At 43.9% G+C, this 144,179-nt stretch overlaps 2 protein-coding genes across 2 annotated transcripts; one reads left to right on the top strand and one right to left on the bottom strand.

Annotated features, from left to right (window-relative positions):
* Positions 1-34,276: 34,276 nt before the first annotated feature.
* ASCL1 (achaete-scute family bHLH transcription factor 1) lies at positions 34,277-36,346 on the bottom strand. Its single transcript, XM_068561164.1, has 2 exons — positions 35,625-36,346; positions 34,277-35,273 (listed from the first exon to the last, which is right to left on the bottom strand). Exon 1 carries the CDS (start codon positions 36,344-36,346, stop codon positions 35,672-35,674), a length of 675 nt encoding a protein of 224 aa, XP_068417265.1. The 3' UTR covers positions 34,277-35,273; positions 35,625-35,671.
* Positions 36,347-62,314: 25,968 nt separating this feature from the next.
* PAH (phenylalanine hydroxylase) lies at positions 62,315-134,650 on the top strand. The gene is made up of 13 exons (XM_068562152.1): positions 62,315-62,484; positions 69,719-69,826; positions 83,510-83,693; positions 98,851-98,939; positions 110,953-111,020; positions 117,933-118,129; positions 120,225-120,360; positions 121,416-121,485; positions 125,034-125,090; positions 127,451-127,546; positions 128,075-128,208; positions 131,561-131,676; positions 133,734-134,650. Exons 1-13 carry the CDS (start codon positions 62,425-62,427, stop codon positions 133,775-133,777), a joined length of 1,359 nt encoding a protein of 452 aa, XP_068418253.1. The 5' UTR covers positions 62,315-62,424; the 3' UTR covers positions 133,778-134,650.
* Positions 134,651-144,179: the final 9,529 nt, after the last annotated feature.

Here is a 144,179-nt window from a genome sequence, read left to right as displayed (position 1 = left end):
TTTTTCTATTTTCAGCAGGTTTTAGAGCTTGGTTTGTTGTGTTTTGGGTTTTTTTTTTTTTTTTTTTTCTGTTAAAGTTAGAGGGAAAAGAAACATTTCTGCAATATGGGTGTCCACCTTGGTCACTGAGCTTTCTATAATATAGCTTTCCACAGAGTGGAAGACAGAAGTATGCCTGTGGATAAGGTATTATACATTCATATTATCAATGAGGAAAACTGAGTTTCACAGCACTTTACATTGTTCAATAAACAAGTTACAGGATTCAAACTTGACTGTCTAAGTTTATGTCTAGTATTAGCCTTCCTCAAGAGGATGTTTAATCTCCATAGCCAGGTAGTAAGCTCCTAAAGACTTCAATTCATGTTGTATCTTTTTTGATAAAGATAAGCCACTTGACCTACGGTCAGAGCATTGAGCTTTGTAGTCGGACAGGCCTGGTTTCAAAGTTTGGACTGCTAGACTGCTCTGAGCCTCAATTTCCTCATTTGTAAAACAAAGTTGACAATACCTACCTTGTATAAATGTGTGTAAAGAGTTTAGCAAAGTATCAGATACAATACATCATAATGTTCAATAAGTGTTAGCTTTTATATATGCTACATATGTGTGAGATATACAGATAGATGGTTGCAGTGATGGATACCTAGCACACAGCAGCTTGAATTCTGAGTAAGCAAAAAGAAGAGATTTGGTGGGCTTTGTGGAAGGTACATTATGTGATAGCTTAGGTTCTCAAGTAACATCAAATGCCAAGAAAAGAAAGTATAATATAAGAGTCCCCCTAGTTCTCAGTAGGGACTCAATATGTTTTTGTCAAACTTGACTTATACGTTGGTTTGCCTCCACACGCTTCTCTTTGCCTCATTCTGTACCGTCGTCTCTCTTGGCAACTTCTCTTATACCTGTGCTTCCATAATTATTACTAGAAGCATTTATAAATCCAGCCAGGTGATTTCTCTTAGCGCTCTGGGCCTGCATATCTTACTGCCCAATAGACTTTTCTGTGGCCTGGAGGTCAGTATGTCATAAAATGAGCTCACTATTATGCTCCCCGGCCCCTGCACTTCATCCTCATTCCCTATCCCAGCAAATGAGACTCCAGTTGACTAACCAGAAACCCAGATTCTTCCTTACCCTCACATCCAATCAGCCCCCAACTATTAATTCTATCTTCAGAATATCTCTCCCTCCACATCCCTTCTCTTTCTCCACTCAGATCCTCTACTACCGCTGCTTTCCTAGTTAAGATCTCCATCATCTCTTGTCTTTCTATGTGGATTAACAAATGGCAATATCACGTAGACTACACGCATCCTCTCTCCACTGTGTACAAACAACTCTTATGCCATGTATAAAGAACCCAGTTCAAGATTGTCGGGCCTTTCATCTTAGCTATCTTTTCTCTAATACTGAATTACATTACAAATTTAAAATTAAGCATCATATTTTATAATTGTAAATACTTTCATTAGAGTAAAACATGAAACAATATATTCATGTCTTTTGAAATTAAATTTCCCCAAAATATGAAAACATCAGCCTAGAAAATATAATCATCAAATAAACAATTTTTAGTTCAGTTTCAAAAAAAGAAATCTTCGTCATCTCTTTCCTTCTAAGTCTCCTTACCATCTCCAATGCATCCTCTGCCCAACTGCCAAAGTGACGCTTTTAACATAAAAACTTTTCATGCCATTTGTTCCCTCCTCCAATGGCCCCCCTCCTGACCACCTTAGTTTGCCTTGACATTTCAAGGATTTAAATAATAGTACTCACTTGAGAGGAGCCAAAGACAGACAGATCTCAAAATGTCAGCTTTATTAATGAAAATACAGTCAAAGCCAGGCTTAGGTTTAGGGAAACAATAGCTTCTTAATCTTACACCCCAGAATTAGATTGCCTAACAGCTGGACACCCGCAGACAGGTCTCTCCCTATAAGGACAGACTTCTTTTACAGGTGTCCAAGAATACATCAGAAAGGCTGCTCTATACAGGATAGAAGAGAAATGGAGCCGAACTCCCTGCTCGCGGACAGGAGTGAGTGAAAAGGCAGCAAAGCTGGGAGAGCAATGCTAATAGAGGACCCCTTGCAGGGAAACATGGAGCCAGCAGAAATGAGGCTCGTCATCCCAACCTCAAGAGTGGACACATCAGCAAAGCCCTTCATGTTGTCACCAATTAATTCTCCAGCACCTCCCCTGCCAGCCCTCTTGACTCCCTCTCTGACTTCCATAGCCTGAAGCCATTCTTGCGGCAGGACTTGCAGGGTCCTGAACACACCAGCTCTTCTCTTGTTTCTATGCCCACGTATGTGCCCTTCCCTCGGCTGGGAATGCTCCCTGCTAGCTTTCTGCCCTCTAAAATTCTCTCTGTTACTCATCCTTCAAGTCCCCTCCGCCTCACTCTGGCAGGGTCCTTCTCTGGTGCCCCCAAGGTATATGGCACATTCAGCTGCCCAGTTATCTTTCCCTTGCAAGGTCGGAAGCTTTTTGAGAAGAGAGACCTACACTTTGATCTTTGGATTCCCAGGACCTAGAGCAGTGCTTGGCACACAGAATAACCTCTAATAAATATGCGATGGTTGAATGAATGTATCCTGGACCTCCATTATTTTGCCACTTCAGCACTCCATTCTCCCTTCTTATAGAAACAACAGCTTGATTTTCCCTGGAGAGCCAACACCTTCCTCCCCTGCCCGGTACAGGAGCCAACAAGATGCAATTTGAACCTTGAGCAGAGTGTCCCAAAATCCAGAAGGGCAGCATTTAGTAATTTTGATAAGGGTGCCTCAGTGTACCCAGCTGATCATGAATGATGAATGTTTATTGAAGTAAAGAAGAGAGAGAAAGGGAGGGAAGGAGGGAGGGAGAGAGGGAAGAAGCAGCTTAGGGTAGCACTCTGGTCAGAACCCCCGGGGATCTCGAGGAAGAATCAGCCTGGCTGAGCTGCAGACTGGGAGCTGTAAACCCTGGGGTCTGGATGCCTCATACCTTCTCGACTAAACAGCCCTGTATTTAAACGGCTGCTTTCTCGCCTGGACTATTTTGGTACATCTATTATTGGCTCCCATTTAGTGTCTGTTTATTTAAATCTGCTTTCAACTGGAACATAATTCTCTTGATTACCGGTTGAGGCTGCGACACAGTAGGAATACAGATAATTGTCACTGTGCACATTCTGCTGGAAATATAAAATTATTATCTTTAGAGAGGCTGAGTAGGGTGTTTGAGCACGGATGTTATGCAGCGCGGGCACGTGGGATTTGTAGAGCGCTAATTTGTTGGCTGCTTTGCCTTGCTCCGCGGGCTGTCACAGGAGCCTCCCGCAGGAACTCAGGCAGACACCCAGCTCGCCACCGTCCTGCCACTACTCAGCTGCGAAGAGAGCGCAGTCGCCACTCTCTCAGAGGCTTGAGGATTCCTTCATGGTCGTCACAGACCAAGGGGCTGGAGGCCGGTCACCTTCTCAGGCTCCACTGCCTTTTGGGGGCTGCCTGAACCAGGGGACCGAAGCTGGGCCCCACGGCCGCAGTAGAGGGCAGCTTGAAGGCATGGGATTAGAGCGGGGGCTGGCTGGGGCGGAGGGAGGTCCACTTCCCCCCACCCCACTCCTCCCTGGCCTCCCCTTCCCCTCACCCACCCCTCGCCTCACCCCTTCTCCTCACCTGCTCCCATCACCCCCCCCACCTCTCACCCGCCTCGCGCACCTACCTCCGGGCCCTCAGCTCCCCACCCCAAGCGAGCTGCCTCTTCATTTACCAGAAGCGTCACTAATTGCTTTTTAGGGTCTCTTTTCTGCTCTCTGTTCAAAATTCACGGGGCGTTCCCTAGCCCCTTTATGCTACTTTTCTGAACCTTTTCAGCCTCTTTTACAAACTTAGCACTTTCTGTGCCTCTTTTAGTCTTTGCGAGAAGAAAGAGACTTGAGAGGGTTTTTTTTTTTTTTTGGCAGTAAAGCTCCTTCTCCTGGACCCCCTCCCCCCCTCCCTCCCCCCCCCCCCAAGTCTCACCACCACCCCCTCCAAAAGCACACGCATTGACCCTCCTCCCGCTGAATGGGGCTTTGTGCAGGGAATTTCCGGAACATAGCCCAGTGCCCAGGCCTCTGTGTGAGGAGAGGAGGGGCCCAGCCAGGCAAGGAGACCCTTAAGCCCACCCCATTACCACGGTCACTGTTTGCCCTGGATTCTCTAAAAGGCCTATTGTTGCCGGTTGCCAGGTATTCCATAGCAACACTTAAGCCAAGCTGCCTACCCTATTTAGGCCCAAAACTTTTCAATGGCCTCCAAAACCCGTGCTTGTCAGCGCTGCAGACCGCTCCTCAAACAGCCTCAGAGGGGAGGGAGAAGCCAAACCATCCCCCAGCCGTCTCTGCTTTTCAAATATCCGTGTTTGAGGCTGCTTGAGGGCTCCTTGTCATTTCCCTAGGATCAGCAGGCCAAATAATCGCAATTAAAATTTCTCTCTCCCCGACCCTGGCATCTCCCCCTCTCTCCGCCCCCCAGCCCGCTTGCAGACCTCTCTCTAACTTAATATTCAGCTGGGACTGGGTTTCATCATTTTCTGCAAAGGCCTCCCGACTTTCCTTCTCAACCATTTCAAAGGAAATTGCTTTATTATTTTAGGAGAGTTTGGGTGCGCTTGCATGCAGGGTTTATGTTCCTCCCCACCTCTGGTGAAAAGGAAAATAATAGAATCAGAGAGTCTGTTCTAGAAGGAATCTTAATCATGGTCCCCAGATGAGGGTCTGGAGGCCCAGATCCAGGAATGGACTTGCTCATGTCACAGAGTTATTTAAGAACAGATGGGGCTCCAGAGCTCAAGGCCCCTGGCCCACAGTCCTGTGCTTTTCCTCACTATGCAGCTCCAAAGTAACACGAGAAGCAGATTGGCAGAGTGAGAAAAACACAGTCTGTGCACCTCAAAAGTTGAAAACGGAAGGAGGGCAGGTTCTGCTTTCAGAGGAATGCGGCATCCCAGCCCTACGTTCTTCCCACTCCCTCCTTTCTAGGTGAAACGTGAGTTTGCCCCAGCCCAGTGAGGACCACCCCTGGAGGTGTCTAAGTTTTATTTGCTGCCTTACTTTCCTCCCTGTAGAGATTTGGGGCATCTCTCCCAGGTCCTAGGTTAGATGAGGCTCAACTTAGCATTCTAGAACAGACAGCCATTCAGCTGCTCCACCGCTACACCCCACACTCACCATTTGACAGAAATTGAACGACTTGCCCAAAGTCACAGAGCACTTAGAATAAAATCAAGCTCTTTCCCACAGCCTATATGGCCCTGCATGATCTGGCCTGGCCCATCTCCTGCCTCACCTTCTACCTCTGTCCTCCCAACTCAGCTCATTCCAGCTACATCTTTCCATTCCTTGTACGGGACAAACTCACCCCTGCCTTGGGACTTTCATCTTTGCTCTTCTCTCTGCCTGGAAACTCTGCCCCAGATCTTCATGGGGCTGGATCCTCTCACCACTCAAGACTCAGCTCATATGTCACTGTCTCAGGAAGACCATCTCTGTTCACATTCTACCAGCTTAACTTCCTATTGTTCTTTTAAAAATTCTTTATAGCATGTATTATAATTTTTTATAATTAATTATAATTTACCAGAGACATCTATTACATTTATCATCATCATCATTATTTATAGATATTTGGATCTTATTTATTATCTGCTCCTTTCCCAGACATAAACTCTATGAGAACTCTACACCTTGTTTATCATTGTGCCTCCAGAGTTTAGTGCAGTGTCTGGAACCTAGAAGGTACTCAATGAATATTTGATGAATAAATAAATGAAGGCATTTGCTCATTGGTTGTAGATATGAAAGTTAGAACTCAAGTCTCCTAACTCCCGATGCGATATCCTTTTCTTGAGGGCATTGTGGGATGAGAGAAGGAACAGCGTTCATGTGTTTTTAAGTACTTCCTTATAACCCAGTGTTTCCCAACCCTTAAAAAAGTATTATTATTGCTCCACTAAAGGAGCCTTTTAAGATTGTTTTTGCCTCATTGGCCCCAATGAAATTATCAAAGATATGCTGTATATCTATTTATGTACTGTGGTCCTTTGAAGGGCTGCAGATCATTGTAACGTCTAAGATTTCCCCACCCTAAGCAAATTTTTCCCCAGTTTTTGCCTCTTTAAGAGCAATGTCACCTCCCTTGAGAATACATGTTATAACTAACACAGTCAGAGTAAAAGCTTACAGATTCCTGATGGCGCTATAAAACCAGGGAATTAATTCTGCCCCAGAAGAAAATGGAGGAGGATTGTCTGAGAGCTTAGGTGTAGAAGAATTCTAACCATTGAAAGTGACAAGAATGGGCAGAAAGGATGGTGGATGTGTTAACTTTGGGCTTCAAGCCCAGCCCTCATATTACATACTTCACAAAGGTTTTTTAAAAAGATCTTTAGAAAAACCCTTTCAGCTTAGGTAAATGTGGTGTTAAACCACTGATCGTTAACCCCTTGCCTCTTCTTATTCAGCTCTTAATCAGATTATACAAAAGCTTTCAGATGTTCTTGGTTACCAACGCCAGTGTGTGAGGATAAAGTAGAGTTTCTAAAATGCTGGCTCAGAAGTCAAAAATGTTGATATTTACTACTAGACATAGGTCCACAAAACAAATTCTTCGTTTAAAACAAAAATCAGCACTGCCTCCTGAAAGCACCTATAGATTGAGGGCTGACATATCTGTCTGCAGTACGTTCATTTATGCATTCACTCATTCAACAAGTGTTCACTGAGTCCCTCCTATGTGCCAAGCACTGTGCTAGGGGCTACAAAACTATATTATTTTCATAGCACTTATACATCAGTACCAGGTACTAGAGAAGGAAATGTACTCTTTGTAGGTTGCGTGATTAAAGGCATAATCATTATTTGACCTCTCTGATATACATTCTCTATGTGTGGCGTTCTTGATGATGCTATGTGAATTCCATTGTCTCCTTCATAGAAAAGTTAGTAGCCTATCCCCAGTATAGTGGACATCTGCTTTGTTGCCTGCCCAGCATCCTTCCTTTCCTTCTTGTAGTTATAGTAGCGCCCTCTTCTCAGGGGAACTAGCTCCCTATTCCATGTGGTCCTGCAATTATTGCAATTCAGAGTATCCTACTCTTCACCTAGATGGAGGACAGATAACCTAGGCACAGACAAACCCTGGCCAATTCACTGCACCAGAGATGAAGCACATGGCCCCAAAGTAACAGAGAAGAGCCTTCTTCTGGGTGCTTCTCCATTTTAAAGATCCAAGTGACACCTCTGGAACCCATGCTTCCGCTTCTACTCAAGGGGCCTGAGGGAAGGAAGAATTAATTTTAGAAGTTGAACGTCCCTAGGGATCTTGAAGGCTGCTGTTACTCTCTGCTACCACATTGAAAAAGAATGAAACCAGAGGGCAAGTCAACCTGAATTCTGAAAGGAAGGTCAAGGGCCACATTCCTGAATATCATGTCTGGATTTAGATCTGAGGGTCAAGTCAGGAGGTTAGAGCTGATTAGGGAAGGCCTGGGGAGCTAATATATCAGGAACTGGTAAATAGGTCCTGCATGATTGAATCGTAGGCCATTTGGCGTTTTTGTTCCTTTTATAGGTCAGCAACAAGGTAAACCTAGAGATTGGCAGGCTTACAGGGTCTGAGGCAGGGAAGATTGTTAGAGTGTTTTAATTCCTCCTTTTAGAAATTTCTTGATCCATTGACTTCTGAGAAACACTTATTGTCCAGGTATTTCCTTTCTCTTTCTGCCATTCATGTGCCCCAGACTTTTGCATTCTATTTTTGCCCTTCTATTTCCTCATTTTACCACTTTTCTCTCAACTACCCCTGTGGTAGGCTGAACAATCTCCCCCTCAAAGGTGTTCACATCCTAATCCCTGGAACCCTGTGAATATGTTTCCTTCTGTGACAAAAGGGATTTTTCAGATATGCTTAAATTAATATCTTGAGATGAGAGATTTATTGGATTATCTAGATCAGAATGGGGGTCAGAATCAGAGAAGATGGTATGACAACAGAAGCAGAAGTTGGGTGATGCACTTTGAAGATGAAATAAGAGGCCATGAGACTTCCCTGGTGGCGCAGTGATTAAGAATCTGCCTGCCAATGCAGGGGACACCGGTTCAATCCCTGGTCCAGGAAGATCCCACATGCTGCAGAGCAACTAAGCCCGTGTGCCACCACTACTGAGCCTGCGCTCTAGAGCCCGTGAGCCACATATACCGAGCCCACGTGCTGCAACTACTGAAGCCCGTGCGCCTAGAGCCCGTGCTCCACAACAAGAGCAACAAGAGAAGCACCACAATGAGAAGCCCGCGCACCACAGCTAAGAGTAACCCCCGCTGGCCGCAACTAGAGAAAAGCCCACGCGCAGCAACGAAGACCCAACGCAGCCAAAAAAATAAGTAAATAAATCTTAAAAAAAAAAAAAAAAAAGAGGCCATGAGCCAAGGAATGAAGGCAAATTCTAGAAGCTGGAAAGGGTAAGGAAACAAAATCTCTCCCTAAAGTCTCCAGAAAGAATGCAACTCTGCTGACATCTTGATTTTAGCCTTGAAAGACTCATATCAGGCTTCTGAAAGATAATAAATTTGTGTTAAGCCCCTAAGTTTGTAGTAATTTATTACAGTATCAGTTGGAAGTTAATATAACCCCTATTTTCCCCAAATCCATTAACCTTCCATTCTGACCTCTGTCCTGAGCTCCAACAGTCATTTGTAACTGATGACTCGGACATCTCCACCTTGGTGCTTTCCAGGTTCTTTAAATTCAACACATGACTGTCATCCCCCACTCTTGCTCCTCTGCCTGTGCATGCTCTCATGTTAACAGCCTCACCACCTACCTGGAAGAGGCTCATTTAAGAAACTTAAGTAGATTATCCTGACAGCCTCCCAACAGCCTCCCTGCCTCCAGTCTCTCCCAACAAGTCTAGTCAACAATCCCAACAACATTATCTCTGATACCTGAGCATATCAGTCTCTTACTTGAAAACATAAATTAGCTATATCACCTAGGACCAACACACCTACAGAATAAAGTCCAAACCCATAACATATTCAAATATCCTTGGCATTTCACTCTACCATTTTTGGTCTCATGCCTTATCACTCCTTCCCATCATATGCACACACACACACACACACACACACACGCACTATTATCAGAGTAGACTTCACACAATTCCCCCACTCAAAGGTTTCTATCTCTTTGTAAATGCTTTCTGTACCTTGCATGCCCTTTACCATCACTCTTCTTTGCCAGCGAACCTCTTCTAATCTTTCACTGTCAATGCCAGTGTGAAGACTTCCCAAGCCCCTCTACATTTCCAGTTGGAATGATCCACTCTGTGATTCCACACCATTTAGTTTATGCTGTTATGATATTTATCACATCATATCATGGTCTTTCATTTGCATACCTGTGTTTTCCCCACAGGGACTGTGTCTCATTTCATCTCTTTATTCTTGACACCTGAAACCCAATTTGAAGCATTACCTGTGAGAGGCCTAAGGAACAAAGTAGACCAGCAATGTGCTTGTTCCTTATCTTGGAAGGCATGAGCAGGTGTAATTTAGGAATAATGGAGTAAAACAAAGGAACTCAACTCCTCTGCATAACAATAAGATTTTCTGACTCCATGACAAGAGGTTCCTAGCAAGTTGTAAGACCACTGGGTAAACATTTTATTCCTCCTTAGGTGCTTGGGGTTTACTGGCACTGAGAATTAATGTTTGTCCTTCAGAGATATGTTTATGTGCTTAATGAAATAGGTTAATGTTTGCATGCAAAATATTAAAGAGAATAAATAGGTATGACTATAATTTTCACTGATGGGAATATCTCAGAGGAGACTATACCTGGAAGGTTTCTGCAATTCTCTATAAACTCGGAGCCCCAAACCTTCCTTAGTCCAGTGTCTTTGGTGGAATCCCAGATGTGAGGGGTCATCACTATACATTCTGAAAAGCCCCCATCGCCCTGATGCCTCATCTAGTATGAGACTGAGACAGCCTGATACCAAATTAGAGAAAAGAACTGCAGAAGGTGGGGATACCAGGGAATAGAATTCCTCCTGGACAGCAGAGAGGAGAAGTTCACCTTAGGGAGGTTAGAAAAAATAGCTTCTTTGGGAGAGAATAGGATAGCCAAATTAAAATCTTGGCATGAGTCCCCTTATTAAATGGATCTAACGCCATGCCTAGCGCAGAGCAAATGTCAAATAGTTCTTGAATTTAAAAAGTGAAGGATTTAGTGTTTTATATGCTTTCTCTTGGACTCTGGAGAAGTCACAATTATCATACAGCTTTTAGATTTTTTCCCTTCCAACATTATAAGTTTTCCTAATTACTCTTTAAGTCTTTGTTAAGGGAAGCCATAATCACTCCTGCAGCTCTGTGTGGAGTGGTGCTGGGAGGTTAAAGAGGAAGGACAGTTAGAGAAGAGAGTGGTCTGCCCTCACCCATTTCTCTGGTGTTCTGCAGAAAATCGAGCTGTGTCACAGGGTAGAAGTGGGAGTGATAGAAAAATACAGGACACTGAGCGGCAGATTCCAAAGCTCAGTTCCAGAGATATCTCAGAGGAAAACTCCCACTTTTCCAACTATATTTTCAAGGAAGAAAGCCCTAGAAAGGTGGACTGGGGAAGTGGGAGATGAAATACAATAGGGTACGGAAGTTGGCTGGTACTGCCTTACAAGAACCAATTGCTAAATTTTCCTGAATTTGGTGAGCCAGTTTTTAAATATAGCCACTATTAAAAGTTAAATTAACTTACACCAAAATAAATGATATCAAAATAAGTTATATCCAAAACTCATTACTTCCTATTTTACTACATATTATTATCTATGCTATTGAGGTTATTTTCATCTATTGTATCTGTAGCTCTGTGATGGAAATATTACATAATGCTGTGTTACTATTCAACTTTTCCCAACTCTGTGTTCAGTGATGTCATGTTGATTGCTTGAAATCAGCTGCAACAAGAGGATTTCCAGGTAATGGAAAATACTACAAATCAGGCTGCTGTTTCCCCCCTGCTAAAGAACCAATTGTTAAATATCTTCCAGAACATCCTTAGTGAATTCTGACTCCAGGACTATAGAAAATTTTACTGGACTACTTAGAATGCATGAGACAAAAGGGACTCATATTTGTTAAGACCAGAGTATGTGAAGGCACTAGGACATACTTTAGATAAACTATGGCATTTAATAATCATCATAATAACCTGATAATATTACCTCCATTTTTATAAACAAAGAAATTGAAACTCAAAAGAGTATTTTTTTTAGTGTCTCCAAAGTCATTCAGCCATATATTGCTTTTAGTTGCAAGGAGAGACACAAAGAAATTATATTTGGTCCTTGATCTGTAGGAATTTAAACTGTAAGTGAGGAGTCAAGCATAGGAATAGAAAAAGTTTAGTTTAAATTTACTTTTAACCTAAATTGAACTTCGAGACATGAACATTATAATGCCTCAGGTGAAAAAAAAGTGCTGATTGGATTAGTGGCAGATTAGACATTGAGGGTTACTGAATGTGAAGACATAACAATAGAAGCTACTAAAATGAAATGAGAGGGGAAAAAAAGACTAGAAAAATAAATAGAACATCAATAGGTCGTGAGAAAAGGCATGTGGCCATATACACACGTAAATGGAGTCCCAAAATTTTAGGAGTTGGGTGAGGAGAGTATCTAGAAGAAATATTTAAAGAAATGCCAATATTTTTCCAAATTTAAAGAAAACTATAAACTCAAAGTTCCAAGACTCTCAACAAGTCCTAAGTAAAGAAACATGAAAAGAACTATACCAAGGCACATCATTATCAAATTGCTTAAAACCAGTTATGAGAAGAAAATCTTAAAATCAAACAGTGGGGAAAAAGGCACATTACATACAGAGAAACAAACATAAGGATTACATCAGAAAACTCATCAGAAAAGAATATAAATGAGAAGATAATGGACTAACATCCATGTGAAAAGGATCAAAAGACAAGCTGCAGCCTGGGAGAAAATATTTGCAAACTATATACCCAACAAAAGACAGCAATGTAGAATATGTAAGAAACTTTCCAAATTTACCAGTAATCAATCAATCATTAGCCATCAGAAAAATGCATAGTAAAACCATAAGGAGATATCACTACAGGCCTATAAGAATGACCAAAATTAAAAATTGTTACAAGAAAAAATGATGGTAGGGATGTGAAGACACTAGATAACTCATACATTGCTAGTGGGAATATAAGATGGTAAAACCCCTGAGGAAAAGAACTGACCAATAAACAAAAGAGAAAATGCCATTTCAGAATGGGTAAGATTTGCAAAACTGGAGAAGATAAAGGAGTACCACTTCTGTGAAACAGGCTCAGGTAATCTCAGGTGACAGGAGGTTGCAAATGAAAAGATGAAAGCTCAGCAATCAGTGTCAGCAGCCACAGAGCCAGCCCTCAGAGGACAAAATGATTATTTCATTGGCCCTGCCATCATCCAGTCCCCCGTATTTTAGTTAAAGAAGCCTAGTTTCTGTCAAATAAGATTTCCTACAATTCTCCAACCATAGGCAGGTCCAGATGAGGCATTCAGACTATCTCAGTGATGTTAACTCTTAGGCAGAGTGAGGTTGGAGTTGAACTTGACTTATTGCAGAGTTAAAACTCAGGAGGGTCTTGATTCCTGGGTTTCAGGAGACCTCTGTCTTGTGCTCTTCACCAAGCCTATGTCTTTAGCGACTCTTTAGTTCTAAAAGCCTTCCCACATCTTTCCAACACACTTCCTGTTTCCTCAAATTACCAGAGTTCGTTTTTGTTGCATGCCATCTAAGAACAAAATAACGGACTCTAGATTACTCTTCGGGATGCTTTGAAAAGTTTCTGGTGACTCAAAAGCCACGTGACTTACAGTCTCCTTATATGGTCCTACTCACAACTCCTCTGTATTCAAGAGTCACTCCCCTTCTGCCTACTTCTACTCCACTTCTCTCAGGACAGGACTTCCCTCTGTCTCTTAGTTTCTGCTTCCTAGTGGCTTCTGTTTACTGCTTTCCCTCGGCTGGTGCCACTTCATCGTCCATATTTCTTTTCGGGTGTCTCCAGTCTAACCTCCTCAGGAGTTAAGAGTTCTCTGGGTGCTGGGGTCACCATAAGGCATAGAGTTCCCTTGCTGGTCAGAAATCTTAAGCCATGCTACATCTTAGACCGCCTACAGATAGCTTCCCTTGGGGGCAGCACTGATCCCTGATCTAAATAGCTGTGGTCAAATTTACATGGCTAGAAAGCATCAAGATTTCTGTGTAGAGGGACTTCCCTCAGAGAAGGCTGTTGGTACAGCAGGCTCCCTGAACACTGCACATGGACCAGCCCTTGTCTGAGTGAGAAAGAAGTGAGGGTGAGATGGAGAAGGGCTGGGGATGGAAGCTAAAAGGCCAAGTTCACAAATGAGGGATCCCCAGGGGTATCAGCAGAGGGAGCCAGGCAAATGCTTTCAAGGCTGATTAGAGAGCACCCTGGAGAACACGTTGATAGATTGTTTGTCTTGCCTTGAGTTGCTCATGCTGAAACAGGTCTAGAAAAGCCAGCCACGTGGTAACTTGGAACAACCCCAGACTGATGGAGGCCGTGCAGGTCACGAAGTGTGCAGACAAGGAGGAGCTAATGAGGGACTTGTCAGAGACCCTGAGACCTTGCAGAGCCTATGATGAGCTGACGGCCCTCCCCCTCCGCAGCAGCTGAACATTCAGGACTTTGTGGCAGGAGCTTTTGTCCTCCTATGCGGCCAATCTCCAACCGAGAGAGTAGCTCTGCCTTTAAGGTTGACTCAGAATCGATGGTCAAACCTGGGTGATGTTCAGTTAGGAAAAAACCCAGAGAAATTCCTGTGGCCTCAGAGGGCACATGATCCCATCAAGCCCAAAATACAATGCTATTTTAATAATTGGCATTAATTAGAACTTTGCACTTTAGAAAATGCTTTTAAATACCTAACTATAGGTCATCATTGAGGGCTTACTATGGCCAGATACTGAGCTAAGCATAGTATATATATAACATATATATATATATATATGCTGCCTGAAAAATAAAACCAGCACAATGTTTAGTGGGTTAAGACAACAGCTATTTATTTAGCTAATGATTATATGGTCAGCAATCTGGGCTGGGCTCAGCTGAGCAGTTCTTCTACTCCTGGCGGACTCATTCCTGCATATGCAGTCAGCTGCTGAGTCAGCTAGGGAGTAGCTGACTCCCTGCATCACTGGGTCTCTTATCCTCCAGAAGCCTTGCCTGGTTTACTTCGGATGGCAAAAGGACAGAGTTCCAGAGGCACACAGGGCAGAAACACACAAAGCCTTTTAAGATCTAGAGTTGGAATTGGCGAGGCATTTTTGCCATATTCTATTAGCCAAAAAAGTCACAAGACCAGTCCAGATTCAAACCGGGGAAATAAAATCCATCTTTTGATGGGAAGATGCCACAGTCATGTGGTAAAGGGTCTTGGACACAGGGAGGGGAACAATGGTGGCCCCTTTACCGAGAATCCACCTCAAGAGGTACAGAAAGCCACTGTCGCTGCCCAGGAGGGATCTCCAGTAGATCCTGCTCAGCCCCTCTACCCGCCACAAATTTCAGAACAAAATCAGTGCACCTCTTCAAAATGCCATCCATCCCTGTGGTCCTGTCTGTCTGCTGAGGGCCTCAAATGCTGATCCCTGAATATTCCACCTCTCCTCCTTACATAGTTATTTCCTACTAGCTTTCATTTCTGCATCCTAAAAAGAAAGCTCTCCACTACTCGCAGAAGTATTATCTTTTCCTGCATTAGCAAGTATTTGGCTAATAGGTGTGTGTTTCGTTAAGGACCAAATGAGGCTTTTGAGTTAGGTGTAGCAGTTGATAATGGCTGCTCGTAGTGTGATTTTCTGAACCGTCCATTCTGTTGGTTCTTGAGTTCTTCCCTCTTTGATTTTCTAATTCACAGGATTATGTGAGAGTAAAATGAGACCACATATATGAAAATGCGTTGTAAAAATGTACATAACTCTAAATATGCAATGTGCCATTGTTCCCATTGTTGAGATACCACGTAATGGCTCTTTTGACATATGCAGCAAGATTGCTATTGTCCACCAATCTTTGCTCTCACCTTGTCTTTCACAATAGTAGAACCACTGATTTTTTCAGCCTAGTGCATGGTTATCAAAAAACATTTCCCAGATCCCTTTGTAGATAGATGTGGCCATGTGACTAAACTCTGTGTATCAGCAGATTGAATGTGACTTCTGGGTGCACCCTCTTCTTCACCCTGGTCGGAATGTGGATGTGGCCATGCACTATCTTGGGCCAGATGAATCAGGACAACACCTTAAGAGAAGTGAATCTTCAGTATCATCCCCGACCTTATTATACTTCGACAGTTATGTGAGAGGATTCATTTTCTAAGCTTATTTTAGCCACTATTATTTTGGGTCTCTGTTCTAGAACCTAACATCTTATATCTTAATTAGTGCAACATGTATGTGCCAAGGAGGTGTCATGGTTACTGTGATTTTTCAGTCCCTAACTCTTAAGATGCTGGACCACTGCTTAGCTCAGTTGGCCAAATCACAGTGCTCAGATGAGGAGTACCATCCCTGTGTGGGCTAGATAATTCCACACTGTTTCCAACCACCTCTCGCAAACTCCTCTGTGCTGCAAATGAGAACATGGATAGATCTGGGTACATAAATCCCTACTATAGTAGGTGAGAAGCTTTCAATGAGTGTGTCACCTATAAACAGTGGCACTGCATGAAAGACACAACTGAGAAATGGTACCTGACCCTACAGCCTGTTGTGAGTTGGTTAGGTTATTTTGGAGGCCAGTTTGGCAGTATATATTAAAGTTAAAAATGCTAATGCCCTATAACACAGCAATTTTACTTTTCAGTATCTATCCTAGAGACAAACTCATCAATGTATGACAAGGTTATGTGCTAAGGGGAGTATTTGCATGGATACTCAGGCAACATTGACAAACAATAGCTGTCTTTAGGATGAAGATGTATACTTTGAAACTTTGTGCAGCTATTTTTTTTTAGTGAGATGATTCATTTACAGTGACCTATAATATATATATATTTAGCACATCAAACAAGGGATTTCACGGATGTTATCAATTAGGACTATGATAAAGTAAAAATTTAAATTAAAGGCATGAGTCAATTTTACATGGCTATGGCAAATGTAATGAAGTCATAATTGAATGAGTTATGTTTGAAAAAATCTGACCTTCAGCATTATACCACAGGCTCTATTATTCTGTACCAACCTCAGCGTCTGAAGAATCGTTTTTACATCTGTCTTCTCCATACTCCGTGAACTCCCCAAAGGCATGGACCATCCCACTCTCCTTTGGATGGCTTGCTCTCCTGCGCATAGAAGATTTTTAATGAGATACTGCCTGTGCACTGAGTGACAATTGTTCTGACGCTGTGAATTGTAAGATGGCTTTCCTCAATGACAGCCCTGGAAAGGTTATGGTGGAGTTGACCTTCTTGCTCTAGATCCGTGATTTTTGACCTTGACACCTGGGGAGCTTCATAAACTCTTGATGTCCAGGATATACCCCAGACCACTTAACTTGGAATGTCTGGAAGTGGGACCCAGGCCTCTATATTTTTCTAGTTCCCAAGGTACGTTCAACGTGCAGCCAAAGCTGAAAAACACGGAGCTTGGCGATAAAGCTGTCACCAGTTAGCTAAGTAACTGAAAGCCAGTCAGTCTCAAAGAAAACGACAGCATCAGTAGTCTCTTAGACTGTTAAGGACTTTGTTCTAGAATATTCTTTCTGCCATAATGCTTCCCCCCTTGGATATATGCTTGACTGACTCTCTCATCTCCTAAAGATCACGGCCAAATTCCACTTTATTGCCAAGGCCTACCCTGACCACCATATTTCATAATGCAGTCTACCTCCAATGCCCACCCCATGACGCTCCTATTCCCCCTTTTTCTGTCCTAATTTTTCCTTTTCCATAGTATTCATTATCTTCTACATATACAATTTACTTATTATCTTTATTGTTAATGATTGTCTCACCCCGTTAGAATGTAAGCTTCTTGGGTATAGGGATCTTTGTCTTCTTTCTCCCCTAAATAACTCAAGAGCCTGGAATAGTGCCAAGTACATGGTGGGCACTCAGTAAATATCTGCTACATGAATAAAAATTAGAGCCAGAAAAAGCCTACTGGCTTGTTTGCTAAGCCCAACCTTCTCATTGAACTCATGAGAAAATTGCAGCCCAGAGAGGAATGTATCCAGGGTCACAGTGCAAGGCAGTGGCTGAACCCACCACCAGCCTTATACACATTCACTCCCACACACAGGTTTACCGTTTCGACATGTGCAAACACTTCGAAACAGCACACCCGGAAGAGGAGCCTTTGTTTCCACCTAGAGTTTTCAAAAATCCACTTTTTGCTTTTGGAGGACATTATCAGCATTAGGCTTTGATGAATCCGATTCAAGATTTGGGAACACCGCTGTCTGCTGTCCATGTAATCACTCAGAACCTAGAGATCAGTTTTTACCAGGCTTTTTTTTTTTTTGGAGCAATTTTTGGTTTTTTGTTTTCCTTAATCTGGGCTGAAAAAAAAGCCCTGAGATCTGCGCTTTGGATTTTGTAAATGAGTCCGCTGCTCATCGCACTTTTCAGTAAGATAAGGCCCAAATGGCATTTGCAGAAATGCTTCACTATCTCTCAAGCAATCCAGCTCCTACGCGGGCCCCTTGGTAACAGCTTGGCAAATCTGCAAAAGGAGTGCGACTATATAGTTTGTGTGTGGACCGTGGAGTTATTATGGCTTCCAAATTGCCTAGCAGGTCATTAATCATAGGCCAAGATAGGCCATCGCAGCCACAAGCGCGGTGAAAGCGCCCAGCATAATGCCAGCGAAATCACGTTTAACATGCAGCTCTTGCCGGCATAGATATGGAAGGGGGAAAGGGAGGGAAAAAAATCATTCCCCTTTTAGGAAAGAAAACTTCTACTTATCTTTGATTTGCATTCAGTCCTCTCTCAATAGTCCTTAAGCCTGTTATTTAATTCATTTTGGTGCCAGGGTTCATCACAAAGCAAAAACCCTAAGCGAGACCTATGCAGTCTGTGACCTCCAAACCCCCTGTCTTTTCTTGTCAGTTCTATGTCATTTGTGCAGTTGAACTCGACCAATTTGAAATGCTGACCTCTTCCACAGACAACCTTATTCTCCTCCAGTGAAAGAAAGGCCCGGAGCCGACAAACCACTCAAGCGGGAGATGGCAAGAAAAAAGTGGTTGACTCGTAAATCAATTTCCACAGCCCACCCAAAACCCCCACACACACTGAATTTGTATAAATTTTTAAAAAAATTGCTGAATTGATTTAGAAAGAAGAGGGCTCCAAGAACAACATGAAAAATTATGAATTAGGGATGGAAAGAATGGAAGCTGAAACCCTGCCCCAATGGGCCAGAACGAAGCAGAGGACTTCTCCACTTCTTTCACACCTGGACTGTTTGAAAAGTTGAAAATAAAATGCGAGAATATATTTCCATGTCACTGACAAAGGCAGCAAAAGAGAAGGGGGTTGTTGAGACTTCCAGATAAATAGGTCTTAAGTTATGTATATATGTACATATATGTTTGTGGCTCATCTGCCTTGTGCTATCTGTGTGCACATACACTGCTGGGCCCAGGTCCTGCCTGCCCCAAATACAGAACTAGGAAATCCCCTGTGACCTGTGGCTTTACATAGCGAATGTTTTTTCATGCCATTTCTATCATTCTTCTTAGATTTTAGATCTTTTTCCATCAAAACCAGTCACCAGCATTACAATGTTATTTAATTAAAATCTGCATTTACTGAGCACCTACTATGTGTCTGCACTAAGCATTGAGTATATAAAGCACAGTCTCTTTCCCAAATACCTAACAGTCTAGTGTGAAAACAAAATATAAAAGCCCCTTTTTATAGAAAAAAAATTATATATATATATATACACACACACACACACACACACACACACACACACACACACATACATACGAGAATAGAAATATGAGTTTCTCCTTTACATGAATCAGTTTTCCCTAAATTTTCCCTCCACACGCTTATTTTCCTGCTAGGATTTTTTTAAGCTGAGAAGAAAAAGTCCCAAGTCAGTTTGCATTTTGCTATAGACTATTCTTTCTGTTCCCTAGACCTTCTGACACCTAAAGAGAAAAAAAGAATAATTCTCTTTTTGTGTTCTGAGAATTGAGGGTTTCTCCCTATTATGAAGCACACGCTAATGACCCCTTTTATTTCAGTTACTTTTAAGACTCATGAAACATTGTTAGACAATTAATGAGAATTCACAAATTGTTATAGTTGAGTGAGATGAGACATCATGGAATTTCCTGGCTCCTTTTCTTAAGAGCTATTGTTCTCAGAGTTGCAAAATGCTCAGTGAAACTCCTGGTGGTCAATATAAAAATTGTCATCATTTCTCTTCTTGATACAGCAGAGTCTACTTCAAAAAAAAAAAAAAAAGTGATTCTGGCAATTTTTCTGGATTTTAAATGCAATAACAATCCTTTTATTTTTCTCATTTCTCCACTCGAAGAATAAAGGAAGGACTGTAATCAAATAAGTTAGGGAAAATTGTGATAAGGGCAACTAAATAACAACAGAATATGTAAAAGTTCCAGAGAAAAAGTGATTAATCTGTGTAAGGTTAGGTCAAGGAAGGCTTCCTGGGGGAAGTGATGTTTGAGCTGGAACTTAAAGGGCAAATGAGTACACCAGACCAACAAAAGAGGATGTGTGCAAAGGTGGTGAGGAGGAAAAGCAGGGCGTGTGCAGGCCTACAAGCTGTTTGGTATTGCTAGGATATAAAGGTCAACAGGGATGGCGGAGATTTGGGTGGGGCTGCAGCAGAAGCTAGGTCGTCAACCATTCATTAGAATAGAAGTTCCATGGGAGTATCCACCATGTTTGCTTTATTCAGCATTGTATGGACACTGCCTAGCTTAATACTGGCACGTAGTTGGAAGCTCCATGAATATTTGTAGAGTCAGTAAATTAACTACTTTCATGAGCATTGGTGAAACCATAGAAACGTTTTAAGCAAGAGATATATATGATCACATGTCGGAAAGATCACTTTTGTGTCTACATATTGTTTTTAAAGGGATCAGGTGGCCACAATGTGGAGGATGGGTTGGAGTGACAAGAACAAGGAAATTCTTTAAGAGTCAGAGGTCCAGGGAGAAATGGTAAGGTCCTGAACAAAGGCAGAAACAATGGGGCTGAGAAAGCAGGAGCTGAATCTAAGAGATACATAGAGGGTATCTTAAAGTCTGGAAACAGAGAAAAAATGTATTTAATCAATACATTTGTTACGTTTTCAAATAACATGCTTCGTAAGTTTCCTTCACCCTCCAGATACCTTTACAGGCAAAATATCTCTAAATTTAAAGCCTCATGGGTGTAATCATTAATCTGGGGGGAAAGTCCAATAAAAAACTGGAATATTTTCCCTGTTTTTATAGATTTTCAGACATTATAATATAGAATCTTTTGGATTTAGGGTTGCTCAGCAGGTGCCAGTTGGAGAGGATGAGAGAGAGGATTAGAAATGATTCTTGAGTTTCTGGTTGAAGATATTGGGTGTGTGGCAATATTAGAAACCAAGATTTAGAAAGCAAGCTGGCGTGTTCTTTCAACCAGCATATTCAGAGCCTACTAAACGTTAATGAGGGGTGGATTGAGACCCTTAGAAGTGCTAGGAATGGGAAAAAATAGGAAAGACTGAGAATATAGTTCAAACATCAACGCCAGTGCTACGGACTTAAATGCAGATTCTAGTAATGAAAGAAACTAGTTAGAAAAGATTCTCCCAGTATTTTTTTTTTTTTAATTTATTTTTGGCTGCTTTGGGTCTTTGTTGCTGTGCAAGGGCTCTCCTCTAGTTACAGTGAGCAGGGGCTACTCTTTGTTATGGAGCATGCGCTCTAGGCGCGGGGGCTTCAGTAGTTGTGGTGCACGGGCTTAGTTGCTCCGCGGCATGTGGAATCTTCCCAGACCAGAGCTCGAACCCGTTTCCCCTGCATTGGCAGGCGGATTCTTAACCACTGCGCCACCAGGGAAAGTCCAGATTCTCCCAGTCTTGATGGTTTGAAATCCTTGCAATCTTGAAATCTGACTGAGAACGTAATTTCAAAAGGATATACCTGGCATTCTCTCCATGCATTCTAATCTTGGATGTACCCCTTACTAGCTGTGTGATGTTGGGCAAGTCATTTGATAACTCCAGGACTCCATTTCATCATCTGTAGCTCAAGAGATTGAGAGAGGAGACCGCTTAAGTACTTCCACCTTTAAACATTCAATGGCTCCATAAGTGAAACTGATGACACTGTGTTGAGAAATCTGACCTATTTTCCAACTTCAAAGTACAAACAAATAAAGAAGACTGAAAGGATTGGGAGCAGATGCCAGCTTGTTGGGGTCCACGAACTGGTGCAAAGCAGCTCCTGGGGTAAAATCTACTGTAAAGGGACCTTGAATCTCCTTGAGACCCATTATCCATCCTCCTCTTCTTCCTTATTAACAGAATCCCACTTGTGTTTGAAGAAGCAATATTCCTGGCTTTAAAAGCCTATTCCTGGCTTCTTTGGCCCCTTCCATTCGCCATTTGGTATAGTTCTGACCTAAGAGGTATAATTGGGACTTACTGAGGGGACTTACAGGAAAGCATTTTAGAGGAGAGCAGCTTTAGCCAGCACAACCCTTCTCTGCTCTTTATTTTTCCCCTTCTTGCCTAGAAAGCAGACATGATCTGGAGCCAGAACAATCATCCTGGGACCACAAGACACGAAGCCAACGCTAAGTAAGGATGGAAAGCTAGTCAGCAACTGTGGCCTGAGAGCATTGTGGGCCATCATACTAACCTCGATTACTATATCCAGCTTCTTCCTCGGGAGGGAGGAAGGAAGATCCCTCATATTTCGTTTTACCATCACAGGTTGGATTTCCTGCACACACCATCAAACCTATTTCTGGTAAAAGTGATGACTGACCTCCCTCATAGAGTGATGCTTAAGCCCATTTCCCTGCAACATGTGCTGGGGAGAAACAGATACAATAAATGAGTGCTCCCAGAAAAAAAAAAAAAAAAAGACAAAACTAATTGAATGTCTTCTAGGACAGAGACCATATTTTATTCATCTTTATAGCCCCACTGCTCAGTGTAGACATGGCATACTTCAGGGTCACAATTTCTATGACTTAAATTAATGATGAAAAGAGGAAACAATCTTTTTCCACCAAGGAGTTATTTTACCTCTATGGCAGCAAACATTCACACCTGAGGATTTGCCATTAAGTCCATTGGACTGACCCTCCTCCCTCCCCAGGTCACATAAAACCAGTCTATGGGGACATCACATAGAACACATAAGAAGCTACTGATTATTTTGCCAGTGTGGCTGACATGCCCTTAAGGAAAAACTAATAGCCAGGCTCCTGGAGTAAACTAAGTGCCCTTCTGATACCATCCATACCCAGCAATGATGACACTTGCCCTAAAAGGTGTGACAGTGCGGCAGAGCTGAGGAGAGGAGTACCTGGGAGACCCAGGGGCGCCCTGGGGTGACCGTGCAGGAGGGCAGAAGATGAAAGAGGCTCTTCTCCTCCTTCTCCTCTGCCACACTCCTCACCGGGAGGGGGCTCAACTGAACTTCAGATCTGAACTACAATTCTATTTACAAGATATTAACCCCCTACCTAGGAAAGAGTTTTCATAGTGAAGCCAGCAGTTACCAGGCGCAAGATGATCAGATGAGAGGAGATGTCTTGCCACAGTGCAATTTAAAGAATTGCTACTATCACCACCTGCATCCATCTCCAGCCAGAACTCAAAGGCAAGTTTCTCAAGTTGCCCTAAGTTGTCACCACCATCAACACTCTAGAGCAAGGATATGAAATCTATGACCTGAAAGCCAAAGCCTGTTTTTGTATAAAAAAAAAAAAATTATTGGAACACAAGCATACTTTTAAATTTACATATCGTTCCTGCCGCTCTTGTACTACAATAGCAGAAAATATTTACTTGCTACCCTTTATGGAAATAGTTGGCTGACCCCTGCTCTAAAAGCTGCTTGTCTCTTTGTTGTTGTTGTTTGTTATTTGGTTTGGTTTGGTTTGGTTTGGTTTGCGGCTGCCCAGCATCTGAGCACCTTTCCATTGGAGGTTCTTAAGCATTTTGGTAGAAAGCAGAGTCCGTCTCCTACTATAAAAGTGGGCAAGGTCAGACACCACTTTCCTGGCCTCTCTTGCATCTATAATATGTCTCAAGATGCTCCCTCCCCAGATGTAGACTTGATAGCTAGTGTCATAAAGCAGCAAGGACAGCAGAGAATCCATCTTTGTCACAATGGCAGCTGGGGCTACGGCTACAGCCAGCCAGTTTCTAGGCAGCAGTGGCCCCATCAGTCCCAGCAGGACATCCAGTGTCGAGTCCTGGAGATGGTGTCAGTATAGACAGTGGTGTCCAGAGGCTGGAGGCAGAGTGGCGGCAGCCTCATCCAGCGATTGTGGGGAATGATCTTATCCATGATTTTGGCTTTGGCTCAGCCTCACCTTTTCTAACCCACTTTCTGACCCTCGAATTAGCCTTTACAGTAATTCCAGGAATGACTCAAATCCTCTTGATAAATTTCTTTTCAGTTTAAATCAGCCAGAGTTTATTTCTGTTGCTTGCAACTGGGAGCTCTGATGGATAAAAACATCTACTTTTTTTTAATGTTCGTAGAGCGACTAGCAGATTACAAATCAGCATCGCACAACCTGTTTTGTTCTTGTGACAACCCTATGAAGTGTGGTTTTATGCCCACTTAACAGATGAGGAAGCTGAGGCTAAGTGAGGTTAAGCGATCTCTTTGAGTCGGCACTGGAATCCCTCTCTACTGTGCCAAACAGGCAGAACTCCTTTTATAACATCAGGCACATGCGCATCGGTTTCACTTATAAATTAAACAAATCCCATCTCTTCTTCAAAGCCCACAGAGGGCTGAAAGCTCCGTTTCTGCTTACCAGCATCTTGTCATTTTTCACCTCCTTTATTCTAAGTCCAGGTGGCTTTATTTTTTCATTTGAAAATGTCATCACCACGTCATTAGCAATGCACTGTTACCTGACAGTAGGAAGAAGCGTCCCCAGGCCATATGGCTGAGTTTAATCTACATGGTCACGGTGTAATCCCGTTGAAATGGCTTCCCTTTGCAATCAAAACCGAATTTCACACTTTACCAAGATGGGGACAGCTCTCTTCTTCCCCAGAGTAATATAGCTCTCCCCAGGCAGCCAAGGCCAATGGAAATGGCTTTCTTCTCTAGGCCAGCAGCAGGTGGGGGGCAGGGCTGGGAGGTCAGCATGAATGGGAAGAGGCTGGAGAGGAGTCAGAGTCTAGAGTAATCCTCTGTATTCCCCACGTACGGATTACCACTGGGGACATTCGACCCCTGGCACCTGGGAAAACTAAATTTGGAATAGAAGTCACTTTTATCCAATTGGTGGTTTTATCATTGTTGTTGCTTCTAAAGTTAGTTATCTGACATATCTCCAGAAGGGCTACAATTAAAATCGCTGTCCAGAGCATGTAGTTAATCAGGATCTCCAGGAACATGTATTTCAAGCAGACATCCTCCTGCGTTCATTATAAAGCAGTCATCTCAGTCCAGTGTATGAGAACCACTGATGTAAATAGATATAAAAAAGTATTTGAATGTCATGGGATGAGGAACAAGCAGAATGAAAGAATGTGACATCACTTACAATTGGTAAAGTTGTTTGTTTGTTTAAAATGCAATAGTATCTAGTGGGTACGCTTCACTGCTGGTGAAATTGTAACTGATTCCACCTGTCTGAAGGCAATTGTAGGTGATATGAATCCAAAAGCCTTCAGAAAGCACATTTCCTTTAACAAAACAGTTCTCTTTCAGATGTGTCTTGGGGACATAATCTTGTGTAATTGTTTGGTTATAAGGTTTTTCATTTCAGAATTTATTCACAAATAGCAAAAAAATAAAAATAAAATAAAGAGAAAGAAACCTCTCTGTGTAAAAGTACAGATTGTTTAAGATGTTATTCTATCAACATTTAAAATTATGTTGTAGAAGACTATTTGAGGATTCAGAAATGTGTAACTACCAGATTTTGGAGTGTCTTTCTTACCTCATAAACTGTAAGGGCTGGGATTGTGTTGGTCTTTTCCAGTACTGTATCCTGAGGGCCTAGAATAGGGCCTGGGAAAATATTTGCTGAATTAATGACTAAACTGAAAAAATATGTTCATATGTTCATAATATGTTCATATTTTAAAAAGTGAATTGTATGATGCCACTTTGTCAAAAAAATATAGATAATTAGACTGAGTGGTTTCCTTTGGTTGGTAGAGTTATAGGTGATGGCTATTCTCTTCTTTTCACTTTTAACAAGATACTTATTATATCACAGATATATTTTCATGTTATTAAACATAAATCTATATCACCATTTAAAATTCTGTACCATATGGCTTTCTATGAGCCTGCCAATATATTTTTGAACAAATACTTCCACACTGAAGTTTCAGGTTGTGTTATATTCTTCAACACTATAAAAAATACTACTACTACAACAACAAACACTCTTTGCTGTGTGTCTTTTGAGCATGTCTGATGGTTTTCCTTAGAAAAAGTACCTAGAATTAGAATTAGCATGTCTGTTTTCATCTGTAGAGGCTCTCTAGCAACAAATTAGCTGTTCTCTGAAATATATACCCTCTTCAGATGTCACGGAATAAATCCCCTTCATTTGTGTGTCCCAGGGAAGCAGGGTAATATTCTTGAGAATGGGGAGATGGGTGTAGATGGGTGTAGGCCTCTTCTTGGTTGGTCCAACAGGAAAAGACTGGGGAAGGAGCCTGCCTAGTACAGGTGCTGCTTCTCTCCCAAGTTTAGCTTCCGTGCCCTTGGGAAGTGGAGATATTATGAACCATCTGAATGCTGATGCTGGACTGGTCCAGCCTGGCCCCCTCCCAGGGCTGTGGTGTTCGCTCATTCTGTCTTTTCATGGGAAAGATCCCATCGTTAGTTTACACAAACCACCTTTGGCTACATCACCGTGGTTATACAAACTGTACAGTTTTCACTTTAGCAGTCTTATATTAGGTGCTTGGGGAATGGCGTGTTCATACAGTTGGTCTGCATTTCAAACATGACTGCATTCTAAACATCTTTAGCCAATGGAATATTTTCATAAAATACCTCAAAAGTAGACCTTGTGTTTACACTCCTCCATTATTCATGGCCAGCAGTCTGTGAGGTAATGATTTTACATCAAGGACAGAATCTGTCTTCGGGAAGATGAAGAAGGTTACTCAGAGAAGGAGGAAAACAGGAAAACGTGGGAGACACAAAGAAGGCCATGAAGATCATCCCTACTCTCTGGAAACCAAACCATTCACAACAGGAATCAGTGGAAAAGCAATCACTGAGAAGCTGACCGCCTGTTGCAGAATTGGGAAACATTCCCTGGATTATAAACTGTTCTTGCTCGCTTTCTTTTTTTTTCTTAATTGGTGTCTTGGAACTTGGAAGAGCTAATTGCTGGGTGGCAACAGCAAGCCTGGAGGTTTGGGAGTTGATGCAAATCTAAATAATCTAAATAATAGTGACAGATGCAATGGAAGTGGTGGCCATTCCTTGAATTTCTATGAATGGTTTTCTGAAGATTTTCCTTCTAAGACCTGGGAAGAGGCCAGAGTTCTGAAGCACTTCAGAATGCTGAGAGAACAAGGCTCCTGGAGGGGAGCCCAGTGGCCAGTTCTGGCCTCTAGTGCTCACTTTCTTCCAGCAAAGCCATCACTCCTTGGAGCTTCATTTTTGTCTTCCACGAACTGGGCTGAGATTTCCTCCCCGCCTCACCAGGGGTAGTAAGCAACAGCAAAACCAGAGAATGACCGCTCACCTCTCAGAGGCACTGAAACACTTCCACGCCACCAGGCAGTCTCCCTAACATCCATGAACATGGACTCAGCTTTAGCTCACACCATCCTTGTGGCATGGCCACCACAGAACAACAGAAGACAAAATTCCCTGATGTTTTCGCTATATATGTTTCATGAATGTAATTGCTTATGTGACATATAATTTCCTGATACACAAGAATAAAAGACCATATCCTATTTCATTTTCAACAGAATTTTCTTGAGCACCTACTATGTGCTAGATACTATGCTAGGCACTTCTGCATAGTCTATTTCATTCTATCGTTATAACTAGCCTCACACATAGGTGTTATTATCTCCACTTACACAGATGAGGAAACAAAGATTTGTGATGATGCATGGAGAACCCCAGCAAAGTCTCTTGATCCCCAAATCAAGTATCTTCCGGAACAAAATTATGTTCAAAGAAAATCAAAAGGAATCTAAGGAATCCCTCCCTTCCTCCCTCCTTTCATTTCTCCCTTTCTTCCCTCTTACCTTGCTTTCACATGTTTTCGAGTGTCAAGCATGTGCCAGAATATTCTGAAAGCAGGGAATATTTTTGGCAATCCAAGAAAGATGGCAGAGAACATGCTCTCATACTGGTGGGGTTTTCAGAAGCAGACAAGCATAGAGTTGGTCTTTGGATCTCACTGAAGAAACTATGGGCTGGATTATGGTGGAAAGAACATGGAATTTGGAGTCAGACAAACCTGAGTTCAAATTCTGACTCCGCCACTACCTGGCTTTGTGATCATGGACAAGTCACGTAACCTCCCTCAGCCCCTCAGTTTTTTCATCCATAAGGCGAATATATATAATAATACACCATCTTATAGGATTGCCCTGATTATGAGCGAAATAAGATGCCCGGCACTTGGAAAAAGCTCAGTAACAGGAGCTGAGGGTGTAGCTACTTTAACTATATCCTTTGTAGGAAAAGGTCTTGCTCTCCTGCTCTGGGCTGGGAGGTCTGTTCATCTGTCCATCCTCACACCTATCTCCTATGACCTCTCCCAGGCACCTTGTGCTGATTCTTCCAAAGAAGAAGCTGGGAGTATCTCCTCGCATCTGACACTGCTGAAACCGCACTCAGGCGGCCTCCAGCTTCTTTGGCTTTGAAATCCCTGCTCCTTTGGCTGGCGGGCGCTTCAAGGGGTGGAGGGCCAATTCGCCATGGCGGTTTGTATCTGCAGCCGGGCTGACAGGCTGGGAGAGGAAGGCGTTAATGTTTTCTGACAGGCGACCCCTAATTGTGGGAGCTTTTCTTCTTGGGCTTTCTGTGAAATTCTGACTTAGGCGAGCAGCATAACAAAATGGGAGGGCATTGAGCCGGGCTTGCACTACACTGAGCTGGGGGGAGGAGGGGGGTCGGGGTGGGGGGGATGCTGGCCCAGCATTATTCATGAAGATTTTCAGCTGTTTTTGTCTTTTAACTAAACTTTGAGTTTGATCAGAGGGCTGGCCGGCCTCCCTTTCGCCAAAGGCCCCGCTGGCACCTGGACAATGGATGCAGACTGTTTTTCCTGGTAAAAGAGCAGAGCTGGGGGAGGCCGAGGGCTGTGTGTCCTGGAGGTGGGAAGGGAGGGCTGGGCGAGGGGGGGCAGGTTTACTACTGTCCTGGTCTTGGGCAGAGGGGTGGTTGCTGATAGAATTTCCAACTCCCCCCAACACAGGCAGTCACCCACCCTCTGATTGCTGAATTTCTAGGCTCTACAGCTTCATCCATGAAAATGCACACAGCTGCTGGTTCTCCCGTTTGCTGTTCAAATGCCACACTCCCTTCCCCTCCAAATAGCTTTCTTCTGCTCTGTCTACCCCACTGCACTCCCTCCTTCCAAAGGGCCCACTGGCTGGAGTAAGGTTCCAGTCTACAAGTGTTTGGGTGGTGCTGCCTTTTATTGTTATTATTATTATTGTAAATAACGACGGCGAAGAGCAAATAAGTGAAGAAAGGAGAGGGAGAAGGTGACTCGGATGACAGTTAGAGACCCAAAGAAAGGCAGGCAGAAGTGTTGCGCCCCAGAAAGGATTTAGGAGCCCAGAGGTGGTGGTGCTGGGCAGCCCCCAGCGGCGGTGCCGCTTCCCTGCCTGCAGGGGAGCAGGGAGTGGGTTGGGCGCGAGGTGCTCTCCAAGTGCTCTCGCTTTTGGCAGGTGCCAAGCTTTTGTCCCCTGCATCCACTTCCTGCCCGGACAGCCCGGACCCAGGGCCCAGTCCTCTCCAACGTACTTTGCAGAAAGTGACTCCCTTTAAGGAGTGCGGGTTGGCGCCTTTCCCCCATCTCATCCCCAAAATAGCCCTGGTCGCCAGCGCATCAAAGGCGGCTTTGTGAGCGGCCGCCTGCAGACTGCCTGGAGGGGGGCGCACGTGGGACGTTCTGGGAGCGCGTCCCACTGCCCTCTCCAACCTCTCTCTCTTCTTTCATTCATTCTTTTCTCCTCTCCTGCTTTGTCTCTATCTCCCTCTTGTTTTTCTCCTCGTCTTTATCTCTCCATCCTTCCCTCTCTCCTCCCCTCCCCCACCTTTCCTCGTTTTTTCCCTCCTCCTCTCTCTTCTCCCCCCCCTTCTCTCCCTCTCCCTCTCTTCCAATCTCTTTCTCTCGCTCTCCTTTTTCTCTCCATCTCTTCTCCCTCTCTCCCTTCCTCCACCTTTGTCTTTCTCTCTCTCTCTCTCTCACCTCCGTCCTCTTCCTTTTTCCCACCTCTCCCCTCCAAGCGGGCGACCAAGCTTCCTCTCCCCTCCCCCCCCCCCCCACCTCCCCCATCCCTGCCGTCAGGTAGCCGGGCGAGGCCCAGGCGCGCGCAGCTGACAGCGGACGCATGCCTGCAGCCAATCAATGCCCGGATGCGCTGCTGCTTGAATAAATCATTAAGCCTGACACGCGCTCGGGCCCGCGCTCTGCGCTGCAACTTGCTTCCTGCCATTAACCTACACACCCTCTTTTGTAACAACCTAATCTTGCATACAAAGGAAGTAGGAATATAACTTCAACCTGCGCTGGAGCCCAGCCCTTGGCATTCGCAGTGGGAAAAAGAACGTTAGTGTCAGCGAATCCACTTCCCTCCTTACCTTTGAGTCCGGATAACCGGGAGTTTCTGAGGAAATCCGAAAACAAATCATTTCTTGGTCCAGGAGTGGAGAGAGGGAGAAAAAAGTTCAGAGACTTCTCAGCAATAGGAAAAGGGAAACAGCGTTGAGGGCATTTAGTACATCAGAGAAGCATCCATAGTGTTTTAAAAACAGGTTGCCGTAAAACAAGCTCGGAGAGCTCGCTCTAGAAGACATAAAATAAGACAAGTCCTAGAAATGTTGACAAAACTTAATCATGTGTCCCTCCCTTTTTAAATGAGTGCGTAAATGGATGAGTGAATGAATGGGTGAATGCAAGCATGAATGGCTGCCCCACAGCAGCATGGTCTTTAGCTTGGTGGAAAGTCCCCAGCACCACCTCTCTACCTGGTTCAGGAAGCTCGTGAGAAGAGGGTATCCCTCGTGCTGATATAGTCAGGGACAGCTCTAAAGCCCTCTCATTTTCTATTCATCTGGTGATCTATGCAAGGGAAGGCATTTTCCTCATTTTCCAGAAGAGAAAACTGAAACTGACTTCTTTTACAAACTTTCAAGTAAGTCATTCCCAGCTCCAAAAGGTAAAGTGATCTTCCAGAGTTTGGTTTTGAATAGAGCTAGGTTCACCTCTGCCCTACGAAGTTTCTATGAGTCCCTCAAAATCTTACACAAAACGAGTATATCCCTGAGGTCCTGTGGGAGAATAACCTAGGTATCAGCCAGGGTCAGCAGGAGCCGGTAGCACACTTGAAAGGGCAAATGAAAAGAGTTTAATGGAGAGACGGAGGTGGGTGGAACTAAAGGAATCAAAAGGTTGCAGCACCCAGAGACTAGGAACGAGGGGGAGCCTTACCATCTCTGGCTTGCAGGGGACAGAAGAGGAAGCTATTACCACATCTCAGCAAGAGCTGTTGCTATGGGAGAGAAGCCTCCTGACAAGAGCTGTCCTGAGACCAAGAGCCACCGCCAAAGCAACTGAGGAGCTTTGCAGGGAGGAGCAGGGATAAAAGTGTCCTGACCTACCCCCACTCCTACCTCACAAACTCCTAGTGGTGCCTCCTAGTGGCCAAACCCAGCAGGAAGCCAGAGGACAAGAGAGACCTAGTGAAGAGGTCCACAAAATCAGCTTCCTGAGATGCAGAGCAGGGCGGGAGCTGGAGAGATTCCAGTGAACAAGACAAGTAAGGTCCCTGTCCTCATGAAGTGTACCTTCTACTAGGGGGCAATTGATAGCAATTGTATAAACAAACAGGTGTTTTTTGTTTGTTTGTTGGGTTTTTTGTTTTGTTTTGTTTTCGTAGGACTAGATGCCAGGAAGGAGAAACAGCATAATGGATAAAGAGTGACTGTGGCTGGGGGAAAGCTGCTTTAGACAGGATGATCAAGGAAAGCTTCTCAGAGGAGGTGCTGTTTGAGGTAAGGTGACCTGGACTTCCCCGGGAAGCCTACCTTGACTCCACATCTACTCCCAGACTTCTTTTCATGTGCTTTGTGGGTAAGCCTCAAACCTAGGCTGATTTAGATACATCAACTAACCAGTCCCCATGAAAATGAGAGACTAGAATAACGCCACCAAGTGCTCATATTTACATATAGCTTGTAACCTCCCCTACAAGGCCCTGTGCTAAGTCCTTTACATAGCCTCCTGTTGCTGCTGTGGGTACCCTCAACCCCATTTTATAAACAAGAATACTGAAACTCAGAAGGAAGGGGGTGTCGATTCCCTGCTCTAACATCCCAAACCCTGCAAGAACAGCGAAGTGTAAATGCATACTCTACTCCCTCTTTCTTACTAGCCTCAGTCCTAGCCCTTTGACGCTCTAGGCAGAGGTTTGACTGGTGTCTTCCTTCTTCGGTGGGCCCGTCTGATATGAACTTGACATAGATATTTCTCCATGCACATCCCCCTACTCCCAGTTTAACAATGTGAAAGGCAGAGTCAGGGAGGTGAGACGTGTGTCCCAGTAGCTCCAGCACAGCCTCTGATAATACTCGCATTCAACAGTTTTGCAGCCAGCGGCGGGTCTATTTTTTTCTTTCTCTCTCGCACTCCCCGCTCCTCCTGGTCAATTTCAGGCGGCTCCAGTCTGAATTCGGTGGTCTCCAGGCCATTTTTTTTGAATAGGTAAGATTTTTCAGTCAATAAAGTCAAGGCAGTTTTCTTCCCCAGCACCCTCCTCCCCCCAAAAAAAGAAAGCGGGAGTTGGGGCTAAGACGGGGGAGAGGCCGCGACTGCTAGCCGCTGGGGTCTACGTTTTGTATTTCGCTGACAGCCCAGGGCCGCTCCAAAGCCCGCCGCGCAGCCAATGGGCAGCGGTGATTTATGGAGCTGACTAATGCTGGCTGAATGCGGCCTGTCAGAGCGCCCTGAATGGCTTCCCTTCGCCGCACAAGCCCCGGCTTTGTGTTGCTAAGCGATTAGAGCAGATGTAATGAGATTTTGCCCAATTCCCGCTTTGCCCTTTCCTAGCTTCGGCAAAATTGTGTGTGTGTTTGTGAATTTTTAGAGTTTGCCTCCGCATTGTGGCAAACAACGGCTAACTTTGCCCCGAGTTTAACGAGACTGGGTATCTCCCATTCAGAAGTGAGTAAAAGAACACCTGTCTTCACAAGGAGAAGGGGGGAAACATCCCCTTTGTGGGGACTGAAACATTATCCTAATGTTATATTCATAGCCATAAATGACTTGCTACACTTTCTTTGCGTACCTTATCTGGAAACTTGCAAAGGAGCTAAATTAAAAGAATAAGAAATGCATGGCGGGGGGGAGGGGGGGACCCAGCTCTGGTCCTCCAAATGAGAAGATAAAAATAAAGCAGCCATCACAAAAGCATTACTTCCCTCAAGTAAGCTCTAAATTGGCCCACTGCTGGCAGAAAGTCCGATTATTTATGGCGATGAGGAATTTACTGATTTTTTTTCCGCCTTAATTACGCTCATCTCTTTGAAAGGGACTGAAGCCTCAATGTGCATTCTATAGAGGGTCATTTAGCAAAATGACATCAGACGCTGTGGCGTGCTCCGCGCATCGCGGCTTTAAAAAATGATTATTCTGTGCCACTAAATGGTATAGATGTACCAACACAGACTAGATTTTTAACTCTGGAAGACGTGCTGGCTCCCTGCTCTTTGTTGGGTTTTGTAAGATGCATTTTGCGCTCGGCTTTCCGCTTGGCTGGAGACACGCTAACTGAATCTGCAAGTAATGCAAGCGGCGAGCGAGGAGCCGGCAAGAGGCGGAGTAGGATTCTGATCACGTCCGTGCTAACTGACAAGAAGCAAGCCAGCCAAAAACCCACCAATTTCTTTTTGAATCTTGGTAATTGGGTACTTTTACACGCAGCTCACGCCATTCGGATAGAGTCACAAGCTTAGATAGGCCAGTGTCTCAAAGCGACCACACATTTCTAAGGCTTTCATTTAAATCTAACTCCTGTAAGAAATTTACATCCTACGTGCCCTTTACTTAAAACCAATATGGAAAGTGTGTGCTGTGGGGAAAGGGAGTAGAAAATGCATGCCTAGCAGTGAAGGAAGAACACACCTACCACTGAGAGTGTGGACAGGGCTACCTCCCCTAAGCCCAGCCTCAGGCACCGCATCCTTTCTCCCACCCCTAGCGTTCATTATCTCATCCAGCCCTTCCACAGTTTCACAATGAGAAACTCGGAATGGGAGTAAGGGTTAGAAACTGGGGTGAGGACCCTCTCTTTCCAGTTCACTTTTGGAGGAATTTTTTCAATGTAAAGTCATGTTATCAAAAGGTGATGTAGCCATTAATCACCACCTATTCTCTAGGTGTCTGTGTACATTTGCAACATGAACGTCGAGAAAAACCATATACGTGTGTGTGCATATATATATATATGTACATTCATCATAGAATCATCTTGGATAGGACTGGTCACAGCACTCATCTTTGTCATTTCTGCCACTTAGCATGTTTCTTACCACCTTCTTCACCCCCGCTCTTTCCCTTTGACATTTTCGTAATAACTTGGGCAGGGGCAGTAGCGCCAAAGAAGACTCGGAGGCAGCTGATTATTTTCATTTGTAAAAAAAGAAAAAGTTTTATTATGAAACTAGTTTGTATAAAACAGGGTTATACATGGGTTTTTTTTTTGTAAGTTTGTAATAAAACAGTAAGAAAAAAAAAAGGCAGTGATAGAAATTTCCCAAAAGGCAACCCATCAAAACCAACTGGCTGCCACTTTGCGTTTGGACAGTAGCTGCATAAACTTTGTTCTTCTTGAACAGTATTTAATAACATCATTAATACATTAACAAAGTTTCTATAAAGTAAGACACATTGGTGCTGAAGTACATCTGGTGGCCTTTTGATCTCACCTATGAGGACAGTTCTTTACAAAACCACATAGGGAGAATGGCAGTTGTAAGGTGAACTACACATCTAAAATATGCAGAGGTAATAGAATTACATGTTAAAGTATCAAGATATACACATTTTAAACCATTTGTACAAAACTCTATAAATTTTTTCTCTCTCTCTTATGTACAAAAATATCTTAATATATCCCCAAACTGGTTAGGATAGATACAAATAGATTTTTCTTATAATAAAAAAAATTCACAAAAGATTGGAAGCATTCTATGATGAAAAAAGTAGAAAAGATGGTGTGAGGGAGTGGAGCTTGGGGAGGGAGCCCCCACCCCTCCCGCAGAGGATTGGGGTTTCAAAGAGGATACTTTCACTGCAGACAAATGTCCACGGCTTATCGGGATGGAGGATACAGAGACGAAAGACACCAACCCATTTCTAGAGGGCTAAGAACTGCACTTTCAGAGGGGGCGGGGAGGTCAGCTCTGCCTGTTAGTGGTGGGTGGGAGTTTCTACAGGGCGTGTGCTGCTCCCTTCCGCCAGGAGCCCGCTGTTTTTGCACACAAGCTGCATTTTGTGCATTGACTCGGGCCCTAGTCACTCTTTCTATCTCCGTGAATGATTGGAGTGCAAAGATACTGTTCTGAGCGCATTCCTGTTTTGCGAAAGCCTTGCTTCTCAGGCATGCGGCGCTTAGTTGGCTGTAGGGGTTGGTCGCCTGGATTTGTTTGTTTTCTTCTTCTTCTCTTCTTCTTCTTCTTTTTTCTCCCTTTCAACATCGCTGACGAGAAAGCACTAAAGATGCAGGTTGCGCGGTGGCCCTGTAACATAAGAATGACGGGAGAGGTTAGTGTGCACTTGGAGGCCAGTAGTGGGAGGAAAAGGAGGTCTGGAGACAGATCTGTCAGGTAGAGCGCCTCTTTTGACAGGTCTTAGTACTCGGTTCCCCGCCTCAGCTCTACCCTCCAGTTTTGGAGACCTGGACAAAGCCACTCTCAGAAGCCAAGGCGGAAACTAACATACCAGGATTTGAAATCGACGGACTTTAACAAATCCTTTAAATCAACCCCCCTCCCTCATCTCCGTGGAGACTGTCCCCTTCCTACAGAAGAAAAAGGACGAAGGCAAGAAAATCCCCCCCCCCACCCCGTTCCCTCCATAACGCAACCTACCTGCTTCCGAAGTCCATTCGCACCAGGGCCTGACCAGGCCGAGCCCCTCAGAACCAGTTGGTGAAGTCGAGCAGTTCTTGCTCCTCGGGGCTGAGAGGGTCGTAGGAGCCCTCGTCCGACGAGTAGGATGAGACCGGCGACCCGGCCATGGAGTTCATGTCGTTGGAGTAGTTGGGGGAGATGGTGGGCGACAGGACGCCCGCCTGGAAGGCGGCGCTCACCGCGTCGTGCTCGTCCAGCAGCTGCTGCAGCGCGCGGATGTACTCGACGGCGGAGCGCAGCGTCTCCACCTTGCTCATCTTCTTGTTGGCCGCGCCGTTGGGGACGTGCTCCCGAAGGGTGGCGAAGCCCAGGTTGACCAGCTTGACGCGGTTGCGCTCGCGCTCGTTGCGGCGCGCCACGGCGGCCGGCTGCTGCTGCGGCAGGCTGTAGCCGAAGCCGCTGAAGTTGAGCCGGCGTTTGCAGCGCATCAGTTCGGGCGAGGACGAGCGCTGTCGCTTGACTTGCTTGGGCGCTGACTTGTGACCGCCCCCTGAGGGCTGGCCGTCGGCCGCGGGGCTCAGCTGCGGCGCCTGCGGCTGCGGCGGCGGCGGCTGCTGCGCGCTCTGCGCCGCCGCGGCCGCCGCAGCCGCCGCCGCGGCCGTGGCAAAGAAGCAGGCTGCGGGCGGCAGGAAGGGCTGCGGGCCTGCGCCGCCGCTCTCCATCTTGGCAGAGCTCTCCATGCGCAGCGGCCGCCGAGGAGTCGCGGGATCGGAGCGGTCCGGGGACGCGAGGTGCGGGGCGCGCGCTGGGGGGGACACAGACAGGACCGGGGTGGGGGGGGGGGGCGACACGAACAGAGAGGGAGAGAAGGGGAGAGATGAAGAGGGAGCCCGGGGGGAAGTTACAAAAATACAAAATCCCCGGGAGACTTCTTAGGGTGGGGAGCAAGGAAGGTGCAACTGCTTCGCCACCTCCCTCCACTCCTCCTCCCCCCTCCCCTCCTCCCTTCGCAGGTTGGCTTCGGGAGCCTCGCGTGGCGCTCGCGTGTGAGGCTGCCGCTAGCGCCTTCTTGTTTAAAAAAAAAAAAAAACAGCAGAAGAAGCAAAAGTCGGTGGTGAGCGCGCTCTGCTGAGTCTTCTGTTCTTCTCCCCTTAGGGCTGCGCTCTCTTGCGCCGGGTCTCGGTCTCTCCAGCCGCGGCTCGGGCTGTTTGTATTATTTTGTTAACCCCCTTTCTTTCTGATTTCCTTCTTTCACTCGCCCTCCTTGGCCGGCTCCCCGTCGCTGCGCCTTCCACGTTCCCTGGCCAGAAGTGAGAGAGTGCTGGGCGGCTGGAGCGCGGCCGCCTTTTCAATGGGACACCCAGCCCCACGCGCAGCCCTGGCCCCGCCTCGCCCCCCACTCCCCGCTGCCGCAGCGAGCGGCTGCAGCCCCCCCGCCCCCCTCCTCTTACCTCCTCCTCTCACCCCCTCCCTAAACTCCCCCTCCTCCCCTCCCCTCCCCCCGCCCGTCCCCCGAGCCCGTTCCTTGCAAACTCTCCATTCAGCCGGGTTTGTTGTTGCAGTGCGTGCGCCTGGCGCGTGCCGGACTCCCGGCTGAATAAACAGGCGGCGCGCTCAGGGCGGGCGGCAGCCGGGGGTGGTTCTAGAAGGGGGGGGGGGAGGGGGAGGGCAGCGTCGCCGACGGGCCAATAGCTCTGGAAATTGGGGGTGTATGGGTGGAAAGGATTGGGGTGAAGCGTCCCGGGATTCTCCTGAGAACTTGGAGAAAATCACAGGGAAGGGTTTGGGCAGAAAATGTGACACGGGGCGCTGTGGAAGTTGGGGGCAGTGAGGGTCCATTTTTTTCCTGTTTTCTCCTACCCCACGGTCACTCTCTTGGGGGGGTTTTCGATGCTCTTGGGAGCGGAAGGAAATTTGCTAGTGAAGTTCAGAAAGATGGGGAGGACTTCGTGGGACTGTTAAAGTACTGTTAAGACTTAGGTTCTGGTCCCAATGCATCCTCTCACTAGCTCCGTGACATCCACTCTGAGCCTCAGTTTCCTCGTCTGTAACAACAGAAGGTTGGATTAGGTGGTCTCTGACGTCCCGTCCCGTTGTGAAAGCTAGGCTATGCCCCCTACAACTGAGCAAGTGTGGAGGAGGCCAAGAAGAAGGGAGGTGATCGCTTTGAGGGGTGGTGGTAACCAGAGCTGTGGGGAGACAGGTGTGTATGGCCGGGATACTCTTCCAGGATGACCTAGCTGCCTGTAGCGTCGCCGCCGCGCCCCGCCCCCCCTACAAAAAAGGTGATTTCCGGACCGGCTAGGGGGATGCGTGAAGAGGGGAGCTCTTCGGGGTATTCCCAGGGTGGATCTGCGAAAGGAGATGGGGGGAGGTGTTGGAGCTTGGGGGTGGGGGCGGAGCAGCTCCGCTGGCTGTTCGGCGCCGCTGCAGGCATCTCGGCGGCCTTGGCTCAGCCTCCATCCCGCCCCAGGCGTGTGCCCGGCGGGCCGGTGGCAGGCGACTGGGAGCCGAGCCCGGCCGGGCCGCGTGCTGGCGCCGCGAGGGAGGAGGAGGCGCTTGCAGCCGTCGCTCGGCCGCTTGGACGGCGCCCACCCAGGCGCCCTTCCTGGGCCCTCGGCCCTGGCCCTGTCTGGCCAGAGCCTGGTCCAGCTTCGGGGCTCCTTGGGACGCGGCGCTGCGGAGAAAGCGGACGGAGCAAACGGGTCCCATCTCTGTACCGCTCTGGTGGAGGGAGAAGAAGGAGACTGGGGCGCGTCTCAGGTCGCGTCTACACAGCCGGGAAGAAGCAGAGTGTCACCATCCGGTTGGTTTGTCCACTAGAAATAGGCAGTTTGGGTTAGAGACCTGGGTGCAGGGATGCTCGTGTTGACTTATCCCAAGAATTGCTTCTCATTGAACTTCCCTTTGTGGAGATGGGGCTCTCTCTAAAAGATCGGGTGGGTGACCGGGGAACCTCCTCTGGTATGGGCGAGTGGCTGTGAGTGCTGTCGGAACAGTAGTGGCGGTGAGGGCAGTGGGGTCGGGGTCCCGAGGTGAATCACATCTCAGCCTCAGTTTCTTCTTTTAAGACAGATGCGTTTAGGAAGCATAGGACTGAATGGGGCCAACAGAGATCAGTTCTGTAAACTTCCCACCCACACGGCCCCCTCCCCTACAGTAGCCTATGGCCTGCTGACCCCAGAGGGCCGGGGTGAACTCCGTGGGATTTACACCTCTGGCCTCTCCCCCCGCCACTCCCCCACCCCAGGAAAGGAGCTGAGAGGGCTCCAGATTACATCTGTCTCCTCTTCCAGGAAGTACAGGAGGCCATGAAGCCTAAAGCAGAGTCGCATTACCCGCTTTCCAACAGGAGGAAGCCTCAGACCACCTGGCAGGATAGCGGGCATTCAGGCAAGTTCCGCCACCCGTTTGCCCCAGCTGTGCGCCCCGGGTGCGGGCCGCTAGGAGGCATTCACCCTCCTGAGCAGAATAGGGGCTGGGGGGGGGGGGCGGGGCGTACGGGGCGGGTCGTCAATATCAACGCATCTAAAGGGCACTTTGCTTCACGTTAGGCTGTATCCCTTCCAGTTCAGACTCTATCCTTCCACACTTTACAAAGGCCCATAATCCTGGCTCTACCACCATTTCGCGTTGTAACCTTAAACAACCTCTACGGCCCTCGGTTTCCCCATCTGTGCCAGAGCGGGCGTCCGCCAGCTCATTTCGAACCGTATCTGCAAGCGGGGGAAATTTGCCGATGGCCAGAACGTGTTCTCACTTTCCTTCTAGGGTGCGGGCTCCACGGGTGCACAGAGATGCTCATTATCAAGGACTTCAAGGCCAGAGCCTACTCCCAACCACACACTCACACACACACACACACACACACACACACACACACGCCATGTAATGGGCGTTCAAAGAGAAGGGCCAACTAGTGAAGCCGCGCATTGTAGCGGCCCTACGCTTTGGCCTCCGCCCAGGAGAAAAGACAGCGGGCGCTGGGATCCTTCCGGCCAAAGCCACGGAACATTTGTCCCTATTCTTCCCGCCCCAGCCCCGAGCCAAAATCCCGTCCTCACCCTCCCCACTCCCACATCCTCAGCCTATTTCCTTACATGCTTTGCAGAACCTCCAGGAACCCAGGCTTTCTCTTCCTCCTACTCAACACAGAGTGCTCCCAGCCCGACGCTGTCCTCTCCACCTCCTCTAACCCTAAGGTAGAGCAGTCTAGAATCTCTTCTTAGGGGCTTAGCCTCGGCCCTTGGGGACTGTGCACTAACTATCAAGGGTAGTTTAACATGTTCTTCCACTGAAATTGGCGTTCTGGTTGCTTCACCAATTTGGAGCAAAGGACTGAGGCTCAAGGGCCAATTAGAATCCTGCCTCTGATTCTGTGACCTACAGTTGACCTCCCCAACACACACACTCACACACTTAAGAGGGCTGCCACATACTCTCCCAGGCCCAGGGAACTCCAGACCTTATACTGGGGGATGGATAAAGCAGAGGCACTTAATTTGGTATCCAGGCTCTGTTACTTAAGAGCTGGGAGTTTGAGCAAACAGTCGACACTCTGAGTTTCGGTTTCCTCATCCTTACATGCCCATGGTTATAGCACCTACCTCCAGGAGTTGTGAGATTTCAAAGAGATGTACGTGGAGCTCTCAGAACTAGGTCAAATGGAAAGGGATTAACAGGAATGGCCTTTTCCAAAACAAGGAGGAAGGCCCTGCTCACACAACACGGCCAGGAAGGGTTTTGTTTAAAGAGAACGCCTGGCTGTCAGCTGCCTGGAACCACACCGTGCTAATTGCTCCAGCCATTGGAGATCAAATGCCGCCTGTCTCACTGTCCCAGAACCTGGGAATGGGTAATTCCTGTCCTTTTTGAGGAATGGTGGTGATGCTTGCTGGCAAATCGGGGTGATGGAGATAGAAACCAAGTGTTTGTTTGTTCGTTTTAAACACAAACAGTAACAAGTCAGATGGAATACAGACAAGCTTCATGGCTGGCAGAGGGAAAGGGCTTCAGCAGAGCCAGTGGCCCTGCCCTCCAGCTATCTGTGGCTCCTTTGACACCCAGTGGCCCTGACTCTGAGTAAATTTCCAGGCTTTTCTTGACCAGGACACTCAAGGTCCCATTTATCTAGAAGTGGAGGGAGAAGAAAACAACTCACAAAAGGAGGGTTCCATGCTTTCATTCATAAATGGAGTAGTGGCACTCCCTTTGCTTATCTGTCAAGGTCTGCAGGAGAATTAAATCTGTTGTTTTTTGTGAATTCACTTTGCAAATTCTTCCACACACATCAGGGGTTACCATTCTTGTGATGGGGAGGCAGGACACTCACCCCCTTTGGTGTGTATTACCCATAATATAGATATCCCAGAAAAATGGGGAGGTTCCTCTTTCTCCTCCAGTACAATAAAGAAAAATGGGCAGGTTCCTCTTTCTCCTCCAGTATTACCCATAATATAGATATCCCAGAAAAATGGGGAGGTTCCTCTTTCTCCTCCAGTACAATAAAGGCCTCAGTTTCTGCACCTTCAGACCCCTCTTCTATGTTAGGGAATCCTGAAGCTGGACCATGCCTTAGATTAAAACTGCATTCAACACCAGGATCTGCATGGGGAGATGACTTTCCTAGTGATGCATAGCAATCAGCTTCCCGGGAGACCTGAGGTGCTGAGGCCCCAAATCTCCCACCACTTTCTTTCCACCCGCAGCTGAAGGCCAGGCCACCTTTGCTCACAGGCTACCCTCAGGCTCCGTAATTGTGCACCTTCTCTCTGCGGAAAGGAGATAGGCCTCATCTCTTTCTAAAAGTGCCTTTGGTGCTTTTTCTCTGGAGGGAGGGGAGTTCATGTTGAAAGTGAAACTAGGTTTCCCATTGAATGAATCATTTAATACAATTATATTTATAGTGGATCCTGAATAAAAGGCAAAGGGAGTACAAAGATGAACACAGGCCTTAGAGCCTTGATTTGAACGGGAGATTTTTGGTGCAAACTTCAATGTTGGTGAATGTTAAGCCCCATAAACCCGGGGTTCTTTGAGAAAAGTGCGCGTGCAAGGAATTCAGAGCAGACACCCACCTCCAGTAGCTGTAACACAGGGCCTCTGTCCTGGGATGTATGCAGCTCAAAGCCTGTGCTTGACACTGTCTTACCCAGGGGAAATGAGAAGTTCATTACTGTGAAGTCTGCTGTCTCCAATACACCCTTCCCAAGGTAACTTTGGAAGTGGCGCTGCCCAGCCTGGGTTGAGTCTGACCAGCCTGGGATAGGCTGTTGCGGTCCGGGGCAGAAGTACACAAACCAGAGATCTGGCTGAGCTTCTTGGTCACAGCAGCCAGGCCTGCACCTACATTAAGGAATCCAGGCTCCAAACCAATCTATTTGCTTTTTCCATACGCCTTACAAAGGAAAAAAAAAAAAAACAAAACTGGAAAAACAAAACAAAAAAAGCACAAACTATTATTTTCTCATGGCTTTTTGGTGAAGGAGGGGAGGTCCGGGAGGGGGAGGGGGTAATTTGCAGCGAACCTCACAAATCCTTTTGAAGTTCTTCAAATAAGGAGAAATAACGCTGCGAAGTCTTTATTTTTTCTAAAGCCCCATTTACATTATGATTAAATACCTTCCTCGGATAAGCATAAAGAAAGTCGTTAATCTATATAGCTCTCCAAAGAATCAATACATTCGAAACTTTTGTAGGATTTGTTACACCCTATTTTCTTACAGTAGACCAGCTCCTCTCTGTCTAGGCACATGGCTCTCCTTCCCTCCCCCCTGCTTCCCCACCTCCTCCAAGAAAGGAAATAAAGTAAAGGTCTTTCACGGTAAACAAAACCAGCTGATTCTTCACAGAGAACCCATGAATAGCTGGAGAAGAAAAAAAAAAACTTACAATAAATGGTGCATTTTTTCTCTGCTGGGTATAGTATTCAAGGATCAGGGCAGTATTCAAACAGAGGTCCATTTTTTGCTCAGCAAGAGAGTTTAGAAAAGGAGCGTGGGGTCCATTCAGCGCTTTCCCCCCTTCACAATCGCCGGGTTCTATGAAACCTATCTTCCATGCCTTGTCGGAGTGTTTCTGGGGACCAATTAGTGCTTTGTTGCACGGCTTCTTTGCTGAATCTTTGAGCAGCAAGAAAAAGCGCTCTCGACTCTCCCCTTATTTTGACCATTTCAGTCATTACTCAGTGTAATAATTAATATGACAACTGGACGCTCCAGTTTGTATAGAAACACCTCAGCTACAGGAGCGAGCGTGCAGTGGGTGGTAACGAGCCCTCACATCAGCCGGGGAAGCCACACACACAAAAAAGGAATGAATGGCCAGAGAGAAAGAGAAGGAATAAAGATAAAATAGTTGGCAGAACGCAGAGGAACATAAAACAGATGAGAACGGAGAGACGGAGGGGGAAGGGGGGACAATTAGAAAGGGAGGGGGAAAAAAAACACCCGATGGAGGTTAACTTATTTTGAAACTGTTTTCTGAATAGGACCCTGGACGTGAGTGGGCCGGCTGTCAGCCCAGCGCGTTTCCCGCCCCCCGCCCCCCTCGACTTTCTGAACTCTCTTGGAACTCGGTGGGGAGGAGGGTTGGAAGGAGGACTCCTGCAGCCTTTAGGCTCTCCCCGAGGTCGTTCTAAAGAGTGCACCCAACACCCCACCCAGCTCCTAGTTTGCCTTCCAGTTTTGCAAAAATCCTGTTCCCCGTCGCTCCAGCTTCGGGAGGCAATAGAGAAGATCGGGCGCGAGTGTAGACGAGAGTTCAGTGCTGCATCAGCTCCCCGCGGGTGAGTTTTGGGGAGTGGGCACGTCTGATACACCCCAACAACTCTGCAAAGCTGTCTCGTGGAACAGCGCCCCGCGGGGCCCTGGCGGGGAGGGTCTTTCCGGGTAGCGCACAGCCAGACTGCGCGCTGCGCCCCGGGTCCCCGCAAGTGCGCCCCGGGTCCCCGCAAGTGCGCCCCGGGGTGGCGATGCGCCCCGGGCTGGCGACCCGCTCCGTGACGGCATGATAAATAATTAGAGGGTTTAAGCGCGTTAGCCACAGCTCATGCTAATGAGCCAGATAAAGGCTCAGTCTAACCCGAAGTGACAGTTTGCGTATAGCAGGGAAGAAAAAAAAAAATCCGTTTATTTTTTCCCTATCTTGATTGCTTCTTCTCAAATGCAGGCGTCCCCAACCCCCTATTCATTCGCCTGATTCCCTCTTCTCACAGCCCCCCACCTCCTGCCACACACACAACACGCACACTCCACCCCCTTTTGACCCTTCCTCTGTCACCCAGGCCCTGCCCGGCCGCCTGGTGACATCGCAAAATCCCCGTGTGTCTCTATCTGACCAGCCGGGAAAGTTCACTCCCAGCGCGCCCTGGCCAGTCTCAGCCCCCAAGCGGAGATGGTTCGCTTTCTTTATAAAATATGGAGCGCACCAAGGCTCGCATGCTGAGGGAAGGACTTTGGGGCTGAGGGTCAGAGGCCTCTGAGAGCTCCGGGGGCCCAGCAAGCCCTTGGGCGCCCTCTGCGCTCACCAGGGCGGGCGAGGGGCGCTGCCTGCTGGGGAGAGGAACGCAGGCGCCGCCGGGGCCCTGGAGCTGGAGCTCCTGAAACGCTCCTGCCGCCTCCTGAAAACAGGGGCAGTTTGCCGAAGTGACTGAGGTCAGTCGTGTGTCCCCATTGTGTGGCCACGTGTCCTGTGTCCATCATCACCTCCCCAAAGTCCGAGCTCAGCCCGACTCCTTGCGGCGCGGCCGGGGAATGCTCTGGCCTATAAATCAGCCAGCGGCTGCGAGCTGTCTGCACCTCGGTGCAGACCTGGACGCTGGCCCCCGCCGGCCAAGGGGAAAGTTTGCTCGCACCAGGTTAGCAAGAAAGAGGCCGCTGCCAGGGCCCAGGGTCTACTTGAGCAACTGTGAGCCCCCAAGGTGGGACAGTTAAACTCTTTCCTCCCCGCCCCCCCCCTTCCCTAGACCTAGCATTTGCGGAGTCTTTTGGGGTAGGAGGTGGAGGGAGGGGACGAGGGTAATTTCTGATACATGGTTATTCGTTGTCATGGAACCTTAAATAAACAGCAACAAAAACAAAATTAAATGAGTTAATATTTGTAAAATGCTGAGAACAGTGCTGGGCATCGAGTGAACACTGTATATGCATTTCTTGAGTAAATATAAGCATACTGAAATACATCACAGGAGGTATGCGCTATTCATCTCAGATGTTAGAAAATATTGCTTTGATCCAAAAATGGTCAAGGTTGACATGCTCACTGAATCGTCAAATAACTATTGAATATAATCAGAGATAAATAAGACAATCTGCCTTCAGTAAGCTTCTAGTTTAGTAGACAGAAAAGGAGGAGTAGAAGACAAGAAGGTCCATTAAAACACAGTTTAAAAACAATGGAGAGCCCTCTGCCCTCTTCCCTCACGCTCTGTTAGTGCGTACTCCCACCCTCCCTCATCCTCCAGGTTACCCCCAAATAAATACACGATCTAGGTAAAAAGTGGACTTGTTGATGCAGACACATCCAACCCCTCTTCCCCAACCAGATGGTCACCCCCAGCTTCTCGTGTATGACAATAATTCATGAGCAGACACTAATGAAGTAAACACACACACACACACACACACACACACACACACACACACACCTTTAACACCTGTAGTATCCAGTGCAGTGAAAAGGCAAGCCACTTGAAGTCAGACTCCAGGTTCTGGAACTTTCTATCTCTGTGCCCTTGGGCAAATTGCTTACTCTCTCCTAGACTATTCTCCATCTACAAAATGAGGGGGCTGAGTAAAATGCCTCCCCTTCAGCTCTGACTACGCAGACAATACAGGCACGACCACATGACCCCCTATTGGCAACAGCTTCCCTCTTTGAGCAGACAAACATCTTTTGCTGATCTTTACTGCAAGGACCTTCAGAAGGCACATGACCTCATACAGCTTCATGATGGAGACCAGTCCTTGCTAGTGCCAGGATTATGGCTCCTAGGGGCCAGAGGCTGCATTATGGGGTCAGCATAACTTTAGCCCTGGGGGCCAGAGTAAGAGATGGGCCATTGGCTCATCAGGATTCACATGCAAAGAGAAGAAACTCACCACTCTGGCTAAAGGCGGCTTCCCTTTGACTGCCTGAGCAGTTTTTGGTTTGGGATTTGGCGGCCGTGAAAGCTCGAAGTCCTCCTTGGTGGGTTGTGTGAGTCTCTCGCCACCTGCCGGTTATTTCTTGAACTGCAGTGAGGACTGCGTGAAAATCTTGCAATTCCATTCATTACAAGTTGATTTTACTAGTTCTATCCCATACAACTCAGTACAAGCACAGAGCACCGTGCTGTCTGTATCACGTCCACACAATACCTACATTAGAAATACATGACGTGCTGTTAACGTTCAGATTATGAAGCTTCAGCCCAGACCCACCAAGTCATAATCTGGCCAGCTGGCCTTTTTAACAGCTATAGAGTGGGCCTTTTGTATACTGAAGATGGAGAACTAGTACTCTAGAGGTATTTCAGGTGATAAGACACAGTCTCCATTATTCAGAGCTATGAAGAATTAATCTCTTCCGATAAAGAAGTTACACTAGTCCCATGAATATACTTTCTATGGGTTAAGGGGTGTCCTGCTGACTTCTGAAGGGGGTGGAGAGGATTGGTAAGTTATTAAGGGATGGTCTTTGATGCTGGCCCTGAAGAATTGGCAAAAATTTGCAGTGGGAAGAAAAGGGCCATTGGAACAACCTGCCGAGCACAGAGCCTCTCGCTTCCTCAACTTTTGAGACTGCAACAAACTTAACCTCCAATCCTCTTTGGCTACCCTCTTTCTAGGCTGTATCTTGGGTGTTGTCTGCACTCAGAACAGCTCCACCTTGGAAATCTTAACTTTCCATCGATTCCTTCTCATCCTCATGCTTTATTATCAAGTATGTTCCTAACAAGGAAAGAAATTCTGTTTTTTTTAAAATTGGGGGGTTGGAGGGAGTTGCCCAAGCATATGATATTTCCCCCAGCTTTATTGAGGTATAACTAATTGACAAATTAAAATTGCATATATTTAAGGTGTACAACTTGATGCTTTGCTGTTCATATCGCCACAATCAAGTTAATTAACATACTTATCACCTCACGTAATTACCATTTTCTTTTTCTTCTTTTCTCTGTGTGTGTGTGCACGCGCACGCGCATGTGGTGAGCCCACATGAGATCCACCCGCTTAGTAAATTCCACGTATACGATACAGTATTGTTAACTATAGTCACTTTGTCGTGCATTAGACCTCCAGAAAGGAAACTGTTTTGACCAGGGGCTGAAGAAAACTGGACACTTAGACCACACTCTCAAGGCTTCTGACCTCGAACCTTAAGACTCAGTGATCCAGGGCAGTGAACAGTAGGAGTGTTCCTGAAACCCTTCTTACAGCTAGACAACCAGCGAGAGCTATCCATGAAAATGACTGCAGATGACATAAATGCGTCCACTAAATGCAAACTATTCAATAAATGTAACTTCATCTTAACTTCTCCTTAGCTTGATCTCAATGATGTCTGGGCCACTGGGCATGTAAAGTATGATGAAGAGGACATCAGGGCTTCCCTGGTGGCGCAGTGGTTGAGAGTCTGCCTGCCAATGCAGGGGACACGGGTTCGAGCCCTGGTCTGGGAAGATCCCACATGCCGCGGAGCAACGAGGCCCGTGAGCCACAACTACTGAGCCTGCGCGTCTGGAGCCTGTGCTCCGCAACAAGAGAGGCCGCGACACTGAGAGGCCCGCGCACCGCGATGAAGAGTGGCCCCCGCACGCCGCAAGTCGAAAAAGCCCTCGCACAGAAACGAAGACCCAATGCAGCCAAAAATACAATAATTAATTAATTAATTAATTAAAAGAAAAAAAAAATTAAAAAAAAAATAGAGGACATCAGAGTGGAAAGAGATGACAGTCTTACCTGATTGTGGTTTAACTCTCTTTGGAAAATTTTACAGAAATATATGTCTATATATGAACCATCGCTAGAGTCCCTCCAGGAGCCGTGAAGGAGCCTATGTACGTGCAGGGCCCTAATGCTTTAGCTTCATAAGCTCCATAATAAATCTGCCTCCAGTGCCTGTGAGTAAATGGTAGACATATATTGAATGAGTGAATGAATGAATGATTGAATGGCCGAAGTTAAGGAACAAGAGCATGGAATTTGGACTCAAGATAGCCTGTGTGACTTTGGACAAATCACTTAATTCTTTCCTCATTTTCAAAATGGAAAGAATAATTTGCATCTTACAGATAATGTATGTGAAAATACTCTCTAAATCAAAAAGTAAAATACGAAATAGAAAAATTGTTTAAGAAACACCACACATAAAGGAAGGTCTAGGTTCTCCTAGACTTTAACTTTATATCCCAATGAGTTTCAGTTCCGCAGGCATCTTCTCAATGGTTAGCCTGGAGAGCCCAACTCAATGATCTCTTTGGTCTGGCAAGAGTAAGCATGGAGCCGTCTCTGAGAATGGCACTCTCTCCATCGACTCAGCAGCCTAGGAATCATCTTTGACTTGTTTCTCACCCTCACCCACCATATCTAAATGGATACCTTCTAAGTCTTTCTCAAATGCGTCCTACTTTCTTCGTCTCTACCATCAGTACCATTCTAGTCCAAGGAACCATGGCCATTTCTCACCTGGACAAATGTAATCACGTCTTAACTGCTCTCGCCCTGCCCCCAACCCCACCTCCACTCTCCACACTTCAGCCAGAGTGATCTCGTGATAATGCAAATCTCAGAGAAACACCCTCTCATTACATACTTCAATGGCTTTGCAACTCTTTCGGCCTAAAGATTAAAAAAAAAAAAAAAAAAATCTTAAAATGGTCTACGAGGCTCTGCATGGTCTGGCTTTCTCTAGCTCTCCAGCTGCATCTTCAGCCACGTGCCCCACTGTTTCCACCACATCCTTTTGCATATGCTGCTCCTTCTGCCTGGAAGTTTCCAGACAGTTCCAGTTTCCTCCCTTCCTCTTTCATCTAGGTATTTTCTACTTCATATTCTGAGATCAAGAAAACCTCCTAGGGAAAGGCTCTTTCAGTATCATGTACATCTCCTTCATGTCCTCTGTTACAGCCGTAAATTTGAATTTATTCCTGTAATTCTATTAAGGTCCACATCCTAAAAAGAACATAAACTCAGGGAGGCAGTTACATCCTTGAATCTAGAACAGTGCCAGTATTGCAGCAAAAGCTTAACATATATTTTTAGGTTGTATGGATGAATCTCACTCACTTCTAGTCCCCCAAGTGTCTCCTCACCCTTAGAGTTCAGCCAGCTTCCCCCTGGTGAGACAGGTGCGGAAGAATTAGGAAAAGAATCTATGTCTAAGATCATGCATGTGCTTTACCAAGAAACTGAGCATCCCACTGGTCTGGTAGGCTGTGGGCCTCAGTAGATGTGTTTCCCAAATTTATCACTCAATGAGTAATGACTGCAGCCACCAAGACCCTAGCTTTCAAGTGGTCAGACCTACCAAGGCTCTACAGGGAAGAGGGGTCTCTGAGTGGACAGGGGTGTTTGTACCACCTTCACCTTCCACAGAGAGCTCTTCTGTTGCTCAAGAGTAAACAGGAAAGAATGATGAGTATTTTTCTCAAGACTAACATCACCACCCCAGGTCTTTTGCCTCCTATCCTACAAGACCACAATATCTCAGATTCCTCATCCATACAATGGGAATATTCAAAATCTCTCTCACTAGGTTATGTAATAGAATGGATTAAATAAGAAACCTTTGCAATATGCCTGGTACTGAATAGATAGTTAAATGCAGAATAAATATTTGTCCCTTTCTCTTTCCAGAGAGGATGAGATGGAAAGAATAATGCTGAAGGACAGCTCATTTATGTCTAATTAGAAATCCAACATGGCTTTGGGCAAGTTTTCTAGGCAAGCTACTTTTTTTCTTTGCAAATTTCCTTCATCATAGACATTTAAATGGAAGAGATAACAACAAAGACAACAACAACAAAAAAACCTCTCTCCCAATCCCACAATCTAAAGAAAACATCTCTTTCTCATTCTTTTTTGTTGTTTTTGTATGCTTCCTGGCATATTTACACAATGGGGAATACAAAACTTTATATTTTACTTTTATCTGTCATGGGTTGAATTGCGTGCATTTCAAGTATGATAAATGTTTATGATTTAAAAAATAATTTTTATGGCTACTATGCGAATGAAATGTAATTTAATTATTTCCCCTGTTGATGAAGTTTTCATTCCCCCCCAAAGTTTTCTGACCTGAACATTTTTGTACATATTTTTCTACATTTCTGATTAAACTAATATGAATTGAGTACTTAGTATTATGCACCAGGCACCGTGCTTAGTCCTGGAATTTAGAAAGACTAAGATTTGGTCTCTAGTCTGAGAGTTCTTAATCTAGAAGGAGGAGACAATAGTGAAAACAGGACAACGAGAGAATTTATGTGTTTAGTTACAGAAGAAAAGTCAAGATGCTATCTGAGTCACGGGGTGTGATGGCTCCCACCTGGAGGAAGTGCTTTTTGGAAGAGGAGGTACTTGCGTTGACCAACTGAGTACCAGCCCTCGCCAAGCCTCTCTATTGTGGCAGCTTCCCCTGGCTTTGACCTTGGATTTTTCTTAAACCGAACCTTACCCTGATCTGCTTGGATTTGATGCCATAGCTCTACTGACCGGTAGCTGAGCCCACTCTGCCCCAACGTGTCTTCAATCCCTGACTGACATTGTTGTCCTGCCTCTGAGGCATCTGACTTCGATCCAGTCCTACTTGTGGCTTTGCTGCTGTCACTATTGTTGGTGGGATGGTGGTAAATGTTTAACAACGCACTGACTTCACCCCTGATTTGTAGTGTTTGCTGATTTCCATGGAGTAAATATTCCCACTTTGGCAGATTTCAAGCTATCAATGTAAATATGAAGTTGAGAAGAGAGGTGTGGTAGCATATTATTATGTAGTATATCTACCGCCCAGATAAAATGGGCGTAAATAACCTTAAGAGCATGGATAATAAAATTTAGTAAAATAATTATGAAATAATTAAATCTTGAGGATTTATAAACTTTGTCTTAAATGTAATTTATTTAATTTTAAGTTTATATAATTTAGTTTATAATCAGGGATGTGTTTAGCAACAGGCTCACAAAACTGAAGAATCAGCTCTCTCACAACTATGTGAGCTGGCTTTAGTTCACCACTGGTTATAAATACATGAACTGGTCCTGCCCACCTCTCCAGACTCAGCTCTTCCCTCTCTCCCCTTCCCTCTCTACTTCAGCCACAACTGGCCTCTCTCTGTTCCTCAAAAAATTCCCCTGTTCATTGCATTAGAGATTTTGTGCAGATGTTTCCTCCAGTGGGACTCTTCTCCCCTCAGATCTTTGCATTTGGAGTGGAGCCGTCTCATAATTCAGTTCTCACTTCAAATATTACCTTGTTGAATAGGTCTTCCTTGTGCATCCAACTTAAATCAGCCTCTTCAAAACAGTTTATCTCTTTTATAATACCTCTTTTTAAGGCTTGATTTCTTCTTGGCCATATCAGTAGTGAGTGTATCTTGTTTTTTTGTTGTTGTTGTTCTTTTCCTGGTTACTGGTCATGTCCCCTAATAGAATGTGAAATCAATGAGAGCATGGAATGTCCTGCTCATCAGTGTCTAGAACAGTGCCTGACACATAGGCTATACTCAACAAATATTTGTTTAATGAATGAGTGTATGAATGACAACACAGTGACTTCAATCTGCTTGCCAAGAAGCATGCTAAAGTAATGGCTCCAGAGTCTTAAGATTTTATGTATGTAAATTTAATAAATTTGATCAAGTGCATTTGGCTTACCAACTGATTTTATTATACCCCAAGGAAATGTCTAAGTTCTGCTAAGAATTCCTGGAATAGCCTGCCTTAATTTTTATTTTGATGAAAACCTCTTCATGCATTAATTGTTTGCTTGTGTGGGCATTGATTGACAGCAATCTTCAGATTTCTGGGTTGTCTGTGTGGGAAAAGTTAGACTAAAAAGAAGCAGACCATAGAAGTGAGGTTCTGAAGAAGCTCACAGCCATCTGCCTGTGCAGGGTGCGGGGTGGAAGGGTGGGATTCCTAAATTTTTCCAATGAGACATTGCATTGTTCTTTAAACTCTGATAAGGAAAGAGTAGTGCTTGGACAGATTAATCCATCTTAAAGAACATCCCCACATCTCTTCTATTGCTAGAAGTAGATTTGGTTGTGAGTGGCAGAAATTTCAAAATAACATGGGTTTAAACAAAATAGAAGTTAATTTTTCTCTTATGTCAATATCTAAGTCAGCAGTCCAAGGCTGCTGGAGTAATGGTCCATGGTGTCAAGAACCAGGCTCCTTCATCTTGATCCTTCTCTATTTTTGCTCTGAAAAGCATGGCTCCCATTCCTACTTTTACCTCATAATCCAATATGGCTCCTTGAACTCCAGTCAGCATTTCTACATTCTGACCCGCAAGAAGGAGAAAATAGAAGGAGAAGGGCAGCTTCCTTTAGGAACAGTTCTTACATGTTGCACAGACCACTTCTCTTTGCATTTCCTCGGTCAAATATTAGACCTGTAATTACATTCAGCTGCAAGGAAGGCTGGGGAATGCTTTTATTTTGGGAGGCCTTGGGGCTGGCTAGCTAACATTCAGAGCTTCTATTTCCTGAGAGAGAAGGAAAGAAAATGGGGCAGCTAGCCACATATGCCACATCTTTGTTTCTTCTCCATCAAGTGGGTTAAGCAGTTCCCAAATATCAGTGTAACTACTAGGCCATGCCAAACTTCCAGAAATTGGCCAGTAAGGAAACAACAAGCCCAAATGAATTTAGGCAGTAAATTGCTCAGAGCAAAATAGGCAACATGTTTCAGGTTTACATTGGCTCCCCTTGTTCCTCAAGTCCACGGACGTCAAAGCAGAGTGAATCTGGGTGGGTGCTGAGCACACACTGGATCTGTGTCACAGCTGAGGAATACTGAGCTTAGGAAACTCTGGTCTTATTTAAGGGTTGATGGCAACTTTCCCATCCTCCTCTCCAAAGAGAGGCATTATCTTACCCTGGAACAACAAAAATCTTCTCTGGGGAGAGGAGAAAGATTTTATTATGATAGAATGTCTTCAGGGATGGAGAGGTTCTCTATCTATTATGCTGATCAGGAAACAAATCTGCCCTTTGACCCAGAGGGAGATACTATCTCCCACTTCCAAGGCTGTTTGCTGTGCAAATACCCTTGAAAAGGTAGTCCAAGAAATGTAGAAATGCCGGGGAAATTACCTCCCAACATTCCCCTTTTCTAAATTCTACATAAATGCATGGCCCTAGTTACACACTTGAAGGAATATCTGAGTTTGTTTGAGACCCATAGGCTCTGCTACTACTCTAATGGTATGTTAAATGTCATTGTTTTGTTGTTGTTGTTTTGGAGTCTGAGACTCTTAGAGGACATTCTAACAGATGGTGAGGCCCATTTTGCAACCTTCAACTCATCACTCACTTTAAGGATTTATAAGAGGAGTCTAGGAGACTAACACAAACGATCGTAATAGAGAATTTTATTAGAGAGAGATTTGTTAGTGTGCTGTGAAATTTTTTCTTTCCATTGATTAGTGTGCTGTCAAATTTCTCCTTTCTTTCCAGACATCTTTCCTCTTCACCTTATACCAAGTTAGGGAGGTTAAAAAGAACCTAACAGAGAGTTTGGCCTTTGTTCTCTGGAATTTGGGAGATGTAGGGACTGTGCCTAACTCACGTATAAAGGCAAGAAACTCTCTAGCTTATCTGAATATTGAACATGGATGGATGGCCACAGTGAGAGCAAGCTAGACTCCACCATTGGCAGGACAAAGGTATGTTTTTCTTGAACTAGGCTGCATGGTGAGATGACCCCAAAGAGACAATTTATTGTGGGCTGAACCACTCTAAGTCAGAAGCTATCACCCAGACCACAGAACCATCTTTAAAATCCCCCAATGGGAAATCTTCATGCTAAATACAAAACTCCCCATTAAAGAAATAATCAGAATTTGGACATCTTTTTTGTGTGTGCGCCAGAGAACAACAATACCAGATTATAACTATAGACGCTTCCATGAAGAACAGGTATCATCCACAGTGCAGTGTAACTGGGGCTGGGGGCAGGGTTTTGGGATAAAGCCCAAGCCTCTGTGCTGCCTGATGATTTAAAACGTAAAGGGCAGGGGTATACCTCAAGGTATAAATAGTTCACAGAAAAGTAAATAGAAACCTTGTTCAAAATAAAAGATATTCTAATTAAAACCATAATGCGTTTCTTTTCCCTCCAGATTGTCAAGGATTTTAAAATTTGTTAAGTGCGGAAGAGGCCTCATGGCTGGCCTAAAGGCCACATGTCTGGGTATCTAACATTTGTTCTGCTCCCACAGCAATAAATTCATAAATGTTCTTGGCTTAAGCAATTTATATTGGCGTGAAGAGATTGATAAGTGGGAAGTTGGTTCTAGGTTTTGTGCTGTAGCATCTTCATAGGCTTATGCAATGTATGGGTGAGGTTAATGAGTTCTGTTTTTTTTCTATTTTTAAAAGTTTTTATTATGGAAATTGACAAAAAATACAGTAAAAATGAGATAATAAAATAATTACCTATCACCTAGCTTCAGTAATTATCAATATTTTGTCATTCAATGAGTTCTGTTTGATCCAGGCAAGGCTCTGTCCAGACGTGTTTTAGTCTCATGGTCATCAGGTTGGTGTGAAGGCGAGTGCCAAGCTTCCATGAGGTCTGATATGTCTCTCATTCACTCAGATATTACCATCCACGTGTGTGTACTCACTTGTGAGGGCTATAGCCCTGCTTCTCCCTTGATAATGTTGATGACCTTTTTGCTGTGAATCCTGACTCAGCTGATTTGTTTGATTTACTCAAGTGATGTCTGGTCTTTCTGTGTATCTGAACCTACTTGTCAAGATTTGTCAATACTGAGGTAAGCAACCTCATATTAGGTTGGAAAAGTTATAGGAAATAGACACTCTCATATTTTTCTGGTAGTGTATAAATTGGTAGAACCCATATGGATTGGGAAACTACACATAATGATTTGCCTGGGATAGTTCCAATTTATACCTGTTGTGTCAGTGTTAATTATCACTAGCAGTCCTTTCACTATCAAAAAATTCCAGTTTGGATGATAAATTATATGGTTACCCTCTGGAGGATAATTAATAATTTTTAATATCTATTGAAATGATAAATGTCCAACTCCTTTGACCCAGAAATTCTACTTAGAGTCTTTTTTTCATACAGACATATTCTAACATATATGTAAAATGATGCCTATATAAAGTTATTCATCACAGCATTATTTGTAATGGCAAAAGATTGGAAACAACAATAATGTTAATTAACAGAGTACCAATTAAATTATGATAATTCATACAAAGAAGTACAATGGAGCTATTAAAAAAGAATGAGGAAGGTATACGTAGTAAACAGGGTGATTTCAAGACATATTATTGAGTTAAAAGTTCAAAATGGCAAGGTATCATGTATATTGTGCTACTATTTGAAAGGAGGAGAACGAATACATGTACACACACAAACACAAACCCATATTTGCTTAAAAGTCTCTGGAAGAAAATAATAACATTGGCTGTCTTTGGGGAAGAGAGCCAGGTGCCTGAAGGATATGGGAGTGTGACAGAATTTTCACTATTTATGCTTTTACTTTTGGATTTTTGATCCACATGAGTGTTTAACTCTTCAAACACAAATAATGAAATTTAAAATCATATCTAAATGGAAAAAATAAATAACAGAGATAACCAGTATCTTAGTCAGTTTGGTCTGCTATAATAAATATGCCATACATAGACTGGGTGGATAAAACAGCAAACTTTCTTTTTTCCTTACAGTTTTGGAGGCTGGGAAGTCCAAGATCAAGCTGCCGGCAGATCTACTGTTTGGTGAGAGCCCCTTTCCTGGTTTTCAGATAGCCATCTTCTCATTGTATTACACATAGTGAAGAACAGAGAGAGAAGAAGCAAACTCTCTCATGTCTTTTCTTATAAGGGCACTAATCTCACTCATGAGGGCTCTACCTTTATGACCTAATCATCTCCCAAAGTCTTCAGTTCCAAATACCATCACATTGAGGGTTAAGCTTCAACATATAAATTTTGGGGGGACATAAATGTTTCAGGTCATAACAATCAGCAAAGAAAAACAAATAGAAAGGATAACTTCTTAATCATAAGAAGAAAACTTGATCTATTCTTCTATAGAAAGGTTAAAAAGGAGAAAATGAAATAAAAAGTGCAGGAAATGGAAAATATGAAATAAAATAGCAGAAGTAGGTCCTAACATAAAAGTTGTTATAATAAATGTAAATCGATGGGGAGGGGGAAGGGTAAGCTGTGACAAAGTGAGAGAGTGCCATGGACATATATACACACACATAACGTAAAATAGATAGCTAGTGGGAAGCAGCCGCATAGCACAGGGAGATCAGCTTGGTGGTTTGTGACCAACTAGAGAGGTGGGATAGGGAGGGTGGGAGGGAGGGAGACGCAAGAGGGAAGAGATATGGGAACATATGTGTATGTATAACTGATTCACTTTGTTATAAAGCAGAAACTAACACACCATTGTAAAGCAATTATACTCCAATAAAGATGTTAAAAAAAAAGAAAAGAAAGAAAATGTGGTATATATATATATATATATATATACAATGAAATATTATTCAGCCTTGAAAAAAGGAAATCCTGCCATATGCAACAGCATGGATGAACCTGGAGGACATTATACTAAATGAAATAAGCCAGTCACAGAAAGAAAATACTTCATGATTCCACTTATATGAGATATCTGAAATAGTCAAACTCATAGAAGAGAGTAGAGCAGTGGTTGCCAGGATCTGGGAAGAGGGAGAAATGGAAAGTAGTTGTTCAAGCAGGTATAAAGTTTCAGTTATGCGCCATGAATAAGTTCTGGAGATTTACTGAACAACATAGTGCCTATAGTTAACAATTCTGTATACACTTAAAATGTTTTAAGAGGGTAGATCTTATGGTAAGTGTTCTTACCACAATAAAACATATACTGGTGGTTAAATGTTAAAAAAATTAAAAATAAATAAATAAATAAATGTAAATGGGTTAAACTTACTAATAAAAAAGACTGAATTATCAGATTATATTAAAACACAAGATATGTATGTATACATGCATATTTATAATCTATGTGTAAACGTTTGAATGTATTGTTTGTGTTCTACATCATTTTTGTCTGATTTATTAACTTCTGAAATGAGTATGTTAAAATATCTGTATCCATCTATCTACCTATATCCGAGAAATAAAGAATACCTATTCTTTGCTAGCATGCCTGAACATTTACAAAAATTGACCACATGTGCTTGGCCACCAAGAAAGCTTCAATAAACTCCAAAGAATCATAATCATAAAGACTGGGTTCTTTAACCATGATGTAATTCAGTTAAAAATTTAAAAATGAAAGTTAAAAATATCTCAAGTACCTTGAATTAAATAGTAGATTACTAATAACCCTTGGATTATTGAGAAAATCATATTCAAAATTTAGAACCAAACAATAACAAAAACACTGACTGTATCAAATTAATGAGACACAGCCAAAGCAGTACTTAGAAACATTTCATTTTAAATGCATTTATCAGGAAAAAAAGAGGATTGAAAGCAATAAGTGTTCAACTCAAGAAGTTGGGAAAAGAACAACAAAACAAGCTCAAACGAAGGCATAATAAAGAAAAGTGGGGAGACACAATGAAATAGATGACAACACAAAAAATAAAGAGGAGCAGTCTTATGAAACGCTGACTCACATTGGACAAACATCTGGCAGGATAAGAGAAGATTCAAATAAACAAAATACAAAATGAAACAGGAAAAATAAATGTAGACACAATAGAACTTCACAAAATAAGAAAAGAATGTTTTGAACAATAATATGTTAGTTTTGTTGAGACCTTGACAGACTGAATTAATTTCTGAAAAAAATATAAAATGAGAAGAAACAGAAAACATAAATATTCCAATAATAGTTAAATAAGTTGAACTATAATCTATTACTTTCCCTGCCTCTCAAACTTTCAGGTCCAGTATATTTACAAGAGGTCCTACCCTACCAAGTCTTCATGAAACAAATAATTTCTATCTTATAGGTTGTTCCAGAAATTATAAAAACAGGGAAAGTTGTACAACTCCTCGTGTAGGGCTACTGTAATCTTGATTTCAAAATAGGATGATGATGGTACAAGTAATAAAATTGCAGTTCCATTTCACTAGTAAACAGAGATGGGAAAATCTTACATAAAACATAAGATAACCATATCTAATAGTGTAATAAAAATTAATATATCATAATTAAGGAAGGTTTATCCTAGTTTGTAAGAAGAGTTCAACATCTAAAAAAATCTACCAATGTGATTCATCACATTAATAGACTAAGAGGAATACGTCCAATAATTTTCCCAGTAGATGTAGAAAAAGCATTTGCTAAATTCATCACTTTATGATAAAAATAAGCCTCAGCACACAGGGGGCAGAGAGGGTTTCATAAATCTGATGATAGTTATAACATCAAAAACATACATTTAGCATAATATTGATGGAGAAACTTTGGCTGCATTCATAACAAATTGGGACTTGGCATGTATGTCTACTCTTGACTACTCCTGTTTAACACAAGTGTCCCCAGATTAGCCAATACATTCAGAGTTAAAGCAATTAATGTTTCAGCTGAAATATGGAAGAATAAGTGTGCATTAATAGACAAATAAACTTTGGGAAAAAATACAGTCAAGAAGGGAGACTTGACAACCAGATATTAAGATATACTACCAAACCATATTGTAATAATAAATGCAGTATGATATGGACGCAAGAGGAGACATAATGCAATAAACCAATGGAATAACATTAAGCTTTAGAGAAAGACTCAGGTATAAATGGCAATTTCATCTCAACTCAGAAAATTCTGACATAAAAATTGGGGAAAAGTCTTTGCCCATGTTATTGAAAAACTGACTCATGATATGGAGGGAGAAGAAAAAACAACTGGGTGATTACCATATCCCATATACAAGAGATACAGAAAGATTAAAGATCTGAATGTGAAAGAGAAAACTCTAAGGATGACAGAAGAAAGAAGAGAATATCTTAGCAACTTAGGGATGAGGAAGGACTTCTTAAAAAAAGACCCCAATAGCACAAACCACAACATTATTTTAAGATGGATTTTTATTACATCTGAATTACATTTTTTCTCAAGGAAAGACATCAGCTGGCAGTTAACTGAGAGTGATAGATTGGGAGATGGTATCTTTGTGACTTGAGAAAGGCACAAGGGTAATATCTAGACCATACAAATTATTCCTGCAAATCAACACAAAAACCAGTAATCCCAATAGAAAAATAGGCAAAGTATTTGATAGTGAACTAGTCACAGTATGGGAACTCTTATGTGGCATGGTGTAGAAAGAGGTACTCAAACTCATTCGTTAGAGGAGGGATGCAAATTAAAAACAGCAAGAACATACCTTTTCACACTGAGTAGACTGGCAAAGAATCAGACACTTGGAAAAAGCCAAATACTGAGGATACCCAGCAACAGGAACTCTTTTGCCCTACTTGTGGGAGTGTGGACCAGTACAAGCTGTTCAAGGGGGCAATCTGGCAATACTTTGTGAAATTAAGAACGCATGTTCCCCATGATTCAGGACCCTACCCTTCTATCCCAGAAAAATTCTCACACGGGTATATAAGCAGACAAGGATGTTTACTGCAGTGTTGTTTGGGGTGGTGGAAAATTAGAGATAGCCTAGGTGTCCATCACTGGGGAATGGAGAAATCAAATGCGGTGGATACACACTGTGGAAAACTCTACTCCAGTTAAAAGTACAAAGAACTAGTACATTCAGCAGCATGGTTACATCCTAAGAACATAGCTGAAAGAAAAAAGTTAGAAACCATGAAATCTATAGTACATGTATATACTATAGTAAATCTATACTACAACATCACTCATATCCATGAAAAATACATACACACTCCAGTATTTCCCTGCATTTAATAAATCCATGGCTAAATATTAAAACATGTTAAGGATGTTGCCTCTGGGGGAAGGGAATGGGAGTGGGGAATGAAGATAAAAGAGAATGAATAAATAAAACAAGAGAGGGGCCTTGGAGGTTTTGATTATTTGCCATGAACTCAGAGATTATGATTAACTTACCTCTCTACCTGTGAGGTTAAGTGAAAAGCGATTGATAACCTGCAGTGATTGGGAAATCTTCAACTTCCAAATCAGTGAAGGTCAGCCCTAAGTTTACCAGGTACACAACTGCACGTCTTGCGACATCGTGCCCACCTCTTTCTGGCCATTCACAATATCTCAGTGGTCTATAGGCTGAATTCTTGGATGTTCCTTCTACATCAATTTTCTTAGGACTCAGCACTGCCCTTGTTCATAACAGCAACACATTATATTCCATCCCAATTAAGGTGATAGTTTGAAAATCATCTACAAAATTCATGTCACCATCAATCTCATCTTAAGTGAGTTTTTATCTTATTTCATGGATAAACTTTCCCTTTTTGCCAGAATAATTTTTAAAAGAAGCTATTAAGTGATTTTCTCTGAAGTAGCAGACAACTAGTTGCGCTCTCCTCCCAACACAGATCCGGGGCATTTTTATGTGAGAGGAAATTAAGAATTCCACTTTTAGTAGGTGTGAAAAGAAAAGAGAAGTGCTATTATTTTGTTGTCCTAAAAGTCACTGTTGTTCTTATTTTAAAAAGGGAAGGAAGAGTATTTATGAGCCAGTGTCTTGGAATTGGGTGAAATGTAGTTTGACTTTGAACTACTTATCTAAACTTTCTGTGTCTCAGTTTCCTTATTTATAAAGTGGGGATGCATGGTTTAAGTTTATGAGGGAAGAAATGAAATCATGCATGGGGAGAGCTTGGCAGTGTCTAACATACAATGTACATGTAAGTAAGCAGCTGTTACTGCTGTTTTCATTCATTGCATGCCTGTTATATGGCAATACAACAGGTGCTGTCACATTCATTGTTCTCCTTAGTATGCCAGCAACATCAAGGGATGACGTGATGTTTGCAAGGCAATCCTAGGGTGGAGTGAAACTCTTCATTTCATGTTTACCACACTAGAAAACCACTGGAGTCAGATAAAGGGTACCGATTCTCCTGAGGGTGGAAGTCAAGGTCTTGCCCTTCCATGTTCAACAACACCGATCTTCCAACTTACCACAGAGAATATTAATCACACACCCAAGGACTCCTTTTGGACAGAAATTACACTTAACGTATATCTGTCTTCTTAGCAGCCAGTAGAAAGCCTGGCACATCATACAGGCTCAAAGAATCCTAAACAACAACCCTTAAAGCCCCATTTTAAAGACAAAGAAACTGAGGCATGGACTTGACCAAAGTTAATCAGTGGTGGAATCAGGAGTTCATCTGTTTGTTTTAAATCCTGAATCTGAGATTTTTTTTCTCTTTTGGCAGGTGCTTGGTCATTCCGTCAAAGAATTATGGGAGGGGAGGGGGCGGATTTCTAGCAACCTCGATTATTGGCTTGTTTTCTCTTAGCCCATTGCCCTCTCCTGGCTAAATATTAGGCAGGCACTCAAGGTCTTGATGCCCCTGATTTTTTCACATCCTTTCTGAACTTCTGACTTTGCGGTGCTCTTTTATATTTTGTTTTGCCTGCTGGCAATGAATGCCTAGTCTCAGTTTCTGGGTCTGAAAAAATGGAGGTGAATGACATTTTCCTGCCTACTAGCCCATCTTCCTATTTTATTTTCTTCAGAAGGCTTAGCTCTGCCTAAACTTATTTGTTTGTTTGTTTTCTGTCTCCCTCCCAGAATGGCAGCATGGGTGGGGGCAGGAGGCAGGGTCCTCCACTTCATTCACTGCTGTATCCCCAGTACCACCTGGCATGCAACAGAGGTCCGCAGTAAGCATCTGTTGTTGCATACTTTTAAGCAATAACTTCTAGTTATGGAGTGTTTAACTACATGGCATGAACTGTACTAAGTGTTAAATGCATCACCTCATTCTTTCTCTTAGCCACATTCTTAAAACATCCTGGCAAGACTGAGCTTCCATCCTCTCCTGGGTGCCTCCAGCAGTGATGTAAACAGCTCCGGGACACATGGCTGCATTTCAACCCAGGTCGTGCTCTCACCTTTGCTCCTTAGCAACTGTGCCCTGCGTTCACAACGTCACCTATATGTAGTTTTCTGAAGTCAGAGCACAAAAAGGCGGTTTCCTTAGTGGTTAATAGAAAGGAATCCCCCCCTCCCCCATCTCAGTTAAGATCTTGTCTCTCTTTCTTATAATGGTTGTCATCAGGCTGTCACAGGTTTACACCAGTCGCAGAGAACCCGTGCCCAGGCTTCTGAGAGTCCCAGAAGTGCCAAACCTGTCTAATCGCCAGGGCACATGTGGCCCTGCGTTCTCTTGTTGGCCTTCCTCCATCCAAGGCGGGCAAGCCAAGTCCGTACTCCCCGGCCCGCTCCCCCTGCCCCTCCCGTCCGAGCGGTCCAGCCCGGGGCGACCCGGAGCTCGCTGCGTCAGGACAACGCCCACCGGGGGCGTGACTGTGGCGGGTAAGCGGCAGGAGACACCTTGGAATCTCTCCTCCCTAGCGCCAGGTTAAAAACCTCAGCACCACGTGCTGTTGCACTGTTTGCAAACCCGCCTGCGACTGACGCCCCAGAGCTCGGGAGACCACACGCGCTGGGAGCTAGCATGTCAGCCGTGGTCCTGGAGAACGGAGGCTCGGTCAGGAAACTCAGCGACTTTGGACAGGTGAGCCAGGGCGGGCCTTGGCTGCGCAGGGAGGGGAGTTTGGCCCCCGGTGGAAAGAGGTCTGAGGAGTGTTGGGTTTTCCTACTCCCATAAGCTCACCGGGAAGGCTGAATTCATTTGAAGATGATGAAAATGTCTAGGAAGTTGAGAGATAACACATGTGCTCAACAAATGTTTCCCAGTGAGAGGACACCTGTCCTGTGTGGCTTTCAGGGAGTCAGGGATCCCGCTTCCAGAGCTGCCACCAACTAGCTGCCTGTCTTTGGACAAATCACTGCCTCTGTGGCCTCCTTTTTCTTCTGTAAACTGGTCCTTGACAATCTGGAGTGGGAGTTGGGGTCCATCCCCATCTGCTGTTCTTTGATGTTTATAAATGTTCTCAGCCAGGTATCAAAATGGCAAAATTATGAGAAATTGTAGCCTTTTTTCACCTTTGGGAGAAAATGGGGCATGAAGACGTCTCAGACTTACTCAGACCTGAGGAAGAAGAAAATTAAAAAGAGAGGAAAATGCACAAGAGTTAGCCTTGGACTTGGAAAGTAAGAGAGCCCTAAATGTGGCAGGGATAACGTCCAGGGTGTATTCCGTTCGCTAGAATGTTTGCCTTTCCCTTGAGGTGAACAACTGCAGAATACACTCTTTAATCAACGGACCACACTCCCAGATTCTGGGGTTCAGACTTAAAGCCCAGCCCTGGGAGATAACGTGGGTCTAAGGCATCTGTCAACTGTAGGATTAGTGAGAACAATCTAGAGAACAGGGAGCCTGGACAGCAGAGGATGATTGATATTTTAGTGTAACTAGAGACTGCAGAACTTTGGACTAACTTTTTTTCAGTCCTGAAAGAAAGGCTTCCTTTGAAAATGGTACGTAGGGCTTGGGAGACAGAACTTCATGTTGAAGAGGGACAGCGTGGGCGTCAGACAGATCCCAGAACAGATGCCAGCTGTGCCATCATTTAGTTTCTGTGCTGCTGACCATGGGGCCCCCATGACTATGGCGGGAGGTTAGGGGCAGCGATCTGGTTAGGGAGCTCTGGAGACTAAAGTTTTATTTGTAGAGCACTTAGAAGATGGAGAACCACAGATTGTCACTGTCGACGACTGGGGGTAAAGAGGACGGTTTAGAGAGTGCTCTGTAACACCCGTGTGTTGAAAGCAAGGGATTTAACTTTGCAGATCCTCAGGTCTATTCATATGAAAAATTGGAATAAAAATACCCACATCCTAGAGTTAATATGAGAATCAAGTGAAATAATGTCTATAAAGGTCTTAGCACACTTCCTGGAGCATAGGAAAAGTGCCAGGGGTGTCTAGCCAGAAATGATTTGTTTGTTCAACCAAATGCAGCAGAACATTGGCAGGAGGAACACACACTGAGTCAAGCACAGTGGCTGGTGGAGCTTTGCAGTGGAAAGATGCCCGACCTGGAATTAGGAGTTGTGGGCTCTCGTGTTTGGTTTACTGAAGCTATGTACTGGGAAGTCACCTAATCAGGATGGAGAGGCTCAGTTTGGTATCTGTAAAATTGGGGGGGGGGGCAGATTTTGAACTAGAATAGTCTTCAGGACTCCTTCCAGCTCTGACAATCTGCAAAAAAGACACATTTATGCCTTCTTGAAGCTCCAACCCACATGAACAGAACACACTAGATGTAATCCTGACATAAGGCTGTCTCCACCTGCAAGCACAACAATCCTGGGAAAGATGTTCAGCTCATTCATCCACTCAACAAAGACTTACTGAGCACCTACTCTGAGCCAGGCACAGTAGAACCTCTGCCCTGATGAAAATTACATTCTTGTGGAGGAGACAGACAGTAAAAAAAATTAACCAAATGAACATATACTTTCATGTAGAGATAAGTGCTGTAAAGAACATAGAACAGGGCGATGTTTTAAAAGATTAAGGGAACTCAGAAATCACAGCCCTGAATGGTACAAAGCCAGGGTTCAGACCCAGATGCGATTCCAACACCCTGTGCACTCCCCCACCACACTGCTTCCTCCTGTAGATAAATTCTGGAATACAGAGGCAGCGTATGTCCAAGGCAGGATGTCTGCATCTTGTTTTTGGGTATCTTACACTGTAGATGTGTGTATGTATAATCACACATGTGAATCCACACCTCCTCCCATGACCCCAAAAAGCACTAAGATTGAAAGTCAGTGCCACTGGAATATCCTTGCTGCAGATTAATTGCAGGTAATTGTGAAAACTGCTCTTTTCCAAAGATAACAGAATGTATTTGTTAGACACAACCAAAGAGAATGTATTTCTATTGTTAAGGGTATTGCTCAGTGATCAAAATCCTTTCCTTCTTGGTTGCTAGTAAAGCTTTTTCTCCCTGCCCTCTTTCTTCTTTTCTAGTTTCGGAGCTACTTTTCTCTACCTTTATGCATCCTGATTGTACATGTGTTTCTAAGTCAACTCACATGTCTATTGGAAACAAATAAGTATAGATCATGAGCCAATATAAACATGTTCTGGAAGAGGTTTGTCCAAGATCGCATGCTGATCCGCATAACAATGTTGGAATCAGAATCCACTCAAGGCCACACCATCTCACAAAATTCCATGAGCTTGCTCTCATTTCAAGTCCCTCAAGCTTTGAAAAGGGGAGCTATTGTCCCAGGTGGGTCCCTGGGAGGTGGATTAAGGATTTTGGAGTTGTTGGACCTGGGTTCACATACAGACTCTGCCACTCATAAGCTGAGTGTCCTTGGACAAGCCACTTAATCTTGCTGAGTCTATTCCTTCATTTTCAAAATAATAGCACCCATCTCATGGGGCGATTGTGAGGACTGAATAAGCTATTATATGTAAACTCTTTTTTTCTGCCAGTGCTAGTTTCTGCCAATGGTGATGTTTATTAACTGTAAAAAGTACCAGATATGGCTCCGGGCACATGGTGGGTACTCAGTCATGGCCGGCTCTACTTTCAATATTAATAACGATAAAGAGTAGTGCCTTATGGTAAATGTGAATTTGCAGACGCATATGAGAAAAGTCAGAATTTAAAAAAATAGGCTATATATTTATCAGTGGTTTCAAAATCTTCCATGGTTAAGAGTCCTCTGCGATGCTTTTGAAAATGCAGATTCTAAGATCCTACACCAAATATTCTGATTTGGTAGGTTTGGGTGGGGCCCAGGAATCTGCATTCAAACAAGGAATCACGAGGTAATTTTGGAGTGGAGACACAAGGAACACCCACTTAGCAACCCTGATCTAGAAAGTATATGGGGAGAATGACGAAAGTGAAAGGGGACAGACATGGGTAAGGTATAGACTGTTAGGAGTGGTATTGAGTAACCTTCTGGTGATTGGACCAGAGTACAGCCCTTACTATGCAAGAAACAGAGCCTTTAATGTGGACATTGTGTCCATAGCAGAGGGAATTGTATAGAATGAATGACATTTAGGAGCCTGAGTTCTTTTTTTTTTAATTAATTAATTTTATTGAAGTATAGTTGATTGACAATGCTGTGCTAGTTCCTGCTGCACAGCAAAGTGATTCAGCCATACATATACATATATATTCTTTTCCATTATGGTTTATTACAGGATACTGAATATAGTTCCCTGTGCTACTCAGTAAGACATTGCTTATCCATTCTATATATAATAGTTTGCATCTGCCAATCCCAAACTCTCAATCCATCCCTCCCCCACCCCCCTCTCCCCCTTGGCAACCACAGGTCTGTTCTCTATGTCTGTGAGTCTATTTCTATTTCTTGGAAGTTCATTTATGTCATATTTTAGATTCCACATATAAGTGATATCATATGGTATTTGTCTTTTTCTGTCTGACTTACTTCACTTAGTATGATAATCTCTAGATCCATCCATGTTGCTGCAAATGGCATTATTTCATTCTTTTCATGGCTGAGTAGTATTCCATTGTATATATATACCACATCTTCTTTTTTTTTCTCCGTCATAACACTTCTCTTTTATTTCACTTTTTATTTTATATGGGAGTATAGTTGATTAACAATGTTGTGTTAGTTTCAGGTGTACAACAAAGTGATTCAGTTATACATATACAAGTATCTATTCTTTTTCAAATTCTTTTCCTAATTAGGTTGTTACAGAGTATTGAGCAGAGTTCCCTTGCTATACTTTAGGTCCTTGTTGGTTACCCATTTTAAATACAGCAGTGTGTACACGTCAATCCCAAACTCCTTAACTATCCCTTCCCCTCACCCTTCCCCCAGTGGCAACCATAAGTTCATTCTCTAAGTCTGTGAGTCTGAAATAAGTTCATTTGTGTCATTTTTTTTTTTTTTTAGATTTCACATATAAGCGATATCATATGATATTTGTGTTTCTCTGTCTGAATTTCTTCACTCAATATGACACTCTCTAGCTCCCATCCATGTTGCTGCAAATGGCATTATTTCATTCTTTTTAATGGCTGAGTAATATTCCATTGTATATATGTACCACATCTTCTTTGTCCATTCATCTGTTGATGCACATTTAGGTTGTTTCCATGTCTTGGCTATTGTGAATAGTGCTGCTATGAACATAGGGGTGCATGTATCTTTTCGAATTAGAGTTTTGTCTGGATACATGCCCAGGAGTGGGATTGCTGGATCATATGGCAATTCTACTTTTAGTTTTTTGAGGAAACTCTATACTGTTTTCCATAGCAGGAGCCTGAGTTCTTAACCTGCCACCCACTGCCTGTGTGATCTCAGGTGGCCCATAGTTTCCCCATCTGAAAAAAGGAGAGTGTGGAACTAGACAAACTCTTAAGACAAGTCCACCTCTTTGAGTCAATTACCAAGTCCCATGTGGGTATCAGAGGACAAATGGAATTTGTTCACCTTGGGATTGTTCACCTTGGCTGAGGAGTACATAGGTTTTCTGAGAGAAGTGAGACCCAAGAGGGCTTTTGAGGAAAGGTGATGTATTTGAAAGGGGGAGAGGGAGGGATGCAGTGCATTTACTCTAATGAGGAGTTGAAAGGGCAAGGAGGAACCAGTTTTCTGGAGGGGAGGTTCCTGTGGGTGAACCTCAGGAAGTGGGGTACTAAGGGGACTTTTGAATATCAGAAAGAGGTCTTGTATCCTGTTGGCCATGGGGAGCCCCTAAAGAATTCTGAGTAGAATAAGGACACGAGCAAAATTCTGCTAGGAGGGCTCAATCACTGCAGATCATTAAGAGCTGGATTATTGTGGTGGCAGTGGGAACCAAAGAAGGACCTGACCCCAAGAATCATTTCTGGAGAAGGTCAGACTGGACTTGGTGATTGGCTGGACACACACAGGAGTGGGAAAGTGGTGGATGACGGAGTTTCGAGCACGGTGCATTCACGTCTGAATTGCCCCAGTCATAGGTGACATCCGTTGAGGTGTGTCAGAAATATGCTCCCTTTCTTGGAGGCCAACAGGAGAGGAGAATGCTGCCAAGTGAACTGGAAATGGAAATCTTTTGTCATTTCAAGGAAACTGGAAAGAACTGAGGGCTCAGTGTCCTCTCCTAGGAAGAAGACTGACATCAGAGACTGCTCTGCGTGTCTCTGGCAGGGTTTACTAGAGACGGAAGGTAGAGCAGAGCCTGCAGGAAGCTGTGATTCATGGACAGCATGCTGGGATCCAGTGGCATGGGTTCCACTGCTAACCATGCAACTCTGGACAAGTTACTTAACTTCTCTAAACCTTCATTTTGTCATCGATAAAAGGGGCACTTGGAAAATAATAAAACCTACTTTCTAGATTGTTATCAAAATCAAATGAGCTAATCCAAATCAAGTGCCTATTATAATATCTGGGACATTATAGGGGCTTTTAATGTATGGTAGATTAAAAAAAATTTTAGAAAGATAATATCATGGTCCATATAAGGATATATAACAGTTCAGTTTTGCAATTCATTTAGGGCTTCCTCTAATCACACTTGCTGATAATTCTGGTTCTTCCCCCGCACCTCTGTTTCAGGTGAGGTTCTGGGAAAATCGGAATTCTCTGAATTAAAAGAATTTCATCCTGAGGGTCATCCGTGTTCATACAGGGCTTATGATGCCAAGTCACTGAGAGCCTGCCCAGCACAGCCTTCTCATGGAGATGATGTAACAGCCATTCCTCTAATTTCATTAACTTGCTTACAAGAGAGTAATTGTTCTGCATGGGTTTTTTTCCCCCCAGTTTTAGGTATATGCTGTTTATTTGAAAGCACACATGGAACTCTATGTATTATTGTAAAACTTAATTTAACACTTAACTTTAAAATTTTAAAAGATGTTGGCAAACCCTTTCTGGAATGGCAACCCTAGTCCCACCTTAATTTGCTGTCACATGCATGTAGAAAGTTGCTAGATCCTTGACATTCTTTGCTGTTTTAAGGCATCCGTCTTCCGATAAGTTATATATGTGCTCTTATGTACTTAGTGACTCTTTTTCAACAATTGGTGTCTCAGATCCCAGCATCTGGGAACAAGTTTAATGTTCCTGTGACATCTTTGCCAAAGGCCAAGAAGTCATTCGTGGGTATTCTTAATATTTCCATCATTTTTACATATTTCTCTTAATATTATACTTAAACTATTTTATCTTTATCTTTTTCGTCATCTGAATAGTGTTTTGACAGGGCTTGTTATGATTACAGATTAGCCTGCTTTCACACATGAGGAGGTTAAGAAGCCTAAGCTATCCCAAAGTGTTCTGGTTGGTAAATGGAAGAGAGAGGATTCCAACCCATGTCTTTGGACTCAAAAGCCTGCGTGTGATCTATTTTTAGTATCTTCCACCCTGTATTTCTCAGTGTTTTCCTGGGACAATTATTGCACCATATTATACCACCTCTAAGATCTTTTTAAATTTATCTCGTTTGTTGTGTATGTGTCTACTAAGTTAGAATTTGAACTTCTGATGAATGGGGCATCCTGCTATTCATCTTTGTTTCTCTCAGAGCCCTAACTGTACCTAGCACTTGGTAGGTGCTCATTAAAAAGGCAGTGAATCTATAGTGTAACTGGTGACATTTGTGAATAATTAGAGCTTTCTAAAATTGAAATCTGATCTAAGAGCACCACTGAACATTTTACTTCCCTTGATTTACTTATTTTCCACCACACATATACTTCTGTATAGAATATATGTAGCTCATTGTATTCCAAGACTTAAACTAGAAGGGAAAGTTCATGCTCGCCTCTTCCTTAGAGGTTCCACAGGAATGAATCGCTGAGCTGCGAAAAACATTTTACCCGAATGCATTTAATCCTGTAGGAAACAAGCTATATTGAAGACAACTCCAATCAAAATGGTGCCATATCACTGATCTTCTCACTCAAAGAAGAAGTTGGTGCACTGGCCAAAGTCTTACGTTTATTTGAGGTAAGTGCTTTATTCATTTCTGCCTTGAATAATGGCATAGCAGACTTCTGTGTTATCTTTTAGTTTGATGCAGTGAAAAGAACATAGGATCTGGAATTGGAAGACTTGATTTTCAGCTTAGGCTCATACATGACCCAACTGTGTGAACTTAGTTAAGTCTTTCATTCTCTTTGAGCTAATGCTTCTCCATTTCATAATGAGGATCATTCAGAATCACTGGTTGCACACCAGGAAGCCAGTGTTGGACTCACTCTTCTTTCATCAAACTTTCCTCGAATTAATTACAGTCAAGCCTTCATGTTTGCGAGTCCTACATCCCTCGGATTCAACCAAAATTTCAATCTGGGTTTGGTTGAATCTGCAGGTATGCAACCCATTGGTAGGGAGGGCAGACTGTATTCATTGTACCACTATTACCATTTTCTATAAGGGTCTTGAGCATCCGAGGATTTTGGTACCCATGGGGTCCTGGAACTGTTTCTGCATGGGTACAGAAGGACACCTGTACTATCCTCTCAGTGTTCCCGAAGCACTCTTTAACTTTTAACTGCAACACTTATTTGCCTTGTGAAATGTATACATTTCTGTTTGACCCCGAGGATAGTTTCTTCAGGCAAGGAACCTTGTGTGAGTGAGTCATCTTGTGTCAGACTCAGTTTTTTGTTGTTGTTTTTTTAAAAACATCTTTATTAGAGTATGATTGCTTTAAAGTGTTGTGTTAGTTTCTGCTGTATAACAAAGTGAATCAGATATATGCATACGTATATCCCCACATCCCCTCCCTCTTGCGTCTCCCTCCCACCCTCCTTATCCCCCCCACCAGGTGGTCGCAAAGCACTGAGCTGGTCTCCCTCTGCCATGCATCTGCTTCCCACTAGCTATCTATTTTACACTTGGTAGTGTATATATGTCAATGCTACTCTCTTACTTCGTCCCAGCTTCCCCTTCCCCTTCCCCGTGTCCTCAAGTCCATTCTCTATGTCTGTGTCTTTATTCCTGCCCTGCCCCTAGGTTCATCAGAACCTTTTCTTTTCCCCTTAGATTCCATGTATATGTGTTAGCATATGGTATTTGTTTTTCTCTTTCTGACTTACTTCACTCTGTATGACAGACTCTAGGTCCATCCACCTCACTACAAATAACTCAGTTTCATTTCTTTTTACGGCTGAGTAATAACTCCATTGTATATATGTGCCACATCTTCTTTATCCATTCATCTGTCGATGGACACTTAGGTTGCTTCCACGTCCTGACTATTGTAAATAGTGCTGAAATGAACATTGTGGTACATGACCCTTTTTGAATTACGGTTTTCTCAGGGTATATGCCCAGTAGTGGGATTGCTGGCAAACTCAGTTTCAATATATATATTAAATGTCCAATTAAGAATGAAACTTAATTTAAATATGAGCAAAGGAAATTAGACTTTTCAAAATCATTTTTGGAGGCTTCCATGGTGGCGCAGTGGTTAAGAGTCCGCCCCCCAATGCAGGGGACATGGGTTCGAGCCCTGGTCCGGGAAGATCCTGCATGCCGCGGAGCAACTAAACCCACGTGCCACGACTGCTGAGCCTGCGCTCTAGAGCCCGCGAGCCACAACTACTGAAGCCTGCACACCTAGAGCCCGTGCTCCGCAGCAAGAGAAGCCACTGCAATGAGAAGCCCGCGCATCGCAACGAAGAGTAGCCCCCGCTCGCCGCAACTAGAGAAAGCCTGTGTGCAGCAATAAAGACCCAATGCAACCAAAAATAAATAAATTAATTTTAAAAAGAAGGTCTTTAAAAACAAACAAACAAAAAACAACACTTTTGCCCTGGATTTTAAGAAGGAATATTTTTGAAGCAAGTAATTTTTTACCCCTAGTACTTTAATTAAATTCTACCTGGTGAATGCATACATAAATAGATGGAGAAGAGACAAATCTCCCAGACAGAGGAATGCCAAATAATTTAAGTAGATCCTCTGGAGTCAAAGAAGGAGAACATAACTCCCCACTCCTTAGGTCTGGGCCATGAAGAGTGACTTGATGAAATGGCCCTTTACCTCTGTGGCCTTCCTCCCCCAAACCCGTAACCCCAGTGTAACCATGAAGAAAACATCAGGCAAACTCCAATTAAGGGACAGAATACAAAATACTTGACCAGTACCCTTCAAAACTGTCAAGGTCATCAAAAACAAGAAGTGTCTGAGAAGTTGTCACAGTGAAAAGGAACCTAAAATGATATGACAACTAAATATAATGTAGTGTCCTTAGTGGGATTGTAGAGCAGAAAAAGGACGTGAGATATAAACTAAAGAAATTCAAATCAAGTATGGTCTTTAGTTTGTGATAAGGTATCAACATTGGTTCATTAATTGTAACACTTGTTCCATACAAATACAAGACATTAATATTAGGGGAAACTGGATGTAGAGTATATGGGAATTCTCTGTACTATCCTCTCAATTTTTTCTCTAAATCTAAAATTGATCTAAAAAAATAGTCTATTTTAAAGAAATTAAACTTGGCTATCCAAAAGGAGGAAGAAAATGTCTGCCTGAATGAGAGCAAGAAATGAGTGTAGAAAAGAGAGACAGAGTGCTGTCTGAATGACAAGCTGGTTGTAAGAAAGACTATATCTGTAAAATATAGGAATGTCACATTTTAGTCTTTGAGTTATACGGTTCATCAGCATTTTCCTCTTAAGAGGTCAGGCCTTAGTCAGGGTTAATAAATTAAATAATAGTAAATTAACAGGATGTTTTCAACCTAATCAATAAGCCACAAGTAACTAAATTACTAGGATGAAACGCACCCAAGGAGCATGGACTGTATGCGGGATGGTTGAATCCCAGAGTTCATTGACCTTGACGGGTTGTTTAACATGTGTGCCTTTGTTTACTCATCTATGAAGTAGGGCTAATGATGCATACGTCCCTGGGGCCATGAGATTTTATGTGCTACGTGAAATGCATGGTATGACTGAGCCCAAAGATGATGCTCATACGATATCTATTCCTTTACTCTTTCCACATGTGTTCTATGAAACCTATCAGAAATCTTTGAGAACATGTGAAGAGGAGAAAATGACTAGAGACAGTCAAAAGCCTTGATTTAAAAATTTTTTCCCCAAAAACACCCCAAAACTTAGAATGAAATACTTAGTATATTTTGTGAACATTTATAGCAAATGGCAATGACCAAGAGTCAGGGCAGCGCCATTAAAGAAAAGCAGAGTAGCTTAGTAGAACCAAGGGATTATGGTGGCCACAGTGTATTTGTGTACTTCATGTCCTTCATGGTATCCTGAACGAGATGGAGAAGTAAGTGTTAGATAAAATTACAGACAAACCCTTTAAATTGTGTAGTTGACACTAAACTTCGAGACCATATAAAATGAAATCAAAGGTAATAAATGGCAAAAAAAGAAAGAAAAAGAAACAGGAAAAATCTAAACTACACTTTTGGGCAGTGTTTCCTAAGCAATATTCTATTGAATGCCACAAGTTAGTAGATGTTTTACTAAAGAGTTACAAGGGTAAATATGGCTGGAAAATTCTGCGTCTAGATTTTGGAGAGCCATCATGCCTGTGAAAATATTAAAGACTATGGAAAGCCTTGCAGAGTGGAAACCTATTCAATACTATCTTACTCAGAATTTCCCAAACATTTTTGGTCATGGAACCTTGTTCAAGAAAGACCTATTACCATTTTGCAGGCACTAGTGTTCCACTGAACTTATGCTATTTTAGAGTAAGGAGCTCCAGACTATCAGTTATAACCTAGGTTTGGGACCCTGAGGAGTAGAACAGCATTGGGATTAAGACTATATTGTCTGGAACCAAACTGTTTGGGTTGAAAAACCAGTTGTGCCACCTATGAGCTGGGTCACCTTAGGAAAGTTATTTATCCTCTTGGTGGCTTAGTTTCCTCATTTTTAAAATGAAGGTAATAATAAGCTTGCTTTATGGGGCTGTTGTGAAAATTAAATGAATTAATACATGCAAAGTACTTATTATAGTATCTGGCACATAGTAAGAGCTCAATAAATGTTTGCTCTCATTATTTCTGTGCACCATAATTTTGGAGAGTCGTGGAGCATCAGAGACTCTTAAATTCTTAGCTCCATGAGAAATAGTTAAAGGATTAACGGGACTTCCCTGGTTGTCCAGTGGGTAAGACGCCGCACTCCCAATGCAGGGGGCCCAGGTTTGATCCCTGGGCGGGGAATGAGATCCTGCATGCATGCCGCAACTAAGAAGCCCGCATGCCTCAAGTAAGACCTGGCGCAGCCAAAATAAATAAATAAATAAATAATTTTTTTTTCCAAAAAGGATTAAGGTTAATTGGCTTGAAGAGGGAAGACGGGGTGAGGAAACAATAGGTTCATTCAAATATTTGAAGGGCCATTGTGGAAGAAGAATATTAGTTATTTTTTATTACTTCAGAGGCAAAAGGGCAAAGCACAGAAATTATAGGAAGCATATTTCAAATCACTTAAAGGAGACACCTCTACGGTAGAAGGGTGCTGGAAGCCATTGATTTCAAGCATTATTACTATCAAAACAGCTAACAAAAGGCAGGGCAGAATCAAAGCAAAAATTATGGTATAAATAAACTTACCTTTCCTTAATAAAGACAGAAGATAAAAATCCATTCCAAGGATTCCCTGGTTGTCTAGTGATCAGGATTTGGGCTTTCACTGCCGTGGCCCAGGTTCAATCCCTGGTGGGGGAACTGAGATCCTGCAAGCTACGCAGCATGGCCAAGATAAAAAAAAAAAAACTTTCCAGCTCCTCCAAGATTGGCAATGGAGGAGAAACATTCCATATGGGAGAATCACCTGCTCCCCATGAGTCCCTTGCTAAGTACTCCTGCAGTCACCTCCATGCTTAATGAGCACTGCCGTCCTTTCCTTAGATGATTAACACCAAAGTCATCATCCCATTAAGGGATGATGTTGCCTGCCAATGGGCTTGCGGTCTATTAGACTTCAGCTAGTAACAACATCAGAATGCAACACAATAGGCTTGATTATCATAATGAGGATACAGATGTATAGTGTCTACATGTATTGGGTGGGTGGTAGGGGCAGTGAAGCAGATGGTTTAGTGAATTGGGGCCAAACGATGAGAAACATACCCAACCCTCTATCTGCCAACCCACAAACATCCCACTGTCCTCAGCAGATTGATCTCTCAGTTCTCTGCATTTTCCATACCTCTCTATATTTTTAGCCTCTACGCGCTCACATCCCGCGCCTTCTTAGAAAAGTAGTCTCCTGAGAGTCTTTACTGCTAGTGGCTTAGTGATGGGCTATAAAATTAGAAGCAGGCTCCTGGGGGAAGTTGCGAAGAAGAGGTCTCCCTTCCTCTGCCGGCACTCCGCTAATCGTTTTACCGTGAATTCGCCAGGGGAGGGAACAAGCAAACAGATATACAGATATACAGAGCTCTAAAGTATCAATACATGGGTGTGTTCAGTTGTCATCATTTAATTGATGGAGACACAGGTTCAGACTAAGCAAGCTGCCCAAGACTAGACACTTAGAGTTAAAAAGTGCTTCTAAGTTCACCTTCCATTTCCATGGTAGATTGGTCTTTTGAAAACAAATCTATATATTTGTTTATAGTCTAAATGTGACATATACAGTCTATATTTGTCACATTCACTTTCCATGTGTGACCTCTGCCCAGATGACCCACGCCTTCCCCTCATCAGATAGTCAATGAGCTCTTATTTTCTCATTTATGCATTCAATTAATGTTCTTTGAGTATTGGCTGGGTTTTGTTTGTTTGTTCATTTGTTTGTTTTTATTGGAGTATAGCTGCTTTACGATGTTGTGTTTCCACTGTACAGCAAAGTGAATCAGCTATGCGTACACATATAATCCCCTCTTTTTTGGATTTCCTTCCCATTTAGGTCACCACAGAGCATCGAGTAGAGTTCCCTGTGCTATACAGTAGGTTCTCATTATACATAGTAGGTTATCTCTTTTATACATAGTATCAATAGTGTATATATGTCAATCCCAATCTCCCAATTCATCCCACCTCCCCTTTCCCCCCTTGGTGACCATACATTTGTTCTCTACGTCTGTGTCTCTATCTCTGCTTTGCAAATAAGGTCATCCACACCATTTTTCTAGATTCCACATATATGTGTTAATATACGGTATTTGTCTTCCTCTTTCTGACTTGCTTCCCTCTGTATGACAGTCTCTAGATATCGGCTGTGGTCAGACCGTTTATAGGTGCTGAGGAGACTGCGAAGACCCAGGCAGTCAGTCTCTGCCCCTTTAGAACGTGGAGGAGCTCAAGCTTCCGTGAGCTTTCTTAACCCAGGCTTAGGGCAAAATTGGCCAGGGGAGGTTTCTTGCAGATATCATGTTTAAGCTGAAACCTAGAGGGTTGGCCACAGGAGAGGAAGGGGGGACGTACATTCCAGAATGAAGAAACAGATGACTTGAGTTGAGAGAATAAACAAGTGTCCAGGTCACAGAATCCTCAAATCCCCTTTCCATCTACCAACCTCAGTGTTCCTGGAGACAGAGGTGGGATCACAGAGGGGACATTCGGTCAGATACAAGATGTTTATTACTCTAAAGTTTGGACTTTAAGGTCCTGCCTGTGACCCCTGGGTCTGGTGAGCAGGACAGGATCAAGAGTGAATCACAAGGGTTGCTTTTGCCCCTTTGGCCTTAGGTCCAGAGCAGTTATGGCAGTAAAATGTTTACAGGGAGCATTCCATCTTTAATCAAAATAAGAAGAGCCTTGAGTTCCACTGGGGGGAGGAAAGTTCTTACAACCCAGATGACTTTTTCATCCTATTTAAACCCCCAAATATAGATAATGATATAAAGAATGCCCATGTAACTCACTCCCTGCTTAAGAAATACATCATTACAGAAATGGCTACAGTCCCTGGGTACCTCTTCCCCATGCACGTCCCTCCTCAGAGGTAGCTATTAATCTGAATTTGATACATACTATTCCCATGCATCTTTTCAGACTTTGTTATACAGAGATGTCCATTAAGATATATGGCATGGTTTGGCAAGTTTTGTTTTATTTTTTTGAGGTATAGTTGATTTACAATGTGTTAATTTCTGGTGTACAGCAAAGTGATTCATTTATATATATAAAAGAATATACAAATAAATAAATATATATATATTTCTTATTCTTTTCCATTATGGTTTATCACAGGATATTGTATATAGTTCCCTGTGCTACACAGTAGGACCTTGTTGTTTATCCTGCAAGCTTTTAATCTTCATAAAATTGGAATCATATTGTAACCATCCGTCTGCAGTTTTCTTTTTGGGGAGAAGGTGGGGAACATTATTTTGATATTTGCACATATATTCTTGCTCATTTTCCCATATCTTCCATCGTGTGACCATATTTCCTGTTGGTGGATATTTAGCTTGCTTCCATTATTTGTCCATGCAAATGGTGCTACCCTAAACATTTTGTGTAGGTTTGATGATCTAGCTATTGAATAGAAGAATCTCAAATGGAAAACTGGCACTGTTTTCAGCTGCTAACCTGTTCAAAGCTGGGCATATTTGAGAAACAGCAACACGGAGCTGACTTTCTAAACTTTCATCATGAAGTTGGATCCCACATTGTGAAAATGTAGACAGAGTGCTGTGGTCCATTGACGGCACATGACTTGTGATTGCACATCAGTAGCCTGGACTGAAACAGGCCACTGGGCCATTTTGATTTTCTCTCTCCAGTGGCAAGAAAAGGGAGAAAGGGGAACTTGGGACAAGAAAGCTCTTTTCTCTAAAGCCTTGAAAAGAGCCTGGATTAAGCTGCTAGCCTGGCTCTTCCCCAGGAAGGGGTTCCCTCCGAGTTGGACACAATCCCGGCCACATGGAAGGGAGGGTGGGGAAGAAATAACCTAACAAAGAGGGACAAGACTGAGGGAGGAAAAGACCAAGAGATTACAACAGAGACCCTTCCAGGAGAAGCAAGAGTGGGATCCCAAATGATGGTCTCCAGGGCGTGAATCCTTCTGAAAGTTCAGCTTGAACCTGCCCAAGAACTCTCCTCCACAGTAGAGTGGGAGATGATCTTGAGCTCCCTCTAGAATTTAATTGTGCTTCTTCTGCTTTCCTGTTCAGCCCAGTGGGTTTAATTTTCAGACTCCTGGTCAGCTAGGGCTGTTGCTGGCCCTCTCATGAGAGGAGATCAGTAAAATATACAGGAAGCCCTGCCTGTACTTCTGTGAGACTTATCTTTGTAGTTACCATTTCTCACCCCAAATGTTGACGTAGTCCCCACACTGTTTCTGCCTTTGTCCCACAACAGTCCGTTCTTCTTCTTCTTCTTCTTCTTTTTTTTTTTTTGACTGTGCCGTGCGGCTTCTGGGATCTTAGTTCTCCTACCAGGGATCGAACCCATGACCCCTGCAGTGGAAGCACAGAGTCCTAACCACTGGACCGCCAGGGAAGTCCCCAGTCTATTCTTAAAATAGCTGCCAGACTGCTCCTTTGAAAACATGAGTTAAAGGATGTCTCTCTCTCTGCCCTATTACCTCTCATAGCTTCTTAATATCACTCCAAGTGAAAATTAAAGTTAAGATAACGGCCGATAGGTCATTCTTGGTTACTTCTCTGCCTCATGTCCTATTGCCTTCTGCCCCGTGCTCACTCTGCCCCTGTCATGCTGGCCTCGTTGATGGTCCTCAGTCATATTACACAATATCTGACCCCAGGACCGTTGCACTTGCTGTTCCCTCATGACCTACTCCCTCATTGACTTCAGGTCTATGCTTACATGTCACCTGTTTATTTTTTGAGGACTTCCTGACCCCATTGTTTAAATGGCACTTCCATTGAACCCCTGGAATATTCTGTCCCTCTTTCCTGCTTATTTTTGTCTGTTCCATCTGAAGGCAGTATATTTTACTTATTTATCATAGTCATTGTTTGTCTCTTCCTTCAAGAATGTAAGCTCCAGGGGCTTCCCTTCCCTGGTGGCGCAGTGGTTGAGAATCTGCCTGCTAATGCAGGGGACACGGGTTCGAGCCCTGGTCTGGGAAGATCCCACATGCCGTGGAGCAACTAGGCCTGTGAGCCACAACTACTGAGCCTGCGCGTCTGGAGCCTGTGCTCCGCAACAAGAGAGGCCGCGATAGTGAGAGGCCCGTGCACCGCGATGAAGAGTGGCCCCCGCTTGCCACAACTAGAGAAAGCCCTCGCACAGAAACGAAGACCCAACACAGCCAAAAAAAAAAAAGAATGTAAGCTTCAGGAGGGCAGGGATTTTTCCTGCTTTTTTGTTTTTGTTTTGTTTGTTTTTATTTTTGTTTTTCTTTTTTTTGCCACGCATGCATCATGTGGGATCTTAGTTCCCCGACCAGGGATCGAACTCTCACCCCCTGCATTGGGAGCATGGAGTCTTAACCACTGGACCACCAGGGAAGTCCCCAGATTTTTCTGGCTTTGTTTGCTGTTGTAGCCCAGCACCTAGTACAGTGTTTGGCACGAGGAAGGTGTTGGATCGGCTGAGTTATGAAAGCCTCCTGTCCGTTTACTTGAGACCAATGACATGGGACATCGTTTGTGACTGTCTTTGATGTTGCCCCCAAAAAGCTCTGAAACAGGCTAGGACATAACTTCATTTGCACTTATGCCAAGGCAACAGCATGCAGGCGGTCCAAGAAGCTCCCCCTTTCCAGTCTAGTCTCGTCTGACTATATGCTCAGCATTTCCTTCTCCTTTCTAAAACATGCTCTCAGGGAAAAAGCTGAGAAAAGTTTAAGGTAAAGCAAATATGAAAGGGTAAAATGACTCATCAGCTTAATGTGTTTCAATTCCCAGGGAAATGTGTCTCTATACCAGGTTGAGAAAGGTAGTGTATAATGAGTTCTTACTGAGTATCTGTGAACGAAGCCACAATTGTGCTAGGTACTTTCCCTCTTTTTAATTCTCATTAAGCTGCCAGGTAATATTATGATTTTTATTTTAAACGCAGACAAACAAAAGTTGAGAATGACCAACTAAAGTATCCAAAGGTAGTGAGTAGCAGAACAGAATTTGAACTCAGATTAGTTCCAAAGCTCACATGCTTTTCGCTGTACCATTCTTTCCTCGAGGAATGAAATGGAGGAGGAGAGGAAGGGGCCCTAAGCTGGAGGTCAAGAAAAGGTCCAGAAGCATGAATCTGTTTTTCACAACTCATCATATTCATTCTGTGTATCTATAGCTTTATCCACTTGTGACGAATCCCCTTTTAGAAAGATTTCTTCATGGATGGGAGCGGAAGGGGGTTTCTGGTCAATCCTTGTTCAAATAGACTGTTCATTCCACTTTGCTTTTCTCTGGTCCCCACACTGTCTGTTCAAGAGTCCTGAGTAATCAAGTTGTTGCTCAGCCATCTTGTACGCAGAAATTAACTACTGGACACATTGTGAAATTGTCTTTGGAATGTTTAGCTCTAAACCTTTCTTGCCTCTGCTAAGATGTCCACGTGGATTAACACAAAGAATTCTTTCTTTATCCCTCCCCCAAGATGTGGTGAGTGTGTAGGGGTCAATTATTAACCTGCATAGAGCCCTTGTTTAAAAATAAAAATTCATTTACTAAAAGGTAAGTGAGATCATAATCAGGTTTGGAGGTTCATTTCTAAAGCCTCTCTTAGCAACCAAAACTATTGGTATCTACCTAAGGATCCACACTATTAAACTGGAAAAACTCCACTAAGGAAACTGCATGCCAAGCTAGAGAGTTAATTGTTAACAAATTGATTCAAATGGGAAAGAAATTTTGGCTGGATATTCTTAGCCAGAAATTTCACTCACATTTAAAAGATATAATTTAATTTTCATTATATGCGTAATATTATAAGACATTTGGCAAATAAATAGAAGATACACATAATCTCGTCAAAACTCATCATGATGCATTTCATTCTAGCCTTTTTTTCCTTGGCCTGGGCAAAATTTTTTGAAACATATTTTAATGATCACATATCTATATCCATCGTATTTTCCCAAGTGGCTGTCATTATAACCATTTAAGAGAGAAAGTTAAATTTTCATTATAAAAGTAATAAATGTCATTTTTAGAAAAGTTGAACTGTGATAAAAAAGAAAATAGAAAGGAGACAAAAATCACCCCTAGGCCCATCATCTAGAGACTATCACTCACATCTTGGAGTGCTTACTGGCGCTGTATTTTATGCATGTTGTTGTTGGTTTCTTTCTAATAGTTGCATAATCTCCACTGAATGATTACACTGTAGTCCAGCTAACCATTCCCCTATTATGGGAATTTAGTCAGCTTACAAATTTAGGTAAAAATTTTTTCCCATAAGTTAGGTCTCCAGAATTATAAAAACTGAGTCATGGGGCAGACATTGTCTTACGGCTATTCCCAAAGTGAGAGGTTTCTCTCTGGAAGTGCTGTCACATTGCGAGTGGTGGGGTATGGGTGGGGAACATTATCAGCCTGTAGTCTGCCTGCCAGCCTTTTTTTCACTCTACACCCTTTCTCACCTCCTACGCCACCCGCCCTCCCATACTGTCTATAGCCATGCCGAAGGTGTGTGCACTCCTGGTTCTTGGCTTTGCTGTTTTCTCTGCTCTACACAAGGCAGAAATTGGTTATCTCTTCATTTGAAGTTTCAACTTAGGTATATAGCAGGCGGAGCTTAAGCATTCTCTATCATCCTGAGCCAAGAAGGATGACATTGCTCTTGGCTGCGTTTAGGAGGTCACCTCTGTTTGCATAAAAAGCTTTAGAGCAACCGCTATCTCTCTGGCCTTCTCTCCTCCACATACTCTCTCTCTAGTCGGGACTTCCACATTGGGTTACCTGGTCAGGGGGTGTGTTCTCTGCAGCTGGTGCCCATAAATAATAGCTCCATCATGTACCCCTGAAAATTATGAGGAAGAAAGAGCAGGAAGGGTGCCTGCGTAGGAATGCTTATTACTGTGTTTACTCTACCCAGAGGTTTCATTTGGGGGGGTTTGGCATAATAGCAGTAACAATGATAAAAGCTGATATTTGAGGGATGCTCACCGATACCTCTGGCAGGAAAGGCTGTGTGGTTAGAAGACCAATGTCTGAGATTAGAGGAAAAGGGCCTCCCTCTCCAGCCACTTTTAACAAAGCATCTTTATCTCTGATTTCATTTTTTACATCTTCCTTAACCTCTTCAGAGGTTTGTTGGGAAGGTCACAGAAAATAATTCTAAACTGTAAAGTGATATTCAAATGCAAAAAGGTATCGTTATTGTAATTACCCCTGTGCTCTTCAACCATATGCCACTAACCATCAAGGAAAAAGATACACTTCTTGAACTACAAGGTTGATGAATTTCATTTCTCTGAAATTATAGAGTTATTCAAGTTAAACATTTTTTCTGGGTACATTTTGTCCATTTCAATGTTTGGGGCAATGCCCTTTTTGTTTTTTCTTTTATTTTAATAAATAAAGAGGCTTGGTTTTCTTCACAAAAAACAGTACTGTCAATGAAATCAGACTTTTGAATAAGTAGCAGGTGAGTACCACACATTCAAATTTGAGGACCAATTTAAGTAAATAGTTCTTCTTAAATGGCAAACCCCATAATAACTAAAGTACCACCGGCTAAAGACATTGAAGTTGAGAAATTTTATTAAGTGAGTATTATTTTTGTAGCATTTAATGAATGCCTGTACATGAGCCTTCCCTTCTCAAAGAGGCCTCATGTGTCCACTCTATTAAATACTGCAATCTCCCTCATTCCATCCCAGGACTGCCCGTTCCCTTCATCCTGCTCTGCTTTGTATTTTTCCCTTAGCCTTTATCATTATAATCATTATAAAATAATACACAAATCGGTTATCTTTTATGTTTGTTGTTTGTCTCTTCACAACTTGAATGGAAGCTTTATAACGGAAAATATCTTCGTCTGTTTTGTTCACTGATATATCCCAACCACCTTGCAGAGTGATCAGTACCTAGTAGGTGCTACATATACATTTGTGGCATAACTTGAATGAAAAGTAATTATATAAAAATATGAATGGTATTATACTGGATAATTTTAACTGAGCATTTACTACGTACCTGGCAATGTGTTTGTATCATCTCATCCAATGTTTCCAACAAATTTATGAAGCAGGTACCATAGTACCACCAAATTACAGCTGGAGAAACTGATGGTTAGAAATGTGAAAGTACATTTTATAAGGTCTCATAGCCAATATAATTAAGAACTTTGATTTAAACCCAAGAAGCCTGACTCCTGTGGACTCTATGCAAGCAGAACAATGTTGCTTGTATTTATTGATTTATTTATTGAGGTACTATTACTGAGATTCTGTGAGATGTCATTCAGGAAAGGAGGTTTTCCTGTGTAAATAATTTTGGCAACCACTGACCCAATGAAATCTTATGTTTGCAACTCTAAGCCTTGAGCAGATTTCCACGTGATTAAATTCTGTGGCATTTGAACTATCTCCCCCACCTCTTGTGATTAGTTATTTGGTTTTGCAGAAGGAAAGGTAAACAACTTTTGCAGTGTTAAAGACTTTCTTCTATTCTTATATTTAAAAAACAAAAGACAAAAAAAAAAAAAAAAAGAACTCCTCTTCCTCATCTCTTCTCCTTTCGTTGTGTTTTGCTCTGGTTTTGCGTGTTTGGTCTGTGCCAATTCCAGTGACTGCCCCCTTCATATACTTCCTTACACCTATTTTCTAGGAGAATGATATAAACCTGACCCACATTGAATCAAGACCTTCACGTTTAAAGAAAGATGAGTATGAATTTTTCACATATCTGGATAAACGCAGCATGCCCGCTCTGGCAAACATCATCAGAATCTTGAGGCATGACATTGGTGCCACTGTGCATGAGCTTTCCCGGGATAAGAAGAAAGACACAGGTAAGAGACAGGAATTTTGCAACACAGATGACCCTACATTCTCATCATAAAATAATGGCAAAAATAACCTCTACCCTGGAAGACCAGGATTAAGTGAGAGGATATAGGCTAGGGACACAGACGAGTACCTGGCATATTTAGACATTTAATAAATGTTCTTTTCCCCCTTCCTCAAGATAGTTGTTTCTTATATTAGTTGTCTTCTGCTGCAATTTTCATATATTTTTCATTCGTGGATTATTTTGCTCTCAATTTCCTAATTTCTAGAGGTAGCATGATTAGGGTATCCAGGGTGCTTTCTATATAAATATAATTTCAAGACAAATTCTTTAGTTATCTCCATTTCATCTCATAGCCTCTCCCCAAGTCCTTCTCATGACATGTCAATTCTGGAGCTGGAGATCCTTGGCTCCTTGTGCTTAGGTCTTTCACTGTCTCTCCATCTCTTCCACCAGATTACAAGCTCCTCGTGGGCAGGGAGAGTCTCTTACCTATGTTAATATCCTCAGCGTTTAGTACAGTGCTTAATACACAGCTCTCAGCAAATGCTTGTGAGTGAATGGCTAAACAGAGCAGTTGTCAAGACCTGCTCTGCCCCCTTATTTACTTACTGAAATTGCTACTGAGTCCAAACTTGTTCTGCTCGGGTCATATCAGGTCAATAAATCAGGAGATGTGTTGTTAGGGCAAGGAATAACGACTTTATTCAGAAAGCCGGCAGACGGAGAAGAGAGCAGACTAGTGTCTCAAAGAAGCATCTTACCTTATCAAAGAATTCAGGCCTTCTTTGATACTAAAAAGGTGAAAGGGTTTGTTTGTTGCAAACTTCTTGGTGCAGGAATCCTTTGTTCTTGCAGGTGTCCACACAGGTCAGGTCATGATATTCCTATAAACCTCCAACAAAACAAATACTATTCTCTGTTCTGCAACTAGTTATCCCTGTGTGTATGAACTCTTAAAGGTCAGAGCCCTGAGAATAGGCTATCCTGTATATTTCAGGCTATAGGCAACATTCTTTTACAAAATGTGCAAAGTCATCATGACTAAGCAGGAGCAACAGAGTACAAAGGTTAAAGTAAAAGAAACAGCTCTAATATGGAGTCAGATTTGTTCTTCCCTGTTACAAAATGTAATTGATGTGCCCTGGAGGGGAGTAGGGCAGTAGAGTGTAGGAATTAAGAGTATGGGCTTGGGGTTGGACAGGCTTCAGTTCAAGTCCTACTTTTTCCACTTATTGGCTTTGCGACCCTTGACAAGTCTGTTTAACTGCTCTGACCTCAATTTTTCATAGGGCTTTTGTAAGGATTAAATGAGATCTTCCATAGTCGGTGCTTAGAACAGTGCCCGGCTGGATAAATGGGAGTATGTGATGGTTGTTAAATTGATGAGCTGTGCTAATACATTATTATTAACTAAAGGCTATACATTAGGGGTCATGCTTTGTATTGTATAGTTCTGTTGGTTTTGATAAATGCATAATGTCATGTATCCACCATTACATCTCATGCAGAATGGTTGCAATGCCCTAAAAAGCTCCACCTGTTCATCCCTCCCTCCTTATCCCCTCCCCCGGGCAACCACTCATCTTTTTATTGTCTCCATGATTTTGACTTTTCCAGAATGTCATGCATTATGAATATGGAATCACAGAGAATATATCCTTTTTGGGCTGTTTTATTTTTACATTTAGCAAGGTTCCTCCATGCCTTTTTGTGACTCGATAGCTCATTTTTTGTAATTACTGAATAACGTTCTATTGTATAGATGTACCACATCTTGTTTATCCATGGGTAAGGCTGTTAAACATTCATGTGCAGGTTTTTCTGTGGACATAAGTTTTCGACTCATTTAAGTAAATACTTAGAAGTGTGATTGCTGAGATGAACTACTTTTTTCCTATATAATCAAAAATTGTTTTCTACTGTAAAATCAAAAGCTTTTTTTCTCGCCCAAACATTGAAGACTAGCTCAAGAGGATTTCAGGCTCTGTACCTGAAAATAGTATGTTAATAGGCAGAGATGCTTTAACATGAGACAAGACCCACCTCTTTGCATAGGCCATTGAAACATTTTCTAAAAGACACCTCCGAGGCCATCCTAGGAGACCTCTTCTCTTCCTGCTCGTGTCCTCCTGTGGTTGTAACCAAGACAAGGGAGTCCATCCTGGGCTTCTGCCTTTGCCAAGGGTAGACAGCAATGCACATGGTCTCCGGCCGCTGGGGGCGGGTACTTGGAACTCCTCCTCAGATTAACCCTCTCTGCCTTCCTTCCTCTTCCACCTCCCAAGTGAGCTGCTGCCCTGATGACGGCCTTCTCTTGCTTTTCCGGCCACCTGCTCCCCACAGGAGCCACAGGCCCTCAGGGCAAAGGGCCTGCCGAATCATGGGTGAAGCTCTGCCTCTGCTCAGAGCAGGTAGAGGCTGGGCCAGCTGGGGCCCTGGGGTAGGAAATCAAAGCAACTGATAGGCAGGCAGGCAGCGCCCTGGGGAGGCAGGGAAGATGCATAGGGATCAGCTGAAGGTCTGGCAGGCTGAACGGGAGGCTCCGAAATAGGATGTGGAAGACCAGTGAGGAGCCCAGACTCCGGAACCAGGATACACACTTGGTGTGACTTCGGGCAAATTACTGATCACCGCAGTCTGTCACTGTATCAGATGGGAGTACGAGTCTCTGCCTCACGGGATTAATGAAATAACACCAGTGGAGCGTTGAGAACAGCACCGAGCATGTTTAAGGGCTTAACAGAAGTTCTCTATTCTTAGCATTAGTATCCTTGTTATTATAAACTATGACCTGAGCACGGGAGCCACGAAAAGCCAGCCTGTGCACAACTACTTTTTCAGAGATTCTGGGAACTAGAAAATGACCTCGTAGGCCAGGCAGCCCAACAGACTCCTTAATTCTTCATCATAAAAAATGAAGGCCGTGACTTGCCTTAAGGCGCAGAGTGAATTCTGTGCGGTTGTGGGCAAGCGGGTGTCTAACGCTGCTCTGTGCCTGGCACCGCGCTTGGAGCTGGAAGGAGAGAGAGTCGGAACGGCCTGTCCTTCGTGAGCTCATGGGCTGGCGAGGATGACGGGACAGCCAGGTGAATACAGAAGAGGGGCGGGTGCTGTGATGGAGACGCGGCTGGTGGAATTGGGCCTCTTCTCCACTGTTAACTCTGAGGACCCAGCAAGCGTGAAAGTGAAAAAGCCAACGTTCTGACACAGAGGCACCCCGTCATCAGTGTGGGGCTCATCGGAGGTGGAACGTGGCACAGGGTTGATTCCCTGGCGGGGCTCAAAATGGCAGGGCGTTGACGTTTAACGTTGGATCGATATTTTACCTAGTGAGGAAACAACTGCTCGGACTAACCCTTTAAAGCAACACGTGTTTCTCGACCCTTATTTCTTTGGATGGTTGGTCACCCTGTCGCATATTGGCTGCCACTCCCTGACACGGTTTCCTGACCTTCACGTCCACGTAACGGACCGGCTGCTCTGGAACAGCCCAGCTTTGCACCTGCCGAGAGACACGGGCCCTTTGGGTTTCTGGGGGTAGTTTTTTGTGAACTGGAATCTGGGCCCAGAAACAGATCTTTTTAGGGGAAACAACCATCCCTTTGCAGAGTTGTTCTTTCCGTCGAACTCCACGGCAGGATGATTAGAAGAAGAAAAGCATCATCATAGGTCTGAACCTTTGATTCTTTCACTTGACAAAATGCCCTTTCTATTGAGGGGCTCAGATCTCAGGGGCGAGTCTGACAGCAGGTTGAAGGGGAGAGATCTGAACCCCTCAAATCAATTAGGCTAAACCACTTTCCATTCTAGTTTTCAAACGTTCAAAAGGCCGTGTGGGCGCTAGAAAATGAAAGTTTTCAGTTTCTTAATTGCTAAAGTTCCCCACCCAAAACAGCTTAAGGGAAGGCTAATTATGGTGACATGTTAAAGAAACCCCAACCTTCTAAAATGCCTCCTAGAGAAGCTGATGGGAGTTTAATAGGATTTTAATCCAGAGAGTCTTTTGAATACTTGAGGTCTATTCTCCTGCTCCCCTCTCTCCTGATGACCTCAAATCCTTCTTCAACCCAACATGAAAGAGCATTAATATCTTCCATCGATCAATCTACTAATCCTTTTACCTTTCCCTTTGAGTCTTCTGCATGACATTACATTGAGCGGGGGTGGGGGTGGGGGCGGGGGGGGGATGGAAAATTCCTACATGGAGCCAGATTGCAGCCAGGAGAAGCAGATGGACAAAATGACTTGACTAGACAGAGGTGTAGGATCATTACCTTTTGAGAAATGTATCTGTTTGGCGTTATTTTCCAAGAGCTGTTGGCCATCGAGTAGATTTCGTTCATGCTGTGGTGATTGTAAGGGTCTTGCTGTGGGAACAAAGGGAGTCCAGACTGCCAGGACAACTGTAATTTTCTGTGGGGAGTAGAAAGGCTATTTATTTATTTATTCATCTCTCTATCTACTACCTATATCTAGCCTAGGGGCTCTTATGATTTTATTTGTCGTCTTATTTGGATTAATTCCTGAAGCAATGATTTAAGTGGAGAAGACAAAGATTTAATTGTGAGAAGACAAAGTAACATCATTATATTTATTCCTTCCCTCATATACGCCCCTCTCCCCTCCCAGCCCTCTTGAGTTTTTCCCTTTTCTGCTTCAACATTGCTGTCGTGAAAGGCAGTGCCATGATAAGCCTGAAGTTTCAGATCCATCGTGGGAGGAGGAAGGATAGGGTTCCTCGGAGGAGACTGAAAAGCCCCTGGGGTTTTGGGCAAAATGGTACATGTGCACCTGCATGCATATGTTTTAGGAGAGAAGATTTTCAAAAGGGTCATTGTTCCCAAAGAATTGAGACCCTGTAGAGAGAAGCTGCTTAGGGCAGGAGGGGGTCCAGATGGTTTTCCCCATTTCCGTCACCTGTGCCTGCTTTTCCTCTCTCCCTCTGCTCCTCTGTTCTGTTTCCATCATCTTTCCTTTGTCCCCCTCCTCACTTCCAAACCTCCTCCCATGCGTTTCACTCAGCCCCAAGTGTGCCTCAGGGCTGTAGATGTTCGTGGCCCTGGGCCTGCAGGAGACTCAGGGTCTGCATGTTTGTAAAGACACACAGGATTGATTGACAGCCTTTTCCAGTCTTCTGGGATGCTTGCTGCCTGTGTTGATGTTGCCGGAAGTCCTCTGGCAGCTGAGGATGGGACTTTTGTTTCCACTCTGCCTCATTGAGACAAGCAGACCCGCAGCTGAGAGGATAAGCCCACTGAGGGGAAGGTGGCATCAACCCTGCAGCTGGAATCTGGTCCAGGGCTTGCTCCTTCACGATCTGTCAGAGGCAGCTCTATTCACGGGCAAGGGAAGATCCCGAGTAAATGCTGTTTCTGTAGCCAGTCTGTTTACCAGGTCGCAGGGCTTCAAGCTGAGGAAGATCATAAGATTATAAGCAGGCTTTCATTCGAACAGGAATTCTTTATTTGCATGCCAAATCCAAATGATTTTCCCCTTAGGTTGTCTCATTTAAGCTTTATAACAGTCAACTCAGATAGCTAGGGCAACAGATAACATGATTCTCATTCTCAACATTAGGAAGTGAGACAGTGGTACACTTGAACCGTGGTGTGGATTTTGTAGTCTTCACTTTTCCAGTTCAGTTCCAGGACTGTAGTTGTTTTGGCCAAGTTGCTCGCCCTCTGTAGGCCTAGCTTTTCTCATCTGTAAAATGAAAATATCTGTGTGCCAGTGCGGTTGTGTGGATTCTGTGATATACTTTGCACAATGTGCCTGGCATAAAGGATCCATGCAAAATGGTCAGTAATCTTGTCCCTGAGTCTTTTCTAAGGATACCCGGTGAATCTTACGGTTGAGGCAAAGACAGAATCCCCAAACTCCTGATCTTTGGTAAAGAAAGGCCACCATGATGTGCTTTTTGGATGGTGAAAATTACAAATAGTTAGACTGAGAACACCTTTTCTGTCTGTGACAGGTGTGTTCCCTCAATTGAAGGGGTAATAAAGGAATATGAGATGATTTTAACTGAATGTCAAGTTGCCATTCGTGCTGGATTGAGGGAGTATCCTAGCAAGTCAAAAAGAGCAATTAATTTAGAGTCGAGAGCCAGGATTTGGATTCCTATTCTGTACACTGCCAGCTAGGTTTGAATCCCATCTGACTCCCTGCCAGCTGGGAGACCTCTTTACCTCTCCTTCCTCATCTGTAAAATAGACCTAAGACCCACTTGGCCACTTTCTAGGGCTCGTGGGGTCTTCGTGCAAGACACTCTGTGTGTTAAGGTGTTTGATGGATTGAGTTGAATAGGCCCTTGATCTTATTCCTCCCTAAGCCTCGGTAAGGGGGGAGCTTTATGATCTATAACCTCAGCTTAATGTCAGACTATTCACCACCACCAGCTCCATGGGGTGGACGCTGGCCAGGCTAATAAAAATATAGGGAGTTGGTGGCAGTCACCCCCTCACTGGGGCCAGCCTCACCTAGCCGCCAGGGAGATAACTTGCTCTGTGGGATGATGTGAGGGGCCCTGGGAATGGTATCTCATTCCCAAAGATGACTTCCTGTGAACATGGTTTGGATGCTTGACATTATCCCCTTGGCCATGTGTTATATTGGAAATAGCACTGGTCTAGGAAACAGCTTCACATTCAGATTTCCTGCTTTTTCCCTCCCTCCTTCCCTTTTCCCCCCTCCCTTTTTTTCCTTCTCTTCTTCCTTCTTCCTTACCACTCTGACAACATCCATTGCCCAAAGCAGTAACCTCTTTCTTGTATTCATCCTCTTTGAAATATTTGTAGCATTTGACGCCATTTTCCCCCTAGAATTCTCTTTTTCCATAGTATTTTATGAATTACGTGGCTCTTACTTATTAAAATCCTGACGATTGGGGTTTTCTTCCTTTTTCTCTTACTACTCCTTCTCAAAAACCAGAGTCTGCTTTACCACCTTCTTCTCTTTCATTCACATTTATGCCCTGATTCGGTTGATCATTCATTCATGCAACTCGTATTTATTGAGCAACCATTCAGTGGCAGCCACATGGAGGGATGCAGCAGGGAAAACAACACACGTGGTGCCTTGACTCACATGTCTCATGGTCTAGGAGGTAGTTGCTGTTTGGCCATGTCTATGCAGGGATAGGGAAGTGGGCGTGTGTCAGGAGCACCTAGGAGATACACTGAAGTCATTCTTGGGCATGGTGGGGAGAGGGGGAGCAGGGCCAAGGAGGGGCTCCTGGAGGAGGACAGACATATGGAAAAGGCTTTAGATGCATTCTGTTTGATCCAATGGAGGTTGACTGTAACTCTGGCTGTAAGCAGCCAGTAATCAGATCTCAGGGCAATGTGAGCGCTCAGAAAACAGAATTCAGTATTTGGGAATATGGTGGACAACCTGCCAGCAGGTAAGTTTATAAGATAAGTGACATCTTAAAAAGGCTATTAGGAGGATCTCTAGGTTAGATTGGTGATCGGAATAAATGCCCTTTTCTTTACTCATTATTTCCCTTGTATCTTTCACTCATTCCATCCATTTATTCATTTCCACACCATTTCACTCTTTACTTCCTGCTAGGTTCCTTTTATTCATCTGGTTCTCATTCTCATTTTGACATGTGGACGGAGAGATCAAATGCTTTGCCGGGGCTGTCAGTGATAAAAGTGGGCCCTGGCCTACCACGCCTCCGCTCCATCCAGGAGGCAGGGACCAGCTTGGCTCCATCAGCCAGCGTTTGGCTCACCCGTTCTTGCCAAGACCTTCCTGAAGGGCATTCCTTCTTCAAAAAGAAAATGGAAGCTCCTTAAAAGAGAAAACTAACCCCCTCAGAAGTCTTCATCTGTTGTGATCAGCACAACAAAGTCTTCTCTGCCCAGCTGGAGGCCATCGGAGGCTTCGGAGGGGACATCCAGGAGCCTGGGAAGAAGGGGTGCAAAACACCCTTCTATTTTGGGCCTAGGAAGCCGAGGATTTATGGCTCTCCCTGAGACAGCCTGGAGACAGAAGTCTGGGGCAAGCCTGGGTGCCTTGTTGGCGACACCCTGGGGCTGGTGAACGGAGGGAGGGGGTTAGATAGGACCCAGGCTGCACCTTGAACTGCTATAAATTTAATGGGCCAGTTCTGACCCGCTGGCCGGGAAGCAGGCTCCAGCCAGGCCTGGGGGCTGCGGAAGGCTTTTGCTCAGAAGCACCCCTGAGCCAGCCGCCTCTCGGCGCCCAGGCTGAGCAGTTGACCCCGACTTAATGAGACCACGACGTGGGTGTCCAGGGCCAGCTCTCCCTCGGGCTGCTTCCCTTGGAGCCAAATCAATATTTATTAATGATCCGCACCCCGCCCCCACCCCGGATGTTTCTCTCTTCACAGAGGGCCTCTGTCGCACCAGCCTGCCCAAGCCATTCGTTAATTGCGGAGCCCCGCAGCCCGAGAGACCGTGGTGGGGGGCTCACAGGGGCCAGCCCACCGCGGCTGTATTTGCAAAGGTCATTAATGAGCTAATCTGATTTAACTTTTCAAAACAGAGGCCTGGGTCGCTGGGGTCAGTCTCGATTCCCGGCTTTGTGAGTGAGACTGGGTGGGAGGGGAAGGGCCTGTGAGTGTCACTGAAGAAGAGAAAGGAAATGTGAAGGTATCTTTGAGGAACCATGTGTGTTAAATAGTTACCTCCCCTAAAGCCAGGGGGGCTCGGGATGGAAGGTGGTGAGGACCCAGGGCTGTCCTAGGGAGTTTCTTCAAGCCCCTCTCAATTCCTGTGTTAGTTTGTCATCTCCTTCCCCTCTCCAGGCAGGAGAACAGAAATCTGAAGTCAAGGGCCCCTCACCTGCACCTTATTCTAAACCAGCCTAGCACATTCAGCGCACAAGTTCAGTGCACAAGCTACAGAGTTCGGATTCCCACCCAGCCGGTGCTGTGATCTTGAACAAGTCGCTTCATCTGTCTGAGCCTCAGTTTGCTTATCAGTAAGGCGGAAATAATCGCGTCTACCCCCCTAGGGTTACTCTGAGAATTAAAACAGACAATGGAAGTAAAGTGCTTAGTGCAGCATCTGATGTATGGGAAGCTCACAAAAAATGTAACTTTAAAGGAAAAAAAAGTAACTGTAACTTTGGGGCTGGGGAAATTGGAAGAGCCCAGGTGTCGAGGATGGAGACACAAGTATGAGCCCTGCCCCTGCCACCAGTGGCCTGCGGAAACTTACTTAACCAGACAAGTGTCCCTGGGACTTTTTTTGGAGAGGTTCAAGTGTAATGATGACACAGGTCTACCTACTGGGGGTCAGTGGCTTCTCATCCTAACCGAAGAGTAGGTGAGCGCTTGGCTGCCGCACCTGTTTCACAGATGAGAAGCCAGAGACTCAGGAATCGAGGAACTTTCTCTGTGGGAGGGATGGGTAGGAAAGAAACTTGAACGCAGACCTACCGGCTTCCAGTCGGTTCTCTGCAGTCTCCTGCCTTTAGCACTTGTGGTCCCCACCCTGTTTTGCTACACAGCCCTGCTCAGCTGGGCCTCTTCCCCAGGCAGTGAGCCATGGCAGGACCTTGGTCCCTCCCTGACCCCCCAACACCCAGAACTTGCCTCTCCTGGGTCTCATTTCCTTAAGCCTGCTCATCCCTGCTCCCCAGGCTGACAGCTGGTGAACTACGTCTCTTAATGGTCAAGCCCAGCCTGGGTCCTCTTTTCTACCGCAGAGGCTGTACCCAAGGGCCTCCGGGAGACGACACCTTAACCTCACGTGAGGTCTGGGGAGGGGATGGGGGAACCGATTCGAAGTTAGGACTGGACTGCTGCCCGGAGAAAGTGTGTACCAGGCCCATCCGCCCTTATTACCTGGCTTTCTCTAATGATAATCATGATCACGATAGTGATAATAATACCAAATACTCATAATGGTCCCGCTCTGTGCCAAGCACTGTGCTAGTCGTGCCTTAGCTCATTTAATCCTCACACACTCTGAAGTACATCCTCTTATTATAGCCATTTTACAGATAGGAACCTGGGAAACAAAGGGGTTAAGTAATTTGCACAAAGTCTCAATGTCTCAAAGTAGCAGAGGTGAGATTTGGCCCCAGACAGTCTGGCTCCAGAGTCTGTGTGACTAGCCGCGAAGCTTTGCCACTTCTCTAGCCTGCTCTGTTCTGGGCCTTTTCTGGATGATGATGGGGCCCAGAAGCCACTGAAGGCCCCTTGACTTGGGTGAGCGCCCCGTGGCCTCGCAGTGCCCCCTGGGGTCCCCTGACAGTCTCCCTGACTAGGTCCTGGGGCTTGCTAAGCTGCTTCGACCTTTGCCTTCTCTTTGCCAAGACTTGAATCCTTGGAGTTTTTGCAGCCCTCTCAAGTTCTCTGATATTTTTTTCCACCAAGAGGTCTGAACCAAGACATGTGGCCCAACTACAAAGTGTTTTCCCTTTGGAGGAGAGAAGAAAAAAAAAAAAAAAGTCAGCCAGAGCTGAAAATATGCTGGTTCTGCTGCCCTCTGGCGTTCAGTTGGGAGCCGGCCAGCACACCCAGCTCTGAACCAAGGCAGGGACAACAAAGCTTCTCTCTGGAGTAGAGCCTTGTTTCTTGGGTGAGAGAAAGGGAAATGGTGGGGGCCATGCATTTTGGATGCTGAAGAAATGCAGTGGCTCTACTTCCAGAAACAAGCGAGGCTGACACATTAATTGACTGGAAGTATCAATATATTTTCATGTGTCCTCTGGCCAGCCTCAGTCCTCCACAGTTGGAATATGAAACCCAAAAGGGACTGCAGCAGCTAGTGAATCCCCCAGCTCGAATTTTATACAAGGGGAAACTGAGGCCCAAGATCAGGAATCCTGTTAACGTCAGAGCCGGATTGAGAAGGAGCTTCTAACTCCAGTCTCCCTTCTTTCCTCCTCTTCCCCCTCCGCCCCCTCTCCCTTCTCCCCCTCTTTCCTCTTCTCCTCTTCCTCCTCCTCCTTTTTCTTCTTCATCATCATCATCATTAAACTTTTTCCCATCCTAATTGTTAACACCGATTGAGCACTTACTGTGTGGGCCGGTCACTCTGCTAAGATGTGTCCCATTTCCTATAGCATTTAATGTATGCAATGATGGCAATAATAGGGAATGACAGTTTTAATCCATTTTGTGGCTAAAGAAACTAAGGCTCTGAGAGATAAAGTACTCACTCAGTTACACAACAGAATAAGTGGTTGACTTCCTAGCCTTGCTGAAAGACTTTCTACTCTGCTCCCTGCACTATATTAACGGCAGAGTAAAAGGAAAAAAAAAAATCCCTGGAGCTTGCAGGTGAATAATACTAGTACAGACGTACCTCTTCTATTGTGCTTTGCTTTACTGTGCTTCACAGATTCTGTGTTTCTTACAAATGGAAGGTTTGTGGCGCCCTGTGTCAAGCAAGTCTATCGGTGCCATTTTCCCAACAGCATTGGCTCACTTCCTGTCTCTGCGTCCCAATTTGGTAATTCTCACAATATTTCAAACTTTTTCATGATTGTATTTGTTATGGTGCTCTGAGATCAGTGATATTTGCTATCACTGCTATGACTCACTGAAGGCTCAGATGATGGTTTTTTTAGCAATAAAGCATTTTTTATTTAAGGTATGTACATTGTTTTTTCATGCATAATGCTATTGCACACTTAATAGACTACAGTATGATGTAAACATAACTCTTCTATGTACTGGGAAACCACAAATTCACGTGACTCACTTTATTGTGCTATTCTCTTTACTGTGGTGGTCTGGAGCCGAACCCACAATATTTCCAACATGAGTCTGTATTTACTAGGTACCAGACACTGTTCTCAACAAATCACACATATTAACTCTTTTAAAGTTATGTTGTTTCTATAAAGTATACTTTATTATCCCCACTTTACTTATGGGAAGACTGAGGCACAAAGAGGAATAATTTGTCCTGGGTGCCACAGAGGGTAAATATAGAGACAGCATTCAAGCCTAGGCTGTGTGGCTCTGTTATCCAGGCCCTTAACCATGACCAGTCTGTGCCTCCCTGAGGCAAATAGGGAACCAGATCTGGGACAGATCTAGGAACAGGCTCTGGCTATTACAGTCCCCTTGAGCCATGGCAAGGTCGTGTCATGTCTCTAGGACCCTCACCCTGGGGTCTGGAGCCACAGGATGTTATATAAAATAGTATCCCCATCTCCTTGCACTGCTTTGTTCTTCTTCAGGAACTTCCCGCCATTGTTATATATTTAAATTTATTTATTGTTTATTCCTTGTCACCCTCACTAGAATATAAGCGCAACAGGCATGAAGACTCCACCGTATTCACCTCTCAACGTCCAGTGCCTGGTAGTAGTGGATGCTCAGTACGTAATCATGGAAATGCCTTTGGCAGTGCCAACGGCCGCCCCGCCCCCCCAAGTCAGAAAGGGGTGCAGCAGGAAAGGGCTGGCTTGCCCTATTTCTGGGGGCAGCTGTTATTGCCAGAATTATGGATAATTTTTAGGCAAAAGAGAGACTATGAACGAGTGGGGACGGGCAGCCTTGGAAGTGAGGTGACAGGGCGGCAACATGCTAGAGAACCAGGAAGGGTCTTGGAGGAGATCCCGAGTCCTGGCTGACTGCAATAGGATGTCCTTCCTCAAGCCCTTCCAAACTCGGGTAGGGAATGGACCCCATTTTCAGTGCTGACAACAGAGGTCCATTGTGCAAGGGAAGGCACTGGATTCAGGGAGAAAGAAAAGCTTGAGGAGAATTCAGGTGACGAAGTGGGAAGTCAGGTCCCATGCTAGGTGAGCAGAACATGGTGCTGAGTCATCCCAGACTCCAAAGTCTAGCCTTTGGGACCGCAGAGGTCCATGAAGAGACTTACCCTCCCCGTTCCTCAGTTTCCTCTTCTGTGAAATGGGGATAATAATAACACCTACCTCATGGGCCTGTTAGGAGGATTGGGTGAGGTACGGTATGTAAAGTGTTTAGGACAGTGCCTGGCACGCAGCAAGAGCTATGTAAGCATTAGCTGGAATTACTACGTCTGTTCCCATTATTACCATCATAGGGAGCCCACCTTGAGAAGTGGGCTGGTTTTAGGGGCATGGAAGCCTTCAGGTGGGAAACTGTAAAGACAATCAGGCCGTCAGGCTCCAGCCCTCACAACCACTGTTCTCCCCACCCCCATACCTGGCAGGACAGATTTTGCGGTCCAGACCTGAGACCACAGAGTCATCCAAGCCCGAGTTTCAATCCTGAATCCACTGTTTCCTGGCAGTGTGTGTATTTGGGTTTGTCACTTAACCTCTCTGTGTCTCAGTTTTCTCATTTATAATATGGGGGGACCAACAGTACCCACCAATAGTACAAATACTAAGTAAAGTATTTAGAATGATACTCAGTGTTAGTTTTTATTATTAACAGAAAGCTTAGCATCTCAGATCTATGGAAACGAGGCTCTAAATGGACCGTGATTACTGCTATTCAGATAAGCATCTTCTTTTGGTGGAATGCAGCTGATTCCTGTCTGATGCCGTTTTTTGTAGACCGTGGAAGACAGTTCCCCACTCTGGCCACTAGATGGCACGCATGTTCTTTCCTGCCCCACCGGAGCAGGGCCAGAATCAGAAAAAACGTGCAAGAGATGGAAAGCTACCTTTTGTGGGCCAGACACTCGGCTGCACCCTTTGCCTGCATTCTCATTTACACCCCGCAACAATCCCCAGATTAAAGGAGATATTTCACCAAAAATGCTAAGCACAGTGCCTGGCACATGGTAAGGTCTCAAAAAATGTTTGGGATGCTTTCCATTGTTGTTGCTGCTATTCTCATTTTTACGGAGTTGGGACTGAGACACAGAGAAGATGAATAGGCAGCTGGGACCTAGATTCTAAGCCAGACCTAACTGGCTGTAAGTTCAGCATCTTTTCCCCTAAACTTTCCTCCCTCCTTCCCCTCCATGCACCTAGAACTACAGTGCACTCCTGGTTCCTGACTTCTTGGAATTTACAGTGCAAAATGTCCTCGTCTCTGTTCATTCTTAGGATGGTTCCACTCCCAGTGAGTCTTCTTTCTTGAAGGCCACATACACTTAGGAGCTACCACCTGCTCTTTGCCCTGGGGTCCCTCTGCAGGACCCAGTCACTGTGGGTCACACAACGCAGACCCCATCTTCTCTCCCACTATGCTGCTGCTTCAGAACAAGCTCACAGATTGTTAGGTGCTGCAAGCCATCGTCAAACTGCCGGACTGCATTCATTCTATGTCACCAGTGGCTTTCAAATTGGCTTTGGCATCAAACGGTTTTACCGGGGTCCCTGGGGGCCCTTGGGAGGGAGACTCATGATAGGAAGATGGGGTCATGAGAAGAGAGCTCATGGGCTCACCTGTGCTTACAGTAGAACAGCTCTGTTTTACCTAATTTATATTCCGGAATATACCTGAAACACATATTACATGAAATATTCTGCTGCTACAGTAAACCATCAAAAACCACTCCACTAGGCCACGACAGGTGGAAAGGAGAGGAATTTTGAGATAATTCAGAGAAAATTTCCAGGAAAGAGAGTATGTTTAGGAATGTGTTTTCAAATTAGTTTCCAAGGTGCTAAGTGAAATAAGGCAGACAGAAAAAAAAAAAAAAATGTTAAATACCGCATGGTATCACATCTAGGTGGAATCGTCAAAAAGAAAAAAGGTAAACTCATAGAAACAGAGAGTAGATAACTGGTTGCCAGGGGCTTAAGGGTCGGGAAATAGGGAGAGGTTGGTAAAAGCGTACAAACTTTCAGCTATAAGATGACTAAGGTCTGAGGATCTAATGTAAAACATAATGACTATAGTCGATAACACTGTATTGCATCAATGAAATTTGCAAAGAGAGTAGAATCCTCCCCCCACAAAAGATAAATATGTGAGGTGATGCATGTGAATGGGGAGAATCCTTTCACCATGTATATGTCTATCAAATCCCCATGATATATGCTTAAAATACCTTAAATTTTTGTTGATTATACTTCAGTAAAGTTGAATAAGCAAATAAGTAAATAAAATTAGTTTCCAAGGAAAATAAGATTTGACTTTCGGGGGTTATCTGGGACCCCACTTGCCACCACCATGGACTTTAATTGGAGCTGGTCCCAAGCTTCTGATCTCGGTGAGGCCTTTGGCCGTGTCCTGCCAATCTGCTGCTCAGGACTTTGCCCTTTCTGTGTTGCAGTGCCCTGGTTCCCAAGAACCATTCAAGAGCTCGACAAATTTGCCAATCAGATTCTCAGCTATGGAGCGGAACTGGATGCAGACCACCCCGTGAGTGCATGGCCCCTCTGATGAGATTCTATTAGTACCTGCCCTCCCGCACCAGACTCCCCTCTCTTCCTTTGGAGCAATGTGTCTTTGTTTGCTTCTACAACAAACATTTATTGAGTGCCCACTTAGACATCTTCAGCATCATCGTTATCATGGTTACTATTGTTGAAGCAAATACAGATCATTATCCACATCCAGAAACTGTTGTTTATGTATCATATATGTATGTAAGTGATGTGTATACACACACACACACACACACACACACATATATGTAAATCATCTTTATGTCTGACTTGGTCCAACTCCAGAGGTTTAAATCAAGCGTTTGGGAAACACTAAACTACTAACAACTCTGCCAGGTACAGTGGAGCTGTAGGGAGTGGTGACACCAGAACTGGATTTCAAAGCCTGAGAACAAGATGCTAGTCCAATAAGGAACTGAGAGGCTTTCTGAGCTGAGGGTACAGCATACGCAAAGGCTCAGCGTTCTGAAAGGATCCGGAATATTTGGGGAACGGCTGGCTGGTGTGTTAGGTGTGAGCGTGAGAGTGTCAGAAGATGAGCCTGGGCGGTGGGTTGTGGTCAGAATTTAAAAGATCTGATGTATCTGACAGAGAGCTCGGACTGTGTCCCGTGTCCTTTAATATTTCTAAGTGAAGCACCGGGGTCAGGGATCTTAATCATTCCCCTTTTCTAGGGTGGAGGCTTCCAGGGAGGAGCAGCCCGTAGGTGAGAAATGCCACCATCATGTTGACGGTCTTTTATTCTCTGCCCAGGCAAATGGTTCCTCAGTCTTTAAATGACGTGGAAGCTGTTTTCCTTCACAAAAGCGATGGTTACTGTAACTTACCGGGAGCCTCTGCATTTCATCAGGACTCTCTGTTTTCTTCTTCCATTTATGTGGTCTTTACAGTTGAGGAGGTTGTGAACTTGCTCTTCACAAGGGCTCTTTTCAGTAAGCAGAGCAGATGTTCCCATTTTACAGACAGATTCATTAAGGCCCAACATGAGTAAATAACTTTTCTAAGGTCCCATGCTGAACTCTGGATCCTTTGACTCTTACCTCAGTGCTCACAGTGCCTGAGGACAAAAGTCTAGCCAGTGGCAGAAATTCAGGCCCCTTCACAGAGACAAAGAGCAAGCTATTTCGGGGGTAGGCTGGCCTTTTCAAATATGAACAATTGTTGTTCCAATTCAAATCGTAAACCCCTTAGAGTGGACTCGAAAATACGGAAAAGCATGAGGAAGAAAATGAAGATCATCCATAATCTCTTTTTTTATCTTATTTATTTTTTATTTCTCTTTTTTCTCTTGGTACTATTCTGCATTTCTTTACTCTGAGAAAGTGTTTTATAAACAGAAGCAAAGGTGAATTCCCCCGCTGCTCCTAGGCTTCAGAACAGAAAAAAACAAAAATCACCTATTACACTGTCCAAAAATAATCAATATTTTATTTATTTATTTACTTAGACAGACAGACATGAATATACATTTTTTTTAATAATTTTTTTTTCTTTAAAGTATTTGTTTATTTATTTATTTATGGCTGTGTTGGGTCTTCGTTTCTGTGCAAGGGCCTTCTCTAGTTGTGGCAAGCGGGTGCCACTCTTCATCGCGGTGCGCGGGCCTCTCACTATCGCGGCCTCTCTTGTTGCGGAGCACAGGCTCCAGACGCACAGGCTCAGTAGTTGTGGCTCAGGGGCCTAGTTGCTCCGCGGCATGTGGGATCTTCCCAGTCCAGGGCTCGAACCCGTGTCCCCTGCATTGGCAGGCAGACTCTCAACCACTGCGCCACAAGGGAAGCCCTATATTTTTAAAATGCAGTGCCATAACTTACTAACAAGCCCCCAACAGCAAGCTTGTAGGAGGTTTTCAGTCTTTCACTGTTACGATAGTTTGACAGTGACTCTTCCTGACTGTGTGTGTGAACTTCCAGAGCTTCTTTGATTCTTACTTGTGAAGTTACTTAATCTAAGGGTAGAAGTTGGATTTCAGGCTCCTCATCTTTATTATTTAAATACCCTCTCCCTGCAAAAACTAGAGGTGAAGTCGGAGCGTTTGGACGCCGGTCCCATCTTCCTGGGTAGGATGCAACCCGGTCCCATGGAGCCCTGGGGATGGCAAATGTCGTACAAGGAGAAGCTTTACATCCCCTTTGGCAAGTCGGTGTCGGGGCCACTCTGCCCTGGGAGCAAAGCATCTCCAAAAATACTGTTTCTAAGAAAAGCTGGCCACCCTTGACCCCGTACCTGGTATGGGCCCCGTCGGGGTGTTTTCTCCTCTTCCCCAGCTCCCTCCTCCTTCCCTGTCCTATGTCCCTTCTGTTGGCCACGTGCCTGGCTCACGTGGAGCAGTGGGGGAAGAGGCCAGTCCTCAGATATGGCCTGTTCCCTCTCTTTAGCCTCGTGTCTCCTCAGAGGCAGTCGGGGCTGGGCTTAACACTCCCCTGGAATTCATTGTCTTTACCGATCCAGCCCATGTCTTTGGCTCCCTGGCCTCTCCGTGTCATGCATTTCATCATAAAACTATAATTTATCAGGTACACAGTCCCCCTGACGAGGAGGCCAGGCTCTCTCTGTTCCTTCCTGTGGCTTCTCATCAGATCCCAGGAACTCACGGGCCAATGTCAAGAGTAAACCCTCCAGGGTGCTTCCCTGCAGCCTCCGGGCCTCACAGGGCCTGGCCTCGCCGTGAGGAGTGGCTTGGGTGTTCTCCCCGAAAGAACCCTCTGTTCCCCCTGGTCCCCTGGCGTTCAGGATGATCTTCCCCTGACCCCCTGCCCTGGCAGCGTGCGCTGACATCTGACCCAGCATCTCACTTCAGGGCCTCCAAAACAGCCACTTTGAGAAATGAGGCCAAGGCAGATTGTTCCTGAAATGCAGGGTAACGGGCATTTGCCTTTCAGCTCGCTAGTGAAGCGGGACCGTGAAATGGGGTAGCTGACCTTCTTTCTTCTGCTGGCGGTCTCCCGCCTTCGCTCCTTCCCTTCTTCCTTCCACAAACATTTATTAAGCAAATGACATTCACAGCTAGCATTTCTTAAGCGTGGAGTGTATGTCAGGCACTGTGGTAAATGTTTTATCCACATATTCAAAATGTAAACGTTATAACCATCCTGGGAGGATTGTATTTTCTCATTTTCAGAGGAGAAAGCTCAGACGAAGAGGGCCACGTGTATGTGAACCGTGTCCCAGGCCGCGTAGAGGAAAGGGGGTTGAAATGATGAATAAGACATGGTTCCCGCCCTCCAGGGGCCTTCAGTCTCGGGGTAGAGCAGGGAGGGGTGCCCACTCTTCCCAAGGGATGCCGGAGGGGATTGGGATACAGCTTGGCAGGCGGAATTCAAGTGGGTCTGCGGGATTCCCATTTCTAAAACGGACTCTCCTTTCTCTGACCATCTCCCAGCCTCTGTGCTCCTGTTCATGTCGTTTGCTTTCCCCGGGACACTTTTCCTTATCCTCTCACTTCTCTCCCTGCTGGCAAACCTCTCTTCATCTTTTAAGGCCCAACTCATATATCTAGGTTTCCGTAAAGCCTTCCCCCTACTTCCTTCCCCAGGCCAGGCTTTTCACGCAGATGCTGCACGACTGTGGGCACTCTGTTTTATACTTTGAACACAGAGTATCGATCAAAATAAATTCACTACCTCGTAGGACTTCCACAAGGGTCATGAGCACGATTCTCACATTGTAGTCTTTCAAAAGAAATTCATGATCAAAGGGAGGAAGGCTGTATTCTAGAACCTCACTTGAAGCATATACAAGTCCCATTATCTCATTAGAGGCTTTGGAAAATCCTGTAGAAGTGAAACCCATTCAACCTAATGCCCCTTAAATTTATTTACCCATGGAACCCCTTTTTCATGGAATACCATGCAATATTATCTTAAATGGTAAGTGTTCCCATGAAACACAGCTTGGGTAATATTTGGTTAAATCATAACACACAAAGTACATGATTAAACACCAGGTTTAATGAGTCAGATAGCATACTCTATCAGTTCTAAGGTTCAGTCCAGTTTTGGGACTGGGATGGTTTGGGAGGACTTTGGGAAAGAGGGAGATCTGAGGTGAGCCCTCTAGTAACAAGGTCAGTAGGGCCAACTGCTTATCAAACAACCCCCAAATCTCTATGGATTAACCCAATAAAAGTTCATTTCCAGTGTTGGTCAGTAGGGAAATTGCTTCATGCAGTCTTGCAGAGACCAAGTCTCCTTCCATCTAATGGCAGCACCCTCATCCGGGTCCTGGAAGCTGTCTCCATTCTCCCAGGCATGGGAGAAGAAAGAGTAAAAATTACGCCTGGGAGGTTTTTATGATCCAGGATTCCAGTTGACTCACATACCTTCACTCGAATTCCACCGACTGCAGCTCAGTCACAGGGCTGCTACTTCCTGCAAAGGAGGCTGGGAACAGTGGTTTAGCAACGTTCTCTGAAAGTAAGAGGGCTCAGATCTTGGGGGGCACGAGGAGCCTCTGCCACACAGACCCTGACCCCAGAGCTCCCTCCTCCAGTTTCCCTGGCACCTGCACCTGTGTCTGAGCTGAAGATCTGCACAAGGGGAGGCTTTCTGGTGGAGAAAATATTAGCTAATACAACTGCTTTTCTTTGTCTCTTTCTACTTCTTGATCTAAATCTCTCAAACTGCTTTTCAATCTTTCAAGGTGTGGATACTGATTTTCCCTGCTCTCCAAAAAGAGCCTCGCTCATCCCCAAGAGCAGGGAAGTCTTTCCAGTACTTCTCTCCTTCCCTCTTCCTTTGCCCATCCATCCTTCTCCACCCGAGGGCCCTGTCAAAGTCTGTTCTAAGGATTAGTCAGCTAGTTGAGTCATCAATGACTTCCTTTTAAAAAAAAAAAAAATTATTTATTTATTTGGCTGCGCTGAGTCTTAGCTGTGGCACAAGGGCTCTTAGTTGAGGCATGCATGCAGGATCTAGTTCCCTGACCAGGGATCGAACCCAGGCCCCCTGCATTGGGAGCATGGAGTCTTAACCGCTGGACCAGCGGGAAAGTCCCTCATCAAAGACTTCTTGCACTTCTACTAAGCTGCTCTGTCAAAGCATAATTTTTAAAGAGATACAGGTTGATAGTGAACATCTGTCAAAAATCCATTGACTCGGTGAGTAAGGGAAACAACAAGATGACAAAGATGGTGCAAAGGAGGATACAAGAGACCAAAGCATATATACGGTCATTGAAAAGTAAGACGCCGGAATGAGACTGAAAAGGTGAATACACATGATTAAGGCCCTGTAAAACAATAAGCCATCACCATGGGTGTTTTCTGTTGGACAAAAGTCATTTGCAACTTGATCATAAAATAAATGTTTTGCAACTTACCAATCTTCTATAAGTCAACATCTAACTTTGAAGAGTTTGGGCCTTACTAAGTAATCAATTGCACATCAAACAAATATACCTGCCCCTAGAGCATGCAGTGAGCTTGTTAGACAGTGATCTAACAGGACTTTGGAAAGGCACACAGTAATTTTTTTTGCCTAAGTTTTGCATAATTTTTCTTAACAGCTCCTACTCAGGAGTATGCTAAGTACACTTTGCCCTGAAAATCCAGTGATAAGTAAGATAAACAGATTCCTGAGTTTAGTAATTATTAACAAATATAATGATTGAAAGGAGAAACACTCAGTTTGCCAAGGGAACCTATTGTAGTGGGAAACCAATAAACTTCAGGAAAATCAAGGTAGGTTCCTAAAAGCTGAAACCAAGTTGGAAAGACCAAGTAGTAGCTTGTTGGTCTGAGAGAGGGTGGAAGAGTGTTCCAATCAGAGGGAACAGCATGTGTGAAGGCCTTAACATGGGAAAAAGCATAGTGTGTTCAAAGAATTCAAGTAAGACTGATTTGGATAAATTTGGAGACATAGTGTACAGGCAATTGTAGTTGGAAACATAGGCAGGGCCAGATCACGTACAACCTTGTGGACAATGTTAAGGATTTTGGACTTTATCCTAAAAGTGGTAAGAAGCCATTGAAAGTTTGTAGAGAGGGGAGAGACCCTGCCAGGTTTGTATGTTGTAAGCCTCCTTGGGCTGAAGTGAGGGAGGGGGTTATGAGGAACAGACAAAGAAAGGCCACTTGGAGAGTAGCTGTAGTGGTCCGGGAGAGAAATGATGGGGGCCTGAATCAAAGTGTAGCAGTGAGATTAAAGTAAAAAGGATAAACTCAAGATATTTGGAAGGAAAAATGGAAAAAAATTATCAAATGTAAAGAGGAGAGAGGTAAAACAATTCCCAGATCACTGACTTGGGAAATCAGGTATCCGAATCTTTTCCAGAACAGTCTTCTTGGTCTTATGGGTGGTGACCATGGCCAGCAATGCAGAGTGGGCAAGAGGAGGGGCTGTGGTCAGCACTGTCCTTGTCTATTGACTTGCAAGTCTTTGGTGAGTGTCTACAGCATGGCAATGGCAGGTACTTAAAAAATACGACTTTGAGCTTCTTATCTCCTGTGTACCATCCTTCCTCCAGTTGGTGTGGGACTGATAGAATGCAGAAAACCTCTCACTATTGCCCTAGATGAAATATAAATAGCAAGGTAAGAATTCGGCAGATGCTCTTTTAAAAGCCCAGGGATGGGTGATGGGACTGAGTGAAACATTCCAGAGTACATCCTTTTCATATTCTGAGCCAGACTTCTCAGCTTTTGGATTTCCCACCATTTTGCACAAATGCATCATTTTTTCACTGCCTCCTTTGTACTAGGAATTTTACTTGATACCCTGTTTACATTACCTAATCTAATCCACCCGACACTGTGAGGTAACTACCATTACTAGTTTCATTTTACTGATGAAGAAACTAGGGCTCTGAGAGGTGAACTAACCAACGTCAGGCCGTGCTCCTAGGGATTGAATGAATGAGTAATCCAACCCAGCGTGTTCAACTTCAGTAGTCTAAAGATGGCATTTCTGAGGTTTAATCTCCGCCATGATATCAAGAAATGATAAGGATCTCAGTCTAGAAGAGTACTCACTCAGAAGACTTTTCCATATGGTTACCGTCTCCCCAAAATCCCCGCTGAAGCAAAATCACAGACTTCAACACCACAAGTAACAAAAATGCTGAGATTAAGGAAAGTGATTGCATGTGGACCACAGGTGATGTTACAACTTCGCGCCCTGTAGAATTCTCTCCCCTGTCTCCCATCCACTCCTCCTCTCTTCCCCCTCCCCCTCACCACTCCTTCACCAACAATATATTTTCCTGTCAAAACACACTTGGTTACATGCAGTGCAACCAAAATTGCTGCTATGAGCTTAATTGAGACAGGGTGATTATAAATAAATTACATGCAGTGCTACTGAAATTGCTGCTATTAGTCTAATTTGAGACAGGATGATTAGTCATCACCAACTGTAGCTTAATTCAGAGTGTATTCCACATGTCTGCGGAGCCCTGTGGTCACCTGGCAGCCCAGAGGATGCAAGACCAAGTCCCTGAGAGATGGACTCCAGACTTTTGCTGGTAACTGAGAGAGCAAAAGTCTGTGCCGCCTAATTGGCAGGGTCCTTTCTCAGGCTGATAATGAACTTCTTAGAAACTTGAGCTGGCAAAGGACCATGGTTAGAAACCTTCCCGTATAGAAAATCCTTGTATTATATTTGGATGAGTTGATGTAGCTCAACGTATGAATCTGCTGTCACCTCCCATAATAATTTGAGATGGATTTTTAATATTATTTTACTTTTTTTCTAATTATAAAAGGAGTAGGGATAAATTAGGAGGTTGGGATTAACATCTACACACTACTATATATAGAATAGATAACCAACAAGGACCTACTGTATAGCACAGGGAACTATAATCAACATTTTGTAGTAACCTATAAGGGAAAAGACTGAAAAATATATATATGTATATGTATGTATAACAATCAGTGTGCTGTATACCTGAAACTAACATGATATTACAAATCAATTATACTTCAAATAAATAAATAAAAGTGAAACAATAAAATAAAGTCAAACTGTAAAAAAGAAAAAGAAATCCACACTCACAGTAGAAAAATTCAAAAGCCTAAAGAAGAACAAAACAGTTCCCATTTTCATACCTTTTGTTGGATTTGGTTGTATTTATTCCATCATTTCATTTTTATACTATTTATATAATCCCTCTGACATAGTTGATACCTACTGGATATATAATTTTATATTAAGCTTTTTTTTTTTCACTGATGGAAAAGTCTTTAAACTGCCTAGACAGAGTACATTGAAGATTAAAGATAAATGGGAAGAGAAATTGTCATGGACATCCCATTCTGGAGACAGTACAATGAAGTGGAAATCCACTGGTTAAGGGAATTCTTCGCTTGTCTCCCTGGTTACCTGTCTCAACCCTCAAACCTCAACTTACCGCCTGGCTAGGACCAGAAAACCCAAGTGGAGGGAGGTACAGGTTCTGCAGTTTAGGGCCCCTGGGCAATTGGCTCTACGGGCTTCACTTTCTTCATATCTAGATCAGAATGCAAATATAGATATTCTCCAAGGCACCTCACAAGCGCAAAAGTCTATGCTTTGTACTTAGGGGCTAGAGAAGGCCATGACTGTTAAATAAGACTTGTAGGCGAGGATGACTGTAAAGGTCAAGCATTAATGATTGGCAAACATTAACGTTATATTTTGAGTCCTAAGTATGGAGATGTGTTCTTCATTTAGCCCAGTAGACAGGTTCCTAAAAGGGTGTGTTAGAGCTGCTTGGAAATCAAATGATAGTGTCCAATCTTCTTACTATATCATCCCACAGCAACTTACCTTCACCCAGTAGAACTGGGCCCAGCATAGTTTTAAGTTTTCAGATTCCTAAGCTTTCCTGTTTATTCAAAACCATTCAGTGCTTAAGAGAAAACACTATAGTTATACTTTGTAATGACCATGTTCTGGAATCTTTTCTAAATTGAATAATCACTTAATTTATCTGGGATTTAGTTTTAGAACAAAAAACTAAACAGTGTGGTAATTTTACTTTACTTTTCCAGTGTAAAACATTTAGATTTCTCTGTTTCTCCAAATATATCCTGGGAAACAAAATAGGGAACTCCTTTCTTCCCTCCCTCCTTCCCTTTGTTTATCCCTCCCTCCCCCTTATGATTTTTTTCCTTTCCTCTTTCAGCAAGTGTTTGTAGTTCTTTCTGTATGCCAGACTCTATGCCATGGATTCTCAGGTGAAACTACATTATATACATGACCCCCTGGTTTTTTGGAATTACTGGTAGAGCTGGATTTAAAAAAAAATAAATAAATAACCAACCAACCAATCAAACAAAACAAAAAACAATATCTGAAAGTCAGGGAGTACTTATCCTTTATCAAAAGTCTTTACATATTACTCTCCGCGACATTAGCCTTTGTTTTTGATTCACTAATGTCTTGGTTTGGAGGGATGGCGGGACAGAGAAATTTCAAGCTAAAGTGATGGACGGCATGGTTTATTGGTAAATGCTTGGAGGGAACAAAGCAAAGTTCTACAGTGGTGACACCAGTGTCTTGTCTTACAAAAACTCAGATCACAATCAACTTTGGGGGGAAAGTGACCTTTTTTCTAGCTTTATTGAAATATAATTGACACAACATAGTGTAAGCTTGATGCTGATTTAATACATGTATATATTGTGAAATGATTACCATAATAAGGTCAGTTAACAACTCTATCACTTCTCATAATTACCATTTTTTTCCTGTGGTGAAAACATTTAAGATTTACTCTCTTAGCAATTTTCAAGTATATAAAACACTATTGTTAACTATAATTGTCATGCTGTACATTAGATCCAGCACTTATTTGTCATAACTGGAGGTTTGACCCCTTAACCAACATCTCCCTGTTTATCCCACTCTCCATCCTCTGGCAACCACCAATCTACTCTCTGTCTATGAATTTGGCTTTTTTGGATTCCACATATAAGTGAGATCATACAGTATTTGTCTTTCTCTGTCTGACTTATTTCACTTAGTAAAATGTCCTCAAGTTCCGTTTGTGTTGTCAGAAGGTTTCCCTTCTTTTTTATGGATGAATAATATCCCATTGTTTGTATATACCACATTTTCTTTATCCATTTATCTGTCAGTGAACACTTAGGTTGTTTATTATGTCTTGACTATTTGAATGAAGCTGCAATGAACATGGAGGTGCAGATATCTCTCCAAGGAAGTGATTTTATTTCCTTTGGATATATACCTAGAAGTGATATTGCCGGATCATATGGTAGTTCTATTTTTAATTTTTTGAGGAACCTTCATATTGTTTTCCAAAGTAGCTGTACCAGTTTACATACCCACCAATAGTGCACAAAGGTTTCCTTTTCTCCACATTCTTGCCAACACTTATCTCTCGTCTTTTCAATAATAGGTATTCTAACAAGTATGAGATGATAGCTCATTGTGATTTTGATTTGCATTTTACTGATAATTAGTGATGTTGAGCATCTTTTCATGTACCTGTTGGCCATTTGTATGTCTCCTCTGCCTATTTCTAAATCAGATTATTTGATTTTTTTTCTATTGAGTTGTATGAGTTCCTTATATACTTTGGATGTTAACTCCTTATCTGATGTATGGTTTGCAAATATTTTCTCCCATTTTATAGGTTGCCTTTTCATTTTGTTAGTTGTTTCTTTTGTTGTGCAGAAGCTTTTTTGTTTGATGTAGTCCCACTTATTTCCTTTTGCTTTTGTTGCTTGTGCTTTTGGTGTCATATCCAAAAATTCATTCCCTAGACCAATGTCAAGGAGCAATCTAGAGAAAGAAGAACAAAGCTGGAGGAATCACATGTCCTGATTTCAAACTATATTACAAAGCTATAGTAATCAAAACAGCATGGTACTGGCATAAAAGCAGACAGACTAATGGAACAGGATCAAGAGCCTAGATATGAACTCATGCACATACAGTCAACTAATATTTGACAAGGGAGCCAAGAATACTCAATGGGGAAAAGAATAGTCTCTTCAGTAAATGATGTTGGGAAAACTGGATATTAACATGCAAAAGAATGAAATTAGACCCCTATCTTACACCACTCACAAAAATGAATTTGAAATGCATTAAAGACTTAAATGTAAGACCTGAAACAATAAAACTCCAAGAAGAAAATATAAGGAAAATGTCCTTTTAACCAATTGGGATCATGTCCATCTCAGGGATGTGACCGCCCCCCACACCCCCAACACTGAAAGACACACTTGGCCTCTTTTCACTCAGAAGTGTGCTGCTTGCAAATTGCTGAGGAAAGGCTGCCTGCAGGTCAGCCTCAGAGGAGAAATTATTATCATCCTTTCTATGTACTGAGGCAGAATCTCAGTGAGTTGAGCCCCTGCCAAGTTGTAAAGGTTGACATTTACTGAAGTGAAGTGAAAAGAGCAAGAACTGGGTGATTCAAATCCTGGCTTCAACTTCGCCGGACTGCACTTCTCTGAGCCAGTGTTTATTCTGGAAAGAAAGGAATAATCATACTGGTCTACCTTACACATTTGTTGTGAGAATTATAAATAAAATAAGTTTGTAGCAGGCATAGACTAGCACATAATAGACACTCAATAAATGGCATTTTTTTCTAAATTGCAATAGCAGTAAGCATGTACCTGTTTGTCTCTCAAGAAGTTAGGAGGCAGTGCGAGACACATACCATTGGTCAGGAATTTAACGGCTATTGTATATCTTCTTCATAGACATTCATCCTAATAACTGCCGAGTTTAGCAAGTTTACAAGTTAGAATGCTGTAGATGAGATATCTTTAAAACCTGGACACTGTTTGCACTTTGGAATCCCAAGGCAGAGGCTCACACTGAGTTGAAAGCATTGCTAGTAATGCGTCACTCACGATATTTAGCGGGAGAGCTTACCCTCAGTTTAACTGAGACTTTATTTTCAGAGTATAATCAGGGGAAGGAGAGATGCACTGTCAGAGCTCAAGGACCCCCATTCAAAACTTGCATAGATATGCCAGGTCTCTCCCACGAAAGCCTGGAGAAATCAAGTATCTCCTTTCTTCCTAGGGCTTTAAAGATCCTGTGTACCGAGCAAGACGGAAGCAATTTGCTGACATTGCCTACAACTATCGACAGTAAGTCTGCTCTTCATGGTGGGAGGTGGAGCAGTGGGTGGGGGGCGTGAGAAGAACAACTCCTAGCCTGCCTCTCCCTCACCCAAAGGGAAACTATCGGTGTAGAGAATCCTCCCCTCTGTGTGTGTGTGTGTGTGTGTGTGTGTGTGTATGGTTAAACCCTCCCTTGAATAACACACATTTTAAAAAATTGACCGCAAGACAAAACAAAATTACCCTCTGTGCCAGGGCCCAGCTCTCTCCCAGGCTTTGTTGTGTAATTACTCAGGGATGTCTGAAGTAATTATAAAAGACCTCAGTCCTGAATAAAACAGCCTCTGGTATTCTCCACATTGAACCAGAAACTGGCAAAAGAGAATCATTTACATTCAAGAAGGAGTTGGCTGCTTTACTGAAATAGTGAATCATTGGAGGTTTCAGGAGAGCCAAGCCTCAGGGTTCTACTTTTATCTGATCTGACCCAGATGTGAAGGGCAATTTTAGGATGAGTTTATTTTTTTCTATCTGGGGTTCTGTGCTCCTCCTCTACCAGATTTCAGTCAAAGGAAAATGCAAATATCAAGTATGTTATTTGGGAAGAGAACCACTTTGCTATTTTGAGTCCTCAGAAACTACAGAAATGCTCCCATGAGAAACTCAGTGTTTTGGGACCTGAGCTCCATTCCTGAGTTAAGAGTGTGAGAAAAGACATGCCCAAGAAGAAAGGAACAGGTTGTTCAGAACACTGAGGTGATGGTATTTTAACAGCTTTGCTAGAACATGAGGGAGATAAAGGAGATGCTAGGGCTCTGTATACTGAATAAAAGCCTACCTTCCAAAGGGAAAGACTTCCAGAGAAAATGAGAAATTTCCTTTCTCTGAATGAGTCCTGGTAGTAGAAAGATCCAGAATAGTGCAGACCTTGGTCACATCTAGACCCAGCTGGGCCTTGGCTTGTGGCAAGCAGGAATCACAGAACATGGTGACCTCTCTCCCCTGTCCCCACCGTGGCCTCAGCACGGACAGGTAGACACCATCAAATCAGGTACAGACAAGAGTCCTTCTTGAGATAGTCAGTAATAATAGGTCATATTTATCATCTCCTTGCTATGTCTGGGGCTTTGCTAAATGCTTAGTTTACATTATTTCATTTAGTTTTAATAATAACTCCCCATTTTTCAGGCGGAAAAACTAAAGCTTAAAAAAGATTAAGTAACTTGCCAAAGTTATAGAACTAGTAGGCGGCATAGTCTGGTTTTGAACGCAGGCTTGTTTAACTGCAAAGTTGTTCTCAACCACTTCCCTGAGTGTCTGGGGATCTCTGAGTCAGGAGACCACACTTCTCCACATAATCCAGGAGCTGCTTATGAGATACATTCACTCCTTGGCTGTTGGGATTTGAAGGGAAAAAACTCAAATCCACCTCCTTTCCATAAAAATGTTACACCTGATGAAGAAGTATGGAATTGGTTGAATGCCTCATGATTCTGGGTGGTCATCAGATAAGTTAAACTGGTTTTTGAAAACTATTCATAGATGGCTGGTACTCAGAAGAATACCAGAGATCTTCCAGTCAATTTTCCACCTTGTATAGATGAATCCCAAGTGGTTAAGTGATGTACTCAAGGTCATATATCTCATTAGGGACTGAACTTGTCCTCCAAGTCAAAGCCTATTACCAGCCTCATCTCAGCTCATCTCTTTTGAACTTTTGATGCTATTTACTACCCCTTCCTTCTTTGCAATTGTCTTTTATCTCTGTATCTGGTACAACTGATTCTCATTCTTTCAAGATTACTCGCTTAAATTTATTTGAGACCCCCAAACTCGGGGCACTTTCACACTCATTCCCAGACATGTGCAGAGCAGGGAAAAATGTGAGTCCCCTGATGCACAAGTTCCCAGCTGAGGTCAAATAAGGCAACATTGCCTCTTGTTTCAGCTCTTCTATTGTAAACAAGTGTTCTTTTTTGAGGTCTCTTTAGAGCCACATTTGTTGAATTTTTGTTCTTTTTGTCAGTAATTTTGCTGTTTAAAATGGGCCTCCAGCGTATTGCTGAAGTGCTGGCTAGTGTTCCTAAGTACAGGACGACTCTGACGTGCTTAATGAGGATAATGTGTTAGATACGCTTCCTTCAGGCCTGAGTTGTTGTAGTGCTGTTGGCTGTGAGTTCAGTGTGAATCTATCAACATATACATTAACCAAGGTGTCTTTAAGCAGAAACACACACAAGACAAGGAAGGGATTATCAGTTGTGTCCTGCATTTCCCGCAGGAGCTATGGTTCGGTACTCACTCAGAGTTCACGGTGACTTTATGGAACAGAACTGCTGCCAATAAGGAGAATCAGCTCTACTCTGCTCTCTGCTGGTCTCCCTCCTTCCTCTTTGAGGCTTCTTCTCAGTCTCCTCTGGCCTCCTCCTCCCACCCCAGAAATTGTCATGCCTTTCAGGACTCAGCTTTGACCCTCTTCCTTGGGCTCTGCCACCCTCCATGCCAACAGCCCCGCATTCTGGTCTCTAGCGCCTTCCCCGTCATCCTCCCACATGGGGCTCAAACTCCTGCCCCCTGAGTCCTAGAATCACAGGATCAGTTGATACAATGTGTTTACTGTGTTCCAGGACCCATGCCAAGAGCAAGACCAACAGACTCTGTGTCTTCTGGGGGATCACTGAGAAAGACAGACAATAACAAAAAGAACAATAAATGCAATAGGTATGACTAAAGCCAAAACACAAGTGTCATGAGGCCACGTAATTAGGAACTTTAATGTAGACCAGGGGAATTGGTTAGAGGAAGTGATATTTAGACTGAGAATTGAAGACTGAGTAGGAGTTTATCAGCTGAAGAAAATGAGGGTAGTGAATGAGAGGGCCGGTCTGGTTAGAAACAGGGCTTTTGTTTTATTAGTAGATGTATCAGTATATATTTGGGGCCAGAGCTGAATTACTGGAGACAGTAAGGAAGCAGCTAAACCCTGCTCCTGTTTGCCACCCTCTTCTAGGCCCATCCATGTGATGCTTTGACTCTCCTCCAGAAGAATATTTAACAAAAGTCTTAAAACATCACTTTGAAGAGGCACTGATTACTGTTGTGTTTTGGGGGCACCAAATTATTTGTCCTGGTAATAATTCCATTTGTGGGGACTTGGTGTAAAATAAGACTGAGTGAGGAAGGCTATGCCAGGTGCTGGAGTACCATGAATGCCATCTTTGGTTGGTGGAATAATTCAAAAGCAATGTCTTCTCCTCAAAACATTGTTTTTTTTTTTTTTTTTTTTTTTTGGAAGAGGGATCCTAATTGGCTGAACTAGAAATCCTTTTATTTCAAGCCAAATTGATACTCTTCCCAGAATATCTTAGTTTATTTTACTTAATGAGATCATGGTTTTATAAAAATAATTGACGATATATTCAAAGACTGAGGATCTTGTAGAACCTCAGGTCTCTTGGTAGAAGGAGAAGATGGAAAAAAGGTGCTGAGTTCAATTCCTAAGTAGACCATGGAAGCTGGGGTGTGTGTGTGTGTGTGTGTGTGTGTGTGTGTGTGTATAAAACTAAATTCTGAAGTATTTACTATATCCAGGCAGCATTTCACACATTGCTTACTTGATTATCACTACAATGTTACTAGGTAGGTTTGATTATCCTTATTTTGAAAAAAAAATATAGATACAGATACAGATATAGATATAGATATAGATATAGATATAGATATAGATATGAGAGTGGCAATAACTTGCCCAAGGTCTGACACAGCTGGGAAGCTGCAGAGTTACAGCTCAGATTCTCCTGCCTCTTCCCAGGAAAGCAGGGGCCCCTGGGCCACTCACGTCTAGGTTGGGATGAGCTGCCCCAGGAGGCATGTAAAGAGCACAGAGCTGTCACTGCCCCAGACTGTAAGGATGGGTGCTGTCAGGCTGAATCTGCAGGAAGGCTGAGTCAGAACCTCAAACAGGCAAGTGCAGGTGAAAGGAGGGCTCCAGAGTGAACCCTCACCTCCTTGGGTCTTTATTCAAATGACACCTTCTCAGCCAGGTCTTCTCCAATGTCCCAGGTAAGACTGAAACCCCTCCCTAACACTCCCCATAGGGACCTTTGCTCTTCTTTTTCTCCCTTACACTTTTCACCATCTAACAGAATTGTGTGGATTTTCTGTCTCCCCTCCCACTAGAAATGTGGGCTCCACAGGGCAGGGATGTTTCTTTTTTGGTGTGGTAAAAATATTTAACATGAGATCTAGTTTCTTAACAAAAATTTAAGCTTACAATACAATAATATTAACTATAGACAATATTGTACAGCAAATCTCTAGAAATTAATCATCTTACATAACTGAAATTTAATACCCATTGAACCACAACCTTCTGTTTTTCCCTCCCCACAGCCTCTGGCAACCTCCATTCAACTCTCTGCTTCTGTGTGTTTGACTCTTTTATGTACCTCATGTAAGTGGAATCACGCAGTATCTGTCCTTTAGTGACTGGCTTATTTCACTTAGCATAATATCCTCAAAGTTCATCCATGTGCTTGCATGCGGCAAGATTTCCTTATTTTTAATGCTGAGTAACATTCCATTGTAAGTGGTAGGGATTTTTAATTGTTTTGTTCACTGCTGTATTCCCAGAGCATCATGAGTGTTCAATAAATATTTGTTGAATGAATAAATGAATGCATGAACCTAAGAGACCATATGATAGTAAAGATTCAAAGCGGTAAGTCAGAGATGGAGCTGGGAATTGTGTCTAGAACCACCTAGAAGGCAGCTGCAGCAGGTTTGGATTATGTTACTGGGGTGGGGGTTAGGCTTTCAAATTTTACATAAGAATACAGTAAATGGACTTAGGGATTTATATCTTTCAGCTGCAAGTCAACTCAAACAAAAAGGAGGCTTTTCTTGGCTCCAATAAGTGAAAAGTTTAAGGGAAGTAGTGGAGGCACAGATGGGTCTGGGACTCAGCGTCTCATTCTCTCTCCCTCCCCCTGACTCTGGTGTCCTCTGTAGTGGCCTTGCTCAGAGGCACTGGCCTCATGTCTCTTGGAGGTGGACCCCAGCACCGCCAGGCTGACAACACAGCCCAACCAGAGATTCTGTCTCTTTTCAACAGAATCAACAAAAGTTCTCTCATTGAGTCTCACTGGCTCTCATCAGGACATGGGCCCATCTCTCAGCCAGTCACTGTGGCCAGGGAAATGAGACACTCTAATTGACCGGGCCTGGTCACATGCCCACCTCTGAAGGTAGGAGCGGTGGAGTCTCCTCTTACCTGAACCTGCAGACTGAGATGGGAGAAGGGTGCTTTACTGGAAGAATGGGAATGGATATTGAACCCCTGGCACGGTAAATGTCAACCAGAGGGACAGCTCGGTGCCTAGGACGTTACTCACTCTTGAAAATTTGTTGCAGAAATAGCAGATACCTTTTTTTCTAAATGAGAATCCATTATTATGATAATTACCAACGATCCAATGGTATTATTGTCAGCACCAGTGTTACGTACTTTATACATGGCATTTCTTTTTTTTTAATTTAAAAAAAATTTTTTAATTTTTTAACATCTTTATTGTATACATAGCATTTCAGTTAACTCTCCTCCATACCCTCCAAAGAGTTAGCTGGTATTAGCCCGCCTAACGGCTGTGCAGACTACACTCAGAGAGGTTTACTAAATTGCCTGAGGTCATTCAGCTAGGCAATGGCGGAGCAGAGTGAAGCAATGAACCCATCTCTGTCAGTTTCCAAAGCCTGTTCTTTCCCTGCATCAGCACTGAGCCCTGAAATAATGGTGCATCCATAGGCAGGGGCTTTCCTGATGTTCTTTTCACAGTCCCTACACCATTATAGAACCCTGTGGGCTTGTCTTGCTTTCAATTCTTAAGCAACAGTCGGTCTTTTTTCCCTAATCCCTGCCCATCTTTCCATGGAACATAACAATGACTTTGCTTTAATGTCCTTGGAAGAGCGACAACTCTGAAAGGGCGAGAGGGACCTAGTCTGGAGCCTGAAAATGATCCATAAATCTAAGGTAAACAGTCTCGCCTTGTCCCAGACACCGTGTACCCTGTTAGGAAACAGGCCTGTAGCCCAGAGAACAGTCACGGGTCTTTGAAGTCAGGCTTTGTTTGGTTTTTATTTGTTTTCACTGTTCAGAACACAGCTCACTCTTAGATGGTTTTCAAAAGGACCTATCGAACTAATGACTCTCAAATTATAGTGTGTCACCTGGGAGCTTATTGGAATCCAGATGCCCCACAGGTTCCGGATCTGAGGGGCAGGTCCAACATACATACTTTAATAAGCTCCCTGTACTTTTGTTATGTCATAGCGGAAGATGCTAGGTAAGCAGATCTTGTACCTAGCATGCATTTAAGTACCTTTATAACTTCCTAGGGGCAGAAATATCAAATCCAGCAAGTACATGCCCATTAAACAAGGGATCTCAAACTCATGGTACACATATTAAATCCACTTTAGCCAACAGGTAGAATTGCTTTAGTTTGCTTGAACTTGGATGCCTTTGTTTAGAAAGAGGATGTATTCTTCACTTGACTCAGCCTTCACCCTCCTATTATCTGTACCTGCTACTTCACACATTTCTATTACAGGCTCCTGAAGGTAAGTGAATTTCCACACTGGGTAAAGAATAGGAGATAGGAGGGCAGAAAAGCCAAGTGGTTTCCCAAAGTGAGAGGAAATCCTTGGTGCAGTGGACGAGGTGAGAGCTTGTATCCTTGCTTAACCAAGTCACATGAATGTTTGCTATATCAAGAAGTGGAATTTTCCTCTTTCAAATAACTTATGAAATATGAAATCTGCTGTCGTCGGGGGCGACAGCTCACCCACTCTGAACCCGTCTCCCTCTGCTAAGGCTCCTTCATCCTCTACTCTTGCACCTGCCCTGCTGCAGACAAATATTTCATGTCTGTATCCTAGTGGGCAGCCCATCCCTCGAGTGGAATACACGGAGGAAGAAAAGAAAACATGGGGGATAGTGTTCAGGACCCTGAAGTCCTTGTACAAAACCCATGCTTGCTACGAGCACAACCACATTTTCCCACTTCTGGAAAAGTACTGTGGCTTCCGCGAAGATAACATTCCCCAGCTCGAAGAGGTTTCTCAATTTCTGCAGAGTAAGTCCACATCAGGGTCAAAAGGTTGGTGTGGGGAGGATGGGGAGGGGAAGAAAAGTAAATTGAGGTGAGTGTGCTGATGCAGGCAGGTTGATTCTCCCCGGAAAACTGGGATTTCACTGCTGGCCTCTGCCTCCCCTCCAGCCCCCACTGTCAGTCCACTGTCATCCAAGAAAAGGTGTGGATTTTGCCATATCCATATTCCTGAAAGGATTTTTTTAATACTCAAAGCCCAAGGTGCCTCGTCAGGGTTCTTCCTGCAGCTCCTGCTACGTTACGAGCTGGCTGCAGTGTGCGTTTGTGTAAGAAAATGAGATTTGTGCACAGATACCTGAGCTCTAAGTCTATGCGTCTGGTATCTGGAATCTTGCTTTGATCCTCTCTAGTTGGGAGAAGCTACCTCAGTTTAGTCATCTGTCAAATCTGTCAGCCTTTTAGCCTTTCTCCTAGGGAAGTTGTGAGAATGAAATAAGATATTGAGTGTGAAAGCATAGCGTTACCTAGTGTTACAGTAGGTGCTCATTGAATTTGGGCTTCATTGGAATCTGAGTAACTCAGTGGGTAAATTGACCTGCCCATCTTTTCCAGGAGAGATAAGTGTTTTCCTTTCTGCCAGGTGGTGTTGACTCAGCAAAATCAAAATAAACAGACAAAACATATTAAACGCCTATTATGTGCCAGGTAAAATGAGGGAAAGTGGGGATACAGACCACAGGGTTATAGAAAGAGTTTTCCTTGCCTCTGAACTATGCAGAGATGCTATAGCCAGCTCTGGGGCAAAAAGCCAGGGAAGCTACGTGGCAGGGAGGGAAGGGGTAGCTAGGATAGATTGGGAGAGTGGGCGGCTAGATGACCTTTTGAATCCCCTCCGTTTAGAGTCTTTACTTCTCAGATAAAGAGAGGAGCGGGGGCCCAAGCAGAATGAACTTCAGCCTGAGGGTCTAAGGCACATAAGCGGAGGGACAAAGGGGTCTTAAAGACATTCTTTGACTAATTACCCACGTTGCTATGGCCAATAACAAGAAGAATACAACAGTAATACTAGCAGTTGGGGAGGTATAGAGTAGCAATTAAGGAAACAGACTCTGAAGCCAGACTGCTGGTAGCTATGATCTTGGGCAGGAGCCTTAACCTCTGTATGCCTCAGCTTCCCCATCTATAAAGTGGAGATAATAAGAGCATCTACCTCCTAGAGTTAGGATGAGGATTAATTAGTATATATAAAGTGCTTAGAACTGTGTCTGACATGTGGTAGGTATTATATAGTGTTAGCTATTATTACCATGATCACTGCCATTACTATTCTCCTTCCAGGTTTGGAACAAACTGAGAGACAGATATAGGCACCAGAGAGACGGGTGATCAAAATGTCAGCTGTAGTACTGATAGAAGCTACTTAGAGAATGTGGTATAGATGTGCAGCCAAAATGGATTTCCTAATATTTCACCCCTGGATTAGGTAAACTTACTTGCCAATTCATTGGTGCAGTTGTGTAGTCCATTGCCTGGCCAAGAGCAGACCAGAATGAGCTCCTGTGTGGGCAGTGAAGAGAGAAAGGGCAGAGAGGGTTAAATGGAGAATATTCATTTCCTCTTCTCAAATCCTTCAACCAGAGAAGTCACTGTTCCTCATGGGGTGTCCTGTGTGAAGCACATACAGAAAAGCTAGAAGTGCTCCTTTCATACTCTTCCGTCTTGGGAAGTAGAGTGAAAATTCCCTCCCCACTCTGGAAACATGAGAAGTAGGGAATAAGCATTCCACCCTAACAAACAATAATGAAAGCTAAATTTATTGGATGTTTCCAATGTGCTAGGCTCTAAGTATTTTATACTTATTAGCTCTTCTGATTCTCAGAATAACCCTAAGAAGTATCTACCCCCATTTTGCAGATGAGAAAACTGAGGCTCAGAGAAGTGAAACTACTTAGATCACCCAGCTAGAAAGTCCTGGGGCATAGATTTGAAGCCAAGTCTGCTTGGCATCAACACCCATGCTCCTGGACAGTTGAGTGGACTGGTTCCCTGCCTAAAGGTCTTCAGGCCCTTTTGGCTCCCTGTGATCGGCTTTCAGTTTTCTTTCTCCTTTGCTTCCCAGCTTGTACTGGTTTCCGCCTCCGACCTGTGGCTGGCCTGCTTTCCTCTCGGGATTTCCTGGGTGGCCTGGCCTTTCGAGTCTTCCACTGCACTCAGTACATCAGACATGGGTCCAAGCCCATGTACACACCTGAACCGTGAGTATTGTGTTTCCGCTACCAGCTGCCACGGTGAGTGCCATCTCTCCCTGCTCCAGGTGCACTGTGGGCTGGTCCACGGGACCAGTTGCCTGGATGACGACAGGACGACAAGGGAAACTCATCTCTTCTGGGGAGTTTCTCAGTCTGAATAGATTGTACTGATTGGAGATTTAGGTATCTTGTGACTCAAAGGTTCAGACCTCCTCTGAATGAGAGAATGAGAGCTCACATTCAAATTCCAAAGGGACGGTAGAAGTCAGGGCTGTGACGTGCCCAAGGGGAACGGGAACAAGTGATGGCCAGGCTGTCTCAACACCTCCTCATTCCTGAATCGCACCTAGATGATTCTAGTCTCTCTTTGCCTAGATTGTGTCTTGGCTGGAGGTAGTGAATGACTGGCCACCGTGCTTTTAGCCATCTTCTTAGTCAGATAGAACTTAAGCAATTGATAGGAAAAGTCAGCAGCATGCCCCAAATGATCTTTCCCAGCCCGCCAAGTTCATTACTATAAATCAGAAAAGACCTGTTCCTAATAAACCTGGTGCCGAAAGTGTTAAATAAATGTTTTCTTCTCTGACCAACGGCTGCCCTCTCCAGAATAAGAGAGGACTGTTATTATTATTATTATTACTATTATTATTTAGTTCCCATGAGGAATAACTAACTGAGCATATTGTATCTGCCCAGGGATGTCAATACCGACAAGAAGACTTGGGATGGGAAGTGTTTGTGATCCACAGCTCACTCAGGTGTATGGGAGGTGCTCATAGGAATATTGCCTCTTTTGTTCTGCATCCCACTGGGCGTACGCCTAAGACCCCCTGGCTGCCGTGCCCTGCCCTGTCCCTTACTTTTCTTTCCCCTTCTCCCTTTTCTCTTGTACCTTGTCTCAACTGATCCCAAGCTTTACACACCACTTATTCTTAGGAATGAGTTTGTAAGACTGAATGAGTTGCTTCCTTTCTTCCCACCCATTCCTCACGTAGAAAGACTGAGTCTGTCATGGCTTATATCCCTCCTCCCCTCCAAGCTCTGTGCTTTCTGTTTTTCAGTGACATCTGCCATGAGCTGTTGGGACATGTACCCTTGTTTTCCGATCGCAGCTTTGCCCAGTTTTCGCAGGTGAGGAACTGATCTCTCTAGCTTTCTACTTACAGGGGTGAGAGCTGGACTGCTCAAGATAAATTGAATCCATGGAGGGGCCTTCATGTCCTCTGCAAGGGTAGAAACCAGGTACAGTTCTGTGATCCCATCACAGATGGGTATGTGGTCCCATGGAGCTGGCCAATTGCCAATCCCAGGGACCACAGCATGGAATTGGTGACTCAGTCATCCTCTGAATTGTGTGTTATTGACTTAGCTAATCTCACTTGTCCTACCAGGTGTAGTTTAAGAGACTTTTCATCCGTGAAATCCTCCCTGATCCCCATGCAGAAGTAACCTTACCATCTTCCAAGTTCTCCGGGCATTTTTTTCCCGTCCTCTTTAGGACCTTTGCCACTTTCTACCCTGTCAGGCAGTCGGTTTTGTATATGCTTTAATTAAGTAAGATGGCATTTGACAAGAATCCAATGCCAATAGCCTGACTCATAGCTGACAAAGAATAAAGAGCCAGTTGCCTCGTCACCATCGTCAAAGCAGCAGGCTAGGCTTTGATTCCTCTAGTACAGTGGTGAGCAGTCTCGAAAATGCTTTTTGGACGAGTGAAACGATACTAGTAATTCTCCCCTGGCACTGAGAGGCGGCCCTAAACCATGACTGGGTAGCTGCGATCATGGGAGAGTTGAATGGTGCTGCTGGGGGGCACGTTGCCAGGCAACCCTGTGCCTGGGTCACAGAGATGCGGGTCAATAAAAGCCCTTCCTGACAGTCTTCTTCCTCACAAGGAAGAATAAGGATCAAATGGAACGACCCATGAGCAAAGGCTGGGCCACGTGTGTGTGAATTTCACAAGCATTTCCCCTCAGCAGAAAGAAAGAACTATTTGCACTCTTGAATGAAGAGGCTACCACTGAGTGGCTGAAACAAACTAACAAACAGAAAGCAGAATTAACTGCTTGCTAACCAAGGGAAAACTGCACTTGTTAGACACTGCCTCTCTAAACAAAGACAATGATTGCTTTTATGTGGGTTTTGGGGGATTGTGAAGTTCAGAGATTGTTGGACTTTTAGAAGTGGGAGTGTTTAGAAATTAGGTGAACTTTAACTGTGGAAGTGTCACCATGGGACTGAGGCTATTTGCCGACCAGTTGACTTTCAGAAGTGCGGTTCCTGCTGCTGAGATGTCATTGATTGCTTGGGATAGCTTTCAAACCAGGATTTGTTAATATGGCCAAAGGAAGATCAGTTTTTTCCTCGGGGAATAGGAACTTTTAATTCTCATCACCAGAGGTTATTCTGCCCAATCAGAGGCCAAGTGGCCGTTCTCCCCAAGCCGTTTCCATTTTGGGGACTTCCCACAGAAGACAGGACAATTACCTGAGTCAGCAGACAGAAGCTACTGGGTCATCAGTGTTCACGGTTCCAACTTTGACCCGGAGAGTTCCAAGGCAGGGAGTCATTTTGAGTTCCCTGAGCATATTCCTTTTTGATCTAAAGGCAGGACACTGGAGTGCAGGATGGGGTGGGGATGAGGCACTTTGGGCCCCTTGTTTTAGGCAAGATCTGGGCTCACCAAGAATGGTGACTGTTGAGAACAGGGCACTCTTTCAACATTGCATTTGTCTATGACTTCTGTTCGATTCAGGACTGCGGCATGTCTGGGCTGGGTGGATGGAACACAGATGGGGAAGGGGCAGGAGAGTGGAGCCAGGCTAAGTCAGTGTCTGAATTTGATTCACTCTAAATCAGACAGCATTTTCTTTGCATGTAATGGGCTTGGCCAGGGAGGGATACAGAGACGAAGACCATGTAGCCTCTTGCTTCCAAGTGGGCCCGGTCCTTGGTCCTTCTCTCTGTCTGCTTTAAGTACCATCCAATCTCATGGCTTTAAGTACCATCTCCACTCTGATGATGAACACATTTATATATCTAGCCCAGACTTCAATCCCAAAACTGAGACTTACATATCCAACCATCTACTCAATATCTCTGCTTGCATGTCCGATGGACACCTCTATTCATCCTGTCCAAAATGGAATTCCTGATTTTCCCACTCAAACCTTCTCCACCCACAGCTCTCCCTATATTAGTTCATGGCAACTCCATCCTTCCAGTTGCTCAAACCTAAAGCATTATTGACTCTTCTCAGATATACCCCACAATCAATCTTGCATAAAATTCTGTGTTTTACCTCCAAAATATGTAGAATCTGACCATTGCCCATCACATCCACTGCTGCCAATTTCATCTCAGCCCTATCGCTTCTCATGCTGGTGACTGCAGTAGCCTCCTAACTGGTCTTTATGCCTCTACACTTGACCCCCTACAGTCAATTCTCACACAGCAGTCAGAGTGAATCTTTGATGGCACAAATCAGATCTTGCCACCCTTCTGTTCAAAACCCTGCCTTGGCTCCCCATTTTGTTGAGAGGAGAATCCTAAGCCCTAAAATAGCCAAGAAATTCCTACGTGATTGAGCTGCAGATCCCTCTTTGCTATCACCTGCCACCCCTGCCCCTTACTCTGCTCTAGCCACAGTGGTCCTTCCCCGTTATTTGAACCAACCGACACTGCCCCTCCTTAACGAGCTTTTTCACGGGCTGTACACTTGGCCTGCACAATGCTCTTCCCTCAAATATCAGCAATGCCAACAACCTCTCTTCCATCAAGTCTTTGCTCAGATATCACCTTCCCAATGATGCTTACCCTGGAAGCTTATGTAAAATCCCAGCCTCCCCACCCCACCCCCGCTTTCCTGGTACTCCGGATCCCCCTTGTTCCTTCCTCCTTTTGTTTTTTCTTTCCAAAGAACTTACCACCTTGTAACATACCTATGTATATGCTCATTATTACTGTCTTTTGCTATCCACTTAGACACTATTTACAAATTCAAGGATCTTTATCATTTGGTACACTGCCTGCCACATAGAAGGCATTCGATAAATATTTTTGGAATGAATAAATGCATATAGTAGGAAACAAACATATATATTTGTATATATACGCTATGTCTGATACAAGGTAGGCTGGAGCAAATGCTGTAAAAGAGACAGAGACCACTAGGGGATCCTGGATTTGGAGCTGTGATGACAGGTGGTCCATGACATCTCAGACTCTCCAGCTATGTATATACCTGGACAGATGTCAAGCACTTCTCTGCAAGTCTCCTGTGGCGTCTTCAGGGTACATGATTAAGTCTCATCTAGTGCTCCAGGAATGTTCCACTTGTACTATGGAAGAATAATCAGGACATGAAACTTTAGATGCCACCTACCGTGTGACCTTGAGCAGGTCATCTCCCTTCTCTGTGCCTCCGTTTTCTCTTTTGCAAAGTGAATACAAAGGACCAAGTGATGGATAATGGCTTCCCCCATTCTAGAGATCTGTGATTTTATGAAATGTGGTCAAGGAAGATTTGACAGAACAATGAGAGTCTATCTGGGCCCTTCTGAAGGCATCTAGCCACCCATCCCTTTCCTGTGGTCAAGTACGAGGTTGGACCCGAGGGTAAAGGTTGAAGATTGGCAGATCCCAGCCATGCGAGTGACTTTGTTTCTCCACAATTACAGGAAATCGGCCTCGCCTCTCTGGGTGCCCCTGACGAGTACATTGAGAAACTCGCAACAGTAAGTTCCCTCTCTTCCTGGTGGATGGTGGCAGTGCCTCAGGTCTTTGAAGCTTTGCTCCTTCCCTGAAAGCCAGGTCATTTGCGGAAAAAAAATCAGAATGCCCTGGGTTACATTTTCACAAGTGACATTTCACATTTTGACTTCTTAATGGTTCGATTGTGAAATCAACTGCATGCAGACATTTAATTTTAAACAGTGTCTTGAAAACACCAACAGGCTATAATGATAGTCCTTGAGAACCCCCTTAAGTGGGTGGGAAGTAGTCTGGATTCACAGCTTTGAAGAGGGAATATTTACTCTCTACCTTTACACTGGAGCCAGCATTAGGATCTTTCCTTTCTCAGACACAAGGTAGAAAAGGGGGTGGGCTTTCCCCTTCTAACTGAACACTTCCTTCCCCAGTGGATATGATGACTCATCCATTGAAGCCATGGAGGCAGTGACTCCGCACAGCAGGGCTTTCCTTCCTACAGACCCCTTTCCAACTTGCGTGCATCCCTCCCCAGCCTCTAAGCCACATTTCTTATAATGTGCTCAGCTGGGAAGATGAGAAATAAAACTTTATAATGGAATTAGGGACCGCAGATGAATGCAAATATATCATGAAGATGTATCGGTTTAGAAGTTTATGAATTCAGTTTATCAGAAGGCCAAAAACTCCCAGATTCTTTCTCACTGACCAGCTGCTCTGAGACCCTGGGCAAGTGGCTTTTGCTTCCTCATCTCTAAACATAGATACAATCGTGTATATTCTGCCCATCTCAAAAGTATATCATGAGGATCTTGAGGGTCTGAAGAGTTAAATTTGTGTGAATGTGAGTTTTTAAATGCCAGATGCTGTAGTGATACAAAAAGCAACTTTCAAAGAAAACTGCAGAGCTTGATAGAATCTCTCACTTGTAAGAAAAAAAGAAACTCAGATGCAGAGCATCATGTTACTTGCTGTAACAATGATGAAAGTACTCATTACCAACATAGCTTCTCAAAAAAAAAATCTTATTATTGATATACTGAGCTGGAAACAGTCTTGGGGTCCTTGCTCTGCCCTTGAGGTGCTGTGCCACCGTATGCATGTAACTTGACCTCTCCGGGCTAAAGACTTCTCATCTGTATGTGCGGAGGTCAGACTAAGTTCTGACAGCCTTTGCAGGTTTAGCATTCTCTAGTGCAATAAACGGACTTAACTAGAAACCCACGCCTAATTCTCCAAGACTGTGGCGATCTCTAGCACTAACTGGGCCTTGGCTTTCTCTTGGCCCTATTCAGTAGGGTGGTGCCAGAATTCCAGGACCTTATTGCCCAGGCCATTTATCTAGGGCACGTTGCACTGGGAGCTATTGAAAGAAAAGGATTTGGTTATTTGGGAGGGTAAGTGCAGTGACTGACAGGGTTTTAACACAGATTGTTGGATGGTGGGGATATTAAATAATAACCTCCGAACTGAGAAGGAACTTTGAGGCCAAAAAAAGGAAGCAGGAAACTCCATAAAATGCAACAATGAAGTTTATTGTGGGTAACTTACACACAGGCAGGGCCAGGCGGACAACATCCAAAGGCATTTGCAGCCGCACTCTGCGCCACGGGAAGGGTGCAGGGGGATTTAAAGGGGCCAAAGCTAAAGATAGAATCTGACTACTAAGGGAGAAGCATGTCTGCTCCGTCAGGAGCCAGGGTTTTTTCATCCCCCCAGGGGGTCTCATGACCATTATTCCTCATGAGCCATTAACCATCTGCATCAGCAAAAATTTTTATATCAGGTGAAGTTTTTATATCAGATGAAGGCAAGTGTAAAAGTAGATGAGGAACTTGTCTGGCGCATTCCTTGTGAATAGGCTAAAGCTCAGTCTTGCAGAAAGGGGAGGGGTTAGGACTGCAGGCTTAGATGGAGCTGACAAAATGGAGTCAGTGTGGTTCAGCCACACAGATGATAAGATGCCCCCTCACTGATTCTATCATGACCCAATCCCCTACCTCCCCCTGTGGAGCCTGATGGGATTGTCTGGTAACTCCAACCAACTTAGGGGAGCATCTCACTCTAGCTGATGCCATGGAGAAGAAGGCAAAAGGGGTGGAGGAGTTCCTGTCATAGAGAAAGTTGCTTGTTGGGAGTATCCTCTGGGGGCTTCCTCAGTACTCCTCCACTGCTTCCCATCACATCTTGCATTCAGCCAACTCTTGATTCAACAGGTGACTGGATAGGGTAAGACATCAGGACACAAAACCATGACCCCAGGTCATGCTGATTCAGAGAACAGACCTGCACAAACTCCCACTTGGGCAGTCCTGTCCTTGGCCCTGGGTCATCTGCTGCCTTCCCCTTCCTTGGGGTGTGCTCTCAACTTGACGTTCCATTTCAGATTTACTGGTTTACTGTGGAGTTTGGGCTCTGCAAGCAAGGAGATTCCATAAAGGCATATGGTGCTGGGCTCCTGTCATCCTTTGGTGAATTACAGGTATGACCCTAACAGAAACCAAGGATGGATCTGAAAGTGGTGGGTACAGCAGACCATTCTTTTTCTCTTTGCGCTGTTGAAACCCATTTGTATTCACTTTGAAATTCAACCTGGGGGCTTCTCCTCAAGTGATTGACCTCTTAGCGGCTATGATTTGGTCATGACTGTGGGTGTTAGAGGTAGTACACAGGTCTCCAGTGCAGAGGGGCCTCCTGAGCCCAAGGTTGAACTGTACATTGGGATATATGCAAACACATGCCAGAAAATGTGGTTGGCTCCCACACTGTCTATTGATCACCTTACTTGAAAATGGGTGGGGTAAAGTACTCCTTTCTATCTTGACTGCTGGCTTTCGATGAGTTATAAACGTTATCTAGTATATGCAAAATAATTTAGTTTACTGCATTTGGGCTGGGGTGTGGAAGGAATCAGGATGAGATGGGAGGGGATGCACAAATGGCCTCTGGGATGCGGCAGGGACCACCAGCCCTGATTTAACCATGAAAACTTTCCATCTGGGACCTGCAGTATTGCTTGTCAGGCAAGCCGAAGCTCCTTCCTCTGGAACTGGAGAAGACCGCTCTCCAGCAGTACACAATCACCGAGTTCCAGCCCCTGTATTACGTGGCTGAGAGTTTTAACGATGCCAAGGAGAAAGTGAGGTGAGGTGGCGACCAAGGTGGGTCAACAGCTCTTGGGAACTCCTGATTTGCCCTAGTGCCACTGATCTGTGGGTGGCCTGGAGAGGGGACTCCAATGCCTACAGCAAGGGCGTGCATCAGACCGCGTTATCTCCCCAGCCTCCCCACCTGTGTCTCTTTCCACTGTCTGTTGAGAGAAGTTCTTTCCTTCGCGGGACCCTGTTTCATAGCTTACTGGCTGAACTGTGCCGACCCCTGCAGACAAGCCTGCCACCCGGTCCTTGCTCACTGCGGCCACCCGTCCACACCTGAAGTCTCCTGTGTACAGGGCGGCCACAGAGGTCCCCCCACCGAGCAGCACTAGAAGTCTTCTAACCTGGGGAAGTCCCTGTCACTTTATTCTCCCAGATACTTGCATAACGCGCTCCCTCCCCTCCTTCCAATCTTCACCGGCATTTAACCTTCTCTGTGTGTCTTTCTCTAACCAGCTTATTTACAGTCACGACCCAGCCCTTTCCCGCCAGCACTCCTTATCCCCTTCTGTGATTTATTTTTCTCCTTAGCACTTACTAATGTCTAAACTCTTGTATGATTTAAGGTCCACGAGGATAGGGATGTTTGTCCTCTCTGTTTCCTGCTCTTCCCTGACCCTAGCACAGTGCCTGACACATAGTAGGCCCTCAATAAGGAATTAGCGAATGTGCCAGTCTCAGAGGCAGTTTAGCAAGAGGCTGATGGAGTGGTACCAGGACTCTAAGACTCTCAGGCCTCCGCGATGATGGCCCTGCCATCAACCTGCTTGAGTCACTCTGCTCCCAGCAGGAGGTAGGCCAGGCAGAGGGTCTACCAGCACAGGGCAACCATGATACCATTTTTTACCACTTTTTTTATACCTTATCAGTGATGGATAATAAACTTAAGGCATATAGGCCTCTGGGATCCTATGAAGCTGGGCACGTCAGCTTTCAATGCACTGGGCTTAGGTAAGCAAAGGCAAAATGCTAGCCTACAAATGTGCTTTGTTTGGCCCCAAATGACTCCCTCTACCCACTTTCTCCAGGGCCCTCAAGTCCTTCCTGCCATTCTTTTCCAGTTTTGTCCTAAACTTCTACCCTTACTGGGAGGCTAGTCTTCCTCTATCCCTAAAGGCTCCACTCTGCCATTCCTGGGGCCCCTTTAGGGTTATGGATTTTAGTGGATTCATGAATGATTCCACCTAGGTAATTATAGTAACAGGTAAGATGCCTGGCACCTATTTTGTACCAAACGCTGTTCTAAGTGCTTTTCAGGTATTAATTCCTTTAATCATCAAATAAGACTACAAAGTTTGCAGATGGGGGTGCAGAAACATAGAAAAGGTAAGCAACTCACCCAAGGTCGTACAGCTGGTAAGTGGCTGGCCCAGGGTTTGGACCCAGGCAGTGGGGCTTAGAGCCAGTACTCTTAACCGCTGTGTCACACCAGGATCCCACGTGTACAGGCCCTTCTGGAGACGACTCCCTAACCCAGGAAGTGATCAGCCCCAGGCCAGCAGGGAAGGCCTTGCCAGCCCATGGGCCTCTCAGGTCTTTGAAATCCCACCTGCTAGTGTCCAGGACCCAGAGGAGACACCCACAAAAGCTCCCATCTGCTGAGAGGTGGCTCGAAGAGCCAACGAGAGTTCTAAAGAACAAGGTTCAAAAAAGGAAGGGATCTGAGCATCTCCGGGATACCCTCAGATCATCCCAGCTAAAAGAAACCAATGCCAACCATTTTCAGTTTCAAGATTTAGTTCTAGCAGAGATGAGGCTGAGTTTGGTCACACACACACTCCTTGGCCAGACGAGGACTGGGCCTGAGACTGGCAGCCCAGTTGATGTAGCTCCAGTGGAGGAGAGGTAGATTCTCCAAAGCAAAAACGAGGTGCGCTATGGGAATAAGAGGGGAGAGGTGAAGAGCAGGAAAGTCACAGGTATGTACTACCTGGTTCGCGTCACCGTCTGGGCTGAGAAAGCTCTTTTCAAAGAAGAGAGGGAGAGGGGTACTTACCCATTTATTCTTCATGCATCCCCAGTCACTAATAAAAGATAATAGCTAACACATAGCGCTCTGGTTCCAATTTTATGGAAGAATAAAGAAAGCGAGGTGCAGAGGAGCCCCTTGCCTGTGCCACAAGGGCTGCGATTGGCAAAGGCAGGATTGGAGCCCAGCAGTCTGGCTCTGGAACTTGGGTTTCCGGCCACTATGCCGCACCGCTCTTGCCAAACTTGGAGGACCCTACTAGTCTCCCTTGTAACTGTCTTCTCAGTACGGCAGCTTCTATTCTCACCAGAAGCCAATTAGAAATATCATTTGTGATGTCTTTGCATTTTATAAGCCATCTGGGAATATCTTCTTAATGATGTTGCTTCCTACGTTTCATAAAGCCCTCATGGTGCATTCCTCCCAGACCCAGGAATGATGCATTGGGGAGGCATGGACGTGAAGGGCCCAGGCCAGAGTCAGACTACCTGTGTCCTTTCCCAGCTTCTAATGTATTGCCTGCATGACCTTGGTAGTCACTTAGCTTCCCCAAGCCTCAGTTTCCTCATCTGTAAAATGGGAATAGTAATGGTACCTTCCTCCTAAGGTTTTTTTTTTTTGTTTTAATTTATTTATTTATTATTATTGATGGCTGTGTTGGGTCTTCGTTTCCGTGCGAGGGCTTTCTCTAGTTGTGGCAAGCGGGGGCCACTCTTCATCGTGGTGCGCGGGCCTCTCACTATCGCGGCCTCCCTTGTTGCGGAGCACAGGCTCCAGACGCGCAAGCTCAGTAATTGTGGCTCACGGGCCCAGCTGCTCCGCGGCCTGTGGGATCTTCCCAGACCAGGGCTCGAACCCATGTCCCCTGCATTGGCAGGCAGATTCTCAACCACTGTGCCACCAGGGAAGCCCACCTCCTAAGGTTTCTATGAAGACTAAGTTAGTGATATTAGTTGTGAAGAGTATAGCACAGTTAGGACTTGCTATAGTTCTTGGGACATAGGAGGCTCTTGATCCATTTTTTTTCTATAACATTTTTTGGCTGGATTTTACTTACTCTTCTTATTTTATTTCATGATAAGAATTTTGACCTTATTATATTGTGTGCTTTTATGGTAGGCTACTTCTGACTTTTTGGAGGTAGGTGCGAAAGTGTGTTCGTATATACACATAAGACACACCTACTGCACACAAAGGCTTCCCAAGAGGACCTCACTAAAGTTCCATTTCACTTCTCAGCCTGGTTCTAAAGCCCCTGTTCTAGTGAGGTTTCAGTGCTACCAAGAGCCAAATGAAATGCAATGGAAAAATCTTTTAAAATTATTTTTCCCCAAACGGTACCCTTCACTTAGATCTATGGGTTTGGTTTCAGGAACTTTGCTGCTATAATCCCACGGCCCTTCTCAGTTCGTTATGACCCATACGCCCAGAGGATTGAGGTCTTGGACAATACCCAGCAACTTAAGATTTTGGCTGACTCCATCAATAGTAAGTAATTTACACCCTTTGAGGCCATTCTCCCGTAAATAGAGGATTGTGTTTTCTTACCTTCACCACAGGAACAATAAGAGATGTATTAAATATTTAATTAAGAAGAAAAGCATCTCCAGGGAAGCCACTGATTTACTGAAAGAGAAAAACTTGGCCGAAAGGCCAGAATTGCCTTGCGTGTCCTTTCTCCTTTGACCTTCCTAGATTCCACCCCACCTCCTAGCATCACACCACCTTTCCACTCTGGCTTGTCGCTGCCACGTTCCTCTTTCTCCTTTGCATCTTGACCCCTTTCCCTCTAAGTGCCCACTGGATCTTGCTCTGCCTGGAATACCAACCCCTAAGGAATAGGTTCTATCTACTTTATCAACCATGAAGTAGCGCATCTACTGACCTTTTATTCTTCCTGGACAATGAGGATGTTATCATAGTTGCTCTTAAAAAATCACAGTGTTATTTGTTCATTGCCCGATTTTTTTCTCGCCTTCAAACTCCCCTCCAGCAACATCCACCATGCTTTCCCCTGGGCCCTGGCCTTCGCCCGTACAGTTCTTGTTTAAAATAGTCTCCTTACCACTCTCATTTAGCTGTCCCAACCCCAGTTCATCTTTTAATCGTTCATAGATATCTCTTCTGATAGGAAGACTGGTTTGGGTGTCCCTCCTACATCTTGGCATTCCCACAGATCCCTCTCTCAGAGCATTTATCATTATATTTTTTATAATTTGGTAATTGTTTACTTGTCTCCCCAACTAGACCTGAGCAGAGGGCCATGTCAGGTTTGCTGTCAAACCCCTAGCAGTTAGCCCTATTCCTAAAAATCATATTAGGTACTCAAGAGCTATTGAATAAATGGCTAAAACCACCAAAGGATCAAGCCTAAAGGGAGGAGCTCTAGGCCAAGGGGAGGTTTCTATCTCAAACAATGCTAACAAAGACCAAAAGGGCAGGTGGGCTTGAAGTATCCCTCTCATACCCCTCTTATGTTGCCTGAGGCCACTTCTAATACGTAGAGCTAGCCCATTATAGTCATTCCTCCTTAGGTATGGCCCCCTGCAATCAGCCATCTTGAAAAAGCCCAAGGCTGATTCTCCCCCATAGACACCGTTTGGACACTCAGCTGGAATAGGTCTGCTCACCAAAGAGGCCAGCCAAGGGCTCTGGAGGCTGGGGTGTGAGATAGGAGGGTCAGGCCATAGCTGTTTTCTCTCTCTTTCTCATTTCCCCTGAGGAAGCAAAAATAACTCCATAGGCTATTGTTTATAAGGAAATTTTTTAAATCACAGAATAACAAATTTAGGAACTGAAGGATTCTTAGAGCTATGTGACCTAATATAAGGCCTCATCACTGCTCTATACTTTCCTCAGGATCTAGGAAGGAGTGAGACTGGTCTGTCTCCAAGGTCCCTTCCACTTCTATGAAGAGTCTATGCCCCTGTGGCCCCTTGGCATGTGAGAACATGTCATGAATGGAAGCAACTCCATTGTACCTTCCTTAGTCCAGTGGTCTGGCAATCTAGGCTGACTTACCTGCTTAGACCATGCCTTCTCAAACCTAGTGTCTCTTAGAATCACTTGGAGAGCTAGTTAGAAATTAATAGTCCTGAGTCATATCCCCAGACTAAATTCACTGAATGTGTGACATGACTCAGGAGTTTGTATTTGTAATAAGGCCCCAGGTGATTCTGACACAGAGGGTTTGTGTGGCTTAGGTTCTGTGGCTTAGCTCCTTGCAAGCATCTACGGTTGGTCATGTAAAAGAGAAACAGAACAGCTAGTGATTTCCCGGGGAGAAAACGATTAACTCCTTCCCTGAGAAACAGCCTATGGAAAAGGGAAACTAATTACATTAATAGCTCTAGTGCTTCCTACAACTTGGAATCGCCTATAACAGCTCAAATCCTATCACCCTAACTAAGCTGCCAGCTCCTTGAAGGTTGCGGTGGTACCTAGTATATCCACACACCCCACTGATCCCCTAGTGTTTTACACACAGTGGACACTTGAAGTGTGTTTGTTCATGGTATGAGTGGCTCCTTTGTTTTTCTTTGTAGGTGAAGTTGGAATCCTTTGCAGTGCCCTCCAGAAATTAAAGTGAAGCCATGCACTGAACCTGATCCGTCAACTTGAGAATCTGTTGATGGAAATCCAACTACTTCTTTCATCTGAAAAAGTCTGAAAAGCAAACCTTAATTCAAAATAACAGCCTTGAATCCTTTCTAGAACAAGATAGAGGATCAACAAATAAATCAAAATAATCTGAAATGACAGCATGTTAATACATACCCAAAAGCATAATAGTAGATCTTTTGGAGTCATCTTTGATTTAGAGATGATAATCCCATACTCTCAGTTGAGTTAAAAATCAATAACCTGTCACATTTCATCAGAGTTAATGAAAATTCAGGACCTGCTTCATTCAACCTTCCTAAATACTTTTGTTATTTGCTCTAGAGAATTCCTAAAGGAGTATATATCACTCGTTGTGAAACACAAGTCTGTCAGAATTGAATTAACACCTTTATTGGAGTATAATTGCTTTACAATGTTGTGTTAGTTGCTGCTGTGTAACAAAGTGAATCAGCTATACGTATACATATATACCCATATCCCCTCCCTCTTGAGCCTCCCTCCCACCCTCCCTATCCCACCCCTCTAGGTGGTCACAAAGCACCGAGCTGACCTCCCTGTGCTATGCGGCTGCTTCCCACTAGCTATCTATTTTACATTTGGTAGTGTATATATGTCCATGCCACTCTCTCACTTCATCCCAGCTTCCCCTTCCCCTTCCCCATGTCCTCAAGTCCATTCTCTATGTCTGCGTCTTTATTCCTGTTGCAAAAGTCATTTTCTATTTCAGGGAACTATGATTCTAATTACTGCTTTGTTATTTTGCCTGTGGAGATTTTCTTTAATTCAGGAGCCTATTAAAATCGTTATAAATATTAAAGTTTAAAGTGTAAAATCAAAATATTTCTGTATGCTTTATTGTAATCATAAATGCTGCTGTGGAGAGTAATAGAACTCCCCATCTAACTCCTGCAACGTGCAGTGTCATTCTCCAGTTGATTGTCAAGTCTGTTTTTGGAGACATTTTGAAGACCCTTAAGATGCAATAGATGTTAATTAAAAGCCTGGCTGGTAGATATTCAGTAACTATTCATTGAATGAATAGAGGAATGCATTATTAAACATCAAATCTTCAACAAACGTGAGAATTTTATTATGTTTAAAAAAACTTTAGGGGTTACACAATTTTGTAGTTTCAAATATTTCTTGGAATGAAATAGTCCTCTCATTGCCCTTAGAAATATATTATCTGGATAAACTTGTGTTGAAAGAATGATCAGATTCTCAGATTTCCGACCCATCTCAGGGGCTCATTGTGATAATCCAAGTCAAGTCAACAGATTTTTACTTTTATTGGTTGTGCATTTTACATGAACACACAAATATGAGAAACAGTGGGGAGAGTAGCAATGCCTTAAAAGCTTTGCTTTAAATTTTCACACCACTCTACCGTATTATTTTGAAAATAGTTAAAGGATTTTTGTAGTACTTCTTCAAGTGTGATTCTCAGACCAGTTGTATCATCATCAACAGTAAACCCTAGGTGCCATCCCAGCTTACCCAAATAGAATATCTGGGGATAGGACACAGAGACCTGTGTTTTTAAGTACCCCAAGCAATTCTTTTATGCTCAGTCAAATCTACTGGGTACATCAAGTTTGAGAAAACCTGACTTCTGGTGGTCAGTTCTGACACTTGCCAATTATGTCACCTTACATAAGTCACTTCGCCTCTTTGGACCTCAGTTTAACTCTAACAATGAGGCATTAAACTGGATGACTCAAGATCCCTTCCAGCCTTGAAATACATTTCACATGCTAACATGTGTCTTTAAACAGCTGTCCCTAATGTATTAATAGGGTGTAATAATACCTGCCTAAGTATGCCAGCAGGGTGGAAAGAGCAATTTGGTCTGAATGTGTCTGAGGTTTCATTGCTTTGAAGCTGGGATTTTCTTGTCTGTATGTATTTCCTCATGCCTTTGAAGAACCCATTGACAAGCACTGATTCTAAAAGTGGAAGCGGACTTTTTCTCTGGTGTTCCTTTAGTGCCCAAATACTCTGCAAAGGGACTGTTTTGATAAATGTTTCTTTACATTAAGTGCAAATTAGAAAATTTCTTGACTCTGGAACTGAAATATTATATAGTATTTTAGACTGGATATTTTATTTTATAGTGATTTTTAGTCCTACTGAAGATAATTTAGTGTGTTCTAAGTCAAAGCTTAGGTTTAGGTTGTAATTTTGGCAGGAAGAAATTACACACTGAATGGAAGATATAGTCTCCGAAATTTTCATGTATTACTCAGTACTTTTTATCTAGGTATAAAAGCTATAGCGATGAAATTCAATATATTTCCATGTGTTAGTATTACTATCTATTTAATATATAGTAAACGAGCAGTTTTAAAAGAAACAATGTTTTACTGACAGCTAATCTTGGTGTGTCCAAACAAAAGAAGTATATGGAGGAATATTAAAACTGCATAGCATTAGTGTTCAATGAGTTTTTGAAAGGAGGAAACTAAATTTTAATTCTAGATTTCTAAGTTATATCATTTAGTTGTGCTTCAAAGAATCTACCACTAAAATATCAGCTTCATAAACACAACAACGTTGATTATCTTCTTCACCTCTGAAAGCCTTAGCATGTAGCACATGGTAGGTGCTCAAAATCATTTAAAAATTTTTCTGAGTTGAATCACAGGGAGTGTAGTGAAGATTGTCTCTCACAAATAAACTATTTTGCAAGAAAAAATTGAGAAAACAACTAAACTTGCAATTTTCCCTTTTAAATCTATTGAAAGTTTTGCATCTTAGTCTAAGCTATGATTTTTTTTTTAAAGAAAGATATTATCCCTTGTATAGGCTAGGTTATGGCTAGATAGTTTGTATTTATACTGCTCCAACAACTGACATATGGTAGTGCTTAATAAATGTCAATTAATAAAGGAGACAAAATTGCATCAGTGAAACTTCTTAGTTATCCACAGCGGGGCTGAAATGGTCAGAAAGCAATGAGTGACTTGCCTAATAATTGCAAAAAAGCACAGAGGAGACAAAAGAAGAAAGCTTAGTAAAAAATGGACTTTTCAAAAAAAAAAGAAATGTGATCAAACCTTTCTCTTCTCAATGGAGTCTGCACCCACACACACAATCACTGCTTTTTAATACCTTTCCCGTTCAGTTTCAAAAACTATAAACAGTAGTAGGTTTGATACATGCTATAAATGAACCAAGTAGTTCCTGTGCCTTGAATTTTCTCCTCATTTATAATCTTGCAACTTTGCTAGCTTCAAGGCACAATTTACCTTCTCACCTGTAGTAAGCACAATTCCTTTAGAGCAGGGGTCCCCAACCCCGGGCCGTGGACCGATACCAGTGCTCGGCCTGTTAGGAACCAGGCCTCACAGCAGGAGGTGAATGGTGGGCGAGGCAGCAAAGCTTCATCTGTCGCTCCCCATTGCTCCCCATCACTTGCATTACCGCCTGAATCCTCCCCCGCCCGCTCCCCGCCCCCATCTGTGGAAAAATTGTCTTCCACGAAACCGGTCCCGGTGCCAAAAAGGTTGGGGACTGCTGCTTTAAAGAATAAGCTCAGAGTGATAAGCAATTACAGAGAAGATGGATTCTAGCCCTCCAGGGTATATACAACTCTCCTCTATAACATTATTCATAATTGTTCAGGGTACTCTTTAACAATATTTGTTTTGTATATTTCTTGCACATTGTTTTTTCTATGACAACAATCTCTAAATAATAGAACATTTATGAAAAATAAAGAGACAAGAAGATGTGGTTCTCTGAGAGATGGACTTAAGTCCTCCAGAAGAAGCAGATGATACTGCAGGAAGCATAATACCTGCTCATTTTCAGGTTTGTCGAAATGGATGAAAGGTGAATGGTGATTCGCTTGAACTGCAGTCTGTATTTTTCCCAGATCATTCTTAGGAGGTGGGTGATGCCCAACGAGAGTAAGTGGATCAGTCTCTTTCATGGAGGTTATTAAAATTAGTGCATACTTTGGATGCCTATGGTTTATTCTTCCCAGAAGCAAATTAAGGAATATCTATTAAAGAAGAAATAAACTCAGTCTTCTCTGAGGCCTCTTTATTCCTAAAGGTTCTCAAAGAAATGTCAGCTGCATCCTGTCCTTTTCTGCAATCACATTTCAAATGGAGAGAGTGCTGGCAAAAGGCTGATTTCCACTATTCCTTGTGAACTGTCAGGGGAGAGTGGAGTTTGGACTTCGAAAGAAGTGATCAGGAATGTATATTCCTTTGTGTTTTTGAGTTTCTCCCTTATGTCTCTGTTTTCAAAATTGTGGCCCTTGGGTTTCTTTGAAAAGTCACTCATCCTATCACACACACACACACACACACACACACACACACACACACACACCATTCCTTTGACCTCTAAGAGATTTTATAAAAGATGAGTTGGGGCTGAGTTAAGGTCTCTGCCAATGAAGGCACAGAGAACATATTTGGAGGAGAACATGTTTTAAGTCTGTTTCTTAGAGAGCCTCCAGCCATTGGCACCACCCAGAAGTAGAGAATCAGCCTGGAAGAACAGCATTACTTGCAAAGGGTAACTGTTGGCCTAGGCAGGCTTTCAATCTCCTCCAGTGTCCAAATACTCCTCACGCCGCCAGCCCTAAAGCTGTGGAGCCCAATGAGCTCTGTTTCATTGGCCTAACAAAAAATCAAATTTCCAGCAGAAACTAACACACCATTGTAAAGCAATTATACTCCAATAAAGATGTTTTAAAAAAAAGAAATAGGTGATCTTTGTGGAACTATAATTATGGACAAGAATTTTGCCCCTTAAACAGAATAAAAATTAACTATCTAAAATTGGCAAAAGAAAAAAAAAAAAAAAAAGAAGCAAATTTCCGAGTGAGGAAGGAGGAAACAGAACCTTTCCAAAACTTTCCATTCCCAGAATGTCCTGGGGAAAGGGAGAAAAAATCACCTCCCAGCACAAAGGGCAGGCTGGGATTATAAAAAAGCGGTTTTATGACAGCGAAGTGCCAGGTAAGAGAGCTAGAAGGTGCCTGAGGCTGGAGCGGAGGGAGAGGAACAGACTATCCGCGCCTCCCTAAGCTGCGTTTCTCAGCACCGCGGCAGTACCCACACCCAGCATGGAAATTACTGGCCTGGAAGAGGATGGGAAAGCCCGAAGTCTATCCTTTTACTGAGCAAAAGTGAGGAGGGGTAAAGAGTCTAGAAGGAGTAAGTACAAAGGTCAAGAGGCATGACTCTGATGACAGTCTTTCTCACTACAGACTCTGAAGAAATTTTGTCTGAATATTGGAAAGGCAAAGTGGACAAGTGTGATGTGGTCCCCCTGGTGACAACGTCCAGTGTTTTGCACTTTATACAAATGAAAGTTGCGTATCTTGTTTTCATTGGTGGTGCACTCCCACATGATACTATTTGAGATCGGAAGATGTAGCATCTTTCAGTAGCACTGCTCTGGCGACCCCAATTCAAGTGCCAGTTTTTCCATCAAGTTGAACCTGCTTGGACAGACTCTTAATCTCCCTGAGTCTCAATTTCCTCCTCTGTAAAATGGGGAAGAGAAATGCCTACCTTATAAGATGGTCACAAAATCAAATAACATATTTTGTTTATAGGTGCCTCTCAACCACTTTCAGTAACATTCTAACAATTTTAAATGTTTATTATGCTGGCATAAAGCACAAATGAACTCCCATAAGAACTGGTTATTATTATTATGGTTGTTTGGGTCCAGCAACATGATCCCAGTTGACCCATCGTTCCAAAGAGATGGATGATTGTGGAGGTGACCTACATAAAGACTCTTTGGCTTACACTTGAGAAAGGAGTTTGACTAAAGCAGAATTTAAACCTCTCAACACAGTCCAGCTGTATATACTATATACATTAAAGCTGTGAGCAATAAAATAATGAAATGTGCATCAACTTGAAGCTAAAACTATGTCTTGAAAAGATAACTTTGGAGATCGAGATGGAAATTTCCTGTTTAAAGCTCGCAATAGACCTTCACTCTTTTAATCCCATTTCTGACATTCCCACACCATTGTGTGTTCTCTTTTTCCTTCTGGACCTATGGCATTACCAGCACTCTTTTAAACCATAAGCTCCAAAAAGCCAGCATTCACTCTGCTGCTAATGCCACTCTTTTCTGCTGGGAATATCATGTTGTGCTCATTCTGTGAAATGGTTAACATAAACGAAATTGCCTTGAAAATCATCATTCTCTAGATATGTTGTTTTACTGAGGAACCAACACAAGAAAACCTACCTTCACTTTGCTGCCCAATTTTAAGGTCGCCTTGGGACATGAGAGTTGGCAGGCTTTTTGTCTTTCCAGGGGCAGGAAGTAGAGATCAATTTTTAAAATAAAAGTAGTTGCTACTATGGTCAAGCTATCTCCCGCTCTGAACATTTTGCTCCAAAGACGACCCAAGAAACAGCCAATGTAGAGGGCCAAATGGAAATAACAATTCTTGCAAAATAGAATAGAATGAATTAGTCCCTCAAAGACGCGGCCGTTGTAAGAAAGTATCCTCATAAAAGGATCGTAGAATAAATGTCTCCAAAATCTGCCATCGGCTGTATACTTTGACAGAGGGAAGAGAGAATCAACCAATATACAAAGCTTTAAAACGCAGTTTATTACACTTTTCGGGTTTTATTCAACAAGTATTTATTTGCCTGTCTACTTCCTGCTCAGCCCGGGACCAGGCGCATTAAAATGATCACTGCGAGGGCAACGCGGAAGTTGGTTTAGCTGGTATGTTTCCGCCTCTGCACCACCCCATTTCCACACCTCCTCTCCTCTTCCCTCCCAGGAGCTCGCCGAACTAAAAGGGAGGACTTCCCATGTTTTAGTCCTGGCTCAGATTCAGCTCGGACGGAACCGAAACACACGCTCCATTTTTAAGGGGTTCAAACCTCACCGATCCAAAGATCCAGTTTCTATTTGGTGAAATTAAAGTTGCATCCCCCGACACACGGACCAGGGCAGTGGCCAGGGCAGTGGGTTTTAAGCCAATCCCAGACTCATTCCACCCTGCAGCTTCCAGGACCAGGCTGGCGGCTTGGGGATCGCGGGTAAAGCAGGAGACGACCACGTGGCTACGCAGCCCTCACCTTCCGCTTTTCCGCCTGGACCGAGAGGCAGGGCAGGTAAGGCTGCCTGCCGGAGGCGGAATTGCTTCGAGGAGGAAGCAGGCTGAGAGGGTGGGAAGCATCCACATTGTTTTGGTTCACAAGGGGCGATGGCACTGAGGGGGAAGTGAAAAGAAACTTTCAGCTTCGCCCTGGCAATTGACACACGGTTGGGAGGGTGCGGAAACGCGGCACGCAGACTTCAATTAGCCCGCCTGCAAGCGGGTTAATTAAAACCATTTCCGGTACCACAGCCCCGGACTCCTTCATCCGTTTTAGCGGAAGATGGGCGGGCTGCTGTTGGCCTTCAGTATCCGCGCGTTGACGTCGGGCAGGACCACGGAGAGCTGCCGCCCTCAGGTCCTTCTGTCCTCCCAGCCCGGGGCAGTCTCCAGTTCCACCCGGGGGGACCAGGACTGTGGCTGCCGGAACCGGCCTTCTCTTGCTCTGCTCTCCCCACCACCGCCGGGTGACTTCTGGGAGCCTGGAGTCCCGCCTTGAGCTAAGGGCCCTATGAAGGGTCAGAGCCAGAGAGCCAAGAAGGGGGCGCCCCATGAGTACCGAGGTCTGCAGCGCTGGGAGCTCAGCTTCCGCGCCCAACAGGCAGTACCCAGGGAGATGACAGAGGGGAAAAGGCGGCCGCAGGGCCCAGGAGACGACAGGGCGGAGGTGACCTTGCTTTCCTCCCTGAGGGCGGCTGGCTTGTCAAAGGCTGCCCAAGTCATCAAGGTACCCCTTCCCTTCAAAGTGAGGGAAGGGAGAGAGATGTGCTGGAAGCCTCTCTGTGCAGTGGAGCTGAGGTCTCCCAGGACAGTAAGCTCAGTGCCTCCGTTTTCTCCTCCACACCCCATCCCTCTTAACACGGCTCTTTGTGGGGAGGGGTGGCCAGGTGTGGAATTCCCTCACCCGTATTAGTCTTTCGTCTCAGTGTCCCCATTTCGCCAACCACTGGGTGATTGCCTCACGCCCACCTCCTCTCTTTCCAGATCCCAGGATCCCCAGGTCCTGTAGAAAGAACTGAGAGGGAGGTGTGGTTACCAGGGCCCAGCTGGGGGTTGAGGTCTGGGGGTTCTTGCCTTTTGTTGGAAGGTGGGAAGAGAACGTGAGACCCTTCTGCTTCAGACTGGCCTTCTCTGCTGGCTTCCATTCTAAGTGTAGAGGCAGAGCTCAAGGAGAAAAAGGCTTCCTGTTCATCCAAGACTGAAGATGCTTTCCACAGATATAACCTTTGTTCAAGGAGCTGGAGCTTTCTTTGTGTGGGGGTGGGTTGGTGGGTGGCAGGAAGTACGGGAGGCATATTTCAATTCAACTGAGCAGCATCTTCTAAGGTTTTGATCTCTGCGAACCCCAAAAGTACTCAGGGCTGGCCCAGGAGACAGTGGTCAGGGTGGAAGGCTGGACCTATGATGAGGTTGAGGGGGGCGGGGAGAGACAAGGGAGGAGGGAGGAGGGAAGATGCCCACTGGGTTTTCTTCCCGGTTGGGTGTCAGAATGGGAATGCAGACACACTCTTGCCTTTAGGGATTTATAATTTAAATTATTGCTACTGGTTGTGGGCATCTAAACTAGAATCAGAAGCAGGAAGTATTTGTGGAAGGGAGTCTAGGACTCTGAAAAGAAAATATTCAGTTAAGCTTTATCTGGGTTGGTTCAAGGTGGGTGGAAATCCCAACCATCTGACACCTTCAGGCAAGTGCTAAATGCTCTAAAAAAACATGAATTGGGCAATGTAAAAAAATACACCAAGATGATTTCTGTAGCACTTTTTGTATTAATAAATATTTTGAAACAAGCCAAATGTCCATCAATAACAGATTGTTTAGATAAATTATAATCTATATACTGGAGCATTGTGCAGGGGCTCAAAATAAAGTGAGGTAAATCTGTAAATACTATCAGGGAAGTCTAGGAGGTATGGTTAAGTGAAAAAAAAAAAAAAAGCATGATCACATTTTCATTTTTTTAAAAAAAAAGCTGTCAGTGGTGTACATGTATGTACTTAGTTTACAGGTATATTTTTATGATCACAGAGGGAAAAAAAAAGACTCGTGAGCCCCAGAATGTTGACAGTGGTTACTTCTGAGGCTGGATTAGGGGGTCAGAGACTGCTCTCATTCTTTACCTTATATAGTGGTTTTAAGAAAAGAAAAAAAATGGTGCAATTAAAGACAAAATTTCAACTTTTTCGGTTGATTTTATTTTCTTTATTTCAATATTTTCTGTAAAAACAAATACCACTGAAATGAGAAAAAACAAGTACATGAAGATGTCAATTACTGACACATCTCTCCCTTTTAGTCCTTGGAAACAAAGATCCGCTGTCTAGAATCCAAACCTGCTCCCAAGGCTAAGGGTGCTTTGTCCCAGCTGGAAATTTGCATGAGTATGACATTTCTAAGTTCAGTGTCAGCCTATCTATTGATGCCTTAAAACAAGAGCTCAGAAATACACAAGTTTGCCCAGAGACATATCATTGTATTTCCGTGTTCATGCTTTCTGAATCAAAACTGAGTAGAGATACCATTTCCTTGGATTGGCTATACTCACTAACTTTGTCTCTTTTTAAAGGTAGTTCCTGGAATTGCCAAGTGCCACAGCCTACTTAAAACTTTGTTCTTGTAAATCTTTCTGACTAAGAAGACGGCAGAACATAGTGATTAAGCAAGGGAGTCAAGTCAGATTGAAACTTGGGTTTTCCCATTCACTGAATATATGGCCTCAAGCAAATTATTACCACCTTGTGCTTCTGTTTCCTCATCAGTAAGATGGGAATACAATAGGGAATGCCTCATGGGTAAACCTTTAAAGAGTTTAGGAGAGTGCTAAGTGGCAGCATTAATTATCAATAACCCTGCCTAGAAAAATGCTAATCAAGGGACAATAGAAAACTGTTAGCAGCAGCTTGGATTTTTTTTTTTTTTTTCTGGATTAAAAATACCCAGCATAACCAAGAGGGATGGAGCTAGAGAAATGGGAATTGATTAAGGAGCCTGAAGCTACAGTCTGCCTACTTAGATGCAATAGGATAATGGGTTTTAGAGTCAGACCCCCTGGATTCAACTCCTGGCTTTACCATTTATCAGCTATTTGTATACGAGCAATTATGTTACCTCTCTGTACCTTTCGTTAATTACAAAATGACAACAATAATAGTGCCCACTTTATACAGTGGCTGTGATAATTGAGGCTAATCATTAAGAAGTGTTAGCTACTATGCTTCTCTTGCCCTCTAAAAGCAAAATTCCTTAGACACTGTCGGTGACCCAC

Source organism: Eschrichtius robustus, chromosome 13 (assembly GCF_028021215.1).
Source record: "Eschrichtius robustus isolate mEscRob2 chromosome 13, mEscRob2.pri, whole genome shotgun sequence".
Lineage (NCBI taxonomy): Eukaryota > Metazoa > Chordata > Mammalia > Artiodactyla > Eschrichtiidae > Eschrichtius > Eschrichtius robustus.
Note: the sequence above shows the minus strand (reverse complement) of the source record. Positions and strands in the feature narration are given on the sequence as shown.

Bases quoted from the DNA above. Each gene is read 5' to 3' on its own strand.
- ASCL1 (XM_068561164.1), bottom strand. From the start codon at position 36,346: ATGGAGAGCTCTGCCAAGATGGAGAGCGGCGGCGCAGGCCCGCAGCCC.
- PAH (XM_068562152.1), top strand. From the start codon at position 62,425: ATGTCAGCCGTGGTCCTGGAGAACGGAGGCTCGGTCAGGAAACTCAGC. The intron at 83,694-98,850 runs GTAAGAGACAGG...TCTGTGTTGCAG, and splicing joins GGATAAGAAGAAAGACACAG to TGCCCTGGTTCCCAAGAACC. The intron at 128,209-131,560 runs GTGAGGTGGCGA...GTTTGGTTTCAG, and splicing joins GATGCCAAGGAGAAAGTGAG to GAACTTTGCTGCTATAATCC.